Below are 144,179 nucleotides of genomic sequence, written 5' to 3'. Positions count from 1 at the left end.
GGCCAGGTCGTAGTAGTAAATGAGAACTTGTTCTCAACTAGCCTACCTGGTTAAATAAAAGTGAAATAAAAAATAAAAAAATAATGGTCACAATTGTCTCAAGGCATCTTTAACCTGTCTCCTCCCCTTCATCTACAGTGATTGAAGTGGATTTAACAAGTAACATCAATAGCTTTCACCTGGATTCAAGTCAGTCTATGTCATGGAAAGAGCAAGTGTTCTTAATGTTTTGTACACTCAGTGTGGCATTTCGGCAACTTTGAAAAAAACTACTTTATATTGGAGTTGTGCCTGTTGTCATAGAGATAGAGGACTCATTATGGATATAACCAGTTTTAGCATGGACATTGGCATTGAGGGCTTCCACCATTTTAAAGTAGTCAACTGGGTGGGAATTCCTATGAATTGGGAGCAATCAGCCAATGAAGAAGAAGGAAATTGCCTACTTTAAAATGGAGATAGCCTCAATAGCACTGCCCATGCTGTCACAGACGCTATAATGACACAAATACAAAGAGGAGTCTTCCATATATCTCTATGGCCTGTTGTTCACATGCGTATCTGCCCTCTCATTGGCTAGAATGGGCCCACCTGATCTCACCTCCTCCTGCCTGTTTTCCTTCTTTGAGGACATGTATTTCCATTGTTAGAGCAATTTTTGTTATTGACAAAAAAAATGGCCTACCAAAATGTCGGAAATTCTAACAATAAACAATGTATTACGCATTACAGGGCAATTTCTATCGTCCTATTTGCGTGTTAGGGATGGGTGCCGGCCTCAGATTTTCACTTAATCACATATAGTTGGGCGGTTGCAGACGGGTTATTAGCAGTTGCGGGCGTGTGCGGGTGTCAAACAGCTGGCCTGCGCATCACTAGTAGATAGCCCTTTGGGCCTCAATTGGGGGTTCTTATTCCTCAGACACATACAAACACAGAGGCAAGTTCTCTTCACTCACATGCAGCGTGTTCTGGATTTATGGTGCAAACTATCATGCTCTATAATAGTCAAAACAGGGAAAATAAACAATACATTCTGAATGCACTTTAAAAACTTTGTTTTGTTTCTTGCTGAGGCCTACTCCACTTCTGAATGGACTGCTATATGACAGCCTTGAGGGAATGTTATTTGGAGAATACACGTGTTAAAAGGCGTATGATGTCATTCTCAGGAACTGAACCTGCACAGTTTGTTGAGGTCACAACGAGCATGGCTGTGTGATCACCTGCAGCACAGATTCACAAGGCAGATTCTCTTGCCTTGTGCTCACTTTCCCAGAAAACAGTTTCAATGCTATAAACCAGAAGTCACCAAACTTGGTCCTGGAGAGCAATAGGGTGTGCATATTTTTGCTCTAACCCAGCAATAAAACACCTTAGGCTGGTCATATACACTACAGGTCAAAAGTTTTAGAACACCTCCTCATTCAAGGGTTTTTCTTTATTTTGACTATTTTCTACATTGTAGAATAATAGTGAAGACATCAAAACTATTAAATAACACATATGGAATCATGTAGTAGCCAAAAAAGTCTTAAACAAAACAAAATATATTTTATATTTGAGATTCTTTAAATGGCCACCCTTTGCCTTGATGACAGCTTTGCACACTCTTGGCATTCTCTCAACCAGGTTCATGAGGTAGTCACCTGGAATGCATTTCAATTAACAGGTGTGCCTTGTTAAAAGTCAATTTGTGGAATTTCTTTCCTTAATACATTTAAGCCAGTCAGGTTAAGCCCCCCCACACACATACACACAAGGTGTGTGTATGTGTGTGTGTGTGTGTGTGTGTGTGTGTTTGGGGGGGGGGGTGTATAGAGAAGATAGCCCTATTTGAGGATAAGTTCATCAGAGTTACCAGCCTCAGAAATTACAGCCTAAGAAATAAATTCTTGGGCCAAGAAATACGAGCAATAGACACTAGACCAGTGGAGATTTGTCCTTTGATCTTCAGTCCAAATTTGAGATTTTTGGTTCCAACCGCAGTGTCTTTGTGAGACGCAGAGTAGGTGAACAGATGATCTCAGCATGTGTATTTCCCACCGTAAAGCATGGAGGAGGAGGTGTTATGGTGTGGGGGTGTTTTGCTGGTGACACTGTCTGTGATTTATTCAAAATTCAAGGTACACTTAACCAGCAGGGCTACCACAGCAGTCTGCAGCGACACACCATCCCATCTGGTTTGGGCTTAATGGGACTATCATTTGTTTTTCAACAGGACAATGACCCAACACACCTCCAGGCTGTGTAAGGGCTATTTTACCAAGGAGAGTGATGGAGTGCTGCATCAGATGACCTGGCCTCCACAATCCCCTGACCTCAACCAAATTGGGATGGTTTGGGATGAGTCAGACCGCAGAGTGAAGGAAAAGCAGCCACCAAGTGATCAGCATATGTGGGAACTCCTTCAAGACTATTGGAAAAGCATTCCAGGTGAAGCTGGTTGGGAGAATGCCAAGAGTGTGCAAAGCTGTCATCAAGGCAAAGGGTGGCTATTTGAAGAATCTCAAATATAAAATATATTTTGATTTGTTTAAGACTTTTTTGGTTACTACATGATTCCATATGTGTTATTTCATAGCTTTGATGTCTTCAATATTATTCTACAATGTAGAAAATAGTAAAAATAAAGAAAAACCCTTGAATGAGTAGGTGTTCTAAAACTTTTGACCGGTAGTGTAGCTTTGACCATGGGTTGATTAGTTGTTTTGGTCTTTGGCTGCTGCAACACAATGTCTGTACCATGCTGCTCTGGGACCAAGTTCGGTGACAACTCCTCTGCACATGTTGTTGATTATCATTTCTAATACACAGCTAGATGGTTTCCCATCCATCTTCCCATCAGCCAGCTGGGAAGACAACCGGCAAAACAACCTCTGACCAAAACATAGCCTGCTGTACCTGACTGTTAGTAGTTAATAGGCAGACATCATACTGTGACTGACCAAAACCTAGCCAAAACATATCCTCTCTGGGCCTGACTTTTGTTATCTTCACTGTTGATCTGTTTTTCTCCATGCTGGTCCCTCATAATGAGAATGGTGATGAAATACTTGCTAGAACTCCTTTGTGGCTAATTAGCTCTTTTTGAAAGTCATTAAAAATTAACATGAATTATTCATCATTCTGCAGTGCCTTATGATCATTGTTTGTTTTGAAAAGCAACAACAATCCGTTGCTGTACAGGGAGAGCCGGGGCTCAGTATTTGCTCTCTAATATAAGGTTTAATTAGGCGAAAAGTAGAGAGAGATCTGAGTTGTCCTAATGAGCCCCTCAGCCCCCAACCAGCTGGTGGTGATGATGCTCAATGGCCACACGTCTGACGCTCCTTCTCAGACAATAAGTCTCATAATGATATACTGTATATCTCTATAAAAAAATGTATCAACAACTACTAGGCCACTACTGTACATCCTATAATATGACCTCATACCATAGAGGTCAAGTTGCATTGCTCTTTTATGTATCGCCCATGTATTGTAAGCAAAATTACATTGAAAAAACACCTTATCCAGATGAACTTAGGCTCATTTTAGGTTCTGAATTAAAAGGTGAAAAGATGTATTTTCCGAACGTTTAACATACGTATTTTTGGACATTAAAAATACGTATTTTCCCGACGTTGAAAATACATATTCTCCGGACATTGAAATCAGGCTCATTTTCAGTTCCTAATGAAAGTTGAAAAGACGTCATTTACAGACATTGAAAATACAAAATGTTTTGGTCATTGATTTTATGTCCACATTTCAACTGCACATGCATTCTCAATGAAGTAAGCTTCATATCACAATAATATTCTTTTATCCATTTAATATAGGAAAGAGGAGCCAACAGAAGATCGCAACATAGAATATTTATTAGTGTTCCCAATGTCACAGGCACTTATGTTAGCTTTTTCAAATGCTTTAAAGGGGCAATCTGCAGTTTGAACTATAACAATGAGGCACCCGCCATTGATTTTGTAAACAGTTGAGGAATGGGCCTGGAAAAATGTAACCACTCTCAAAATCATGGACAGAAATATGGATACAAGGACTGACCATCCATATAAAATTATAGTTTTAACCATGTTTGAAGCAAGCAGTATTTGTTTCTATTTGCATTGTTTACAAACAACGGAGTAAAACAAGCTTATGTTTTGGGTTCTGAAGGGGAAAGAAAGTTGAAGTAAGCTCCTGTGGCATTTATAAGTTATATTCTTCAAGAATCAATAGGTAATTATAATTAATTTAAAAGTCTTAAAATGGATGAAGAAAGTGAACATTTCCTCCCTTTAAAACTAGCAGTGATGACGCCCAAAGTAGTACAATTTATAGAATAAACCAACAGACCACTTCAACTACAATGTTTTCAGTAATGATTACAAAAATATTTTTTTCTTGCTGTGACTGTGATATGTTGTTGTTTATCTACTCTATGTAAGGACAGACGCTGGAGACGAGAAGCAAGTACAGGGACTGAACATTTAGTGGAAAACGGACATAAAATAAAACGCGGACAGCGTCTGGACAGGGGGAACAAAACGACATTACGACAATAATGCTGACACAGGGAACAAAACTGAGAAACAGACAGATATAATAGGGGGCAGGGGCGAAAATCTGATATCAACTTTGGAGGGGACAATTACATGACATTTTCTCAAGAGCAATTCCTGAGGGGGACACCAAAAGTAGTGCTGTAACACATAGCCTACATTGTAATATGGTAAATATATATTGAGGAACCAAAGAAATAAGGTGTTTGCCGTACTCCTAACTACCGGTACCCAAAACTACACAACTAATCACAACAGCAATACCATTGCCTTTAACAAATCTTAGTTCAGTCACCAGTTTAAGTTGAGAGTGGGGGTATCCATGGCATTTTCCAATTATGTTCCTATTTTACAAGTAAAAAAAATTGAGAACCTTTCATAATGTTGCCAAACAAAGACTCAACAAACTTACCTGAGACTCCCTGTCTGTCCCTGCATATCTGTACCCAACTCTGCTGTCTGTGTGCCATCTGTTGCCTGCTCTGCCTAATGACATCATTGTGAAACATTTCCATTAGAATTTAATTTCTTTCTTATGAACATTTTATCAACTAGTCTTTGAGATATTAGGCTACTAGGGTTCTTACTTTACGTTTTGGTGTACTGAAAAATACTCTGATGTCTGTCTTTTATTTTTATGCCATTTTTCTACCTGGCTGGCTGGCTACACACACACACAGTGTGTAGGTTATTTACAGTAGGAGATGGGCTTCTATCTTATCTTTTATCATTCTATTTGGGCTTCGATCTAAAAGATAGCTAGCAAATGTGAAACGGATTAAAATGACAAGAGTTGACAGCTGTATGAGTTCACCATTTACACAACATATGCTGCAACCTTTTGTAATTTTAATAGTTTGTTTCATATTGGCTGGCTTCCAACAATAGCTGAATTTGCAAAGCTAGCGAGCACCAATTCCGTTTCAGTGGTGTTTACTATAATCTTTGCTACCCGGGTTAAATAAAGGTGAAATAAAATAAATAAATAAAAGTTCCCTTGCGACAATTTAGCTTTTGCAACGAGACCATTAAATATATTTAAGACAACGGTAGAAGAGAGTGTAGTTCTGTTCAGTTTGGACTTCAGTTTATCGCTAACCTTATCACAGGGACTTTGAAGCACTAACTTACATCATCTGCATGCTGATCTTGGAATAAATTGACGATAGCAAAGATTCCATCTTTGACGAGGCCACATAAATGGAATAGGTACTAGCTAGCTTAATAGTTCATATTTGCGCGCTAGCTCTGCTAGTGTGTGTGCGCGATTGACTGGATTAACCTCATGTCAGTTACGTTCATTGAGTGCCTTTCAGGCAGTGGATACGACCCCTCTGTTACCTTGCCAACTAAGGAACTGGCAGTGGATCAAACCATTGTGAGGCATAGGGTTGGGGGGGTCGCAATCTTTTGAAACTTAAAAACACGCTATTAAGTGTCTATAATCAGCACAATTGCTTTCATTGCGTATTATTAATATTATTTAAATTACATAGTTATGTTTCAGTGATATATTGGGGGGGACAAATCATATTTTTCCCAGGATGGGGGGGTCGTGTCCCCCCCGTCCCCCCCGGGATTTCCGCCCCTGATAGGGGGCAATCAACAACGTGAAGGAGTCCAGGTGAGTCCAATGAGCGCAGATGCGCGTAATGATGGTGACAGGTGTGCGTAAAGAAGGGCAGTCTGGTGCCCTCGAGCTCCAGAGAGGGGAAGCAGGCGTGACAGTACCCCTCCCACTAGGGACGTCACCCGGCGTCCCACCTGGGCGAGCCTGATGGGCCCGGCCGATGCATGGGCGCTGGACTACCTGGCTGATGCGTGGGAGCCTGACAATCCGGCTGAGGCGTGAGAGCCTGACGAGCCGGCTGTGGCGTGAGAGCCTGACGAGCCGGCTGTGTCGTGGGAGCCTGACGAGCCGGCTGTGGCGTGGGAGCCTGACGAGCCAGCTGAGGCGTGGGAGCCTAACGAGCCGGCTGAGGCGTGGGAGCCTGACGGACTGGCCGAGGCATGACATGGGATGGGAGCCTGATGAGTCAGCTGAGGCGTAGGAGCCCGACGAGCTGGCTGAGGAATGACATGGGATGGCATACTATTCTACAATGTAGAAAATACCTCATAATGTCAAAGTAATGTCATAATGTCAAAGTGGAATTATGTTTTTAGATTTCTTTTAACAAATTAATAAAAAATGAAAAGCTGAAATGTTTTTGAAAGAAAAGTAGTACGCGCAAAACACCAGTCTCAACGTCAACAGTGAAGAGGCGACTCCGGGATGCTGGACTTCTAGGCAGAGTTGCAAAGAAAAAGCCATATCTCAGACTGGCCAATAAAAATAAAAGATTAAGATGGGCAAAAGAACACAGACACTGGACAGAGGAACTCTGCCTAGAAGGCCAGCATCCCGGAGTCGCCTCTTCACTGTTGACGTTGAGACTGGTGTTTTGCGGGTACTACTTTTCTTTCAAAAACATTTCAGCTTTTCATTTTTTATTAATTTGTTAAAAGAAATCTAAAAACATAATTCCACTTTGACATTATGAGGTATTGTCTGCAGGTCAGTGACACACAATCTCAATTGAATCCATTTAAAATTCAGGGTGTAACACAACTAAATGTGAAAAAAGTAAAGGGGTGTGAATACTTTCTGAATCCACGATATGGTAGAGGCTGAAAAGCCATGACACATACATTTTTTCAACAACAGGTTATGGTAAATAATATCATAGGCTGCACTGAAATCTAACAGAATTTCTTTCAACACATCATAAGTCATTTGTGTCAGTGCAGTACATGTTGAGTGCCCTTGTCTATAAGCATGCTGAAAGTCTGTTGTTAATTTGTTAACAGAGAAATCACATTGTATTTGGTCAAACACCATTTTTTCCAACATTTTGCTAAGAGATGGCAGCAAGCTGATAGGTCTGCTGTAAAGGCTGCTTTACCATTCTTGGGTAGCGGAATGACTTTGGCTTCCCTCCAGGCCTGAGGACAGATCACTTTCTCTAGGCTCAAATTTAAGATATGACAGGGGCCTCCCGAATGGCGCAGCGGTCTAAAGCACTGCATCGCAGTGGCATCACTACAGACCCAGGTTTGATCCCAGGCTGTGTCGTGACTGGGAGTCCCATAGTGAGGCTCATCCGGGTTAGGGGACGGTTTGACCAGGGGGGCTTTACTTGGCTCATAGCACTCTAGGGACTCCTTATGGCGGGTGGGGCGACTGCAGGCTGCCCACAGTTGTCAGTTGAAGAGTGTTTCCTCCCACACATTGGTGCAATTGGCTTCCGGGTTAAGCGGGCTGGTGTTAAGAAGCGCGGTTTGGGTTTCGTGATGACGTGGCAGGTGGCAGCGTGGTAGGCACAGCTTGTCCCATGAATGAATCACAAAAATTGAGGATTAGCTGATAACTACGAAACAAACATTCTGGATAATATAGAGAATCTGGAACAACTTATTGATCAGCATTTTGATATGCTCGAAAAATAAACATATATCGAAGAGAACAAGAGAATACCTTTCCTCAGGTTCTGGAGCGAAACGGGAGGGAAGCCGCCGTCTAAAATATCAAATTTAACATTGAAGGGGGACGTTTTTATAACTTTGTCTCCAGAAGATAGAGCATTGCTTACAAGCATGAGCGAGCAGTTAAAAAAAACTGGATCTATTGCCTGGGCTACTGGGGCAGGTTGAGGCCTTAACAGGAATGGATTACAGTAATAAAATGATGGTAGAAAAATGAGCAGAAAATAATATATTGAAAACTACCGTGGACTCCTTAAAAGACACTACAGAGGCGCTACGGTATGATAATAAAAAAAATAAAAGCCAAATTACTTGATCTAAAGTGCAGAAGAATGAAAAATAATATTGTTATAATGGGAATAAAGGAGGATGAAAATGAAAACTATCAGTCAACGGAGGAAATAGTCAAGGTGTTCATGAAACGTAATCTCACGATGACAGACACACAGGACTGAGGTAAAGACAGTTTCAAGTAGGACGGATATTAGCGCTTTCAAACCTCAATAGCTTTCAAAACACTTGAGCCACAGACTCATGTGTCATGTGTCACAAATAATGTCGTTGTGTTGAAGGGAGGACCAATACGCAGCAGGAATGTGGATACTCATCTTTTTTAATAAAACACGAGCAAAGCATCCAAAGGAAAGGGGAAAAAAAAAACAATAACCAATACTCCGGCCATGAACAGTGTAGCAGGCTAAACAAAAGCAGTGCTCACAAACAACTACCCACAACCACAAAGAAAAACACACACCTGTTTATAGGACTCCCAATCAGAGGCAACTAGAAACACCTGCCTCCAATTGAGAGTCCAGCACCCAACCTACACATAGAAAACCTACCTAGAACCTACACACAACACAAACCCTCTGCCACGTCCTGACCAAAACTAATACAATTACTCCCTCTGCTGGTCAGGACGTGACATCATGATGTTGGAAAAATTGCACACAACATTGCACAGGTCTTATTTTCACCATTTGGACATTAATTCACTTTCCAAAGCTAATAAACATGTGGAAATGTGAGCAGCATTTTGTATTCCTAGTTGAATTAGTTAGGGAGCATAAACAAGTACAAACCTTTTTTATATTCGAATTTCAATAGCTCCTTGGTCATGTGACCTACTTGACTCAAACAAGGTTCAGAATGTCCACTGACTACCCTTCTGTATTGCACACACTTTAGTTTCTCAATTTTCATCTCACACATGTTTACATTCATTTTTCAAACTTTCAAATTTCAATAGATCCTTGGCCATGTGACCTACTGACTTCAAACAAGGTTCAGAATGTACACTCAGTGGGCCTACACATTGCACACCCTTTAGTTTGTCAATTTTCATCTCACACGTTTTGCATTCATTTTTAAAACTTTCAAATTTCAATAGCTCCTTTGTCATGTGACCTACTGACTTCAAACAAGGTTCAGAATGTCTACTGACTTCCCTTCGATATTGCACACACTCTTGTTTGTGTACTGTAAAATCCCGTGGTGTACATTTTTCATAGTTTTACATTTCAATAGCTCCTTGGTCATGTCAATTACACACCTAAGAAGCGTGCCGTGGATATACACCCATATTGCATAACCTCTAGTCATGTATCTTCTATATTGTTGGACATTAATATTAGTTTGACAATTAGGGGGTTCAGTCCAGTGTTGTGTTTATCCTTTTCTTTAATATTTATCTATAATAATTGGTAGTTCTAAGTACTTATTTCCCTGTTTTTTATTTTTCCACAGAACTTAACAGCGGTACACAATAGGGGGAGACAGATATCTCCTTTCATCGTTAATATCAACCATAAAGGAAAATGACAAAGTACTACAGTCATGTTATTAATTTTCATAAAGCAGGGATGCAGAGTGAGCTAGTGAGGTAGGCTGCAGTGGGTTTGCTGGTGAATACATATACTGAACATGTAACCACAGTAATGGTGGCCAGTAAATCAATGAATAAAAATGTAATATTGTCAAATTAAACAGAAATTGTAGACCTTTAATCTTTTCCAACTTGTCAACAGACACTTTATTTCAAATAAGTACGAAACGTTTCACAGTGTTAACTTTCTCTTTATCCCTGGTTGATGTACATTTCAGAACCTCTTCAGTGTGGATGGGGTATAGCATACATTTTCAACAACACAGACTGCACTTCCAGTTCGTGTTCTTTACTCTGTTGAACTATTTTGTCTTCATTCCTAGGCACAGCACATGGAACCACCGTTGGCATGCAAAACATTCAATCTAAAACAAAACAAAGAGTAACACTTTATAAATAATATCAAATATCAATGCAGTATGACGAATCAGCCATCCATTGTGTTATATCATAAATTGTCTTACATGCCGTCACTGTTGTCAAAAGATTATAAACATGTTAAATAAAGTTACTAACCCAGTCAGTCTTTGGGCCACATCCAGGTTCTTTATCAGTGGCACACATGGAGCAGTTGTTGACTTTGTTGAACTCTGAAATCATAGGCATGAACTGAGTAAATGGCTGTCCCACAAAACTACATACAAATAAATAATTTACATTTACTTTGAATTAAATGTCATTACATACCAGCCATTTTTAGTATATCCTCAGCCATTTATTTTCGCAGTTGCTCCATGTGTTTTTGTAAAGGTTCTATATCAATTTGAGAGGGGATTTTGGGGAAGTTCTGTGCAATTTCCTTGGCCATCTACACCAAAAAATAAAATAGAGTTTTTGACCTAATTGTCACATTACAGCTAACCATTCATTATTGAAAATATAACTATCAAACCTGCATTACAAAGACCCCGCAGCTGAAGGTGTCCTGCTGCATGGTGTGAGTTATTTCCCCTCCTTTCCACTTTATATCCACCCAGTCGTCTTTTCCGTGGCATGAGCTTTTCATTTTGAAATATTCTCTTTTTTATGTAAACATAATGGAATTCTAATTAGTTATAGGCAAAATAATACACAGGCCAAAATTGTTTTCCTTATCACTATAATCTAGTAATTTCCTTTATGCCCCATTCTACACACAGCCTAAATTATAGGCACTGAACCATTTACAGGACAATAATAAAAGTAGCATATAGGATCCAACCCTATCACAGAGTGAATACATTTAGAGCGTTTATAGACTTTAAGAAAAAAATATTAAGTGACAGTTTCATCAGTACGTGCTTTTAGAAAGTCATATCACAAAGATCACAGATGACAGTGCCCACCAAATCTATGACAATAGAGAATGTATTGTAAGCACCAAAGTGTGTTAAAGTGTGTTTGTCAAAATAATATCTGAAAATGTCAGTTGTTGAGCATAATACTTGAACATAAAATGTCAGTTGTTGAACAAATTGCAATAGCATTTCATGATATATGCAGTTATGGAATATTCCATGTACCAACACTACATGTAGGACGGACATTCCCACTTACAGTATACACATACATAGAGGCATTTTTCAGATATGATTTTACCACTCAGAATCCAGAATGGATATGACAATGTGGCCAGCACAGGACATAATACACCCTTACAACAATCTACTTTTTGATCTTCTTATCTGGTAAACTGCTACTGTTTGTCAAGAAAAGAGCCCCAATTAGGGGTTAGTGTACTCCAGTAAAAAAGGGCTGGTTTAGATTAAAAACTATTGCCCTGTGTCCTCGTTCATAGGGGCATGAGAGACTAGTCAGTGGTAGAATTGAGTTGGCACTTTATTGGCCCAAACACCAACAAGGTTGAGGTTACTCATGGACAGTAATTAGTAATTATTTTTTGTTGTTGCATTGATGCACTGTCCAAAAATAGGATCCAAAGTGTTAGGAAATATTTGTTCCCATAAATACAAAGGAGGATGTCTCTCCTCATACCTCTGGCACTTTAGTCAGACTGCCAGAATGTGTAAAAAATGTATGATGGGGCCGGCAACAGAGTTCCCATTGACTAAGCACCACAGAGCCAATCAGGAGAGAATACACAGGTCAAGGGTGCCAATTGAAAGTCAAGGGGTGTGCCTGTGCCTTTTGGATTACTCTCTCTTTACAGAGAACCCCTGCGGTTCAAGTCAAGAGCTACCCTTCCCCTTTCAGTCTGCTCTGCGCATGTCTGAAAGTGTCAATGGTGGGTGTAGCTGGTGCCTGGAAGTCAGGCGCAGCAGAGCAGAGATGAGTGGACAAAGCACTTTGCTTTGGCAATCATATGAACAGAACGTAACCGCGTCACAAAACAAATGCCCAAAGAACAAGTAAGGCAGCACAAAGTACAAAACCCAAGTATCGGCTGCCACAAAGCACGGGTATAAAACAAAACCCGGCGCAAACCAGCCGGAAGCGTGCCAACCTTGACAATAAACAATACCCCACACAGACATGGAGGGAACAGAGTCTGTTTTCTGCCTGAGCTGCCTGTTTTCTGTTTTGGAGTTGTTTCCTGAGGTTTCTGAACACACCCTGTCTGGTTGCCGGGCGACGAATCTAGGCGGGTGATGTCTCGATTACCCGCAGCTGCATCTCATCAGCCATCTGCACACCTGGTCCTGATCATCACCTCTTCTCTTCATAAGCTCTGACCTCCATTCCCTGCCGGATCGTTAGCAATGAACAGTATGTTGTGTCAGCGTATCAGCCTCATGTTACCAGAGTTCGTTTTGTTGTTCTGTACTTTTTGCCGGTTACTCACCCCTGTTTACTCTGTCTACAGTCATCCTCCCGGAACATTCACCCCCCTTGCCTGGTCGGCTCTGGTTTCAGTGACATCATTGGATCTGCCTACTCACTCTCATCAACTCACCTCCGCTGCCACTCACTCTCCTGGATTATTCTATTTTCACCTCGAGTCTGTAAATAAATACTCACCTTCATTTTACTCACCTTGTCCTGGTCTGCTTCTGGGTTCAGCTTTAGAGAATCGTGACAGTAATGGTGATGAGATGAAAACCAGGTGTGCAGGAAAACAAGACAAAACAAATGGAAAATGAAAGGTGGAGCGGCGATGGCTAGAAGACCGGTGACGTCGAACGCCGAATGCCGCCGAACAAGGAGAGGGACCGACTTCGGCAGAAGTCGTGAAAGAAAGTGACAGAGCCAGCAGCCAAGAGAGTTTTTCACAGTATGTCATAAAGTTTTTCACAGTACAAAAAAAAGATGCATGAAATGAAATGTATGCATTCACTACTGTAAGTCGCTCTGGATAAGAGCGTCTGCTAAATGACTAAAATGTAAAATGTAAAAAATAAATAATTATTACACTTATGAATGTATGTAAAATGCTAATATGTATTAGATCCAGTACAACGGAATAAATAAGACCTGAATTTGAATGCAGCGTATTCCCGATTCCTGCTTCTCTTTCTGTCCAGCAGGGTCAACCAAAAACACTTGGCCTGATGGTTCATGCAGATACTGGGGAAGCAATATAGAAATGAATTGATCCCTTAAATGATTTTACTATTAAATGACCCATATCACAACCCTCATACCCCTTCACAAAAATGTACCTAAATTAATTTTGGAAAAAGGATTTTACTCACAATGAACTTCCAGTGGTTCTGGTTCACATTGAAGAAACTCATGACAGCATTGTAGTTACTGAAGTTCACCTGAAATAAATAATTTCAAATGCTTGCCACTAAGCCAAAATGGAATTTTCGACCAAGCTTTAACTTCCTGACTGATGTCTTGAGATGTTGCTTCAATATATCCACATAATTTTCCTACCTCATGATGCCATCTATTTTGTGAAGTGCACCAGTACCTCCTGCAGTAAAGCACCCCCACAACATGATGCTGCCCACCCGGGTGCTTCACGGTTGGGATGGTGTTCTTTGGCTTGCAAGCTTCCCCCTTTTTCCTCCAAACATAACGATGGTCATTATGGCCAAACAGTTATATTTTTGTTTCATCAGACCAGAGGACATTTCTCCAAAAAGTACAATCTTTGTCCCCATGTGCAGTTGCAAACCATAGTCTGGCCTTTTTTAATGGAGGTTTTGGAGCGGTGGCTTTTTCCATGCTGAGCGGCCTTTCAGGTTATGTCGATATAGGACTTGTTTTACTGTGGATATAGATACTTTTGTACCTCTTTCCTACAGCATCTTCACAAGGTCCTTTGCTGTTGTTCTGGGATTGATTTGCACTTTTCGCACCAAAGTACATTCATCTCTAGGAGACAGAACGCGTCTCCTTCCTGAGCGGTATGACAGCTGCGTGGTCCCATGGTGTTTATACTTGCGTACTATTGTTTGTACAGATGAAAGTGGTACCTTCAGGCGTTTGGAATTGCTCCCAAGGATGAACCAGACTTGTGGAGGTCTACAATATTTTTTATGAGGTCTTGGCTGATTTCTTCTGATTTTCCCATGATGTCACGCAAAGAGGCACTGAGTTTGAGGTAGGCCTTTAAATACATCCACAGGTACACCTCCAATTGACTCAAATTATGTCAATTAGCCTATCAGAAGCTTCTAAAGCATGACATCTTTTTCTGGAATTTTCCAAGCTGTTTAAAGGCACAGTCAACTTAGTGTATGTAAACTTCTGGATCACTGGAATTGTGATATAGTGAATTATAAGTGAAATAATCTGTCTGTAAACAATTGTTGGAAAATTTCATTGTGTCATGCACAAAGTAGATGTCCTAACCGACTTGCCAAAACTATAGTTTGTTAACAGGAAATTTGTGGAGTGGTTGAAAAATGAGTGTATGTAAACTTCTGACTTCAACTGTGTGTAAACAACCAAATGTTCGAGGTTTCAAAGATTACAACATGGCTGTGAGTGTCACAGTTGTCGTCTGGAAAGGACCAAAACGCAGCGGGTTGTATACTCATCTTCTTTTAATAGGAGAAAGAAGGAAAACGTATACAAAAATCACAAAAATGATGAACGACGAAATACAGTCTTGTCAGGCATAGACAGCTAAACAAGCACAACCTCCCACAAATCACAAACACACCCTAATATATAGGACTCTCAATCAAAGGCAACTAGACAACCCCTGCCTCCAATTGAGAGTCCACACCCCAATTAACTAAACATAGAAACAGACAAACTAGAAAGAACATAGAAATAGAGCAGTGACCAAAAAACCCGTAAATAATAAATCAAACACCCTACTACATAAACCATCACCCCGAAACACATAAACAAAATGCCCTCTGCCACATCCTGACCAAACTACAATAGCAAATAATCGTATTACTGGTCAGGACGTGACAGTACCCCCCCCCCCTAAAGGTGCAGACCCCGGATGCACCTCATAAATAAAAAAATTAAAAAAACAACAACCAAAAATAAAAATTCCCCCTAAACTAAAGGGAGGGAAGGGAGGGTGGCTGCCGTCAACGACGGCACGTGCTACACCCCCCCTCCCCAACCCACCTATACCGGAGGTGGTTCTGGCTCCGGCCTACTGTCCTCCAGAATGCAGACAGACTTTATCAGTTTCGGGCCGTAGGCAGACTCCCCTCGTTCCGGATCATCGGCAGACCTCTTCCGTTCCATACTGAAGGCAGACTCATTCGATATACAGTTAATCATATCTAGTTCCGAATCGTCAGACTTACTCAGTTCCAGGTTGCTGATAGACTCCCTTGGTTCCGGGTCATAGGCAGACTCCCTCGGTTCCGGGTCGCAGGCAGACTCCCTCGGTTCCGGGTAGCAGGCAGACTCCCTCGGTTCCGGGTCGCAGGCAGACTCCCTCGGTTCCGGATCGCAGGCAGACTCCCTTGGTTCCGGACTAGACACTGTTGCCGGATACTCTGGACTGCACACCGGTGCCGGATACTCTGGACCGCACACCGGTGCCGGATACTCTGGACCTCACACCGGTGCCGGATACTCTGGACCGCACACCGTTGCCGGATACTCTGGACCGCACACTGTTGCCGGATACTCTGGACCGCACCTGTTGCCGGATACTCTGGACCGCACACTGTTGCCGGATACTCTGGACTGCACACTATTGCCGAACTCCCGAGGCTGGGCTGACGCACTGGAAGCCTGATGCGTGGTACTGGATGTGCCAGTCTGGGGACACGCACCTCAGGGCTAGTGCGGGGAGCGGGAACAGGACGAGTCGGACTGGGCTGACGCACTGGAAGCCTGATGCATGGTGCTGGTACTGGAGGTATCAGCCTGGGAACACGCACCTCAGGGCTAGTGCGGGAACAGGCCGAGTCGGACTGGGTTGACGCACTAGAAGCCTGATGCGTGGTGCTGGTACTGGAGGTATCAGCCTGGGAACACGCACTTCAGGGCTAGTGCGGGGAGCGGGAACAGGACGAGTCGGGCTGGGCTGACGCACTGGACCGTAGAGGCGTACTGGCGGTCTCGAGCGCAGAACTGGCATCGCTCTAACTGGCTGGATGCCCACTTCCTCCTGGCAAATGCGGGGCGCTGGTATTGCGCGTACCGGCCTAAAAATACTTGGCCTCGCCACAGTACCCATTACCCCGAAGCACGGGACCTGTCCATTCACTGGTTGCCCAGAAAAGGTACGGGGATTTGGCCTGGGGCTCAAACCTCGCCCAGCCAAACTACCCATGTGCCCCCCCCAAAAAAATTATTGGGGCTGCCTCTCGGGCTTAAACGCCAGTCGTGTTCCCCGGTAGCGTTCCCGGGCCTCACCAGACTTCCTCCATGGGCCCTCTCCGGCCAGAATCTGCTCCCACGTCCATTTCTCCCGACAGTCCATATTGAATTCCCCTTGCTCCTTACTCCGCTGCTTGGTCCATTTGTGGTGGGAGGTTCTATCACAGTTGTCATCTGGAAAGGACCAAAACGCAGCGGGTTGTATACTCATCTTCTTTGAATAGGAGAAAGAAGGAAAACCAAACAAACACGTATACAAAAATCACAAAAATGATGAACGACGAAATACAGTCTTGTCAGGCATAGACAGCTAAACAAGCACAACCTCCCACAAATCACAAACACACCCTAATATATAGGACTCTCAATAAAAGGCAACTAGACAACCCCTGCCTCCAATTGAGAGTCCACACCCCAATTAACTAAACATAGAAACAGACTAACTAGAAAGAACATAGAAATAGACTAACATAGCGCAGTGACCAAAAAAAACGGAAATAATAAATCAAACACCCTACTACATAAACCATCACCCCGAAACACATAAACAAAATACCCTCTGCCATGTCCTGACCAAACTACAATAGCAAATAATCTTATTACTAGTCAGGACGTGACAGTGAGTGATAGCTACCTCCTGTTGAAGTAGTCCCCGACACATATTTGCACAGCATCACACTATACAAATATGGATTAATTTATTTTTTCCCCCAAAAAAATTTGCCTGAACAACTTTTTTCATTTTTTTTTTCATGTGGTATGGAACCATGGACTATGTGGACTTAAAATAAGGTTGGACTGATGGTAATGCAGAATGGGTATGATGAACTTATCCTTTTTCTATTTAGGCAATATGGAACTTTGGACTATATGGACGTAATATCAGGTTTTGAATTAGGGGAAGGAAATGATGGGTAAGGCTCACTTTTTTTTCCTTTATGATTTTTTATGTATTTAATTAGAAGATTGTACATTAGAAATACCAAGGTCGTTTTTTTTATGTTTACTATGATAGGGCCTAATTGTAGAGGTTGGGTATATTATGACTTAAAAGCTGTTATATAGTGCGGTCCCTGCTCGCCGATGTGAATCGGAAGGATTAGCTTTTAAGATAAAACTTAATAAATATGAATAGATTTATTATAGGGCTAAGATAAAGAATTATAGAATTAAAAACCTGCCTAGGTTCTCTTTTGGAATAGGCCTATACGATCCTAAAATAAATCTCAATATGAAAAATGTAAAGGATGATTATTCTTCCGATACACACGGGTGAATGGATGGATTAGATATTGTCAACAGGGTTGTTGTCTCTAGTGTGTGTGGGCTGGTTAACACTGGGATAAAGTGATTCAAGTTAACGGTAGAACTAATACAATAATTGGCTTATGGAAGTACTTCTCAAAGCAAGAGAAAGGTATAGTATATATTTCTATATAAGCCATTTATGCTACCTTTTATATTCTTGATCCTAATGATAAGGCCTAGGTGTAAAACAGCCTTGATGATAGAGCAATGACACTGGAATAAAAAACAAAATGTGTGTGGGTGGAGAGAGGGTTGGTTTTACAGGTTTACTTGCTCTGGATTGTCAGTACTGCATGTATTCTTGGCTGTCGTGCCTTGGCTGTGTCGGAATCGATGGGTATGCCTTCCCATAAGTGAGTGCCCGGGGTTGGCTTGCGGTCGGCTCTGGCACAGCCATGGCACAAAACAACAGGATATAATGTGATACCTAAGACAAATTTTTAGTTAGTCATTAGCGGCTGTTAGAATCTTTCTTCCTTTTTATGTCGGAATACAACAGGATACAATGAGGACTACATGAAATATGTCTTGCATGTAATGTACATAACAAAGGACTGGTCTTACGATATATTTAGGTTGTTTTCTCTTCATCATTATAATTTTTTTTAACAATTGAATCCAATGAACTGTGCAGGCTGGACTGACATGCTTATAGACTTGCTAGGCCTTTCTAAATATGAGCATGCATTTATAAGATTGTGCTGTTATTATTTCTATTAATATGATCTATTATTGTTACTATTTATTTTTTCTGACTGTTTTCCATGTTATTTGGTTAGTTCTCTTAAGCATCCTCATGGATATTTATGTTATCATGGGACTGCTCATATTTGTCACATGCTCCGAATACAACAAGTGTAGACCTTACCGTGAAATGCTTACTTACAAGCAAAGGTGCGTCATGAGTCAGGGAGATGATCTGATAGTCTTAGTGACAACAGACCTAGATATGGGGGGAGGTTTTAGTGGGTGGAATATTAGGACAATTGGAGGTTTACAAAGTTGCAGCTATAGTATGCTTTACAGTGTAAATTATTATGGTACAACTACATGGACAATTAATAATCATGGTGCTTTTTAATAGTAAGTTTACAAACATTGGTTGTGGTAAGTATAATTGAAACTTGGGTATTATTATGGAAAGTGGGGAAATAAGTACATAGGTACAGCAGATCCCCTTATTGTATGGGACACTTTCAAATGTACTTTTAGAGGCCATTCAATACAATACTCATAATTAAAACAAAAGCAGTTTATCTCAAAAGAGATTAGACTAATAAAGGAAATAGAGGAAGTAACAGAGCAGGTAGATGGTAATGGAAACTGTACTATAGAGGCACAAAAAAGGATAGAGGAAAAACTAAAATAATTGGAGGTACTTATTCAAGAACGATCAAGTGTAATGTATTACAAAAATAAAGCGAATTTGATGGGATATGGTGAAAAATGCAGCATTTTTCTTGAATCTTCATAGAAATTCTACCAAAAAGAATTTACAGAAACTTGTTACAAATAATCAAGTTATCCATGATTCACCAAATTATATTTTGAAAGAGGAAGCAAAATATTTTAAGCATATGTCTCCTCCATTTCTACTGAATGATGTCAACTGTAAGGATTTCTTTCCTGATAATAATAATGTAAAATTAACAAATTTACAGAAAGACCTGTGTGAAGGCCAACTTACAGAAGAGGAACTTTGAGGCAATCAAATATTTTCAGTCTGGAAAAACACCAGGGCTTGATGGTATACCAGTAGAGGTATATCAGACCTTTTTGATGTACTCAAAGACCATTATTAGCATGTTTTAATTACTCTTATACAAATGGTAGACTTTCAGGTACTCAACAAGAACGTTTGATTTCATTAGTACTAAAACAGGACCCAGGTGGTAGTTATACAGATCCAGTCCATTTAAAAAACTAGAGGCCTCTAACATTTCAATGATGTGATGTGAAAATCCTGGCAAAATGCATAGCACATAGAATAAAAAAGGTTTTTAACAGATATTGTTCATCCTGATCAGACAGGTTTTTTACATGGACGATATATTGGAGATAAGATACAACAATTACTTGAAACAATTGAACATTATGAAACATCAAAGATACGAGGCCTGGTCTTCATAGCAGATTTTGAAAAGGCGATTGATAAAGTACGACTAGAATTTATATATAATATATAATATAATATTACTTTAATTTTGGTGAATCTCTTATACAATGGGTTAAAGTTATGTACAGCAACCCCAGATGTAAAATAGTAAATAATGGATACTTCTCAGAAAGTATTAAGCTTTTAAGAGGAGTAAAACAAGGCTGTCCATTGTCTCCACATCTATTTATTATGGCCATTGAAATACTAGCTATTAAAATTAGATCCAACAAGAACATCAAGGGGTTAGAAATCCAGGGGATAAAAACAAAAGTGTCAATGTATACCGATGACTCTAGTTTTTAAGTCCGCAATCTGGATCCCTGCACAGTCTAATTGAAGATCTTGATAACTTTTCTAGCCTCTCTGGATTAAAACCTAATTATGAAAAGTGTACCATATTACGTATTGGATCGTTACAAAAATAGTGTTTACACTACCTTGTAGTTTACCATTAAAATGGGTGGATGGTTAAGTAGATATACTTGGTATTCACATCTCAAAAAATATAAATGAACTTACCACAATTAATTTCAATAGAAAGTTAGCAAAAATAGATAAGATTCTACAACCATGGAGAGGTAAATACTTGTCTATTTATGGAAAGTCTTTGGTCTTATCACAGTTTACTTACTTACTAATGGAACTGCCTACTCCAGATGACCTGTTTTTTAAATCATATGAGCAAAGAATATTTCATTTTATTTGGAATGATAAACCAGACACAATTAAACCTGCCTATTTATATAATGAATATGAGGGGCCTAAATTATTCAATATTGAAGCTTTAAACCTCTCACTAAAAGCTTCACTCATACATAAATTATTCTTAAACCCAAAATGGTTCTCCAGTAGATTATTATGAAAGGCTCATATGTAAAACGTATATGTAAAAAGTATTTATATGTAGTAAAAAAGCTGTAAAAAAAACCTAAGATATTTGTCCTCCGAAGAAGGGGGGTGGTGGAGGGGTTAAAAAATTAAAAAGAAGCGTGGTTTGGCGGTCATGTTTCGGAGGACCCATTACTCGACCTTCTCCTCTCCCGAGCCTGTTGGGGAGTTGCAGGGATGAGACAAGATCGTAATTGGATCGCAATTGGATATCACTAAATTGGAGAGAAAAATGGGATAAAAAAAATAGATATAAAAAATAGATATGACAGGTAGGAATATGATGGCTCACTGTTCGTTGATGGCATTTCCTGCCTAAGTTTGCCAACTTTGTCAATGAAGAAATCATTAAAATAATTGGCAACATCAAATGGTTTTGTGATGAATAAGCCGTCTGATTTGATGAAAGATGGAGTTGAGTTTGTCTTTCTGCCCATAATTTCCTTTAAAGTACAAAAAAAAAATGTTTTCCATCATTATTTATATCATTGATCTTAGCTTCATAATACAGAAACTCATAATACAGTTTCTTCTTATTATTGTTGAGTTGATTATTATTGTTGAGTCACATCATTTATCAATAGTTTGATCTACGATGTGTGTAGATCAAACTACTGAGAAATTATGACCAGAATATGACCAAAAACACATTCCAATTTAATTTAGCAAATTAGAAAATATCTCAAACACAAACAAGATGACTCTCCTTATAGTATTCCAGCCTATATGTTTAACCATTATCTCTGGCTTTTGAAAACCAGTATAATGTTCATTGTCACTACATACCAAATCAATTTGGCCACACATAATGGTTGAGGTCAGGATCAGCCTGAAGTTGGGAGCACCATTTTGTGGATATGTATAGATCAACCCACCATTAAAAAATCAAATTACCATTTATTTGTGTCTGACATATTGTATAGCTAGATCTACACAACAGATGTAGTGGGGGAACATGGACTCTTCTCAACATTAGATCACTTTTGATGTGAATGTCTAATACATTTTGGGGTGAACTGCCTGTCACTAATATTAATTGGAGGGACACTGATTCATCAGTAAATGAATCAGTAAAGTAACTCGAGGATGATATTGAAATATTTGTTTTGCCAGAAAAAAACTCTGTGTGGACGGATGAGTTCAATTTACGTAACCTTGTGCTTGGGCCCCCTCCTTGAACTTCAGGCAATGTCTAGTTGGCACATTTCAGGAGACAGTAAACAAATCAGTACAACTGTGTGGTGGGAGGCTGCTTGTTCTGTGGCCTTAAAAATACCCCTGGGACTCTACAGGATTCAGTAAGCACAGTTGGGCAAAGGAATACAAGACTACAGCAGAAACACAGCATACAAATTTGAGTCTATTGTAACGACCCTGGGCCAGGGTCGTTACACTATTTTACCACTAGGTGACGACAGAGACTTACTTTTTGTCGTAAAGAATTCTGGTAAAGTTTAAAATTATTTATTGAGACTTTAATACATAACAAAAGTAACCTCATATAATTTATTTTAGTTGATGGGTAATAAACGACATTACAAGTAAAATGCAAGCTATTAGACAATGCACAGTTTGTGCTACTGGGGGGCGGACTTCCTTTTGCTCCTGACCAATATGGCCGCGCTCAGAAGAAGCATTGCATGTCTCAATTTCTTCAGGTAAATATCTTTATAATAACAACTGCATCATTGCACCCTAATGCATTGTATTCGTACGCAAACAGAACAGTTTCGTCTTAGATAAATATCGAATTGCTGTAATCACTATAGCTTGCTAATATCAGTGTTGTTGTTTACTCTCATTACCTTGCAGGAGCACAGCAGAGAGCGTCCTCAACAGTAGGAAACCCTTGCGCCAGAGGCTCGTGCGTTGCAGAGCTGTTACCAGAACGAGCTTGGTCTCTTTGAGTGTTGGCAGTGGACTGAGCGCTGTCCCCTTCATGCAGGTAAAGGACCATTTTCTCTCTCTTGCGCCCACGCGCAGGTCAGTCATCATTTTATATTAGTGTCATGGAATAATGCTGAACAACTTGAATAAGGCTGACATCATATAAAATGCATTCGGAAAGTATTTAGACCCCTTGACTTTCCACGTTTTGTTACTTTATAGCCTTATTCTAAAATGTATTAAATAAATACAAATCCTCATCAATCTACACTCAAAAAGCTATAATGACGAAGCCAAAAGAGATTGTTTGATATTTTTGCAAATGTACAAAAAATAAAAACAGAAATACCTTATTTACACAAGTATTCAAACCCTTTGCTGAGACTCGAAATTGAACTCGGATGCATCCGGTTTCCATTGATCATCCTTGTGATGTTTCTACAACTTGATTGGAGTCCACCTGTGGTACATTTTATTGATTAGACATGATTTGGAAAGGCGCACACCGGTCTATAAAAGGTCCCACAGTTGACAGTGCATGTCAGACCAAAAACCAAGCCATGAGGTTGAAGGAATTGTTTGTAGAGCTCCAAGACAGGATTGTGTCGAGGCACAGATCTAGGGAAGGGTACCAAAACATTTCTGCAGCCTTGATGGTCCCCAAGAACACAGTGGCTTCCTTCATTCTTAAATGGAAGAAGTTTGGAACCACCAAGACTTCCTAGAGCTGGCCTCCCAGCCGAACTGAGCAATCGATGAAAAAGGGCCTTGGTCAGGGAGGTGACCAAGAACCTGATGGTCACTCTGACAGAGCTCCAGAGTTCCTCTGTGGAGATGGGAGAACCTTCCAGAAGGACAACCGTCTCTGCAGCACTCCACCAATCAGGCCTTTATGGTAGAGTGGCCAGACGGAAGCCACTCCTCAGTAAAATGCACATGACAGCCTGCTTGGTTTGCCAAAAGGCACCTAAAGGACTCTGACCATGAGAAACAAGATTCTCTGGTCTGATGAAACCAAGATTGAACTCCTTGGCCTGAATGCCAAGCGTCACGTCTGGAGGAAACCTGGCACCATCCCTACGGTGAAGCATGGTGATGGCAGCATCATGGTGTGGGGATATTGTTCATTGGCAGAGACTTGGAGACTAGTCAGGATCGAGGGAAAGATAAACGGAGCAAAGTACAGAGAGATCCTTGATGAAAACCTGCTCCAAAGCGCCTAGGACCACAGACTGGGGTGAAGGTTCACCTTCCAACAGAACATCGACCCTAAACACACAGCCACGACAACGCAGGAGTGGCTTCGGGACAAGTCTCTGAATGTTCTTGAATGGCCCAGCCAGAGCCCAGATTTGAACTCGATTGAACATCTCTGGAGAGACCTGAAAATATCTGTGCAGCGACACTTCCCATCCAACCTGACAGAGCTTGAGAGGATCTGCAGAGAAGAATGGGAGAAACTCCCCAAAAACAGGTGTGCCAAGCTTGTAGCGTCATAATCAAGAAGACTCAAGGCTGTAATCCCTGCCAAAGGTGCTTCAACGGAGTGCTCAGTAAGGGTCTGAATACTTATGTAAATGTAATATTTCAGTTATTATTATTATAATTTTTTTATAATAATAATCTCAAAACCTGTTTTTCCTTTGTCATTATGGGGTATTGTGTATGGATTGATGAGGGGAAAAAACAGTTTCATCCATTTTAGAATCAGGCTGTAACATAACAAAATGTGGAAAAAGTCAGGGGGTCTGAATACTTTTCGAATGCACTGTACATGAATGACTTAATTGTAAAAAAAAAACCTTTCAGCTCATATATTAAACTTTTTCTGTTTCCTTCCCTATCCAGCAAGTGGAGAACCTCTCTCATGAATCCCTGATCCGAAGCGCATCCTCTATGGTTACAGACAGTGCAAACACTTACCTCTCCCAGACCACTCAGGCTCTCGTAGACTCCATCACACAATATGCCAAAGTAAGTACCTGAAGGGGTCATAGTGGATTTTTGTTATCATGTATGCTAAGATGTACAGTGTGATAATTATATCCATAAATATCAAATGTGAATTTAACCAGTAAGGCAATGGCATCATGCTACCTAAATGACCCTTCATGTTTTTGACCGTTTGTTTTGTTTGCATTGTCCTCAGGCTCTCCATACCCTCATCTCTCTTCAGAGGAGATATCTGGCTTCACTGGAAAAACTCTCCACTGCTGAGGAGGATGCCATTTGGCAAGTGATCATTGCCCAGCGTGTTGAAGTAGGTGTATGAATTGTGTAATCAAAATAAACCAAAAATACACTGTTGTCTTAAGTCATCTTTCAGAAAAAATATCTGTTCCTGTATTTTTGTATCCAGCCATCTGGAAAAGCTATGTCTTTAGGGTGTCTTGTTTGTTTCCAAATAACTTTTAACTTGATTTACAATCTAAAATAGTAAACGCTTTAGTCACTCCTGTTTGCCTTTCAATGTTTGTCATTGATGTTCTTAAAGTAAATATGGTTTGAGTTCTATAAACTTCTCAAGAAAGTAATGAAATGTTCTGATGGGTTTCTCTCTGTTCTGTCAGGTTGGTGACAGACTAGATGAATGCAACCGCTTCGAGTCAAACTGGATTAATGCCGTCAACCTTTGTGAAATGGCAGCTGAGGCAGCGTACAACACAGGTATGTTTATTACCAGTGACATTACTGAAAAGGTTGTGTTAAACACGTGTGTGACTGTCCATCAGTATTTTGTTACTTGTCATGTTTTTGTTTGGACCCGAGGAAGAATAGCTTCTGCTTCGGCAAAAGACAATGGGGTTCGAATAAACCAATACAACCTGTTTATCACTAAATTGAGGAACTTAACGACAACCTGATGCTCCTTGCTCCCCATGACAGTTAGCATTCCTCAGTCATTACTGTTATTCTCACACAGACGTTAAACTGTCAGTGCAGTAATAAACCTACGAGCTCTAATAGAGGCCCCCATAATGTTTGTTTTTCTCCGTCTCACTACTTTCTAGTTTGCTGTTTGTGCCCCCTCTTTTTCAAGAGCTGTCAGTCTCACACTTTGGCCAATGTATGGATCAGTAGCTGTTAGTGAATACAGCTTTGTGATGGTAAAGAAGAATAAAACCTCCAGGTCACCATGTACTCTAATTCCCATGATGCAGCACAATAGAGAAATGATGGACAAGGGCACCTGCTCAGTGTCACCCGTTATCATCATGGATTGAAGGTTTCATCTTTGGCCCCTTTCTCTGTTATGGTCAAACTGTTAAGTTTGACTAAGACCACCGTCTTATGTTTGTTTCCCAGGAGCTGAGCATGCATCCGTCACAGCCAAGACCAATTTGCAGGTGGCCAAGGTTCAGGTGGAGGAGGTCCGGCAGATATCTGTGGATGCTGAGAGGAAGCTGACTGAGACCCAGGCCGAGGAGATCCAGAGGATGGCGGAGTATGCCTTCATAGAGAGTGGCGGTGATGACGTGCATGAGGCTTACCTCAGAGAGGACTAAGACTAATCCTGAGAGTAAAACAAGTTTGAGTAATTTATTGTGGTTTAAATCCTCAACAAGTAGACAGTACACAGTCCATCATTTGAGAAGCTCAAGAGTTTTGAGTCATTGGGGTTGTTGTTTATATAAAATTATTAAGATAAACAAAAAACATGTAGAGAATTTTGTGATGAATTGAATACCACCAATCTTGTTTAATAACACAAAGTTATTATATTTTAGTGAATGTAATGTCATGCTTCCTTGTTTATAAAGCTGAGTTGATTACAATTTCATGCACTTATTTGAACTGTAACACTAAATTATAATATTTATTTGAATACAGCTTTGAATAACAACTTCAAGTCTTTAAACTGAAAATAATTGACAATCAGGGTATCCTAAGTGAATTGTATGGACAATGGTCAACATAGCAGTACAGTATGGTGGCATTTGTTTATTTGTATTTGATGATATGTAAATTAAATAACTTTATAATAAAAAGTATATTTTCCGTATAGCTGTTTGGATTGTATTCTGTTTCTTTTGGTTTATTGGACATTTTCTCAGAGTGAATATACTTGTCAGTATGGATTTCAATACTCAAAGTTCACAATACAATTCAGCTGAAGAATAAAAAATAAAACAATTGTCTAACTTTTACAGAGGAGGAGGGAAGTTAATATTTATCTGCATGTTATAGGGTTGCCTGAGAGTCTGAGTTCTGTAAAAATGTGGTATTTGGCAGTAAGGATTTTTCTTCTTTACTGTTAATTGTGGGTGAGACTAGATGTCATAGTTGGGAACTGTGTCTCTGCCAACCTGGAGAGAAAAATACCACTTGTGGTCCTCTTGGGGACATATTTTGTTTACAAAAGTGGGCTGTTTTTCCCTCTTAACTCTGCATAAAACCAGTGACGTCATTTGAGACATACATTGACCAATCTAAACGAGGTGCCAACTATTTTTAGGGTTTCGGGTACTTTTTATGCCAAGAAGAACTTCATTTTTTGTGTGTTGTCAGAAAACCGTTTTTTATATATACATCTAGTAGTTGATGGCAAAGTGCTGTTTTTTTTCTTCCTCACTAATTTCTCAGGATTTCTGAAACAGGAAATATCAAAATGTTTCTTGGTACTTGGATCTGCCCCTCTACCATGTCTTTGTTAGTTATGTCTGCCCTTTCACTCAACACTTTTTATTCGTTGCTAATAATCCGCACACATTTCCTTCTCACAGCTTTTAGTTTATTTCGCTAACCCCTGCTGTCATCACCCAATCCACCATGTCACCTAATCCAAGGGCTCTGACAACACACAAAATAACATTAAGATACGAGGTCAATGGGTTTGGAAAACAGGTTGATACTTGAATTGGCTTCTCTTTTAGGTCAGTTTATGTTTATTTGACATGTTTATTTTGTTTTTAATATTACCTAGAACATAACGCAAACCAGTGATCGTGTGTGTAATGTCTGGTACTGTTTATGTTTTTGTGAAGAAGAGAAAGGAAATGGTACAAAAACAATTCTCAATCTATGAGAGTGTAATGTGTTGTCCATTAGACACACAGAAGGCTGGGGGGACATGTGAACAGGTGAATGAATGAGCTGAAGACAACTTGTGTCAGCTGTCAAAGTTCATGATGTGGGAAGCAATTTCAAAGCAAAACTCACTAGACTATGAAAGAGCTCTTTGGACTGCGTGAAACATTTGAGCAGCTTTACAGATTGCTCTGTGAATTCTAATTAGGCATTTTTGTATAGACATTTAGTGTTTTACTTTGTCTCATTGTGTGGTAATTGTATGGATTTATTTAATACTTGAAATAACTATCTTTATGAGGTTTTATGGAATCAAATGGAACTGAAACAGAAAATCCCCAAACATAGATAACTGTATAGCATGCTCTGCGTGTTCTTTACTGTTTGATCTTCATGTGTAATATTGTTTTAGTGTAAAAATGTACCTGTAGATGGCGGTCTAAATCTATAATAAAATACAATAAAAGGCTCAATTCAATCAATCCTGGAATTCCAGTATTTTCTGTTTTTCTCAATGGGGTGTGAGCATTTTTTTGGAACAATGACAGAACTCTGTCTTTAAACTCCTAGTAGATCAATACATTTTCTTTGCAGTCACTTCACACCAACAGCAAGGTGAAGAAGGTGGAACAGCACCTCTTCAACCTCAGGAGGCTGAGGAAATTTGTCTTGGCCCCTAAGACCTCACAAACTCTTACAGATGCACCATTGAGAGCTTGTTGTATGGATGTATTGCCGCATGGTATGGCAACCTGCCTGCCCACCAGGACAACTACAGCACCCGGTGTCACAGGAAGGCCAAAAAGATCATCAAGGACATTAGTCATAGCCTGTTCCCCCCACTACCATCTAGATTCTAGAAGGTGGAGAGTCTCAGATAGAACAGGAGCATCCAAGCTGGGACCGAGAGACTTCTATCTCCAGGACATTAGACTGTTAAACAGTCACCACTAGCCAGACTCCGTCAGTAGCCACCGACTGTAGCATGATGTACTACAGGACACATAATGCTCTGTAACGATATCCGGTGTTAACTTACTAAACAGTTTGATAAAGCTAACACTATGGTGTCCCGGCTCTATATTCTTACAGCTACCACCCAGTACTCTACCCTGAACCTTAGAGACTTCTCCGCTATGTACATAGAGTCATTGAACACTGGTCACTTTATTAATAATGTTTACATACCATTTTTCCCACTTTATACTGTACTGTATGTCTACTGCTGTACATATCATTCTTACTGTATATCTTGTGTAAATTAATCTGGTGTATATACGTGTAGATTGTATTTGTATTACTGTTACAGTGCTATTTGGTTTGTTAATTGGATACGTTACGAGATTTCTTGATTTCTTGTTGTTTTTTATCATTCTTTAAAATTATTATTATTTGTGCACTTGTTTGCCATTTTACTGCATTGTTCGGAGCTAGTAGCAGAAGTATTTCGCTGCACCCACTATAACATCTGCTAAACTGTGTACGCGACCAATAAACTTTGATTTTACTAAATCAAGAGGATAAAAAAAATGGAAGTATAACTATTACAGGCAGAATTATGGCTAATTACTCTTAATAAGCACATTGTGTGCAGAATTCCTCAATCGGTTTCATCACAATCCAAATCCATGTATTCAGTACATAGGCTGGTTTGCTCATAGTTTTGTAGACTTTCCATTGGCGCCCAAAAACACAGTCCATAAAAGAAATAAGGAAAGGTGAATACAATGGAGGAACACAACTGATATGAATGTATAGGCTGTAATCCACACCAAAACAAAGCTCTAAAATGGAAGGTCACAATGTTGGAGATGATGACAGTAGGAGTTAGTTAGACAGTAGTATTTATTGTTTGCCAGAAACAGTGAACACAATTTCACACATTCTTCTTCTGATGAAAACAATGTGTTAATATTCGTTAAACAAAACACTTAACAATGAATTTTGTATTCACTGATGACATTTGTATTTAAAGTTTAGTAAAAGGTGGTTTAAGATATAGAAGTCAGGTACAAAGCAAGTAAATTATCAGAAGTTCTGTAAGTCTATTTAAGCATTTGATCGTTGCCGTTCTGCTATAGATACGTTTCAACATAGATCACAAAATTGCTTGTATGAGATTGAGAAAAAGTGTAATTACATAGTAGTTTGACAATACTTTCTCATACCTCAGTAGAAAGCTGCACACTAAGCTCTGGACAGAGAGACATTTATGTGACTGGATAACGTCCTTATGTAGCCAGAGCTAACATAACACTTTTTTAACATGACAATCAATTGTTAGAGATCAGAAATACAGTGCATTCGGAAAGTATAACACCCTGACTTTTTCCACATTTTGTTATGTTACAGCATTATTTTAAAATGAATTAAATAAATAAAAATCTGTATAAATCTACACGCAATACCACATAATGACAAAGCGAAAACAGGTTTTTAGAAATGTTTGCAAATGTATTAAATATAAAAAAACAGAATAGCTTGTATACATGTATTCAGACCCTTTGCTATGAGACTTGAAATTGAACTCAGGTGCATCCTGTTTCCATTGATCATGCATGAGATGTTTCTACAACTTTACCTGTGGTAAATTCAATTGATTGGACATGATTTGGAAAGGGTCACACCTGTCTATATAATGTCCCACAGTTAAAAGTGCATGTCAGAGCAAAAACCAAGCCATGAGGTTGAAGGAATTGTCCATAGAGCTCCGAGACAGGATTGTGTCGAGGCACAGATCTGGGGAAGGGTACCAAAGAATGTCTGCGGCATTGAAGGTCCCCAAGAACACAGTAGCCTCTATCATTCTTTAATGTAAAAAGTTAGGAAGCACCAAGACTCTTTCTAGAACTGTACGCCCGGCCAAACTGAGCAATCGGGAAGAAGGGCCTTGGTCAGGGAGGTGACCAAAAACCTGATGGTCACTCTGACAGAGCACTGACAGAGCTCCAGAGATCCTCTGTCAGGATGGGAGAACCTTCCAGAAGAACAACCATCTCTGCAGTACTCCACCACAGTAAAATGGCGCCGGAAGAAATGGCAGCAGTTTTACGGGCGCCCAACCAATTGTGCTATTATGTGGGGTTTTTTGCGTTATTTGTAACTTATTTTGTACATAATCTTTCTGCAACCGTATCTTACGGCAGAAAAGAGCTTCTGGATCTCAGGACAGCGATCACTCACCTCGGATTAGACAAAGATTTTTTCAACAACAAGCAAGACTCACATGATATTCTCCAAACACCCGGCAGGGCCAACATCCCAGTTATTCGCAAGAGGAAGCGACGCAGGTACAGGGGATGAAGAGCCGGATGCCTCGTCAGGACCCGCAGAAGGCAAGTAGGAAAGCTGCCGTTACCGTCAATATTACTCACCAACGTGCAATCATTGGACAATAAATTAGACGAGGTACGATCACGAATATCCTACCAACGGGACATCAAAAACTGTAATATTGTCAGGGATTTCTTCGTCTTCTGACGATATAACGAAATCATCGTCGGAAAAGGTAGACCAATACGCAGCAGGTATGTGATTGTTCATTTTGAACATTTATTCACTTCAAAATGAATACAAAACAACAAACAAGAAAACGAACGATTCACTAACAGTCTGCAAGGCACAAGGCTAACACAGAACAATCACCCACAAAAGCAAACACAAACACACCCTACTATATGGGACTCTCAATCAAAGGCAGATAGACAACACCTGCCTTCAACTGAGAGTCCCAACCCCAATTAATCAAACATAGACATACACTCACTAGACTCCACATAGAAATACCTAAACATAAACCAAAACCCGGAATTACTAAATCAAACACCCTTTTTACAAAACACACCACCCTGAACCACATAAAACAAATTCCCTCTGCCACGTCCTGACCAAACTACAAAACTAATTAACCTTTATACTGGCCAGGACGTGACAAATATCCTATGTTTCATGGAATCATGGCTGAATGACGACATGGATATTCAGCTAGCGGGATATACGCTGCACCAGCAGGATAGAACAGCACACTCCGGTAAGACGAGGGGGGGCAGTCTGTGAATATTTGTAAACAACAACTAGTGTATGAAATCTAAGGAAGTCTCTAGATTTTGCTCGCCTGAAGTAGAGTATATTGTGATAAATTGAAGGTCACACTACTTGCCTAGAGAGTTCTCAGCTATACTTTTCGTGGCTGTCTACATACCACCACAGACTGAGGCTGGCACTAAGACCGCACTCAGTCAGCTGTATAAGGAAATAAGCAAACAGGAAACCACTCACCCAGAGGGTGGCCGGAGACTTTATGCAGGGAAACTTAAATCAGTTCTACCAAATCTCTATCAACATGTTAAATGTGCAACTGGGGGATAAAAAATTCTAGATCACCTGTACACACAAAGAGATGCGTACAAAGCTCTCCCTCGCCCTGCATATGGTAAATCCGACCACAACTCTATCCTCCTGATTCCTGCTCACAAGCAAAAATTAAAGCAGGAAGCACCAGTGACTCTACAAAAAAGTGGTCAGATGAAGCAGATGCTAAACTACAGGACTGTTTTGCTATCACAGACTGGAACATGTTCCGGGATTCTTCCGATGACATTGAGGAATACACCACATCAGTCACTGGCTTTATCAATAAATGCATCGAGGACGTCATCCCCACAGTGACTGTACATACATACCCCAACCAGAAGCCATGGATTACAGGCAACATTCGCACTGAGCTAAAAGGTAGAGCTGCCACTTTCAAGGTGCGGGACTCTAACCCGGAAGCTTATAAGAAATCCCGCTATGCCCTGCGGCGAACCATCAAACAGGCAAAGCGTCAATACAGGGCTAAGATTGAATCATACTACACCGGCTTCGACACTCGTCAGATGTGGCAGGGCTTGCAAACTATTACAGACTACAAAGGGAAGCACAGCCGTGAGCTGCCCAGTGACACGAGCCTACCAGATGAGCTAAATCACTTCGATGCTCGCTTCGAGGCAAGCAACACTGAGGCATGCATGAGAGCATCAGCTATTCCGGATGACTGTGTGATCACGCTCTCCGTAGCCGACGTGAGTAATACTTTTAAACAGGTCAACATACACAAGGCTGCGGGGCCAGACCGATAACCAGGACGTGTGCTCCGGGCATGTGCTGACCAACTGGCAGGTGTCTTCACTGCCATTTTCAACATGTCCCTGATTGAGTCTGTAATAGCAACATGTTTCAAGCAGACCACCATAGTTCCTGTGCCCAAGAACACAAAGGCAACCTGCCTAAATGACTACAGACCCGTAGCACTCACGTCCGTAGCCATGAAGTGTTTTGAAAGGCTGGTAATGGCTCACATCAACACCATTATCCCAGAAACCCTAGACCCACTCCAATTTGCATACCGCCCAAACAGATCCACAGACGATGGAATCTCTATTGCACTCCACACTGCCCTTTCCCACCTGGACAAAAGGAACACCTATGTGAGAATGCTATTCATTGACTAGAGCTCAGCGTTCAACACCGTAGTACCCTCAAAGCTCATCACTAAGCTAAGGAACCTGGGACTAAACACCTCCCTCTGCAACTGGATCCTGGACTTCCTGACGGGCCGCCCCCAGGTAGTGAGGGTAGGTAGCAACACATCTGCCACGCTGATCCTCAACACTGGAGCTCCCCAGGGGTGCGTGCTCAGTCCCCTCCTGTACTCCCTGTTCACCCATGACTGCATGGCCAGGCACGACTCCAACACCATCACTAAGTTTGCAGATGACATAACAGTGGTAGGCCTGATCACCAACAACGACGAGACAGCCTATAGGGAGGTCAGAGACCTGGCCGGGTGGTGCCAGAATAACAACCTATCCCTCAATCTAAACAAGACTAAGGAGATGATTGTGGACATCAGGAAAAGGAGCTCCGAGCACGCCCCCATTCTCATCGATGGGGCTGTAGTGGAGCAGGTTGAGAGCTTCAAGTTCCTTGGTGTCCACATCAACAACATACTAGAATGGTCCAAACACATCAAGACAGTCGTGAAGAGGGCACGACAAAGCCTATTCCCCCTCAGGAAACTAAAATGATTTGGCCTGGGTCCTGAGATCCTCAAAAGGTTCTACAGCTGCAACATCGAGAGCATCCTGACCGGTTGCATCACTGCGTGGTACGGCAATTGCTCGGCCTCTGACCACAAGGCACTTCAGAGGGTAGTGCGTACGGCCCAGTACATCACTGGGGCAAAGCTGCCTGCCATCCAGGACCTCTACACCAGGCGATGTCAGAGGAATGCCCTAAAAATTGTCAAAGACCCCAGCCACCCCAGTCTTAGACTGTTCTCTCTACTACCGCATGGCAAGCGATACCAGAGTGCCAAGTCTAGGACAAAAAGGCTTCTCAACAGTTTTTACCCCCAAGCCATAAGACTCCTGAGCAGGTAACCAAATGGTTACCCGGACTATTTGCACTGTGTGCCCCCCCCAACCCCTCTTTTACGCTGCTGCTACTCTCTGTTTATCATATATGCATAGTCACTTTAACTATACATTCATGTACATACTACCTCAATTGGCCTGACCAACCAGTGCTCCCGCACATTGGCTAACCGGGCTGTCTGCATTGTGTCCCACCACCCGCCAACCCCTCTTTTTACGCTACTGCTACTCTCTGTTCATCATATATGCATAGTCACTTTAACCATACTGTAACGACTGTCTGAAAGAGTAGACCAAGGCGCAGGCGGGCGGCTCTGGCGGCGCCGGACAGGCGGGACTTGCAGTAGGCCTGCCTCTGGGCGCAGGCACAGGATTCACCAGGCTGGGGAGACTTGCAGGAGGCCTGGCTCTGGGCGCAGAGCGGGCGGCTCCGGACTGGCGGGACTTGCAGTAGGCCTGGCTCTGGGCGCAGGCACAGGATTCACCAGGCTGGTGAGACATGCAGGAGGCCTGGCTCTGGGAGCAGGCACAGGACTCACCAGGCTGGGGAGACTTGCAGGAGGCCTGGCTCTAGGCGCAGGTACAGGACTCACCAGGCTGGGGAGACATGCAGGAGGCCTGGCTCTGGGAGCAGGCACAGGATAGACCGGGTCTTGAAGACGCACTGGAGGTCTGGAGCACACAGCCTGCACAACCCGTCCTGGCTGAATTGTCACTGTAGCCCGACACGGGCGGAGTGCTGGCACAGGGCGAACTGGGCTGTGCTGAGTAATGATGGCTGCCGTGCGTAGAACAGGCACAGGGTAGCCTGGGCCTAGGAGACGCACTGGTGGCCAGATGTGCTGAGCAGGCATACTCCGCCCTGGCTCGATGCCCACTCTAGCATGGCACTTGCGGGGGGCTGGCCTATAGCGCACCGGGCTATGAGCGCGCACTGGAGACACCGTGCGCTTCACAGCATAACACGATGCCTGACCAGTACCACGCTGCTTCCGGTAAGCATGGGGAGTTTGCTCAGGTCTATTGCCTGACTCCGCCAATCTCCCTGTGTGCCCCCCAAAAAATTTTTTTGGGGGGACTGCCTCTCAGCCTCCTCTTGCTGTGCCAGCCGATCCTCCCAGAAACGCCGTTCTTCCTTCGCTGCCTCTATCTCCTCCGGCGGGCGACGATACTCCCCAGGCGTTGTCCAGGGTCCTGCCCCATCCAGGATCTCCTCCCAGGTCCAATCCTCAAGTCCACGCTGCTTGGTCTTCTTGTGGTGGGTGGTTCTGTAATGGCTGTTGAATGGAGTAGACCAAGGCGCAGCGTGGTTAGTGCTCATCTTTGTAATTTAATGGAAAAAAATGAACACTTTACAAATAAACAAAAAACAACAGCCAAACAGTTCTGTCAGGTAAGATAACTAAACAGAAATTAACCACCCACAAAACCCAAAGGAAAACAGGCTACCTAAGTATGGCTCCCAATCAGCGACAACGATGTACAGCTAGCTGTCCCTGATTGAGAGCCATACCAGGCCAAAACAAAGAAATACAAAAACATAGAAAAAAAGGACATAGAATGCCCACCCTAGTCACACCCTGGCCTAACCAAAATAGAGAATAAAACCCTCTCTATGGCCAGGGCGTGACACATACCTACATGTACATACTACCTCAATAAGCCTGACTAACCGGTGTCTGTATATAGCCTTGCTACTGTTATTTTCAAATGTCTTTTTACTGTTGTTTTATTACTTTACTTACCTACACACACACACACACACACACACACACACACACACACACACACACACACACACACACACACACACACACACACACACACACACACACACACACACACACACACACACACACACACACACACACACACACTCACTCACTCACATATACCTTTTTTTTGCACTATTGGTTAGAGCCTGTAAGTAAGCATTTCACTGTAAGGTCTACACCTGTTGTATTCTGCGCACGTGACAAATAAACTTTGATTTGATTTATGATAGAGTAGCCAGACAGAAGCCACTCCTCAGTAAAAGGCACATGACAGCCCGCTTGAAGTTTGCTAAAAGGCACCTAAAGACTCTCAGACCATGAGAAACAAGATTTTCTGGTCTGATAAAAACAAAATGTAACTCTGGAGGAAACATGGCACCATCCCTACGGTGAAGAATGGTGGTGGCAGCATCATGGTGTGGGAATGTTTTTCAGTGGCAGGGACTTGGAGACTAGTCAGGATCGAAGGAAAGATAAACGGAGCAAAGTACAGAGAGATCCTTGATGAAAACCTGCTCCAGAGCGTTAAGGACCTCAGACTGGGTCGAAGGTTCACCTTCCAACAGGACAACAACCCTAAGCACACAGCCAAGACAACATGGATGTCCTTGAGTGGCCCAGCCAGAGCCCAGACTTGAACCCGATCTAACATCTCTGGAGAGACCTGAAAATTGCTGTGCAGCGATCCAACCTGACAGTGTACAACTGTACAACCTGACAGTGCTTGAGAGGATCTGCAGAGAAGAATGGGAGAAACTCTGTAAATACAGGTGTGCTAAGCTTGTAGCGTCATACCCAAGAAGACTCGAGGCTGTAATCGCTGCCAAAGGTGCTTCAAAAAAGTACTGAGTAAAGGGTCTGAATGCTTATGTAAATGTGATATTTCATTAAAAAAATATATTTATATACATTTGCAAACATAAAAAAAAACTGTTTTTGCTTTATCATTATTGGGTATTTTGTGTAAATTGATGAGGGGAATAAACAATGTAATCCAGTTTAGAATAAGGCTGTAACGTAACAAAATGTGGAAAAAGTCAAGGGGTCTAAATACTTTCCGAATGCACTGTAGCTGCTCATAGTAAGCCAGCTGAATAGTCAGTGATGATAATGATTTACAGTAAGAGATCCTTTTAGTGATAATCTGTGAGAATGCATATCTGTAAAGTGACTGAGGTATATTAGTCTAATTGTGTTCCCTCGCGTCCCCTAAGGTCAAGTTAAGTTGCAGAGAAAGTTCATTATAGGGGAGACACCACTCAAGCTGTAAACAACAGTGTGCAGCGTCAGCACTGGGGTGACCTCCATCCTCCCCAGACTGCTCTTAGATGGCCAAGCCTTAGAAGGAGAAGGAACAGCAGGGAGGCGGGTGTGGGACATGGGGGTTTGAGGTGTACTAGGGCTGGCTCTCTGGCAATCTCCCATACGACCGACTGGGGAGGAATGTCAAGTTTAACAAAGGTTGTTTTTACAGGCTGTAAAACCAAGTGCCTCGAACATCAGCCTGTGGATGTGCACCGACTGGTCACAGGAAAGGTGGTGCCAATACAGCTCTGACTGCCAGGGAGGAATTGTAATAACACAATCAAACTAAATGTTTAGTGGGGTCTAGAGGGAGGTCTCTCAGTGAGTCACCACTGTTACCAAGGTCACACACCATAAAGGCTCAATAAACCATTTCATTCTAGCACATGAGTTCCTTATTATGTTGATATTTTCCATAGGAAAAGTACTATGCTGCCAATGGTCCCACATTCTGACCAGATCTATGCTATACCACTACCAAATCCTATAAACTTAGTATAAAATTAAATGGAAATAGATTATTTGATTAATAATCCCATCAAGAAGCTACTATTTTAAGTATTTCCATTGCACTGAGCAACATTAACATAACATAAAATTAACTTATGAAGTGGTCTGGGGAGAGTGATTGATTAGGGTAAATGGGAAGATCTAAGAAAACAAATAATTTTTCAGATACAGCTGTTGTAGGGCCTCGCTATGGAGATGTCATACACGCCCCAGTGCATACAGAGGTAGAATGGACATATTTATAGATGCAGCCTGCAACAAAATTATAGCTCAGCTTCATATTTGTTTTACATTTACATTTACATTTAAGTCATTTAGCAGACGCTCTTATCCAGAGCGACTTACAAATTGGTGCATTCACCTTATAATATCCAGTGGAACAACCACTTTACAATACTTTGGAAGTATGCTTGGGGTCATTGTCCATTTGGAAGACCCATTTGCGACCACGCTTTAACTTCCTGACTGATGTCTTGAGATGTTGCTTCAATATATCCACATAATTTTCCATTCCTCATGATGCCATCTATTTTGTGAACTGCACCAGTCCCTCCTGTAGCAAAGCACCCCCACAACATGATGCTGTCACACCCGTGTTCCAAGGTTGGGATGGTGTTTTTTGGCTTGCAAGCCTCCCCCTTTTTCCTCCAAACATAATGACGGTCATTATGGCCAAACAGTTCTATTTTTGTTTCATCAGACCAGAGGACATTTCTCCAAAAAGTACAATCTTTGTCCCCATGTGCGATTGCAAACCGTAGTCTGGCTTTTTTATGGCGGTTTTAGAGCAGTGACTTCCTTGCTGAGCAGTCTTTCAGGTTATGTTGATATAGGACTCGTTTTACTGTGGAAATAGATACTTTTGTACCCATTTCCTCCAGCATCTTCACAAGGTCCTTTGCTGTTGTTCTGGGATTGATTTGCACTTTTCGCACCAAAGTACGTTCATCTCTAGGAGACAGAACACGTCTCCTTCCTGAGCAGTATGACGGCTGCGTGGTCCCATGGTGTTTATACTTGCGTACTATTGTTTGTACATATAAAATGTGGTACCTTTAGGCGTTTGGAAATAACTCCCATGGATGAACCAGACTTGTGGAGGTCTACAATTTTTTTTCTGAGGTCTTGGTTGATTTCCTTTGATTTTCCCATGATGTCAAGCAAAGCGACACTGAGCTTGAAGGCAGGCCCCGAAACACATCCACAGGCACACCTCCAACCGACTCAAATGATGTCAACCAGCCCACCAGAAGCCTCCAAAGCCACGACACCACTTTCTGGAATTTTCCAAGCTGCTCAAAGGCACAGTCAACTTAGTGTATGTAAACTTCTGACCCACTGGACTTGTGATACAGTGAATTAATTATAAGTGAAATAATGTCTGTCTGTAAACAACTGCTGGGAAAATGACCCGTGCCATGCACAAAGCAGATGTCCCAACCGACTTCCCAAAACTCCAGTCTGCCGACAAGAAACCAGTGGAGTGGCCGAAAAACGGGCTTCAATAACTCCAACCCAAGTGTATGTAAACTTCCGACGACTTCAACTGTATTTGGTGTCCAAGGGTGTTTTGACTGTACTTTGTGGGAGGTATGAGGACAGCAGCTCCGATCTTCATGAACTCACAGATGTTGTTTCAGACTATGTAAACTTCTGTGTTGAGTCAGTTGTGCCTACTAAAACCTGTCAAATCTTCCCTAAAAATAAGCCTTGGGTATCAAAACCTCTAAAATCCCTACTTAATAGGAAGAAGGCAGTTTATGCTGAGGGTGAAAGACAGGCTTTAAGAGATATACAACGTGAGGTCAAAAGACCTACTGGTGGACAAGGAGGCATACAAGCAAAGGGTGGAGAGGAGCCTCTCCTCAGGAAACTCAAGGGTGGCTTGGCAATGGATTAAATCCATGGCTAGTGCCCCCTACATAGGCAGGGGAAAAACCAGTGCTGACCTGAGGGACAGAACATGGCTAATGAACTGAATGTTTTCTTCTCAAGATTTTAATCTGACGACTTTGTGTCAGAGGTAAAACAAATGGAAGCATCATTACAAATGTTTGAGGGTTGGTGTTAAACAGGCCAATGTTTTGAAGTTGTTCAGGGGGTGTAATGCACACAGGCTCAGGAGTGTTAAAGCACTGTGCTGAACAATTGGCTTGGTGTTTTACAGACATTTTCCAATCCTCGCTCGACCAGCAACACGTGCCAGTATTGTGGAAAACCTCAATAATAATACCCATTCCTAAAGCATCTAAATCGCTCGATCCCTCTGTGCTGAATGACTACGGCCCTGTCACCTTGACATCGTTAGTAATGAAATGCCTTGAGAAAATGGATTTTATATATATGGATCCCTAATATGTCTCTGGTGCTACAAACTAACAAGTGACATATTTGCTGTGTGTCACAGAGAAGCTGTGCTCCAGTATGTTTCTGTTACTGGTTAGTGAGTGTGCAGGGTGAAGGCCTTACTGGTGTATCAGTGCCAGCAATTCTTCATCTGTGTGTGGAATGCCTTTGTGACATGTGACTGCTCTTTCTGCCTGTCTTGCTTGGCACTGTGACACTACACCAGTTTACTGCTCTAATTCTTCTGTGACACCGTGGGAGTTTGAACTGCCTCTTGAGGTTAATATTAACTCTGTCACTTACATTCCCCCAATTTAATGTCTGTGTTTTCGAGCCTGCACACAAGTGTTCATTTTCAGTCTGTGACTTTCTGGGTATATGTTGGTCTGAAATACTTATGTCATTGTTTGTAACTGCAGCCCACTGCTATGAAACAATTACTTGCTGATATTGTTCTCTCAATATAAGTATTCAAACTATTTTGCTCATATGACTAGGAATCATTGGGGTTTGTTATTTCTTTATTTGCCAAACAACTGGTGTTCCCTGACAAACATTTAGATTTGCCACTTTCTTGTGTTATCTTGGTATTTTTACAACACAGGAATGCACACAGGAAAACAGACAAGAAAATGCCACAGAAACATTGTTTGGAGAAACACCTTCTGAAATGTGTTGGTAGTAAAGGTGGGAAGTAGCCCAACATTCATTTTCAGGGCGAGTGGGGTATACAGTACCTTCAGAAAGTATTCATACCCCTTGACATATTCCGCATTTTGTTTTGTTAAAGTCTGAATAAATAATTGCTTAAATAAATTTTTGCTCACCCATCTATACATAGTACCCCATAATGACAAAGTGAAAATATGTTTTTTAGAAATGTTTGCAAATTTATTGAAAATGAAATACAGAAATGTCAAATTTATGTAAGTATTCCCTCCCCTGTGTCAATACTTTGTAGAACCACCTTTGGCAGCAATTACAGCTGTGTCTTTCTGGGTAAGTCTCCAAGAGCTTTCCAAAACTGGATTGCACAACATTTAACCATTATTCATTTCAAATATCTTCAAGCTCTGTCCAGTTTGTTGCTGATCCTTTCTAGACAAACATGTTCAGGTCTTGCCATAAATTGTCAAGTAGATTTAAGTCAAATCTGTAACTCGGCCACTCAGGAACATTCACCGTCTTCTTTGTAATAACTCCAGTGTAGATTTGGCCTTGTGTTTTAGGTTACTGTCCTGCAGAAAGGTGAATTAATCTCCCAGTGTCTTGTGAAAAGCAGACTGAATTAGGTTTTCTGCTAGGATTTTGCCTGTGCTTAGCTCCATCACGTTTATTTTTTATCCTGAATAACTTGACGCATGTTATGGAATATTATTATTCTGTACAGGCTTCCTTCGTTCCACTCTGTCAATTAGGTTAGTATTGTGGAATAACTACAATGTTGTTGATCAATCTTTAGATATTTTTCCTATCGCAGACAATAAACTCTGTAACTGTTTTAAAGTCCATTGGCCTTCCTTCCTCTATGGCAAATGAGTTAGGAAGGATGCCTGTGTCTTTGTAGTGACTGGGTCTATTGATACACCATCCAAAGTGTAATTTAAAATTTCATCATGCTCAAAGGGATATTCAATCTCTGCTTTTTATTTTTACCCATCTACCAATACGTGCCCTTCTTTGCAAGGCATTGTAATACCAAATGGAGACTTTAGTGTTAATTTAGTGGTAACCTGGCAATGGTGCTATGCTATTTGGTTGGACGGAATGTTAACTCCAGACATGCTATGTTTTCTTTAAAGGGGCTGTAAACAATCCCAACAGTTGTTTTTAGACTTAATTAACACTGGTTAAGGAATACCTAGGATAGGATAAAGTAATCCTTCTACCCCCCCCCCAAAAAAAAGATTTAGATGCACTATTGTAAAGTGGTTGTTCCACTGGATATCATAAGGTGAATGCACCAATTTGTAAGTCGCTCTGGATAAGAGCGTCTGCTAAATGACTTAAATGTAATGTAAATGTTGACTGAGGTCTTGCCCTCTCCTAAATGTTTATTTGATTCATGTCTGTCAGACAAGCGATCATTCTCAAAGTGATCACAAACACAGGATCGACTCCATTACACAACTGACAGAAATGAAATACCCTATGAAAGTACAGTATCACAACAAAAATATGCCTAATTGTGAAATTATATTAGGGCTATTCTTGAATGGATGACTGATATAAGATCATTTACAGTGCACCATTTCAATTTCCCTTAGTCATTGGTCAATAATAAGGGGTTTAAGTCTAATAAAGGTCTATAAAGTCTTGACACATTAACTACTTAGCTATACACTGTAGAATGTATTCATGTATTTACAAAGTGCATAAAAAAAGGAATTTGTTGACTGATTAAGGCGTGTGCCCCTGTCAATCCCAGAAGTGGTACAGCTCACGCGCCCGGGCGGTCGCTATGGAGAGGAGTTGCTAGAGAAGCAAGCAAGCAATCAGCAGTAGAACAGACGTAGAGGCTGAGAGAGGTAAGGAACGAAAGTGCACTGGGAAATCATGGCGAAAAGATTGCTACTCGATTACCACAAGACTCTGCCGCTCAATGGACTGCAAGCCGCCACAGTTTTGCTTCTCATTTATGGGGTTACCTGTAAGTTATTAGTTTTCTTTAACTTCTGTATTTACGAATGTATTTTAAAGTTCAGGATATTGAAGTTGGCATTTGAAGTTGTTGTTGGTAGCTACGTGGTAAAGTACAGTCTGTAGCTAGCTAGCTTTGCTAACGGGAATGCTAATTATATGGCCGGAATGGGAACGACGTGTGTGTGCGTGTGCGTGTGCGCGCGCGCAAAGTCGCGAGTTACGGTTTTAGTCCCTCAGTTAAAGTATGAACACAATGCTAGTTAACGTTCTAGTATTTACTCCATTGGCTACTGTACGTTATTACTAACAAATGCAATGAAGTTCACTTTTTCCCCGGCATCTTTCGAATCGAAATTTGCCATCGCAACTACAGAAATGTTGTTTGATCTATTGTGTGGCTCTATTTACAGTAACTTACTACAACAAAATGAAGCTTTCTGATATCGTGTGCTGAAAACTAACTAGCGTTAGCTAATCTCAGGTGTCCGGCTATTTCGTTTGTTGTGCGCTTTAATTAAGTTTGCTGTTTCTATTCTTTCTTGAGTGGAATGACAGACCGTTCACTCGACTTGCGCAAGCTACTATATTTTTTTATTTTTTTTATTTATTTAACCTTTATTCAAGCAACTTTAGTGATAGAACAATGACTGAGACAGATATTTCACTGGACGTATAAATGTGAAGCATCCACTTGGCGTTTCCACTCACTGCCAGATATGGTAGTGAGAGGAAGCCCATTGCATTGGCCGGTGTTGCGCGGAAAAGCTCCCCCTGCCAGAAATTCTCCCCCTATCCTCGCGTGAATGCGCACTCACTCGATTCTTAATTGTTGCGACTTGCTTGCTAGTTTGGATTTCTGATGACTTTAGTCTGCGTTTAATTACATTTTTGTATGTCGGTTTGATCGCTGGGGAGGAACTAGTAATGTCTGCAGTTTTCGGTTTGGCTATTTGTTTCAATTGTATTAGTCTATAAATAAATCTCGAGCAATAAATTCGTCATCTTTCCCATGCCTTATTCGAGGCTATTTTCTTGCCTGCCGAAATACCCCCCCCCCCCCCTTATCTTGGGACTGCAAGGCCTGGCACACTTCTGAATGTTGGTAGCTCATATTGACCAGTAGTGTGTGCCACAGAAAGTATTTGACTAGCCACAAAATTTGGGAAAATAGGTGTGTGGGGGGGGGGGGGGATTTCGATCTTTGCATAATAAGATATAAAATGACAATAAATCAAACATAAAAAGACAATAAATAACATAAACAAATATTGGAAAGTTGCAACAGCTCGACTGAACATTTAGTCCACTTTTTATGGAATGTTTTCCAGGTGAAACCATCGCCTGGAACTCAAGCCTAACCTAGTCCTGACAGGCAGCACAGACATAATCCTCCAATGATGGGATGGTTTTCATACAGGACTGGTGGAACCATCGCGGGCAGTCACAACCAATCTGAAATTTATATGATTTTTAAAAATATATTTAAAACATTAAGTACATTTTCTTGAATTACAATTATTTCATTATCAGACAACTGCTTATACAAATTCGTACTCCTAAAAATGTGCCTTTAGAAGTGAACAAGCAATTACTCAGTTAGTGTCTTCCTCATTATTGTCCAACTCCCCACAGAAGTGGCACAGTTGGCGCAGGTCATCTAGCAAAACATAATGTCAAGTAGTTTATACATCTTGTCAGAAGTTGGATCAAAGATAACCTTGAAAGATCCATATAAATGTATTTTTTATTTTTTATCTACAATGATTTTAAATTAGAAATTGAACATACTAGTGTTTTGGAGGAGAGTGACTGCTATTTCTTCTCTCATGATGTTAACATCTTTGTCCCTATTTGAAAAGACAATTGACTCCTCCTTCAGGACACATTCAGCAAACGGGAAGAAATGTGTTTTCCCCAACAAAATTATGTTATACTTAAGATTCTAATTCGCAAGTATACAACGACACAGCTATAATATCATTTGACCGTTCTGTCTTGCCTTTTAGTCAGTATACTTTCAGTAGGTTAATTGTACATTACTTATACTCTCATACTTACTTTCAAGGCAAAGACCCCTCAAGAAGTAACATCTTGTTGGCATGGGTGAGGAAGGGTACCACATGCCCATCTGGAGATATTACACCGCTACTATCTCAGGAATGATCTGAACATATATGTTAATAAAAGTACAGCATTTTGAAACACTTTATTGATTACAATATAGAGATTAATAACAAAAGGGAATCTGAGAATGCAGGGATTCCAGCAGGGTGTGAGTTGAAGTAGTCAAATCTGGAGTTGACAATGGCTGGAATGTAAATGACATGTGATCATCTCGGATTATCTAACATCTGAGAATGGGCAGGCATTCCCTCGGATGAAGAGCATCTCCGTCTTGCTGATTATGTGCTGTCATCCAGGTGGAAATGTCACCTGCATATCTGATGTAGGAAAAGAGATAAGAGATAAGTTGAGTGTCCTGTCACTATGTACTGTACATATATATATTTTGGATTTTAATTGTTATTATTATTATCATCATTATTGTGTTTTGTGGTTGACGGGTGGGGGGAGGTTGATGGAGATGGTGGAGGTGCTGGGGGTGTCCTATTGGGGAGGAGATTCTTCACGGAGGCAGATTCAGTCATAGTTTTGTTAATTATATAATTATACATGTATTTTATTTTTCTATTATTATAACAGTTTACTGTGATTATGGATATGCACTCATGTTGACTTATATATTTGAATATATTTCTTTTTCAACCGAGTACACATTTTTCATTTATTATTGTTATTATTATTTTATTATTACTACTGTACCTACATTCATAAACAGAAAAAGTGTAAAAAAAATGTAGGAAACGCCATTAGAGGGAATAGCAAGATGGGATGGAGGATTGAGGGATGGGTAGAGAGAACAGTAGAGGGCTCTGAAAACTATTATTGCTGAAATAACCACTTCCTTTTGTGACTAGAGTCTAATACTTCTTGTGGCACACATCAGAGGGCATGGTAGGTCACCAAAAATGATTCTAAAGTGTGCCAGGCCTTGCAGTCCCAAAATAGAAGGGGGGGAGAATTTCGGCAGGCAAGAAAATAGCCCTGCAGAACCCCCCCCTCCCTCCCCCCTTCTAATTTCCTTAATTTTGTGGCTAGTATCAAATCAAATACTTTCTGTGGCACACACTACTGGTCAACATGAGCTAACAAAATGATTCTGAAGTGTGCCAGGCCTTGCAGTCCCAAGATAGAAGGGGGGGGGGGGAGAATTTCGGCAGGCAAGAAAATAGCCCTACAGATTTCCTTAATTTTGTGGCTAGAGTCAAATCAAATAAGCAATAAACATTTCAGAACTACTAGTCAAATAAGACATGGGAGAGATGACACATTTTGGCAAAGAGATTTATTTATAGACTAATACTTGAAACAAATAGCCAAACCGAAAACGGCAGACATTAATAGTGCCTCCCCCGCGATCAAACTGACAAAAAATAAAATGAAACACAGCCTAACGTGATCAGAAATCTCAACTAGCAAGCAAGTCGCGGTGCGCGTTCAAGCAAGTCGCAGCAATGAAGAATTGAGTGCGTGGGTGTTCACACGAAGGCAAGGGGAGAATTCTGTCAGGGGGGACTTTGGAACGAGATCGATTTTGGTCCATCATTCTGCAAATGTTCTCATTAATAAAACATTTGATCTCAATGCAGTTTTCTGTTACCAAAACTAGAATCTGTGCCGAAAAGAGTGGACAACGTTTTGTAGACTTTACCCTTTGCCAAAGTAAAAGAAAAATTGCAGTTGTTTAGAAGGAGTTCAAAGGCGAATTGAGTTGTGAAGTGCACACACCCACTTCAGAGTAGGTGTTCCCTAACAGAAATCGGCAAATGTTTGCTAGGTGTAGGCTTATCCTGGCATGACGTTTTGATAACCATGTAAATCTCTCTCAGACATGGTGACTTTTATCAATATATTCTGATTATTTACTCTCAGATTCAAAAACGCAAATTAGCATAAAAGTAGACATCATGCAAGATGGGCTCCCGAGTGGCACAGCGGTCTAAGGCAATGCACCTCAGTGCAAGAGACGTTTCTATAATCCCTGGTCCGATTCCAGGCTGTATCACATCCGGCCGTGATTGGGAGTCCCATAGTGTCACGCCCTGACCATAGAGAGCCCTTGGGGTTCTCTATGGTGTTTTAGGTCAGGGCGTAACTAGGGTTTTTTCTAGGTATTACATTTCTATGTTGGTGTGTGTGTGTATGGTTCCCAATTAGAGGCAGCTGAATATCGTTACCTCTAATTGGGGATCATACTTAGTGTGTCCTTTTTCCCACGTGCTATGTGCGATATTATTTTGTATGAGTGCCTAAGTGCGCTATGTATTTCAGGATCGTTATATCTTTGTTGTTTTGGAAGTTTCACTATCATTAAAATGTGGAACTCTACTCACACTTCGCCTTGGTCCAATTATTCATACGACGGTCGTGACAGAATATCCCACCCAGTCAGGACCAAGCAGCGTGCCCAGGAGGTGAAGGAGAGTTGGTCATGGGAAGAGATACTAGGTGGATGCGAGACCCTTCCTTGGCGGGAGTCGCCGAGGAGTAAAGGAGGACAGCGACGACGCCGGGGTCCGCGGCCACAAACAACCCAAGGGCAACCACAAGTTTTTTTTGGGGGGGGGGCACAAGGGGCGGTCGGCCGAGGAGAGAGCCAGAGACCGTCTGGGAGTTGATAGAGCAGTTTGAGGAGGGATATCGGAGAGAGATGTTGGCTAGGAGTATGCTGCAGCGCAGGCGTTTTGAGGAGCGTGTCATCAGTCCGGTGCAACCTGTGCTGGCTCCACGCACCAGGGCTCCAGTGCGCCTCCCCAGCCCGGTACGTCCTGTGCCGGCTCCACGCACCAGGCCTCCAGTGCGCCTCCCCAGCCCGGTACGTCCTGTGCCGGCTCCACGCACCAGGCCTCCAGTGCGCCTTCCCAGCCCGGTACGTCCTGTGCCGGCTCCCCGCACTCGCCCTGAAGAGTGTGTCACCAGCCCGGTGCAACCTGTGCCGGTTCCACGCACCAGGCCTCCAGTGCGCCTCCCCAGTCCCGTACGTCCTGTGCAGGCTCCCCACACTCGTCCACCAGTGCGTGTGGACAGTCCGGAGTCTCCAGCGACGGTTCACGGCCCGGAGCTTCCAGCGACGGTCCACGGCCCGGAGCTTCCAGCGACGGTCCACGGCCCGGAGCTTCCAGCGACGGTCCATGGCCCGGAGCCTTCCTCTGCGACGGTGCCCAGTCCAGGCACGGCGTCCAGTCACGCTCCATGGCCGGAGCCTTCCTCTGCGCCGGTGCCCAGTCCAGACACGCCGTCCAGTCCCGCTCCATGGCCGGAGCCTTCCTCTGCGCCGGTGCCCAGTCCGGGCACGGCATTCAGCCCGACTCCATGGCCGGATCCACGGTCTGAGCGGGTGCCGTCACTGACGCTAGTTGCCCACCCTAACCCTCCCCATCTAGTTTCAGGTTTTGCGGTCGGAGTCTGCACCTTTGGGGGGGGGTACTGTCACGCCCTGACCATAGAGAGCCCTCGGGGTTCTCTATGGTGTTTTAGGTCAGGGCGTGACTAGGGTTTTTTCTAGGTATTACATTTCTATGTTGGTGTGTGTGTATGGTTCCTAGTTAGAGGCAGCTGAATATCGTTACCTTTAATTGGGGATCATACATAGTGTGTCCTTTTTCCCACCTGCTATGTGGGATATTGTTTTCTATGAGTGCCTATGTGCGCTACATATTTCACGATCGTTGAATCTTTGTTGTTTTGGAAGTTTCACTATCATTAAAATGTGGAACTCTATTCACGCTGCGCCTTGGTCCAATTATTCATGCGACGGTCGTGACACATAGGGCGGCACACAATTGGCCCAGCATCGCCAGGGTAGGCCGTCATTATAAATAAGAATTTGTTCTTAACTGACTTGCCTATTTAAATAAAGGTTAAATAATATATTTATTGAAAGTCACATAGTCCTAATATATTTATAAAAGTCACTTAGTCCTAGAGAGATTTACACGGTTATCAAAACGTCACCCCAGGGTAAGACTACACAAAATTCAGCCCTTATTTTAAGTGTTTCTAAAATCCTCTATGGAACAATGTATGGTGGAAAAACGAATAAAATCAAAATCAAATTTTATTTGTCACATGCTCCGAATACAACAGGTGTAGACCTTACTGTGAAATGCTTACTTACGAGCCCTTAACCAACAATGCAGTTCCAGAAATAGTTAAGAAAATATTTACTAAATAAAGTAATATAAAAAGTAACAATATAATTAAAATAACGGGGCTATATACAGAGAGTACCAGTACCGAGTCAATGTGCGGGAGTACAGGTTAGTCGAGGTAATTTGTGCATGTAGGTAGGGGTAAAGTGACTATGCACAGATAATAAACAGTGAGTACCAGCAGTGTGCTCCTGAGTGGAGCATTGGTCTAAGGCACTGCATCAAAGTGCAAGAGGAGTAAATAGTCCAGGTGGCAATTTGCTTAATTGTTCAGCAGTCTTATGGCTTGGGGGTCTTATTGAAACCATTTCCTTGTTAGGTTTTATGGGTATCATGACTCCATACTATAATACTCTATATTAACAAAGTAAAAAAATGTAAAATCCCCCCTCAGATTCCCCACATAAAAATTTTGCCACTGTATCATGTTTCCTTGATATCAAGGGTGACAGTGATTTAGCGAACTACTGGAATCATGATATCCTAAATGACTTGCATTGATTTAACCTCACATGAATCTCCTAATAATACAGACTTTCATTTCCTCAATCTCATTCCACATGTCCGTGCCTATGCTGCTGCTTGAGGAAAAAGAGGGAGTTGAGACAGAATGATGTGAGGATTAAGGAGGCTGGTATACAATGGGAAATTGAGAAATAAAAACAGGAGAAAGGAATGGAACATGTCAGGAGCAGGGGAGAGAAACGGAGCCTCTTAAGGCTGGGTGTGTGTAGCGGCAGGGGAAATGAAGACATTTCAGTGACTGAGAGAGGAAAAGCACTGCAGCCGCAGAGTCTGGAAGTATTGACCTGCAGTTGGGCTCCATTCCAGAGCACCTTCCAGTTTCGCTGTCACAAACAGAGCAGCTGGGGAGGGAGGCATACTATACCCCACTCTGTGGTTGTGTCCCAAATGGCACCATATTCTCTTTATAGTGCTCTTCTTTTGACCAGGGCCAGGGCTCTGGTCAAAGATAATGCACAATATAGGGAATAGGGTGTCATTTAGGACGTAACCTACCATACCATACTATACCCCATACTCATAGCAGGACACAACACATACTGTACTACCATTTATTCAAGTAAAAAATTAACCAGGACAAACCTTAACCAAAGCAAATAACAGTAAATCACTGATCTGTATTATTGTTGTTTTAGTCTGAAGTAATCTGATATGACCCCATTATAGCCTAGGTTGGTAATAACTCCCCTTCCACACAACCACGCCTGCATGTATGCTGTCTTTCTCACTCTCTTTACGACCACATTATTTATGGGTTCATAAATCTTGACCGTCAGACAGTAGATAAACAATGCTTAGGAGCTATATTTTTGCAGTAAAATGTGATGTAGTGTGTAGACTAGTGTTGGACAGTGTGCTAGGGATTCCTCTGACTGTATGGACTGTGGGGGATTTTAAGAAGAGCAGATTTGATAGAGTTGGAGGGTAGACAAAATTTCCTGAATGTGTCATTTTCAGCGCTCCCAGAGTATAGAAAGACTGAGGTCGACTGAGAAGGGGAGGGGATAGTCACAGGTGTGGTTCCACCAAACTGTGAGGTCTGTAATTGAAGACCGTAGTTTGGTGGTTTCTTCTCTCAGGGCTGTGTGGTTCTTTCGCAGTATAAATAAATAATTTAGTAATGGAGCAACCTAAATTACAGGCTTAAGATGAAAATAGATTTGAAAAAAGATATGCAAAGGACAGGTCTAATGCGCGGTACTACAGCATCAGTTTGGCCTTTCGTTTGTAGTAACTTTGAGGTATAAGGACATCACACTATCGAGCGCGCCAGCTTGTAGTCCTAAAAAACTGAAATGCGTGTAAGGGCTGTCTGAAGAGAGAGTGGACCAAAACGCAGCGGAGTTAGTGTTCATCATATTTAATTATAAAATGGAACACTATACAAATACAAAATGAGAAACTGACAGTCAACAGTCCTGTCAGGTGAAACACTGAACAGAAACAATTACCCACAAAACCCCAACGGAAAAACATGCACTTATGTGTGACTCCCAATCAACCACAACGAACTTCAGCTGTGCCTGATTGGGAGCCACACACGGCCCAAAACAAAGAAATACAAAAACATAGAAAAAGAGCATAGAACGCCCATCCAATGTAACACCCTGGCCTAACCAAAATAAAGAACAAAAACCCCTCTCTATGGCCAGGGCGTTACAGTACCCCCCCCAAGGTGCGGACTCCGGCCGTAAAACCTGACACTGAAGGGGAGGGTCCGGGTGGGCCTTCTTACGGCGGCGGCTCAGGTGCGGGACGTGGCCTCTGCCCCACCCTTGGCGTCGCCCTCTTAGGTGGCGCACCTGGCCGCGCCGAAGGTCTGGTGGGCGACCCTGACTTCGCCCGGCTGGCGGGCGACCCTTGTTGCGCCCGGCTGGCGGACGACCCTGGCTGCGCCTGGCTGGCGGGCGGCGATGGCTGCGCCCGGCTGGCGGGTGTCCCTTGCTGCGCCCGGCTGGCGGGCGGCGATGGCTACGCCCTGCTAGCGGGTGACTCTTGCTGCGCCCGACTGGAGGATGACCCTGGCTGCGCCCTGCTGGCGGGCGGCGATGGTTGCGCCCGGCTGGCGGGCGGCGATGGCTGCGCCTGGCTGGCGGACGACCCTGGCTGCGCCCGGCTGGCGGGTGGCGATGGCTGCGCCTGGCTGGCGGACGGTGATGGCTGCGCCTTGCTGGCCGGCGGCAATGGCAGATCCGGACAGGCGGGCCACTCTGGCAGCTCCTGACAAGCGGGCCACTCTGGCAGCTCCTGACAAGCGGGCAGCTCCGGGCAGACGAGACCCACTGGAGGCCTAGTCCTGGGAGGTGGCACAGGACGGACCAGGATGGGGAGACCCACTGGAGGCCTGGACCGAGGAGGAGGCACAGGATAAACCGGGCTGTGGGGGAGCACTGGAGTTCTGGTATGTACGCTCGACATGCTTACTCCAGGCTGAATGCCCACTTTGGCCCGGCACGGGCGGAGAGCAGGCATTGGGCGAACTGGACCCTCCCAGCGCCCTGGAGACACAGTGCGCAGAGCCGGTGCAGGATACCCTGGCCCGAAAAGGAGCACTGGAGACCAGACGCGCTGAGCTGGCACAACCCGTCCTGGCTCGATGCCTGCACTCACATGGCACTTGCAGGGGGCTGGCCTATAGCGCACCGGGCTATGAACGCGTACTGGGGACACCGTGCGCTTTACCGCATAACACGGTGCCTGACCAGTACTGCGCTGCCTGCCGTAAGCACAGGGAGTTGGCCCAGAATTCCTTCCTGGTTCCGCCACACTCCCCGTGTTCCCCCCCAAAAAAATGTTTTGGGGCTGCCTCTCGTGCCTGTTGCGCTCCCTCTCTTCACACCAGCGCCTCTCAGCTATTGCCGCCTCGATCTCCCACTGCTTGCGGCGATACTCCCCAGCCTACGCCCATGGTCCACCTTCGTCCAGTAATTCCTCCAGGAATCCTGAACGATCCTCTCCATTTTCTCAAAAGTCCATGAGTCCTTCTCCTGGTGCCTCTCCTTTCTCCGCTGCTTGGTCCGTTTTTGGTGGGTAATTTTGTAAGGGCTGTCTGAAGAGAGAGTGGACCAAAACGCAGCGGAGTTAGTGTTCATCATATTTAATTATAAAATGGAACACTATACAAAATGAGAAACTGACAGCCAACAGGCCTGTCAGGTGAAACACTGAACAGAAACAATTACCCACACAACCCCAACGGAAAAACATGCACTTATGTGTGACTCCCAATCAACCACAACGAACTTCAGCTGTGCCTGATTGGGAGCCACACACGGCCCAAAACAAAGAAATACAAAAACAAAGAAAAAGAACATACAATGCCCACCCAATGTAACACCCTGACCTAACCAAAATAAAGAACAAAAACCCCTCTCTATGGCCAGGGCGTTACAATGAGATAGCATTTTTTTACCTCGGGTTCATTGGCCATTCCTATGGGGAAAGAATGGAGTTTTGGGATAAACGCCAAAAATAAGGTTAACACAGGCTTAGGAGATCTTATACGTTTTGTTCTATGAGATATCAGTCAGGTAACATTTATGAATTATTAAGACTTTATGTGCTTGTTTTGATTACATACAGTGCATTCGGGAAGTATTCAGACCCTTTGACTTAAATATAAAATATTCCTCATAGAATATACATAAAATACCCCATAATGACAAATCAAAACCAGGTTTTTAGACATTTTTGCAAATTTGCTCAAAATAAAAACAGAAATACCTTATTTACATAAGTATTCAGACCCTTTGCTATGAGACTCGAAATGAGCTCAGGTGCATCCTGTTTCCATTGATCATCCTTGAGGTGTTTCTGCAACTTTATTGGAGTCCACCTGTGTTAAATTCAATTGATTGGACATGATTTGGAAAGGAACACATCTGTCTATATAAGGTCCCACAGTTGACAGTACATGTCAGAGCAAAAACCAAGCCATGAGGTCAAAGGTATTCTACGTGGAGCTCCAAGACAGAATTGTGTCTAGGCACAGATCTGGGGAAGGGTACCAAAAAATGTATGCAGCCTTGAAGGTCCCCAAGAACACAGTGGCTTCCATCATTCTTAATTGTAAGAAGTTTGGAACCATCAAGAGTGTCACGACTTCTGCCGAAGTCGGTTCCTCTCCTTGTTCGGGCAGTGTTCGGCGGTCGACGTCACCGGTCTTCTAGCCATCGCCGATCCATTTTTCATGTTCCATTTGTTTTGTCTGGTTGTCACACTCACCTGGTTTCAATACCCTAATTACATGTTGTATATGTTCCCTCTGTTTCCCCCATGTACTTGTCAGGAATTGTTTATTGTAAGTTCGTGTGCTTTATGTGACTGTTGCGATACGGGTTTTGTTGCCCATGTATTTTGTTATTTTTGTATGCCGGTACTTATGTACATTAAACGGCTCCGACTGTTTACCAAGTTCTGCTCTCCTGCGTTTGACTTCCATACCACCAGTTACGCACCCCTGACAGAATTCCCGACCAGACTATGGAGTCAGCAGGAGCAGATGCCCCTGGTATAGGGGTCAACGAGCGCATCCAGGAGCAAGCGAACATAATCCACCAGCTCGGCGCCATCATGGATCAAGTTATCCAGACCCTGGACCGTTGGGAGAGACAGGGAGATCCACCAGCGCGTTCAACAACGCAACCCGAACCTCCACTACTCACTCCTTCTGCAACTGGTCCAAGTGGGATGCGTCTCGCCCTTCCCGGGGAGTATGATGGGACGGCGGCACGGTGCCAGGGTTTCCTGTTACAGCTGGACCTATACCTAGGCACCGTTTACCCAGCTCCCTCGGGAAGGGAGAGGGTGTCCGCCCTCATCTCGTGCCTCACAGGGAGAGCTCTGGAGTGGGCCAACGCCGTATGGGGAGAAGGAGAAGCGGCGTTGGAGGACTTCACCGAGTTCACCCGCCCAAGGGTAGAGCGGCGGGTGAGCGCCTCTTCCAGCTGAGGCAGGAGACGAGGAGCTCCCAATAGTTTGCCCTAGAGTTTAGGACCCTGGCTGCCGGCGCGGGATGGAACGACAGGACCCTGATCGACCACTACCGTTGCAGTCTGCGCGTGGACGTCCGTCGGGAGTTGGCCTGCAGAGACACCACCCTCACGTTGGATCAGCTGGTGGACCTGTCCATCCGTCTGGACAAACGGCTGGCTACCCGCGGAGTTCAGATCGGGGTCTGGTGGTTCCGTCCCCTCGCACCCCCTCTCCTGAACCTATAGAGCTGGGAGGGGCGGTGCGTAGGAAGATCAGAGGGGGTTCCAGTTCGTGCACCATCTGTGGCTGCAGAGGACACACTGCCGGTCGGTGCCGGGACTTGGAGACTAGTCAGGATCGAGGGAAAGATGAACGGAGCAAAGTACAGAGAGATTCTTGATGAAAACCTGTTCCAGAGTGCTCCAAACCTCAGACTGGGGTGAAAGTTCACCTTCCAACAGGACAACAACCCTAAGCACACGGCCAAGACAACGCAGGAGTGGCTTCGGGATAAGTCTCTGAATGTCCTTGAGGGGCCCAGCTAGAGCCTGGACTTGAACCCGATCGAAAACCTGTTTTTGTTTTGTTGTTATGGGGTATTGTGTGTAGATGGATGAGAAAAAAAAACAATGAATACAATTTTAGAATAAGGCTGTAACGTAACAAAATGTGGAAAAAGTCTAGTGGTCTGAATACTTTGCCGAATGCATTGTAAATGTGTCAAAATTCACAAGGGGATGTTGGCTAATAAAAATGATCTCATTGAACAACAAGTAAAGATCTCCTAAGCCTGTGTTTACCGAATACCTTATTTTTGTTGTTTATCCAAAAACCCCACAAAAAAACATGAATTTCCCCATAGGCTTTGTCCAACGAGCCATGCCAGAGTTAGCCTCCGTTAGTGCCTAAAAAAAGGCGCCATTGCTGATGCACTTTATTAGTCTCTCTCCAACATATATCTGTTAATAATAAATTACCATTCTTTTTCTTCCTCTTATTGGTTAAAGTTCAGAGCCACCCAAACTATTTTGAAGCAATTTCAATAAGTCTACACAGTACACACACAACAAACCAAATCTGGCCTTGCTATGTTTTGGAAAAGCAAGACGTAATTGCTATTGGTAAGCTTAGCTATACAAGGCTTCGAAAGAAGCTGTGTTTTGGGTGCACATCTATGATGTGCAGCTGTTGTATCCCATCTGATCCTCTCTTAATCTCACTTGTGAGGCAGCAGCAGACTCGGTCTGAAATCTCCCAATCACATTAAAAGGCTCTTTTGAAGGAAGACCCATCAGAAGATGAGTGTTGTGCTTTGTTGTGGGAAGTAGCGGCTGGCGGCTTGCTGTGTGGGGAGCGGGATGGCTGTGTGGGGAGTGGGCTGGCTGTGTGGGGAGCAGGGTGGCTGTGTGGGGAGCATGCTGCAGAGCCCACACCCTCCTCCTCTGACAGATATGACTGTCAGAACAGAGGTAGCCATGCTTCCCAAATGGCACCCTATTCCCTATAGTGCACTAATTTAGACTATCCCTATGGGCACCTTTTGGGATGCAACTGCAGCCATGCAGGCTGTACAGCAGCACCCCGGCCGGTACTACAGTAAAAGTCCATTAGTGAATGTAACAGATTGACCTCCAGCCCTGGCATCATGGGACATCCGCTCTTGAACATGGCTCTAACTGGGATTAAACAGTAAGCAATGCTGCTGCCTATGAAGCTGTGACACAGCACTTTTTCCAGAGCTCTGTTTTCCTTTTAGGAAGGAATCACTATCAGGTTCAGTGACATGATGTTCAATTCATGTCTTTCATAACATGCTGTTGTTTAGGAAGTAGGCTATACTGTTGTGATGTGCTGTTTTATTTCTTCTATATTCAAAGCACTCTGTTGTTCTGGAATGAACAAAGTCAACTTGAATGTTTCAGTCGCTCTATAAAGTTGTACAGAATCCATTAAACTAGTTGTCTTACGTCTTCATTTTGTGGTGTGCATTAGGCTATTTACAAATAACTACACAGTAACAAAGCTAAGTTTGTAACTTACAATTCAACCATTAGGCTTTTTCATGTAGGTCTTATTTACCTAAACTGTAGTTTCATGCAAAGTAACTAGGCTACATGATGGCACACGGGCAACCTAAGTGTTGCCATTGCTTCTTAGGTTATATTCTGGCTTCTTGGAGTCTTCCATATTTATAACTGGGTGGCATAAATGGCTTCCAGATATTCGTCATGGTTAATGACCATACTGTGAATGAATAGAGGCAACCTTTAAACTATTTTGCCCACTGCTGCCTCGCTGTCAGGAATTTCGTTTTTTACACTGGGAGAGCAGATCATAGCAAACACCTGATGCAATTGGGGCATTGTGGTTTAACAGTGAGGTATTAAAGAGTGGCACAGGGCAGTGTAGGCAGGATGTGCACAGTCAGCAGAGTAGTCCCTCTAGGATAGGAGCTCATGGGTTATGGGAAACTAGTGCGACTCCTTTTTCACCACTCAATCAACTGTCAGTTGTAATGAACTCGCAAACATACAGTGCTAACTCTGTCACGTAGACCTCGGTAACACCTGCAGACATGCTCTGTTGATGTATGTGATTTGAGGAGACAGTGCTTGTTAAAACATCAGACCTTTTGTTTGCAGCGATTTGATTTCCACATGCTAAAAGCCAAAAGTAAAAATACTTTTATTCTGGGATACAAAGGTGACACTTTCCAAACATCATAATCACGTCTTTACTCTGTCAGTTGGGACACCTTCAAAGTTCAATCAATTAAAAGTTGGCTAGCTTCTTCCATATTTTCGTATGTAATCAGCTCCTTTGAGTGACAGTTTATGTAGGACCTAGCAAATGTGAGGTATGTATCCCAAGCGAATGAATGACAATTGTACTCTTCTCTCCACTTCAGTTCTAGCTCACAAGTACTGGAGGGCCATGTGAATCAAACAAACTCGTCATGACTCGGGAGGGAGCTACTGTGTCCTCGTCCCTGTCACCAAGGACATTATACAAAGAGCTTGTTTGTTTGCAGTGCTCCTCTCTGTCTTTGTAGTTACGCTGGAAGTTTTTAACGAGTGGCTGCCGTGTGGAGGGAGCTATCTGGGGAGCAGAGCTGTAGGGGTAGCAGGGTACAGAGTACAATCTCAGTCTTGTTCTGGGGTCCCCTTTGACGTGGTTTCTCCCCCCAAATGGCATCCTATTCCCTACAGTGCACTACTTTTGACCAGAGCCCTATGGGCCCTGGTCAATGGTAGTGCACTATAATGGGAATAGGTTGCCATTTGGGATGCATCCATGGTCCTCATGACCTAAAAGTAGAGGCATGTGGGGTGAGTGCAGACCAGGATTTCCAATAGCCGGTAATAGCCAGCTTTTGGCCCCGGCCAATTGTCCGACAGAAGAAAAATCCCATTGCGAAATTATGCTTTTTAGCCTATTCATTGATGGGAATACCAGTTGATGGAAATACATTTGACTGGTCATGCTTGTCGGTCTATGGGTTAATTGTCATAATTTTGTGGAATTAAATTGCCGCTTGTGTGTATCTTATTTATCACACGCGCACAACGTACAGAGCCTTTGAGCGGAAAATTTGTCAGACAGTGCTTTTATAAACCCAATCACTGCACAACAATTCTAAATGCAATCCTGTGTTAAAAATTTGTGATGCACCGATATTACATTTTTCCCCCCAAAAAACGATACCGATATTTCAAATTTGAGCGGCCTTTTAAGCATTCTAGTACAGTTAAATAGTTAACACACACCCACATGGACGCAGTGGTCTAAGGCACTGTATCTCAGTGCAAGAGGTGTCACTACAGTCCCTGGTTCGAATCCAGGCTATATCGGATGGCTCACAGTTGACCCAGAATCGTCCGGGTTTGGTCGGAGTAGGCTGTCATTGTAAATAAGAACTTGTTCTTAACTGACTTGCCTAGTTAAATAAAGGTTAAACAAAAAAAGTATATAAAATCAACAAAAGACAATTTGTTAATTTGACAGAAATCTGTTGAAATCACACTGGATGTATTATACTTTGGAATTGCATTGGGGGCATACTTATTTCACTGTACAGCCTTACCCCATGTCATTGATCCACAATTCATAGGTATCAGTCTACTTAGTGACCGAGAACATTAGCGTCATAGCTCTGATACAACTATGAATTGAGCCACATATATTGTCAACCTATGTGTATTGAACACTATTCCAGAGGAAAACAATACTGCGTGGATGTTTTGGAGTCTGATAACTCTGAGGAGGACATTGGGAAAAAATATATTGGCTATTGAGTAGACTGATACCCCATTTCATTGATCCCCAATCCTTAGCTAAAGCTGTACAGTGCAATATGAATGTCAATACACACAATAGGCTGACTGGAGAGGTGATTTCACACAGTCACAATCCCACAATAAACAATCCCACTCTACATGCGTAAACTCTTCACAGTTGTGTTCTGTGGGTGTCACGGGTAGACTGATACCCCATTTCATTGCTTCACATTCCAACCTTGATTAACATTATCTAGTCTAAATATGGCATGATTCCACCAATTGTAACCTTCTGCATCACTTTCAAAGAGGTACTTTTATTTTGAAGGCTAACTGCAAATTCCACTATTGTGCCTAATCCTTATTGTGGCCAGCGTCACAACACATAACCCGTTCCGGTCAAGCCTCACTAGCCAGATGAAGCTAGCTGGCTGCTTATAACGTTAGCTTTGGGCAACAGGGTTAAGTAGCTGGCTAGCTATTTATTTTCATGAACTGAAGTTCAATTTCAATAGGTGAACAACAAGTGGCAACCTAGCTAATACTTACTCACAAGGATTCCTAAATCATTGCTAAGAATAATGAAAATGACTGCATTTTGTACTGGTCATTGTTTTCAGGCTGGTTGTATTGGTGCTAGCTAGGTACCAAGCTAAAGCTAGCTAGCTACCCCAGAAGTTGCGGTCGAACAAATAATGCTTTATTACCAACGTGGTATTGAAAACACATCGTTCATGGCCGGTGTTTGCTTGTTTGCAGACTTTTTTGTACAGCTTTGACCATGCTACTGATAATAGTGGTGGCGCTTGGCTTGCACGTGGAAATTCAGATCACACAACATTCTATAATAGAACTGTGTTATTTGACGTGTCAAATTTTTAAAACGTACTGTATTTAACGCTTCAAATAGTGTTATTGTCAAATAGTGTTTGACATGTATCTTTTTTGACACGCAAAGACCCAAACGGCGTTCCATAGTATGTCGTGAAGCTAATAGCAGTGACACAATTACTGTGTAACTCCGGTAGGGCAATATCTAAAAAAGAGCTCACTTGGTAGTCTGTACCAGTGCTCGACCAGTAGCGAAAGCCAACATCACCCACGACAGAGAACAGTTGATTGTCAAGGGCAATGAATTCCATTATCTTGGCGTTAATGGATTTCGACTTTGAGTTGTCTCGCTGAAATATTCTTACTCTTTCAAATGACTGCTCGACTTGTTGACTGCTCGATCCACACAGCAGACATTGTGGGCTAGGTTAGGAATGCAGTGTTGCACGTGTAGCGCAGCATTTTACGTGGCGTCATTTAGAGGTCGACCGATTATGATTTTTCAGCACCTATACCGATTATTGGAGGACCGAAAAAGCCGATTACCGATTAATCGGCCGATTTATTCATTTAAAAAAAGGGGTTTATTTGTAATAATGACAATTACAACAATACTGAATGAACACTTATTTTAACTTAATATAATACATCAATAAAATCTATTTAGCCTCAAATAAATAATGAAACATGTTCAATTTGGTTTAAATAATGCAAAACAAAGTGTTGGAGAAGAAAGTAAAAGTGCAATATGTGCCATGTAAGAAAGCTAACGTTTAAGTGCCTTGCTCAGAACATGGGAACATATGAAATCTGGTGGTTCCTTTTAACATGAGTCTTCAATATTCCCAGGTAAGAAGTTTTAGGTTGTAGTTATTATAGGAATTATAGGACTATTTCTCTCTATACGATTTGTATTTCATATACCTTTGACTATTGGATGTTCTTATAGGCACTTTAGTATAGCCAGTGTAATAGTATAGCTTCCGTCCCTCTCATCGCTCCTACCTGTGCTCGAACCAGGAAGACATCGACAACAGCCACCCTCGAAGCAGCGTTACCCATGTAGAGGAAGGGGAACAACTACTCCAAGTCTCAGAGCGAGTGACGTTTGAAACGCTATTAGCGCGCACCCACTGACTAGCTAGCCATTTCACATCGGTTACACCAGCCTCATCTTGGAAGTTGATTGGCTTGAAGGGGTGGGTATAATTTGGGGAACGTTCCAACAGGAATCTGTTCCAAAAACGTAAAGTAAAAGGTTGCCAACCAACAACACATACAAAGTAGCAACGCATACAAACCTAGCTAACTAGCTGCCGAATAGGCATCAACTCACCACGTAGCTTATTCTTAATGTTTGTCCATAGGCAACCAGAGTGAGGACAGACATTTTTCGGAATAAACGTGATGAGTGAAAAATCTTATTCTGCCGCTATACAACTTTGTATGCGTTGTTTTTTGGCAACCTTGTTATTTACGAAGTTTTTGGAATAGATTCCTGTTGGAACATTCCACAAATTATACCCACCCGGCTTGAAGTCATAAACAGCGCAATGCTTGAAGCACAGCGAAGGGCTGCTGGCAAAACGCACGAAAGTGCTGTTTTGAATGAATGCTTACGAGCCTGCTGTTGCCTACCACCGCTCAGTCAGACTGCTCTATCAAATCATAGACTTAATTATAATATAATAAACACACAGAAATATGAGCCTTAGGTCATTAATATGGTCGAATCTGGAAACTATCATCTCGAAAAGAAAAAAAAAATTATTTCAGTGAAATACGGAACCGTTCCGTATTTTATCTAACGGGTGGCATCCCTAAGTCTAAGTATTCCTGTTACATTGCACAACCTTCAATGTTATGTCATAATTACGTAAAATTCTGGCAAATTAGTTCACAACGAGCCAGGCGGCCCAAACTGTTGCATATACCCTGACTCTGCGTGCAATGAACGCTAGAGATGTGACACAATTTCATGTTAGCAGGCAATATTAACTAAATATGCAGGTTTAAAAATATATACTTGTGTATTGATTTTAAGGAAAGGCATTGATGTTTATGGTTAGGTACATTGGTGCAACGACAGTGCTTTTTTCACAAATGCATTTGTTAAATCAACACCCGTTTGTCGAAGTAGGCTGTGATTCAATGAGAAATTAACAGGCACCGCATCGATTATATGCACACGTTAGATAAACTAGTAATATCATCAACCATGTGTAGTTAACTAGTGATTATGTTAAGACTGATCGTTTTTTATAAGGTAAGTTTAATGCTAGCTCGCAACTTACCTTGGCTTCTTGCTGCCCTCGCGTAACAGGAGCCATGCAGGCTCCTCGTGGAGTGCAATGTAAGGCAGGTGGTTAGAGCGTTGGACTAGTAACCGAAGGTTGCAAAAACGAATCCCCCCTGAACAAGGCAGTTAACCCCCGTTCCTAGGCCGTCATTGAAAATAAGAATGTGTTCTTAATCTGACTTGCCTAGTTAAATAAAGGTGTAAAAAAAATAATAATCTGCAAATCGGTGGCCAAAAATACTGATTACCAATTGTTATGAAAACTTGAAATCGGCCCTAATTAATCGGCCATTCCGATTAATCGGTCGACCTCTAGCGTCATTACATCATGTACCTACGTTATATAGGTATGCATGTCAGCTTTGACATCGGTTTTGCACATCGCCGTTAAACTAGACATCGGGCCGATACCGATGTTGGCATTTTTAGCTAATATCGTCCGATTCCGATATATCATGCATCCATATTAAAAATAGTTTTTTTGGCCACGATTAAAAATAGTTACTATTTTTATTTCTCAACTGGTCATTGAAACATGCTTCCCATTCGCCATTCAAATGCCTAGGCAACGGAAGACAGGCTTCATCAGCGTGTCACACACCACTTTGCAATGAGGTGGAGGCAGTATGCATTTTGAAAACATATAGCTTCTTAATTGTTTGAATCCTGAATGTTTTAATACATATTATGAGGCACATTTTACCTTGCTTGAAAGTAGCTTAGTCAAAATCCAACCATATCTGTAGTGGCAATTATTTTATAAGGACTTCCATATGCCATTGAAACCAGTATTGGTTTTCAACTTTCTTTCATTGTCCGGTAGCCAAATGCACATTAGCACGTAGTCTACTGCCTTGTGTGCATTGTTGCGCTAGTAATGTTAAGAAATAATAGTTTATCAACATTTTAAGCTAAATGTTCTGATCTGTTGCATCATTCATTGCGTTTTAAGTGTTGTTTAAAAAAAAAAAAAAAGTATGTCGCTTAGGCCTAATGGTTGTGTGAATTTGGGATCTATCGTCCCACAGCTGTCCCAGAGCTATTTGTTTCTTACCCAGCTGACCAATAGAATAGGTCAACGTTTCTACTATGGGGATAGTAGATTGACGTATGCTCATAGGCGGCGCATCCATAAGGCTAGGGGAAGCTCTCCCTAAGTAAATTTAATTGCCAAAATGATATAGCTTAATTAGCATACTCCTGTCTATACATGAATAAATGAATCATTCAACATAGGCCAATAAAGCATGATTTGGCCACAGAGGATAATTCGTTTCCCCTAGCCTTAAAAAAATTAATTGCAAGCACACGCAATTTGGGGAACGCACGCTGCAAGTACCAAATAGATGATTGTTGAGTTGTGACTGTCAGTAAAAAGGAGAGGCCAAGCTAGGCATATCACAATATTTCTAAATTAAATTGGGGGAAAACATAGTTTGGAAAGCAAATGGCTATTGCTGGAAAGAGAAGACAATGAAAAGACTCTAATCTCTTTTAGTTATTAAAATTATTTATTTAATTGAGCTAACAGTCGGCCTATAGCCTGTCTTATTGGCACCAGAGGAGATCATTGGCTATATCTCCGGTGAGTGCGCACTGCACATAGTCACTCTTAATCATTGTTGGGTCAGTGCCTCTTAAGTTTGTTTTTGGACAATAATTTCCTCCTCCAGTTTAGATGAATGTCATTATTCTATTTGTCTCCCCTTCTCATAGGCCTATTACAGTGCCTTTAGAAAGTATTCACACCTCTTGACTTTTTACAGCCTTAATTTAAAATCAATTAAATTGAGATATGTTTGTCACTGGCCTACACACAATACCTCAAAGTGGGATTATGTTTTTCAAATTTTTTGCCAATTAATTAAAAATGAAAAGCTGAAATGTCTTGAGTCAAAAACTATTCAACCCCTTTGTTATGGGAAGCCTAAATAAGTTCAGGAGTAAACATTTGCTTAACAAGTCACATAATAATTTACATGTACTCTGTGTGCAATAATAGTGTTTAACATGATTTTTGAATGACTGCCTCATCTCTGTACCCCACACATACAATTATCTGTAAGGTCCCTCAGCCGAGCAGTGAATTTCAAACACAGATTCAACCACAAAGACCAGGGAGGTTTTCTAATGCCTCGCAAAGAAGGGCTCCTATTGGAAAGATGGGTAAAACATTTAAAAGCAGAGATTTCAGCAGGACAATAACCTAAAACACAAGGACAAATCTACACTAAAGTTGCTTACCAAGAAGACAGTGAATGTTCTTGACTGGCCTAGTTACAATTTTGACTTAAATCTACTTGAAAATGTATGGCAAGACCTGAAAATGGTTGTGTCGCAATGATCTACAACCAATTGAAAGAGCTTGAAGATTTTTGAAAAGAATAATGGGCAAATGTCACACAATCCAGATGTGGAAGCTCTTAGAGACTTACCCAGAAAGACTCACAACTTTAAGGTAATTCTACAAAGTATTGACTCTGGGGTGTGAATACTTATGTAAATGAGATATTTCTGTATTTCACTTTCAACAAGTTTGCAAAAATGTCTACAAAAGTTTTTACTTTGTCATTATGGAGTATTGTGTGTAGATTGGTGAGAAAAATATATATATTGCCAGTCAAAAGTTTGGACACGCCTACTCATTCAAGGGTTTTTCTTTATTTTCACTATTTTCTACATTGCAGAATAATAGTGAAGACATCAACACTATGAAATAACACATACGGAATCATGTAGTATCCAAAACAGTGCTAAACAAAACAAAATATATTTTATATTTGAGATTCTTCAAAGTAGCCACCCTTTGCCTTGATGACATCTTTGCACACGCTTGGCATTCTCTCAACCAGCTTCACCTGGAATGCTTTTCCAACAGTCTTGAAGGAGTTCCCACATATGCTGAGCACTTGTTGTAATCCTTTAATTATCAAGGTGGATTTTTATAGTGAAAATGATCTTCCCCAAACTTGAAACTCACACGGTGTGAATGTATGTCAGTTAGGCTCTACACCTGTTTGTAAACCAGATTAATTATTGTGCTTAATTTTAAGAAGTTATTTGGCCTCTTTAGTGTGATACAAACCTTGTCAAAACATATAGGCTAGGCTACATGAGGTGTGTGACTATGATTTTGAAAAGTAAAAAAAAGGCATGCGTTGTTTCTTCCCTTACTACACACACGCTGGGCATCATTCACAAGTGATAGGCTAATATTGTCACTTATCAGACTATTCTTGATTGAATATAATCTGACAGACTTTGATGGTGACATGGGGTGCAGACTGAGGCTTCTGTGACTGTCATTGTGTTGATGAATTAGGGCCATCTGTCAACAACCCCACTAGGCTACTCTTTACAAACAGGGGAGATGGATGATAGATGATTGCTCTGCTGTTTTACGACAAACATGATTGTCAGTTAGCTTTAGTTTTTATTGTGACTTTACTCTCTGGATTGTGAAAGCAAGGGATCAAAACAACTGACCAGTTCAATTTGAAGTTTAAAAAGGAATGCTGGTATATTTCTAATTAGGCTTATCCACAAATCACCCTAAGCAATGTCAAGGAGACAAGGAGGACTAAAGGGAAGATACGGCAGTAGTACCATCTGTGAATGGGAGGAGTAGTAAGCGTTTGGCTAGGCAGGATTAGGATAATAAATAGTCACTTGTCTTCCTGTGAAGTCATTCTGGAAATGTTTTAGTCCAGACAGTTTTGATTATTTAATATGTGTCCCAAGAGATAGTTACACATCCCTCCCTCTTACATCTAGACGTTCTGCTAGCGGAACACCTGCTCCAATATCCAATGATGGGCGTGGTGCGAAATACGAAGTCCTCGAAAATCCGAAAACTTCCATTTTTCAAACATATGACTATTTTACACCATTTTAAAGACAAGACTCTCCTTTATCTAACCACACTGTCCGATTTCAAAAAGGCTTTACAGCGAAAGCAAAACATTAGATTATGTCAGCAGAGTACCCAGCCAGAAATAATCAGACACCCATTTTTCAAGCTAGCATATAATGTCACAAAAAACAAAACCACAGCTAAATGCAGCACTAACCTTTGATGATCTTCATCAGATGACACTCCTAGGACATTATGTTATACAATACATGCATGTTTTGTTCAATCAAGTTCATATTTATATCAAAAACCAGCTTTTTACATTAGCATGTGATGTTCAGAACTAGCATTCCCACCGAACACTTCCGGTGAATTTACTAAATTACTCACGATAAACGTTCACAAAAAACATAACAATTATTTTAAGAATTATAGATACAGAACTCCTTTATGCAATCGCGGTGTCAGATTTTAAAATAGCTTTTCGGTGAAAGCACATTTTGCAATATTCTGAGTAGATAGCTCGCCATCACGGGCTAGCTATTTTGACACCCACCAAGTTTGGCCCTCACCAAACTCAGATTTACTATAAGAAAAATTGGATTACCTTTGCTGTTCTTCGTCAGAATGCACTCCCAGGACTTCTACTTCAATAACAAATGTTGGTTTGGTTCCAAATAATCCATAGTTATATCCAAATAGCGACGTTTTGTTCTTGCGTTCAAGACACTATCCGAAGGGTAAAGAAGGGTGACGCGCCCGGCGCGTTTCGTGACAAAAAATGTCAAAATATTCCATTACCGTACTTCGAAGCATGTCAAACGCTGTTTAAAATCAATTTTTATGCGATTTTTCTCGTAAAAACGATAATATTCCGACCGGGAGTCATTGTTTTCGTTCAAAGACTGAAAATGTAAACATGGACTCTTCTTGTGCACATGCGCGCCAGTCTCATTGTTCTCAGATCGACCACTTACCAAATGCGCTACTGTTTTTCAGCCATGGCCTGCAAAGTCATCATTCAACGTTCTGGCGCCTTCTGAGAGCCTATGGGAGCGTTAGAAAATGTCACGTTACAGCAGAGATCCCCTGTTTTGGATAGAGATGATCAAGAAGGCCAAGAAATGGTCAGAGAGGGCGCTTCCTGTTTGGAATCTTCTCAGGTTTTGGCCTGCCAAATGAGTTCTGTTATACTCACAGACACCATTCAAACAGTTTTAGAAACTTTGGAGTGTTTTCTATCCAAAGCTAATAATTATATGCATGTTCTAGTTTCTGGGCAGGAGTAATAATCAGATTAAATCGGGTACGTTTTTTATCCGGCCGTGAAAATACTGCCCCCTATCCATAAAAAGTTAAAAGAAAAATGGCAGAATAAACAAATCATAGCCGTCCTAACTGTTCAAACTAAGTGGGTGGTTCAGTGTATCAAGACAGATTACTCTACTAATCTGGAGGAGGAAAAGGGTGAGACCGAGAGAGCATGAGGGAGAGAGTTGTAGTGGCTAGAAAGTACACGACCTCTGGTAGGATGCCACGCTGACCAAACTAGTGCTTTTATGGAGCACTGGAGTACACACAGTTTACTGGCTTTGTTTTTGTTGTGTTGTGTTTGGTTTGGTTTCCCTTCCTCCTCGATTGTTTGTGCTGATTGCTGACATGGGCAGTGATGTAGACTGTTTGAGATTGCCCAGAGCACCAGGAAGAAACTCCTCTGCTTTGCTGTCAAGTGACTGACACAGAACAAAAAGTAAATCTACACACTGGTGTAATGCTCCCAACTTGTTTAATAGGACAATGTTTCAACCCCAAACTGGGTCTTGGTCAAATTATTGACACTGTGTACTGCAAGTAGAGCTGGGACGATAAGCCGAAAGTTATTGACACCGACCATATCAATCACTTATCGCAGGCATTTTGTTATTGTTTATTATGATAAGGAGCCTGTACTAGATAAATGTGAAGTTTGAAATGAAATAGGTTTGCTAATATGGGTGATTGTTAATGGGACAATTGATGGCTAGAACCATCACACTAGTAGTAGTAGTTTAAAGGATAATAAAAAAAAAGACTGGTGCACATTAATGTTAAACTTATCGTTATTGCATCAATTCAGGCAATTTATCGCAAAATGGAATCGCCCGGCCATTTCCTGGTTGGTAAATTTTTATAGTTAGCCTAATTTCAGTTTGTGTCAAAACAAGCTATGTAAGTGTAGAGCCCTCAAACTCAACTCTGGAACTCGAATCCAGATACATTTTTTCATTGTTCCCCTCTAATCAGGGACTGATTTAGACCTGGGACTCCAGGTGGGTGCAATTCATTATCAGGTACAACAGTAGAGCTCCAGAGTTCCTCTGTGGAGGAACTCTGAAGGACAACCATCTCTGCAGCACTTCATCAATCAGGCCTTTATGGTAGAGTGGCCAGACGGAAGCTTCTCCTCAGTAAAAGACACGTGACAGCCCGCTTGGAGTTTGCCAAAAGGCACCTAAAGGAGTCTCAAACCATGAGAAACAAGATTCTCTGGTCTGATGGAACCAAGATTGAATGAACTATTTGGCCTGAATGCCAAGAGTCACGTCTGGAGGAAACCTGGCACCATCGCTATGGTGAAGCATGGTGGTGGCAGCATCATGCTGTGGGGATGTTTTTCAGCAGTAGGAACTGGGAGACTAGTCAGGTTTTAGGTAATGATGAACAGAGCAAAGTACAGAGAGATCCTTGGCGAAAACCTGCTCCAGAGCGCTCAGGACCTCAAACTGGGGCGAAGGTTCACCTTCCAGCAGGACAAGGACCCTAAGCACACAGCCAAGACAATGTAGGAGTATTATTATTACTATCTGACCCTGCCAGTCATTTATGAACGTTTGAACATCTTGGCCATGTTCTGTTATAATCTCCACCTGGCACAGCCAGAAGAGGACTGGCCACCCCTCAGAGCCTGGTTCCTCTCTAGGTTTCTTCCTAGGTTCTGACCTTTCTAGGGAGTTTTTCCTAGCCACTGTGCTTCTGCATCTGCATTGCTTGCTGTTTGGGGTTTTAGGCTGGGTTTCTGTACAGCATTTTGTGATATCGGCTGATGTAAAATGGGCTTTATAAATAAATTTGATTGATTGATAGTAGAGGTCGGCCGATTAATCGGCATGACCGATTTAATTAGGGCCGATTTTCACGTTTTCATAACAATCGGTAATCAGCCTTTTTGGATGCCGATTATGGCTGATTACATTGCAATCCACGAGGAAACTGCGTGGCAGGCTGACCATCTGTTACACGCGAGTGCAGCATCAAAATGACTTTGTGGCTGCAAGGAGCCAATGTAAGTTGCTAGCTAGCATTAAACTTATCTTATAAAAAACAATCAATCTTCACATAACATAATGATATTACTAGGTTAACTAGCTTGTTCTGCATTGCATATAATCAATGGGGTGCCTGTTCATTTATCATTGAATCACAGCCTACTTCAACTTGTTGATTTAACAAAAGCACATTTGCGAAAAAAGCACAATCGTTGCCTTTCTTAAAATCAATACACAAGTATATTTTTTTAAACCTGCATATGTAGTTAAAAGAAATTCATGTTAGCAGGCAATATTAACTAAGGAAATTGTGTCACTTCTCTTGCGTTCAGTGCAAGCAGAGTCAGGGTACATGCAGCAGTTAGGGCAGCCTGGCTCGTTGCGACCTGTTGAAAGGCCATTTATTCCTAACAAAGACCGTGATTAATTTGCCAGAATTTTACATAATTATGACATGACATTGAAGGTTATGCAATTTAACCTCTATGGGCTAGGTGGGACGCTAGCGTGCCACCCGTGGTGCACTCCATCAACAGCAGGTGCATTTCAAGAGCGGCAAATTTGAATCCAAATAAATGTCAAAATTCAAATTTTTCAAAAATACAACTATTTTACACCATTTGAAAGATAAACATCTCCTTAATCTAACCACGTTTTACGATTTCAAAAAGGTTTTACGGCGAAAGCATAAATTTAGAGTATGTTAGGACAGTACATTTACAAGAGTTGTGTGTAATGTTTTGTCAAGTCAAAGACAGGGTCACCAAAACCATAAAACCAGCTAAAATGATGCACTAACCTTTTACAATCTCCATCAGATGACACTCCTAGGACATTATGTTAGACAATGCATGCATTTTTAGTTCTATCAAGTTCATATTTATATCCAAAAACAGCGTTTTACTATGGCATTGATGTTGAGGAAATCGTTTCCCTCCAATAACCGGCAGTCAAGTCAGCGTCACAAATTAAATAATTAAAATTAGAAAACATTGGTAAAATATTATATTGTCATTTAAAGAATTATAGATTTACATCTCTTGAACGCAATCAACTTGCCAGATTTAAAAATAACCTTACTGGGAAATCACACTTTGCAATAATCTGAGCACTGCGCCCAGAAAAATACGCGTTGCGATACAGACTAGACGTCATGTTGGGGAGATCTAAAATCGAAAATACTATGTAAATAATCCATTACCTTTGATTCTCTTCATCAGATGTCACTTCCAGGTATCACAGGTCCATAACGAATGTAGTTTTGTTCAAAAAAGCTCATCATTTATGTCCAAAAATCTCTGTCGAGTTAGCACATGATCTAAGCCAGCCGGACTTCTCGTCATGAACGAGGGGAAAAAATATATTTCCGTTCGTTCAAACATGTCAAACGTTGTATAGCATAAATCATTAGGGCCTTTTTTAACCAGAACATGAATAATATTCAAGGTGGACGAATGCATACTCTTTTATAACGTATTGGAACGAGGGTACCCAACATGAACTCGCGCCAGGTGTCTAATGGGACATCATCGTTCCATGGCTCTTGTTCGGTCAGATCTCCCTCCAGAAGACTCAAAACACTTTGTAAAGGCTGGTGACATCTAGTGGAAGCAATAGGAAGTGCCAAAATATTCCTAAGCCCCTGTGTTTTTCAATGGGATAGGTTTAAAGTCAATACAACACATCAGGTATCCACTTCCTGTCAGAAAATGTCTCAGGGTTTTGCCTGCCAAATGAGTTCTGTTATACTCACAGACACCATTCAAACAGTTTTAGAAACTTTAGAGTGTTTTCTATCCATATATAATAAGTATATGCATATTCTAGTTACTGGGTAGGATTAGTAACCAGATTAAATCGGGTACATTTTTTTTATCCAGACGTGCAAATGCTGCCCCCTAGCCCTAACAGGTTTTAACAGTAATATTTAGATTTAGGGTTGCCACCCGTTCGAATAAGAAGAGTAAACGTTTTGTTTTCGAAATGATAGTTTCCGGATTTGACCATATTAAATTATCAAAGGCTCGCATTTCTGTGTGTTTATATTATAAATAAGTATATGATTTGCTATTTGATAGAGCAGTCTGACTGAGCGGTGGTAGGCAGCAGCAGGCTCGTATGCATTCATTCAAACAGCAGCTCTTAGCAATGCTGGAATGCACAGCGCTGTTTATGACTTCAAGCCTATCAACTCCTGAGATTAGGCTGGCAATACTAAAGTGCCTATAAGAACATCCAATAGTCAAAGGTATATGAAATACAAATGGTATAGAGAGAAGTAGTTATAGGAATTATAGGACTATAACCTAAAACCTCTTAACTGGGAATATTGAAGACTCGTGTTAAAAGGAACCACCAGCTTTCATATGTTCTCATGTTCTGAGCAAAGAACTTAAACATTTGCTTTTTTACATGGCACATATTGCACTTTTACTTTCTTCTCCAACACTGTGTTTTTGCATTATTTAAACCAAATTGAACATGTTTCATTATTTATTTAAGACTAAATTGGTTTTATTTATGTATTATATTAAGTTAAAATAATAGTGTTCATTGTTCATTCAGTATTGTTGTAATTGTCATTTATTACAAATATATATAATATACAAAAATCGGCCGATTTAATCGGTATCGGCTTTTTTTGGTCCTCCAATAATTTGTATCGGCGTTGAAAAATCATAATCGGTCGACCTCTAATTGATAGTTTCGGGTCAAGTCTCTGAATGTCCTTGAGTGGCCCAGCCAGAGCACGGACTTGAACCCGATCGAACATCTCTGGAGACCTGAAAATAGCTGTTCAGCGACGCTCCCCATCCAACCTGACAGAGCTTGAGAGGATCTGCAGAGAAGAATGGGAGAAACTCCCCAAATTAAGGTGTGCCAAGCTTGTAGCGTCATATCCAAGAAGACACAAGGGTGTAATCGCTGCCAACGGTGCTTCATCAAAGTACTGAGTAAAGGGTCTGAATACTTATGTCAATGTGATTTTACATTTTACATTGTAATTTTTAATACATTTGTAAAAAGTTTTTGCTTTGTCATTATGGGGTGTTGTGTGTAGATTGATGAGGGGGGGAAAAAATAATCAATTTTAGAATAAGGCTGTAACATATATAGTCCCACTGTAGCTCAGTTGGTAGAGCATGGCGCTTGCAACGCCAGGGTTGTGGGTTCGATTCCCACGGGGGACCAGTATTTAAAAAAAAAATGTAATAAAATGTATGCACTCTACTGTAAGTTGCTCTGGATAAGTGCGTCTGCTAAATGACTAAAATGTAAATGTATATAATTTAAGTGGCTGAATATGGTCCCGCTATTGGACAAATTAGATGGTAAAACATATTATCATCGTTACTGGTGATTCCATGGAGGTTTGCAAGGAAGAATAGACAGCTTTGCTCAGCAGTTTGGTCCAGTTCACTTGGCTAGCTAGGAATTGATGCTTAAGTGAAGTGATGATCTATATCAACCATTTACTTTCTAAGTTTAAACAAGTTCATAGCTTCACTAGAATCCTCTTATTTAGAAATGTTTCTCTAAAGCAATGGCCTGCATGGATCCCATCAAGCATGGTATTATATCCTATATTTCTAGCCTAAACGATCAAGGCATTCTCAAGGAAACTTAAATGTACTGATCAACTGTTTTCTTGTACTTTTAGGAAACAATACATTCTGTGTCTCAGTCAGAGGATGCTTGTCAACTACAATGAGAGAAAAGACCGCTCCCTTTCTCCCTCGACACCACAGAGGAATGCTATTGTTGTCCCTTACGATAGAGTTGTCAACATAATGGATTTAGGACATGAAGCGAAATAAAGTAGCCTATTTCCTGATATTGTCTGCACAAGCGTGGACATGAATTTAATGACATCCTTTTTGAAATTGAACTAGTAAATTAATTTTGGTTATAGACACAAATCGGATGACTGACTTGTTTTCCTGCTCCTCCTCAAGCTGACTGGCCAAAATAAGACTTGAGGCATGGGAACGATTGTAATGTTTTGCTCGCTCACTAATCCCTCCCCATTGCCAAGATTCTTAAACACCATTTTCTAATTATAGCCAGGCACAGTTAGGGCAGACATCATTAATAGGCCTGTGAATTTAAGCGATTATTTAAAGTAAAAATTGTAGCCTATAGCTTGTCACAAAATCAGATCCTATCTCCCAGGACCCATTCCTCTGCTGAAATGACCATGCTGGATGGCTTCAATTAGGAAAGAGCGAAAGCAAATCATCCTAGCTCCAAACCCTGTATTCTGTCTTTGAATAATTTGGTAATTTCTTGTATAACAAAGTAACATGTCTGATACATCCTGTATCTAGCCTATGTACCATCGATTTAAAGTAATTGGTGAAACGCTTGTGTAGCCTTTATTGACATTTGTATTACTTTGAGACGGATAAAAGGACTAGAATCTGGCCTTTAAAAAAACATTTATAGACGTTACACAAAGACAGATGACACAGCTCTCAGAGTTGAGTTTAGCATAATGTTGCTGGGAGAAGAAATGCTCATAATGTACAAAAGATGGTGTAAGTCCCAAATGACACCCTGTTCCCTACAGTGCACTACCTTTGACCGGAACCCTATGGAGGGAGTATAGGGAATGGACCATAAGTTGCCATTTGGAACACACCCTTGTAAATGGAAACCCCCTTGCTCATAAATAAAATCACAGGAAATGTCTCTCTCAAATACAACGGCCATGCTCATTGTCCAAAGTGTTTGCATCCCCTTAAGATTGAATCATCATGTTTTCCTCCTATTTGATATCTCCCGTCTCCCCATCGCATGTCTTCAGTCTCTACGACTCTCACGTCTTTCTGTTCTGTTTTTGTGACTGCCTCCATCGTCATGTAGCAGTTTAGACTGAAGGAATGTCAGGACAGCTAGATTACTGATTGTTGAAAGAGTTTGTTAGCTACTGCTAACTAAAAATACAGGCAAAAACTGTTTAAGAAGTCTGAAAAGGGTAAGAAAAACCCCTGGGAATCATTTTAAAGCCAGAAGCCAAAAAATTCAATTTCCTCCAGGGTCTCTGTGGCATGTGGGAAACTGTGAGAAATTAATGAACCTACAGTAACATTATTTAGTTGAGGATGTGGATGAGTTTTTGTTTTTTCACATTAACTAATTACCAACTGCTGGGATTTGTATAGGCCACTGTCTCCCAGACAGTGAGTCCCCACCTATCCCCCTAAGACTCTGGCTTGATGTATTTCAGTCTATTTCTGTCTGCGTAATTGTGCATCAAGTTGAGGTTGAGGTAGTGATTTTTAAACTTAGATTGTGAACCAGAGAAAGTACCTAGTCCTTCAAAGGAGACTTTGTGTGAATTTTGGAAGGAAATCAAGTGCCCAACCCTTGTTAGCTCAGATAGTATACTGTCCCCTGGAGTGTCATTCGTCTGTCTGTGTTTCTAGACATGGTTCACTGCTAGATTTACACTTGAGCATTGTCAGAGAGACTGCATCCCAAATGGTACCCTAACCCTATAGTGCACTACTTTTGACGAGGGCCCATGTGGCTCTGGTCCAAAATAGTGCACTATATAGGAAAAAATGTTGCCATTTGGGATGCATTCAGAGACACAGTGCGTAGTGGGTGGGAGATGCTTGGTTGGTATAGTGTTGTTCAGTTTGTGGTATGGAAGCCTGCATGATCGGCTGGATTGTAATGAGTTTGCCAACAGCTGTGTATTACAGCCCAAAGAGCTCAGCTTACCATACCTTTTGTCTTGTCACGACTCTGTAATGTGATGTTTGGGAATGATTCAGTTATGGATTCAGGTAAATTGATCAAAAACAAACCATAAAGCACTTGTCTACAAAGACTGAGTGAATAGACGCAATTCAATTTACTGGTTCTCTCATATGTCGTTACAAAGAATTTCATGGCTGTCTGACTGACTCTGGGGTGGTGAGAGATTTTTTTTTTTAGGGCTTAGTAACGTCAGCTCCTGAGTTTCTGATTCTGAAAATAACAATAGCGAGGCTTTATACAGGGGGTACCGGTACAGAGTAAAACCGGTGTGGGGGCACCGGTTAGTCGAGGTAATTGAGGAAATATGTACATGTACACCACCATTCAAAACTTTGGAGTCACTTAGAAATGTCCGTGTTTTCCATGAAAACATACATGAAATGCATTGTAAAATGAATAGGAAATATAGTCAAGACGTTGACAAGGTTATAAATAATGATTTTGAATTGAAATAATAATTGTGTCCTTCAAACTTTGCTTTCGTCAAAGAATCCTCCATTTGCAGCAATTATACATTTACATTTACATTTAAGTCATTTAGCAGACGCTCTTATCCAGAGCGACTTACAAATTGGTGCATTCACCTTATAATATCCAGTGGAACAACCACTTTACAATAGTGCATCTAAATCTTTTAAGGGGGGGTAGAAGGATTACTTTATCCTATCCCAGGTATTCCTTAAAGAGGTGGGGTTTCAGGCCTTGCAGACCTTTGGCATTCTAGTTGTCAATTTGTTGAGGTAATCTGAAGAGATTTCGCCCCATGCTTCCTGAAGCACCTCCCACAAGTTGGATTGGCTTGATGGGCACTTCTTACGTACCATACGGTCAAGCTGCTCCCACAACAGCTCAATAGGGTTGAGATCCGGTGACTGTGCTGGCCACTCCATTATAGACAGAATACCAGCTGACTGCTTCTTCCCTAAATAGTTTTTGCATAGTTTGGAGCTGTGCTTTGGGTCATTGTCCTGTTGTAGGAGGAAATTGGCTCCAATTAAGCGCCGTCCACAGGGTATGGCATGGCATTGCAAAATGGAGTGATAGCCTTCCTTCTTCAAGATCCCTTTTACCCTGTACAAATCTCCCACTTTACCACCACCAAAGAACCCCCAGACCATCACATTGCCTCCACCATGCTTGACAGATGGCGTCAAGCACTCCTCCAGCATCTTTTATCTATCGATTAAAAGCAGCAATAGAAACACAGGGCTGACATTAACCCCTTTCCGCTTGTGTGGTAAAAAAGAATAGAGATTTAAGTTGTCCAAATGGAGAAGTAAAAACAAATGACACAAAAATCACTATCAAACAATTCGGCTGGACAGTTTTCTTTGAGGAATTGAATTAGGCTAATACTCATATCCCTGTTACTGCATATTTTCACCAACGTGTCCCACATTCTCCCTGTAACCAATCATAACACACGACCCAGACTTCTGAGCACTGGAGGGATGTATTGGATTGCTTAAGGACACTGGCAGACATCGTCCTTCACAAATCCTAGAGAGTATATAGTCCACTGTGTCGAGAGGTTGCAACCCACCCTGACACTGTACGCTAACACTATTGATTTCTATTTTCTGTTTAAGCGCTGATCTTTAATTAAATGTGGCAGGATGAGAGGGGCTGCAGTCAGGCGGGGTGCTCTGAAGGAGCAAGGAGAAAAGGACAGTGTCTTAAATGGCACCCTATTCTCTATAGTGCACTACTTTTGACCAGCGCCCTACGGCCCTGGTCAATAGTAGTGAACTGTAAAGGGAATAGGGTGCCATTTGAGACGCATCCAAGGATCCTGGAGAGGACTGACTGGGAATGTTGTTCTGAAAGAGTCAGCATACCCCTCTGAAAGCCCTGCCTTCCACAATGTGATTGTTTCTGCCGTGAATTAACTGGCTGAAACACCCTAACACCTTCTCCAAGTTACAATTCATGGAAGAAAGGAGGCAGATTACAGTTAGTGTTGGGCCAAATGGCTTTTTCACACTGCACAAATATGACCCGAGATAAAGACATAGTCATAAAAGCAGCAATAGAAACACAGGGCTGACATTAACCCTTTTCCGCTTGAGTGGAAAAAAATTATATAGATTTAAGTTGTCCAAATGGACAAGTAAAAACAAATTACACAAAAATCACTATCAAACAATTCGGCTACTCCGATCATAATTGGATCAGTGTCCTCTGGATGCAATGTGTTGAACATTGTTTTCCCAATCTCTGCAGAGCGCATCGGAGTATAATTATTGTAGGCCTGCATTGACAGGCATGAGCGGTCTTTCAATCATGCAGTCACAAGATGGATTATTTAGATCAAAGTGAGCTGCGTGTGCACATTTGTTGATATTCATTCCTAGTTAATGAGTTACTTTCCTAGTTAAAGCTCATCCTGGGGAATAAAAGTAATTGCGTGTGCATCACCTGCGTGTGCCATAGGGCCGTTGCCAGAGGAGAGAGCGAGTAAGAGAGACATAACTATACTGAACAAAAATATAAACGCAACAATTTCAACGAGTTTTACTGAGTTACAGTTCATATAAGGAAATCAGTCAATTTAAATAAATTCATTAGGCCCTAATCTATAGCTTTCACGACTGGGCAGCCATGGGTGGGCCTGGGAGGGCCTAGCCCACCAACTTGGGATCCAAGACCAGCCAATCAGAAGGAGTTTTTCCGCACCACACGAGTCCATTAGTGTGGTTAATCTTTTATGGTCCATTATTCGGCAGATATCTGTTTGAGACAGGAGTGGCCAAGTGTGGTGCAGTAGTATTGCAGGGCTTGACAGTAACTTTTTTAGCCACTTGTCCTTTGGACATGTAGAACAGATGTTTTACTTGTCTGAATACTCAAGTCACTTGTCCCCCCAAAAAAGTAACGGTCTGTAACACCATGGGCCAAAAAGGTGACTGAAAATTGTGTTGTATGACTCAAGGAACCACTTCACAAAATAACATTCCTTATTATCACTGGTATTGACAATGGAAGGCTGCTGGTGTCTAATCCCATGTATTATACAGTGTCTCCTGCCGTTGAGGCCTTGAGCAAGGAATGCACTTAACCCCACTCATTCAAATACTGAACTGATAGGCTACTGTATAAAACACATGTGGTCCATCAACCCTCCATCCCGAGAGCTACTGGGTGTGCAGGCTTTTGATCAAACCATGCTTAAACACACCAGAGTCAGCTTATCAAGGTCCTGTTGAGCAGCTGATTTTTTTACATTGTGGTGTGTTCGAGCAGGGCTGGAGCAAAAGCCTGCACACCCAGTAGCTCTCCTGGAATATCATGGAGGATGGTTGGCCACCCTGCAACATTACAATTACAACCAAATACTTTTCATGTCTTTATGAAATAATTCCCTCATTCAATGAACCAGGGATCAAATGGCAAGGCAGCTAACTAAGATGTTTATCTATTTGTAAGGTTAAAATATTCAGTGTTCAGGGGAGATCTTGACAGCATAGGAGTTACTTGTCAATTAGGCTTTTCTAAGAATATAAACTTTGTCAGCATTACATGGTCAGTATTGAATAGAGGAGAATCCTAGCCAATTTTGATTGCTTGAGAGAGTGTTTCACAACCGGAGTATGCAGCATTGGTTTCATCAACTGTGCACCCGTATCAACCGTGTGTCGGCCATTTGTTGTTATATATGAGTGCCGGTGGAAAGTTATTTTAGGACATTGGAAATGACAATACATGCAAATAGCTATACTGAACAAAAATATAAACGCAACATGTAAAGTGTTGGTCCCATGTTTCATGAGATCCCAGAAGTGAAAGATAAAAGATCCCAGAAATGTTCTGAATGCAGAAAAAGCTTATCTCTCTCCAATTTTGTGCACACATTTGTTTACATCCCTGTTCGTGAGCATTTCTTCTTTGCCAAGATAATCCATCCACCTGACAGGTGTGGCATATCAAGAAGCTGATTAAACAGCATGATCATTTCACAGGTGCACCTTGTGCTAGGGACAATAAAAGGCCACTCTAAAATGTGCAGTTTTGTCACACAACACAATGCCACAGATGTTGAGGGAGCATTTTGAGGGAGCATGCAATTCTGATTCTGACTGCTGGAATGTCCACCAGAGCTGTTGCCAGAGAATTGAATGATAATTTCTCTACCATAAGCCGCCTCCAATGTCGTTTTAGAGAATTTGACAGTACGTCCAACTGGCCTCACAACCGCAGACCAAGTGTAACCACGCCAGCCCAGGACCTCCACATCCGGCTTCTTCATCTGCGGTATCGTCTGAAATCAGCCACCCGGACAGCTGATGAAACTGAGGAGTATTTCTGTCTGTAATAAAGCCAGGGTTGGTTGTCTGTTCAGGTCCCATTTTTTTCCCTGTGCTTCCTACTAGTGTTTTTTTTCTATTCCATTCTTCTCCCCTCTGCTCCATGTACACAGGCTGCTCTTCCTTCAGAAAAGAACGCAACACAACTTTGTTCATTTGCACAATTTCTCTCATTCACCTTTGCTTGTAAATGTTCACACTCGCCAAAAAGGACATTTGGTAGCTACTAGATATGCTTGTATAACTTTATGAGCTGGATTTGCCTGTCTTTGCAAATAGTTTGTTAGTGTTCGTTCGTTAGCATTTATTTAACAGTGTCTATGTGATTACGCTATAATTTTGTTCACATTCTGGTCCTATGGGCTTTTCTTGTATTTTTATTGGCCCCTTGTGTGCTAATACCATAAATCTGGTAATACCGTAAATCCCGGGATAAGAGAAGGACGGTATGACAGTATGAAAATCTGGATACCAGCCCACCATTGAGAGCCATTTGTCTGGTACTTTTCGTTTTTCAAACTAGAGTCCACTAAAATTCAGTCAGAGGGAAAAAAAACTGACAAGGCCTAGCTAGCTACAGATGTTTGTTTTTTAATCTTTTATGGTCCATTATTCAGCAGATATAATTTTGAGACAGGAGTGGCCAAGTGTGGTGTGGTAGTGTTACAGGGCTTGACAGGTGTACAGACAACCAATCCAGAGCTCTTTGACTTCTGGCAGAAAGCCATTATAAGTTATACAATGGGTGGGTCTAATCCTGGACACTGATTGGTTAAAACCACATTCCAGCTGGTGTCTATTCCACCAGTTACCACCAGTTAAAGCTATAACATTGAAATGCCTATTTACTCTGTTCCATTTTACTGTGCAATCCACTGTCTCATCAGCCCAGCCAGACAATTTTATAATCTTGATCTCCACTGTAAAAAGCATCTAGACATCATCTCCCATTTCTTTTAGACTAGCAATTGGTTTTCAATAGCTGAGATTTGTCTAAAACTTGCAGTCTGTCTCTCTGACATTTGCAACATTGTTTCAATATTGAAATTCGATCTTCAGCTGTCTCATAGTAATGAGTAGGGGTCGAGTAGGGGTCGGGACGAGACAGACAAGACAGGCAGGCCGCTTTTCTCAGCCAGTCAACATCATTAATCAGCATAATTTTTATGGACATATACAAACAAAATTCAATAGAAAACAGATAAAACGAAACAAAAGCTTCTGAACAGCAGTGTCCTGACGAGAGCGCATATTTTCTATGCCAGGTGAAATTGCGCATCATTAGCTCATTCTTATCAATGTATCCAAATAAATGTCACTAGAAAACAGCTTAAACAAATGCAGCTACTTTGCTGTTATTCGGGCTGCACTGTTTGACATGACTGTAAGTTAGCCGTAGTTGGCTAGCTATCAAGCGAGGGATAAGAACGTTGCCAGCCAGTATGGCAATAGAACATTTAGAACGAATGACTGGGTCGCGTCCATAGATACAGAACAAAAATACTTAACGACTGGGTCGTGTCTCTGGCATCCGAACCGATAGAACGAGCGACCAGCCGGCTTGTGTAGCAACCATAGATTTGTGTCAGGACTATATCTCGTGGAAGGATGAATTACTATGAATAAATGAATCAAAATAAAGTTTTTAATGAAAATATAATTATTTGAATATGTTGTTAACCCGTTGTATCTCATGGCAATCACTTAAATATCTCATGGCAAACATTTAGTAGTGAATTGCATACACGTGTAACTTCATCACCTCATGAGGCACTCCGATAGATATAGAATGCTATAGACTCACCAGCTCCCGCCGTTTCCCGTTGTGCTATTTACCAACAAACACGTGACTGGCTCAACTGTTCTGGAGAACTACGGTAAGCTTCATAATGTGAAATTCAGAATGCAATCTGCTTTATCTCCTCTAACGTATTGCACAAGTTAACTGAAAAAGGAGCTACAAATAATCACATTTATTGAAAAACCTCAAATGACAGTAAACCACCCTTAGAGATAAGTGATTATCTCCCACGTTTCTGCCTCTCATTCCATGGGGAGATTTTAGGGAGGTGGAAACAGGAAACATCAGTTAAAGGTTTTCCCAAGAGCATGTCAGCCATTTAGGCAGATTCTAAGTGTAGATGATCAATGGGAACAGTTTGCTTCACATTCATGCCCTTGACAACAGTGCACTAATGTCACCATCTTAGAATGTGCATCCTTCTACCTTTCCAACAGTAGGTTAATTGTTTGTTTAAACAGATGTTGTTCTGTATTGTTCCATTTCCTTCCTTTCCCAAGTTTGTGGAAACAAATTATTTACCTTCACATCAATAAATAATCGTGACTGTTTGTGACCACCTGGTGTTTCAGCACTAGGCCTAGTGTAGGGCGTATGTTTGGGGGACATGAAAAATGATAGGAAAATTATAGAATGACGGAAACTAGATAAAGGGGGAATTGGATGGTATTTGAAAAAGCTGGCACAGTGGTAACTGTTACACAATGGTCTGCCAATTATGTACTCTAAGAATTGAGTGAGTATACAGGAAATGGATGTAAGCTTCTCAGAGCTAGTGATTAATCGTGAGAGCTCTGTGCCTTGGTTAATAACTCACTGCCAGACAGATGGTGTCTGGTTGTAGAAGTTATTTATTTGCCAGTAGAGCATTCTCAGTTCTCACATTCTTTGTCTGAATTCATTAATGAATTGGTCTCTGTCATTTGAGCTAACCTATTGGAAAAAACTACTTTTTTCTTGTTTTTACTAGTGGGCCTTCTGTAAACTGTCTTGCGTTTCATCATACCCTCACAGGTTAATGTGAGTGAAGGGAGCACCCAACTTGAGTACTCCCCTACCCTGCTGTCCCTCTGATTCTCTCCACTCAACTCTCAGGGAGTGTGAAGTGTGTGTGTGTGTGTGCATACAGATTTTTGAGGACGAATTCAATCAGGACCGTAGAGCAGCTCAGCTCAATGGCTGATAATTGTTGTTCTTAAATCGATGACCTTCTCCATGTGTCAGTCTCTAGTGGGTCATTCATCAGTAATGTGAGGACATGTCTCCCAAAGCAAACAATGTGGGGGTAGACAGAATTCGGAATTAAAAAACTTGAATGGACATGAACCTCCTTATGATGGGATAAAGGTTAGCCATTTTGGTCAGGGAGTTTGTCAACCATGACTTGCCAGTGCTGTGATAAGATATTGTGTAAAATATGTATCTGCCCTATACTGTATGTTTGTTAGCCAGTTTTAGAGGAATGATTCCACAATTTTTTTCGAACTGCCAATATCCCAACATTCCATTCAAACAATGCAGTCAACCCACAGCCATACACTGGCTGAAATAAGTTGATGATAGGACTTAGACAAGTTGTAAATGCCAATTTCTCCATGATCAATATGGCTGCCATTTTTCCCCCATTCTGGAACTTTGAGGGTTTATTACAAACTCCTCTAGTAATTTAATAGGATATCTATGGGGGTAGGCCTACTCTATATGAAGGAAGAGGCTTATTTTACTTTAATACACATTACATGAATTATCTTTATCTTACTGTTCCCCATTTTAGTTGTGTTCTCCAAAGAATTGGAATGAGTGGAATGTTCGAGTGATTCTATTTCTATGGTGTTTACACTTTGTCTTCATGATTTTGGAACAGGCAAAACTGGCCTACATTTGTCCGGATTGCATGATGGCAACCAGGTTAGACTTGGAAGGTAGTGCTCTGCCACTGATTCTCCTTTTAAGGGCTCAACTTATGTTCACCCCTCCACACTCTTGTAGAGCTTGTACTACCAGCTAGAAGCTGTCTAACCTGTTAACGCATCATAAAATGTATGCAGGCATGTTCTAACGTCAAACTGGTAAACATCAACATTTTCTTCCTGTACTGCTATACTCATCATCACAAGGGTTCTAAATACAAACCGTATTGTATGATTTAACAACACAAGTTGTAATTCTGATGTTGCCATTTAGCCTAGCCAGTGTGTGTTCGCGTGCGGGTGTCTATCTGTGTCTGAGCGGTTTTATTTGGCATGACTGTATTTGACCCCACCTCTAATGCTGACTCACTGATGTGTTGGGCCAAGCTCTCACTATTATTGTCTTCCCTGCCTGTGACTCCATGCACAGCCATGACCTTGTTCTCCTCTCCTCTACTCTGACTCACTGCCTGACTGCCTGGCCAAAGCCACGTCTCTGTTGCCTCCTCTTCTCAAATCTTAACCCAACTCTTCCATTATTTCCTTTGTATAGCCTTTCCGTTGTATTGTCTAATCACCAATTCTGTCCTTCATCTCGCTCTCACTCTTCCTCTTTCACTCTTGCTTTCTTTCTTTCTCCTCACATTACACATTAGTTCCGTATAGTTTTTGTTTTAAACTCACTCCCGCCTGCACAGATTTAATTTGTCTGCATACCTCAACTGTGAGGTCTTTAGATCTAGTTCTGTCCTGCGTGAGTGTTACTTGACATGCTAATCGATTCATGGAGTTTACCCACATCTACATGGTGTGTTTATCCCATTGCTCATGTTTGTACTGCAGCTTTGGGTCTCTGTCTCTGTCTCTGTGCCGAGTCTCTCTTGCTTCCTCCAGACCAGACTGTGGAGAGGAGAGGACAACAACCCAGGGAACATGTAGGTTCTTTGGGGAAGATCAGGGCCGAGGCCGGGTCAGCTCTGTGTGGGCGGGGGATTTTGGCTCGTCAAGTGGCCAGTGTGGAATGTTTTAAGCTGGTTGCCAAGCAAACTGGTTTTGATTTACCATTACAGCGTTCAGAGCAGCTTGTCACAATTAGTGGTGTCAGGAGGGAGAGAAACAAACAGAAAGTGTACTTCAAAGGGCCAGCATAGCATATTCTTTTCATGAGTTCATTCCTACCCTGCCTGATGGGTTCTCAGGTTTTCCATCCATATAGGGACCTAATATCAATTTTAGTTCTGTTTCTTCTCTTTGTAATAGCCTGTCTTTAGTAGGCTTAGGCTATTCTCTGAGAGAGTCCTCATATGTTAGTAGTCATAACATTCATCAATTGATTGTTTGGCCTCTTTCCCTTAGTCATCTTGTTCATTTGATGCCAGGACTACTACCATGCATGAAGGCTTCAGTGTTTCCCCTAGTCTTTTTCCTTGGTCGTGCTTATTCAGGGCTGTAAACTCCAAAACATTCCATTGAAACCAATAGACACAACATACTAGGTGATTATTAGGGATGCACGATATATCAGTGAACATATCGGAATCGGCCTATATTAGCTAAAAAATGCCAACATAGGTATCGGCTGATGTCTAGTTTAACGTCGATGTGCAAAACCGATGTCAAAGCTAGTAGTTACATGATGTAATGACGCCACGTAAAATTTTGCGCTACACGTGTAACACAGCATTCCTAACTTAGCCCACAATATCTGCTGTGTGGATCGAGCAGTCAACAAGTCGAGCAGTCATTTGAAAGAGTAAGAACATTTCAGCGAGACAAAGGCGAAATCCATTAAAGCCAAGATAATGGAATTCATTGCCCTTGACAATCAACCATTCTCTGTCGTGGGTGATGTTGGCTTTCGTCGACTGGTTGAGCACCGGTACACACTACCAAGTGCGCTATTTTTCAGATGTTACCCTACCGGAGTTACACAGTATTAGCGCCACTGCTATTAGCTTCACAACATACATATCATGGAACGCCGTTTGGGTCTTTGCGTGTTAAAAAAGATACAGAAGCACTGTCAAAGCTGTACTAAAAAGTCTGCAAACTAGTAAACACCGGCCACAAACGATGTGTTTTCAATACCACGTTGGTAATAAAGCATAATTTGTTCGACCACAACTTCTGGGGTAGCTAGCTTTAGCTTGGTACCTAGCTAGCACTAATACAACCAGCCTGAAAACAATGACCAGTAGAAACTGCAGTCATTTTCATTATTCTTAGCAATGATTTAGGAATCCTCGTGAGTAAGTATTAGCTAGGTTGTCACTTGTTGTTCGCCTATTGAAAATGAACTTCAGTTTATGAAAATAAATAGCGAGCCAGCTACTTAACCCTGTTGCCCAAAGCTAACGTTATAAGCAGCCAGCTAGCTTCATCTGGCTAGTGATGCTTGACCAGACCGGGTTATGTGTTGTGACGCTAGCCACAAGAAGGATTTGGCAAAATAGTGGAATTTGCGGTTTGCCTTGAAAATAAAAGTATGTCTTTGGCAGTGATGCAAATCAATGACCCACCATTAATCAAATAAGAACTGTCTTATAAATTAGGGTTATTTTAGATGATGACACCTAGCTACTGAAACAGATTATCGTTTTGCTATGTTTTCGGGAAGAACATTGTTTGCATCCATGAGCTAGCTAGCTAGCTTTTTTAAAGACCAGCACTGTAGGTGCGCGAAACAACTTTACCAGCATCATAGCATACGTATCGATGAGTCGTTGTGACATATGAAATACGAGCGATAGTGTAATCAATGTGTAATAACTACGTAAAAATGAATGAATGCGTTAAATTATTATGTGACGTGCAGTCATCTTCAGGTCCTGATTAGTCAACAAACTTAATTGACATGTCAATTAAGTTTGTTCCACTGCAGTGCCTTAGACCGCTGTTCCACTGCAGTGCCTTAGACCGCTGCGTGTGTGTGTGTGTTAACTATTTAACTGTACTAGAATGCTTAAAAGGCCGCTAAAATGTTAAATATTGGTATCATTCTTTTTGGCAAGGAAAATATCAGATATCGATATCGGCCAAAAATATCATATTGGTGCATCACTAGTGATTATTCTCTTCCTACATTAAGGAACAGAGGATAATCAAAATGAGTGAAGTGCAGAATGCAGTAAAATATCAGCTGTAAGTAAGGCATAAAAACTAGGACTAGTAATAAAGACAATGGCTTTGTTTTAGTGAGATCTGAAATGAAAGTAGCCTACTTCTCCTAGAATAGAATAGTAAACAGATTATGTGTTTATAGAGAGGCAGTGGATTGGACAGAGACAATGGATGCGTTCCCCAATGGCACCCTATTCCCTATATAGTGCCCCTAGGGCCCTTGTCAAAAGTAGCGCACTACATAGGGCATAGGGTGCCATTTTGGACACAGTCCATCTTGCAGCCTACAGTGCCTCCACTCCTGTCTGGTCCACAGGGTGTCTGTGTTTTAAAGGTTCTCTCCCTCCCTGGTGGAACAGCATACCTTGTTTTGTTTAACGCCCAGTTCCCATTTACTTACCTCCAGTTTTTTTTTCAGATTCTATTTCATTGTTGGATTATTTGTTTTGATTGCGGGCCTAGAGCTGTTCTATAATACTTTTTACCAGGGCCCATAGGGCTCTTGTCAAAAACTAAATTAGTGCACTATAAACAGGGTAGGGTGCCATTTGGGAGACGGCCTAGCCGGCCAAACTCTCCTGGCTGTAGTATTGGTGTCCCAGGCAGAAGCCATCTGTCTCCTCTCCTGTGGTGGCGGGGGTGGGAGGAGGGGGGTGGGTGCAGCACTAAACTCTCCCCTCCCTCCTAAATGCTGTTCTGTAAAACAAACATAGATGGAGTCTAGTTTCCCTGTGTGCTTTGACAGGCCTGGACCCAGAGGCTGAAACCGAAAGACACACTCCCTTGATGCTTGCTTGGACTGCGGGGGCGTCCCAAATGTAACCTTTTTTTCTATAATAGTGCACTACTTTTCACCAAGGCCCATAGGGCTCTGGTCAAAAGTAGTGCACTATATAGGGAATTGAATTGGCAGTCCTAGATGCAGACAGACACACTGACTGTCTTGCTGGTTGCTTGTTGTAGTAGCCTAGCTATGTATGTAGGAATGGTGGCACTGTGTGGCAGGTACAGTATGTGGGGCATGCTGCTAGCCTAGCGGAGCATAGTGGCCCAGTCCCAGTCAGTCTGAGACGTGTGTCGTGTGTCATGCCTGTCACACATGCCAAGCATGTCAGGGTACTCACTCTCCTGCTACTGCTGCACAGAAAAAGCTGTATGTTTGTATGAGTTTCTTCTTATTCCAAGATGGTGTAGCAGTTCAGACGTCCTTTACCCTCCTCTTGTCGTGTCCCGTGTATATATATATATATTTACATATTTTTCTTTGCATTATCTTTTTAAATTTTTTCTTCTAAAACTCAACCTCAAAGCACTCTCCTGCAACCCGCCTCACCAATTAAAAAAATTAAGTATTATTTACCTCAAATCCGAAATCCACAACAGAAGCTAGCCAGAGGTTAGCCTTTTTCACTGGCTGACGTTGGAGTTCAGCTAGCCACGGTTAGCTGTCCTCAGCTGTCCATTAGCTTGAAAAGCTATCGCCAGTTTTTGTACAGCGCGACTCGGACCAGAGCACACCGGACCTATTCTCTCTCCTTTCCCCGATTTCTGCCGCAGGCTCTGGACATTTGCACCTGGATCTTGCAGCTAGCTAGCTGCTACCAGAGTGATTATTGGCAACGTCGGTCCCGGAATTAACACACATTATTCCGGAGCTAGCCAGCTGAGGAGTTCCGTCAGCCACTCGTGGGCTTTTCCTGAGCTAGCCAGCTGAAGTGTCTCCTGGGCTACAATCACCTATCCTGACCCGTTTTACTGCCGATGCGGAGCCCCATCGGGACTTCACGACTTTACCACCGACATTATCTGCCCGAGGGAGTTATCCAACTAGCCCCTCCGTCGCGACGTAACCTGATTGCCCATCTGCGGCCCACTAATCGTTAATCGTTAGCTGTCTTATCGGCTGCGATCTGAATAGGTCTATCGGACACTTTTCTTGGGCCACTATAACTAACTATTTTGCCAACTTGGACTGGTCCCCCCTTCCACACGGAACCCCACTAACCCACAGACGGAAACGCACGAGGTGGCTAAAAACAGACCTCCCTCCATCTTCCACCAGCTTGCTACCTATGGCCCGGCTAGCTGTCTGAATCTCACTGGACCCTTTGATCACTTGGCTAAGCATGCCTCTCCTCAATGTCAATATGCAATGTCCATTGCTGTTCTGGTTAGTGTTTATTGGCTTATTTCACTGTAGAGCCTCTAGCCCTGCTCATTATATCTTATCCAACCTCTCAGTTCCTCCACCCACACATGCTATGACATCTTCTGGTTTCAATGATGTTTCTAGAGACAATATCTCTCTCATCATCACTAAATGCCTAGGTTTACCTCCTCTGTATTCACATCCCACCATACCTTTGTCTGTACATTATACCTTGAAGCTATTTTACCGCCCCCAGAAACCTCCTCCTTTTTCTCTCTATTCTGGACGTCACAGACGACCAGTTCTTATAGCTTTTAGCCGTACCCTCATACTCATTCTTCTCTGCTCCTCTGGGGATGTAGAGGTGAATCCAGGCCCTGCAGTGCCTGGCTTCACTCCTACTCCCCAGGCGCTCTCTTTTGATGACTTCTATAACCGTAATAGCCTTGGTTTCATGCATGTTAACATTAGAAGCCTCCTTCCTAAGTTTGTTTTATTCACTGCTTTAGCACACTCTGCCAACCCGGATGTCCTAGCTGTGTCTGAATCTTGGCTTAGGAAGTCCACCAAAAACTCTGAAATCTTCATCCCTAATTACAACGTTTTCAGACAAGATAGAACGACCAAAGGGGGCGGTGTTGCAATCTACTGCAGAGATAGCCTGCAGAGCTCTGTCCTGCTATCCAGGTCTGTACCCAAACAATTTGAACTTCTACTTTTAAAAATCCACCTCTCCAAAAACAAGTCTCTCGGCGCCTGCTATAGACCCCCCTCGGCCCCTAGCTGTGCTCTGGACACCATATGTGAACTGATTGCCCCCCATCTATCTTCAGAGCTCGTGCTACTAGGTGACCTAAACTGGGACATGCTTAACAACCCAGCCATCCTACAATCCAAGCTTGATGCCCTCAATCTCACACAAATTATTAATGAACCCACCAGGTACAACCCCAAAGCCGCAAACACTGGCACCCTCATAGATATCATCCTAACCAACGTGCCCTCTAAATACACCTCTGCTATTTTCAACCAAGATCTCAGCGATCACTGCCTCATTGCCTGCACCTGTAATGGTTCAGCGGTCAAACGACCTCCACTCATCACTGTCAAACGCTCCCTGAAACGTTTCAACGAGCAAGCCTTTCTAATCGACCTGGCCCTGGTATCCTGGAAGGATATTGACCTCATCCCGTCAGTAGAGGATGCCTGGTTATTTAAAAAAAAATGCCTTCCTCACCATCTTAAATAAGCATGCCCCTTTCAAGAAATTTAGAACCAGGAACAGATATAGCCCTTGGTTCTCCCCAGACCTGACTGCCCTTAACCAACACAAAAATTCCCTGTGGCGTTCTGCATTAGCATCGAACTGCCCCCGCGATATGCAACTTTTCAGAGAAGTTAGAAACCAATACACACAGGCAGTTAGAAATGCCAAGGCTAGCTTTTTCAAACAGAAATGTGCTTCCTGCAACTCAAACTCTAAAAAGTTCTGGGATACTGTAAAGTCCATGGAGAATAAGAACACCTCCTCCCAACTTCCCACTGCACTGAGGATAGGAAACTCTGTCACCACCGATAAGCCCACTATAATTGAGAATTTCAATAAGCATTTTTCTACGGCTGGCCATGCTTTCCACCTAACTACCCCTACTGCATTCAACAGCACTGCACCCCCCACAGCTACTCGCCCAAGCCTCCCCCATTTCTCCTTCTCCCAAATCCATTCAGCTGATGTTCTGAAAGAGCTGCAAAATCTGGACCCCTACAAATCAGCTGGGCTTGACAATCTGGACCCTTTCTTTCTAAAATTATCTGCCAAAATTATTGCAACCCCTATTACTAGCCTGTTCAACCTCTCTTTCGTGTCGTCTGAGATTCCCATAGATTGGAAAGCAGCTGCTGTCATCCCCCTCTTCAAAGGAGGTTACACTCTTGACCCAAATTGCTACAGACCTATATCCATCCTACCCTGCCTTTCTAAGGTCTTCGAAAGCCAAGTCAACAAACAGATTACCGACCATTTCGAATCCCACCGCACCCTCTCCGCTATGCAATCTGGTTTCAGAGCTGGTCATGGGTGCACCTCAGCCACGCTCAAGGTCCTAAACGACATCGTAACCGCCATCGATAAGAAACAATACTGTGCTGCCGTATTCATTGACCTGGCCAAAGCTTTTGACTCTGTTAATCACCACATCCTCATCGGCAGACTCAGTAGCCTTGGTTTCTCAAACGATTGCGTCGCCTGGTTCACCAACTACTTCTCTGATAGAGTTCAGTGTGTCAAATCGAAGGGCCTGCTGTCCGGACCTCTGGCAGTCTCTATGGGGGTACTACAGGGTTCAATTCTTGGGCCAACTCTTTTCTCTGTATACATCAATGATGTCACTCTTGCTGCTGGTGAATCTCTGATCCACCTCTACGCAGACGACACCATTCTGTATACTTCTGGCTATTCTTTGGACACTGTGTTAACAACCCTCCAGATGAGCTTCAATGCCATACAACTCTCCTTCCGTGGTCTCCAACTGCTCCTAAATACAAGTAAAACTAAATGCATGCTCTTCAACCGATCGCTGCCTGCACCTGCCCGCCTGTCCAGCATCACTTCTCTGGACGGTTCTGACTTAGAATTTGTGGACAAGATACAAATACCTAGGTGTCTGGTTAGACTGTAAACTCTCCTTCCAGACTCACATCAATCATCTCCAATCCAAAGTTAAATCTAGAATTGGCTTCCTATTTCGCAACAAAGCATCCTTCACTCATGCTGCCAAACTTACCCTCGTAAAACTGACCATCCTACCAATCCTCGACTTCGGCGATGTCATTTACAAAATAGCCTCCAATACCCTACTCAATAAACTGGATGCAGTCTATCACAGTGCCATCCGTTTTGTCACCAAAGCCCCATATACTACCCACCACTGCGACCTGTACGCTCTCGTTGGCTGGCCTTCGCTTCATAATCGTCACCAAACACATTGGCTCCAGGTCATCTACAAGACCCTGCTAGGTAAAGTCCCCCCTTATCTCCGCTCACTATCTCCGCTCACTGGTCACCATAGCAGCACCCACCTGTAGCACGCGCTCCAGCAGGTATATCTCTCTGGTCACCCCTAAAGCCAACTCCTCCTTTGGTCGTCTCTCCTTCCAGTTCTCTGCTGCCAATGACTGGAACGAACTACAAAAATCTCTGAAACTGGAAACACTTATCTCCCTCACTAGCTTTAAGCACCAGCTATCAGAGCAGCTCCCAGATCACTGCACCTGTACATAGCCCATCTATAATTTAGCCCAAACTACTACCTCTTCCCCTACTGTATTTATTTATTTTATTTATTATTTTGCTCCTTTGCACCATATTATTTATATTTTAACTTTGAACTTTCTTCAAATTATAAATCTACCATTCCAGTGTTTTACATGCTATACTTTATTTACTTTGCCACCATGGCCTTTTTTGCCTTTACCTCCCTTATCTCACATCATTTGCTCACATTGTGTATATAGTCTTATTTATTTATTTTTATTTTATTTTTTGGTCTACTGTATCATTGATTGTATGTTGTTTTACTCCATGTGTAACTCTGTGTTTTTGTATGTTGTCGAACTGCTTTGCTTTATCTTGGCCAGGTCGCAATTGTAAATGAGAACTTGTTCTCAACTTGCCTACCTGGTTAAATAAAGGTGAAATAAAAAATAAAATAAATTATTACCTTCATGTCCTCCTGTCTGTTTTGACTGATGTATTCCCATGTTACAGTAGCTTGTGTTTTCATGGTTATGTAATGCTCCTGCTAGTGTGTGTTTGTTTGTGTGCTCACGCTCCTTTTGTATGTGTGACATTGTTATGGTAAGTAGGCCAGTAGAAGCACATGGTGGTCCGGGTGTGTTGGTCCCAGGGATAGTCAGAGTGCAGGAGCAGCTGTTGTCCCGGCTCAGTGTTCTGAGTGGCGTGGAGACTGGCTGCATAGCATACACTGACCCTGGCACTCAACCACACCAATACACACAGAGGATACTGTGACAGCATGGCAAACTGACGCTAAACAAACACAGCACACCACAACTCAATGTGGTGCAACACACACACACACAACTATTTGGCCATGGAAAGCTCTTACAACCCCCCACCACCCCCACCACCAGCTAGGCTTGCTATATGATTCACATATTCACATTTGCTCCCGGGTGGCGCAGCGGGCAAAGGCACTGCATCTGAGTGCAAGAGGCATCACTGCAGTCCCTAATTCGAATCCAGGCTGCATCACATCCGGCTGTGATTAGGAGTACCATTGGCCCAGCGTCATCATGGTTTGGCCGGGGTAGGCTGTCATTGTAAATAAGAATTTGTTCTTAACTGACTTGCCTAGTTAAATAAAGTAAAGGTAAGAAAATATCCTCTAAACAAAATGCCTGAATCAAATAAAATTGTATTTGTCACATGCGCCAAATACAACAGTAGACCTTACAGGGAAATGCTTACTTACAAGCCCTTAACCAACAATGCAGTTTTAAGAACATACCTCCCAAAAAGTAAGAGATAAGAATAACAAATAATCATACACACATGCTCAGATTGCTCACACATTCACCCTCAGTTTTTATAGTGGAAAGATGGCGTGTGTGTGTGCGTCTGCATGTACATGATCCCTGATATTGCGGGAGAGGGAGAGGGATAGCCTATATTCCCTCTTAGCCAGGATAGCATAGCTGTGGTTTACCACTCATATTCATGCCAAGGATCCCAACGTACCAGCCACTTTTATTAGGTTACTCCACACACATTTGTAGGTGGAAATTTAGATCTCCCAAATATAACTTTTTAAATTGCGTTAACAAAACTTAGACCTTACACTGAATGTTTTGAATGGCTTTCAGTTCATGTAAAAACATCAAGGCTAATGCAAGATTTACAACGAGGGGTGCTCCAAACAATTCAATCTAGACGACTGGGTTGTAAAAGTTCATATAAACTTAATGTTTAAATATAACTCATTGGTGTTATTATGTTTAGAGAAATTTGACTCGGGTCTTTTCCTTGTTGGAATAGATTTTGCCCATGATTCTAGATATAGGACTAACCTGTAATTTAACATTTATTTCAAATTCATATTCCCTCATTAAGTTGTAGGCCAGTGATTCATTCAGAGTTTGCTGCTTGTGGTGTTTCTAAATGTTACAGTAGGCATGTGTTGCTCAATTTCTTAAATGGTTAGACTAGCTTGTTATTGCAAACATTCAACATGAGACGTTAGTCCTATCTAGTAAGAAGTAGGCCTGCTGTAGGGCAGCAGGCGCCTACCGGTATCTCCTGTTTCTGTAACTTGATGTACAAGTACACCCCCTAGACAGACTAGTGTCTTATCTACTATAAATCAAATAAGCCTAGTAGGCTTGTATCATGAAACTTCTACTTTCCAAGCAAAGGAAAACAAAAGAGGGACACAATACTGTTGAATCATGTTGGGCGTCATTGCCTCATTTCCGTCAATTGAAGCGGCTGATTCCCACTGTTGACAGCATTGTGCCATAATCATGTGCTCATCCTCTCTCCATTGGCTTTCTGCACCTTTACTCAATCACAGCATCCAAACCAGCCAGCCCCCATGGAAATCTCACGTTTACATGTTACAGCAAGCTGAAAATAACTTCCTAATAAACATGTGGTGTGCATAGACACAGATTAAAGGGACTTTCAAAAACAGGGGTAAAAATGTCAAATTGCTTGTTATGTTCAATCTCCTTCCATAAAAATTTTTTTTCTTGTTAATGCTTTGACTTTATATGGCAAGGTGCTCTAACAATTAGCAGCAGGGACAGTGAACAGGGAGGCTGAATGTGTGTTGTTCGTTAGGAGTGAACACACACTGAGGGGTTCCAGACCCAGACACCTTTCCCTGATGAACCCCCTCAAAAAGCTTAAATCCCAGCCCTTGATACACTGTTGAAATACCATCTTAATATCACAAACATACAGCACGATTAGTTGTTCCAGAAAGAAGTCAGGTCAGCCCATTCCCATAGGAAGAGTAACATGAGAGGGAATTGACGTGATATAGTATTTTTCATAATGTAGGATGATCTCATCAAGGCGGTTTGGTTTCTATGGTTTGGAAGGGGTGGTTGTTTCTGAATAAAAGCATGAAAGAGGAATAAAAAAAATGATAATAAAAGTTGAAAATAAGTAAGACTATGCTGTTCTCCTTTTTGACTGATTAGTCTTTCTTTTTATGACTGTTCTCAACATGGATCTCTCCTGTAACTGTTTGTGTTTATATCTAGCTGAGTGTGTCCCTCCCCTTCCCCCTGTCTATAGGTGTGAGCAGTAATGAGGTGCTGGTCCCAGAGAGGGTGAGTGCTGTGCTGGGTAAGAACATTACTCTGGGCTGCAGGGTGGAGGTGGGCACCAACCTCAGCCTCACCCAGAGCTCCTGGGAGCGTCGCCTGCCCTCAGGCACCATCACCCTGGCCGTCTTCAACCCCCAGTTTGGCATCTCCATCTCCCCAGACTACGCCAGGCGCCTGTCCTTCATGAACCCCTCTGTGCACGATGCCACCATCATCCTGGAAGGCGTGGGTTTTCAGGACATTGGGTCTTACACGTGTAAAGTGGCGACTTTCCCATTGGGAAACACGCAGGCATCCATCACCGTCAATATACTAGGTACGTGGAACTCTTTAGACTGCGTCGGCCCTGGTCAAAAGTAGTGCACTATAGAGGAAATAGGGGGACATTTTGGATGCAGCCCCAATGGGCCCTGGTCAAAATGAGTGCTCTAAATGGGGAATAGGGTGCCATTTGGGATTTGGGACACAGACACTCTGCATCCACCATGAAGAATACAGCACCAGCTCCATTTTACCTGAATGTCCTTTCTCAGAAAATCTTCTCACTGTCCCATGAATAATCGGAGGTCAATTCAGACTTGTCCTTGATAAATATTCATACAGCTATTACTGTAGGAGCCAAATGCCTCATAGATTTACAGACTTAATATAAACAAATCCACACGTAAAGGTTCCAACTCGTCTGGAAACATTAACTGAAAAGTGGAAAGTGAACTCAAAGATTGTTATGCGGTCAGCATGTTTCCATCTCTATATAATGGTTGATTGGACTGTGCACAGTGATGAAAGCAGCAGCCAGGCTTCATGTGTATCTTCATGTGTATTAATGAGTCCCAAATAGCACCCTATTCCCTATTTAGTTCACTGCTTTTGACTGGTGAAAGTAGTGCACAATATAGGGAGTAGGGTGCCATTTTGAGACTCAGATGACTAATGAGGGCTACATTAAGTACTGCTGTGACTGGACGCTGCCTGACTCGACTCAGTGTCTGGGCCTCCACAGCCTTCCATTAGCCCACATCTACCTTTACTCTGTCTGAGTCCCAAATGGCACCCTATTCTCTAGTGCAATCCTTTTGACCAGGGCCCATGGGCAATAGTGTAATTTGGGACTGAGCCCAGGCTCCCACGGCCATCCTTTACTGTGTTGTTGTTTATTGGGGGTGTTTTATTTCTTAACACTGTGAGTGGGTACGCTCCGCTTCTGAGAATAATCACTGTTATAAAAACTAAAAGCTCATAGCAGTAAAAGAAAAATGCTTCCCTTTCTTACAACGTTTTTTAGGACTCTGACGGTTGTAAGAATAAGTAGTCTGGGACAGATATGAATCTAATAAGAGGAGTGCAGTCTACTATCAGGTAATACACCCCCCCCCCCCCCCCCCTCTTTCTCTCCCACCCCCTTCCTCCTAACCACACAAAAGGCACAGGGTTACATTTTAATGGTAGGAGGAGCTTTGCTACTTCAGCCCCAAGCCCCCACCTGTAAATAATGGAAAAGGAATAATACACCACCACCGAAACTCTGAAAATTAGAATTACCTTTTGTTTGGGATTTTTATTGCTGGCGAGGAAGTGAGAAACCTTCCGCAGTTTTCTAAGAAACTGATTTTCTGCTAAGATTTCTAAGCGTTAACAAGACAACACTTAAAAAGCTGCATTAATGAAGATGCCAACTGATCCTACTAGGCCTGACATTGCGGCAAACTCCTCAGTCTGGCCCAGCTCCACTTTCACTTTATGAGTTATTATTATATCATCAAACCATAAGCGTTCTTCTACTCCGGCCCAGATCTCTCTGCATAGCTCACTGTTCATGACATCAATCAATCAAATGTATTTATAAAGCCCATTTTACATCAGCCGATGTCACAAAGTGCTATACAGAAACCCAGCCTAAAACCCCAAACAGCAAGCAATGCAGATGTAGAAGCACACTGGCTAGGAAAAACTCCCTAGAAAGGCAGGAACCTAGGAAGAAACCTAGAGAGGAACCAGGCTCTGAGGTGTGGCCAGTCCTCTTCTGGCTGTGCCGGGTGGAGATTATAACATTACACGGCCAAGATGTTCAAACGTTCACAGATGACCAGCAACGTCAAATAATAATAATCACAGTGGTTATAGAGGGTGCAACAGGTCAGCACCTCAGGAGTACATTTCATAGCTGATCATTCAGAGTTAGACAGCATGTGCGGTAGAAAGAGAGAGTCGAAAACAGCAAGGTAGCACGTCCGGTGAACAGGTCAGGGTTCCATAGCCGCAGGCAGAACATTTGAAACTGGAGCAGCAGCACGACCAGGTGGACTGGGGACAGCAAGGAGTCATCAGGCCAGGTAGTCCTGAGGCATGGTCCTAGAGCTCAGGTCCACCGAGATGCATTTGATGTGGAGCAATAACATCTTCTCTTTTCAGCTGAGTCATAAAAGCTAAAGAGAACATAACCTTGCAGAAGTGCAGTGCCATTGCAAGACTTGTTCAGGGTCAAATTGTATTGTTTTATTGTTAGAAGTTGTTGCATTAGATAGTCAAAATATCCATTCCCTAGGATTTACTTGATCATCCAATGAGCCCCATAAATGCAGTGATTATTTTAAAGTGTACTGATTGATTGATCTGTCAAAACTGTGGCGATAATGCATGGTTTGACCACTGGCCATAAGGTTCAACTGTAGTCCTGGTTGGCTCGCTTTGTCAGTTGCGCTCATAGGGCTGGGCGATATGGCCAAACTATTATATCACGTATTTAGAAGAGAAAAAAAATGATGGTAGGCCGGGAATTTGGTATTTGGTATTTTTATGTTTTTTCAATAATATAAGTTATACATCTGCTTTGAGTAGTGCGTGACCGTAGGGTAGCAACTAGGGCTGTGGCGGTCATGAAATTTTGTCAGCCTGTGATTGTCAAGCAAATAACTGTTGGTCTCATGGTAATTGACCCGTTAATTAACATAAACACATTTAGGATCTCCTGTCTTCCACTCATAGCCTACAAGCCACCGATGTAGACCTTTGGAACATTTACATTTTAAAAAGTATAATAAATCCATGTAATATAGACTACACCATCACAATAAATACATTATTTATTTTAGACAAGTCTAAAGAAACATGATATGAAGAAAATGTAGTCAATTTCAGAAGAACAGAATAGCATATACCTGATATGGCTATGCCATATGGCTGTGGGCTACACTAGTTCATTTAGCAGACAAGATTTGCTTAGAATTCCATAGCATTATTTTAAATGATTTTATAGTATGAAGAATACAATTGAACATAGCTTAATAAAATAGAAAGGATATTTTCTCCAAATTATTTGAAGGAGTGCTCACATGCAGCTATTCTGTGTTGAGCGGTTAACAAAGAAACAGGTACTCCTATATGCTTAATTTAGAATTATTTATGTGACTTTAGTTGTGATACAAATGTTGGGATATATATTTTGATTTTTAATACATTCTAAGTAGGGTTGCACATTTTGGGGAATATTCAGAGGTGGAAACTTTCCATGGGAATTAATGGGAATTAGCGGGAATATATGGGAATTAACGGAAATATATGCAAATTAATTATTTATACCATTTAAATGTAGACGTTTTTTGCATTGGATATATTTACCATACAGTATCATATGGAGACAGAAACATTTTACCTGCTCATAGGTAGACATAATTGCAAATGATTAAAAAACTATTTAGTTACCAACTGAACTTTAATTAAATGGGTTGATTCTTCACATGGGATGATTTCACTGAACAACAAAAGGGAATATTGAATGATCCCCATCGCATCTCCCAAAAACGTTTTCAACATACATCTGTAAAATGATAGTCTAGAAACTAAAGCTTGGATTGTCTTCCTCTCAGACTTCCATGTCTTCTTCCTGGACCTCCTCAATGTCCACCTCTTGAACATCAGACTCTGAGGCCTCATGGCTTGTTGTCAGGCTAAAAAAAACTCAAATTTGCCCGGATGGCCACAAATTTTTCAACCCTTGTATTGGTCAGCCTGTTGCGTGCTTTGGTGTGTGTATTCCCAAACAAGGACCAGTTGCGCTCTGAGGCGGCTGATGTTGGTGGGATTTGGAGGATGATGGAGGCAACAGGGGAAAGAGCCTCAGGTCCACAAAGTCCCTTCCACCTGGTGGCTGATGAGATATGTTGGCACAACTGCCATATTGCATCTCCATCCCAAAGCCCTTGCTTGGAAGTGTACTTCGCCAGAACTGCTAAGAATCTTGCCCTCATCCAGGCCAAGGTGGCGAGACACGGTAGTGATGACACCATAGGCCTTGTTGATCTCTGCATCAGACAGGATGCTCTTGCCAGCATACTTGGGGTCCAACATGTATGCTGTGGTGTGTATGGGCTTCAGGCAGAAGTCTTCATGCTTTTTGATGTATTTCAGAACTGCAGTTTCCTCTGCTTGGAGCAACAGTGAAGTGGGCAGGGCAGTATGGATTTCTTCTCTCACATCTGCAAGCAGAGTCTGAACATCAGACAGGATGGCATTGTCTCCCTCAATCCGTGCAATGACTACTGCTATAGGTTTCAGGATTTTCAGGCTGCTTACCACTCTCTACCAAAATACATCATCCAGGAGGATCCCCTTGATGGGGCTGTCCATATCGGCAGACTGTGATATGGCCATTTCTTGGAGAGACTCCTTCCCCTCCAGGAGACTGTCAAACATGATGACAACACCAACCCAATGGGTGTTGCTGGGCAGCTTCAATGTGGTGCTCTTATTCTTCTCACTTTGCTTGGTGAGGTAGATTGCTGCTATAACTTGATGACCCTTCACATAACAATTTCCTTGGCTCTTGTAGAGTGCATCTATTGTTTTCAGTGCCATGATGTCCTTGAGCAGATTTAATGCATGAGCAGCACAGCCAATGGGTATGATTTGATATGATATGATATGATTTGGCACAGTATTTGTAAATGTACACAGCTTTTCCTTCTACATTAGCTGCAGTGAAATGTCTCCACACATCAGATAGTGCCCGTGGCATTTTCCTGTAAAGATGAGAAAAAAATGAGTAAAAAACAAATACAATTCCTATGTACAGTTAAATGGTTAAGCAGTTAGATTAAACAACTCCTTTGTAATGTTTTAACCTCTATGGGCTAGGTGGGACGCTTGCTAAATGATTACTAAATGACTAAATGATCACATGGAATTTGACTGCCATCATGACTCGTGACCACCGGTGTGGCGGTAGTACGGTCACCGTAACAGCCCTAGTGGCAACACATACATTGTAAGTGATTGCAATGGGTCTTTTTCCATTCTGATTGTTTTATACTGTTCAATTCAACCCCAAATTGTATTTTTGCATTTTCATACATTTTCTGCATTTCCTGCACTCATTTGAGATCATTTCCATACTGCGACGTAGGGCTGCACGATATGGGCAAACACTCTAGGCCTTATTTTTAACCAAATGTTGCAATTGCTATTTGACTTGTGATTTAGAGCAAAACCCTTGGGTGAACTGTTGTAATTATTGAATTACAACGATTATTCTAATTATATAGTTAGAATATAATAGTGGGCACTTTGAATACAGTGTTGTTTGACATGACAATGTATAAAAATGCCAGGGAGGAGTTATTGTGACAGGGTAGGATCCAAAGTGTTTATAAGCGTTTCCTAGGGGACCCTATAATCTTTGGCTACATTGCATGTTTTCTCTTAGCTACTTCATGCAGCCCAAAGCAGGTGGTAAACTCCATCTAATGCAAAAATAATTGGTAACAGCTATTTGATGTAGCTAACATATTCATACTTTGCGTATTCCTCTTTGATTTAGATAATGTTACACAAACAACATGCTGATTTAGGTCTACACCATCACTAGTATTATCAGGCTGTATGTATGTATAGCTAATTACATTTGTTCTGACTCAGTACATTTATTAGCTAGCTAGCTAACTAGCGATTAGCATTAGAGGCTAACAAGATTTAGGCTCAACTTGCTAAAAAAAAGACAAACTCGCTATTTGTAGATGTAAGAAACACAATCTAAAAGTGTAATTATAGAACGCTAGTGGATTTATATAAAGAAGCATAGTGAAAACAGCATTGTTTTCATCAACATTGTTGCATATGCTGTATTGAATATGTAGACTGAACGCAAGTGTCTGTCTCGCATTTGAGGAACAATAAATGCACTCCTTGAGGGATGGGGCGAAGCTTGGTTTGTGTGGAAAGCGGCATGGAGAGAGATGATTCAAGTAGCGAAGTAAACTATGAAAATGGATGTTACACACGGCGTATCACATTTAACAAACCAAACATTCAAATACCTTTTACAGAAGGTAAAGTAAAAATCCAAACCAGTCCTTGCATCAATACTGGTATATCTTAAAATATGGTATACCGCCCAGCCCAGAGCCTATAGGAGCCGGGCAATGGGACGGGGCCGACACGGCTCCCACTGCCTACTCTGCCTGTCTGACGGAAAGTCATTATCTGCAAGGGGATAGGGGTGTGGGCTATGGGGTGTCAGGATGCCCCCCTAACAGAACAGAGCTTCTGTGCACGCTCAGTCGTATATTTTTAGAAGAGGGAGTCTCTGGGGTGTGGTTACACTGTGAGGAGGGGTATGGCAGATGTCTGAGGGTGATGGCCTTGTCTGGAGGATCTGTGTGTGTGTGCCATGCTGTCACTGTAACAGGAAGTCCAGCAGCTGTTAGTGCCCTGCCCTCTGCAGAGCGAGGGGAAGGAGAAATGGACATGGCAAAGAGAGAGCAGGGTGGGGGAGGTTCAGTAGCCTGACAACGCACTCTAAATTATTCTGCTGCTCTGTCGTTCGCTGCATACTTTAGTCTGAGACTGCCGTCATTGAAGTTATTTGTGGTGATGAGTGGCACGAGGGGCTTTGTACAAAACAAAGTCGCCTCTAACCAATCTGAGTATCAAAGCCAATGTCAATTTTTAAAACCACCGCTTTACCCACGTGTGTTTTGGCTCTGGCCCAACCCATTGGTTTCTGGACCAATCAAACTCCCCCAAATGTGTTCACATTCAGTGAAGGGTTGGGCAGGTCTCAGATCCAGACTCATTGCAGAGAAGAAACTAACGTCAAAGGGTGTGGCATAGCGTTTGGCTGAAGCAAGGTGTCTGGGTAGCCAGGCAATAGATTCAGATGAGTAATGATGGAAAAGAAAGGCAGCCTGGCTGCTCCCTGAATCATAGATTTAACCACTAGAGCCAATTTGTGAAGTAGAGTAGTGCTTTCCAGCCTCTCTCCCTCACCTTCCTTCTCCTGAACCTGTGGAATTGCACTATTGCAGTTCCACAAATACACAACATGCGTAGCATCAATTTAGCAAAACATTTAATTGCACATTATCCAAACAGATTGTTGCATGGAAGCCTTTTGTCCTAGCGTATTTACTTCACACAAAGTCGCCATAAATTCAAAGTGCACACATAATTGACACTGCCGGACTGCACACGGAACAAAAATACAGGAAACGCCTACAGTATAGACTATCCAAGAACATGTCTCTTTGAGCAGGCATTGTGACTCTTCAGACAGTCACAAATTTGATAGGCCTATACACAATTCACTACATGGGTATCTCTGTCACAGACATGAAGTCTGTTAACAATTCAGAGAGGCATGAGAAAAATTCAGTCTTCTCCTGTCCTAGAGCATAGGCTATTGAGGAACATGATAACGCTCAGAATTTATGAACGGCCTGTTTTGCAATTCACAACGTCATTGGCGATCAAAGATAGTTGCTCTATCATAACTAAATATCATCCGTTTAATTTGCTCTTATTTGGAGAGAACTTTGTCATAGTGACCATATCTTGGTTTGAAACACTTTAAATGGGCACTTCCGATTTTTGCGGTATTTCCCGGGACTCTCGGGATAAATATGAATTTTTCCCGGTATTGGAACTTAGTAGGAAATATTAACTCCTAGTGAAAACCCTACTGGCTGTCAGCGTTGAGAGGTGTCTAATATTTAGTATGTCTGTCGGTGCACTAGAAAAGTTCAAGTAGTGCTTTGTGGAACAGGTCGAGTGCTATGTCACAGAGGTCACTTTCCTTTCACGTGGATCTAAAGCACTGAATAGCAGCATGCATTAACAGCAACCCACCTCCCCTGCTCAGGACAGGACACCACACAATGAAACAGAGACACACAACAGCACTGAGTATTATGTCTGACATTGGTCTGTGTTAAACTGCTTTCCAGGTCATTATGAACCATATTAGCAAGCCATGAGTAGTAGGAGCAGTTTGAAAGTACAGCATTTACAACACAAAATCCATTGTTTTGGTTTAGGAGGAAGGGAATGGAGTTCAAACAGCTTGATGGAGATGCTCCAAAAGTCACTCTAATAGAGATGTCTTGGTCGATGCTGCACAATAATATTGCTTTCACAAACATCTCTCGCAAACATCTCCAGCACAATAACAATAAAAAGAGTTGAGTTCCCTCCAAAGTGCTGCTATAGTATCAGATTGCTTGGCTCATCAATTTTTAATAGATATCTGTGAAATGCAGGAAATCAATCTGAGTCTGGCAGCAGCGTGTGTCTATCGTGGCCACTTCCTCCTGTCTGTCCACATCTCCGTCCCTGTTTTATGTTGCACATTATTTATTAATCTTTATATACAAAATATCAATACTCATTTTGTAATCTATTCTCCATTCTGTTTTGTCATCTCTCTGCATGCCCTTTTCTCTCTCTCGCTTGTTTTCTTTCTCTCCTTCTGTCTCTCCCTCTCGCTCAATTTTTTGTTGTTGTCTGTATGTATATTGTCAATGCTGCGAAAGGAATTGCAACATTGGGAACATTCTACTGTTCTCATCTCTCTCTTTCCCTTAGTGGAGCCCAAGGTCTACGTCTCTGCCGGCTCAACGGCCCTGGTGGATGGTGGTAATGAGTCGGTGGCGGCCACCTGCATAGCGGAGCGCAGCCGGCCTGCAGCCGAGGTGTCCTGGGAGACTGAGCTGTTTGGCCGCTCTGAGGTCCAGATACAGGACGAGCCCAACGGCACCTATACCACCCAGGTACAAACAGAACAGAGCTCCTGCTTTGACAATACACCACAGTACTGTCATATTGTGTTCCAAATGTCAGCCTATTTCCTATATAGTGCACTACTTTTGACAAAGACCAGTTTTGGTCAGTTTTGCCCTTGGGCTCTAGGCAAAAGCCAAATATATAGGGAATAGGGTTCCATTTAGGACACAGCCATGGTCTCACACACAATCACCCTCCTCATGGGATGGATATACAGTGCCTTGCGAAAGTATTCAGCCCCCTTGAACTTTTTGACCTTTTGCCAGATTTCAGGCTTCAAACATAAAGATATAAAACTGTAATTTTTTGTGAAGAATCAACAACAAGTGGGACACAATCATGAAGTGGAACGAAATTTATTGGATATTTCAAACTTTTTTAACAAATAAAAAACTGAAAAATTGGGCGTGCAAAATTATTCAGCCCCTTTACTTTCAGTGCAGCAAACTCTCTCCAGAAGTTCAGTGAGGATCTCTGAATGATCCAATGTTGACCTAAATGACTAATGATGATAAATAGAATCCACCTGTGTGTAATCAAGTCTCCGTATAAATGCACCTGCTCTGTGATAGTCTCAGAGGTCCGTTTAAAGCGCAGAGAGCATCATGAAGAACAAGGAACACACCAGGCAGGTCCGAGATACTGTTGTGGAGAAGTTTAAAGCCGGATTTGGATACAAAAAGATTTCCCAAGCCTTAAACATCCCAAGGAGCACTGTGCAAGCGATAATATTGAAATGGAAGGAGTATCAGACCACTGCAAATCTACGAAGACCCGGCCGTCCCTCTAAACTTTCAGCTCATACAAGGAGAAGACTGATCAAAGATGCAGCCAAGAGGCCCATGATCACTCTGGATGAACTGCAGAGATCTACAGCTGAGGTGGGAGACTCTGTCCATAGGACAACAATCAGTCGTATACTGCACAAATCTGGCCTTTATGGAAGAGTGGCAAGAAGAAAGCCATTTCTTAAAGACATCCATAAAAAGTGTCGTTTAAAGTTTTCCACTAGCCACCTGGGAGACACACCAAACATGTGGAAGAAGGTGCTCTGGTCAGATGAAACCAAAATCGAACTTTTTGGCAACAATGCAAAACGTTATGTTTGGCGTAAAAGCAACACAGCTCATCACCCTGAACACACCATCCCCACCATCCCCACTGTGGCAGCATCATGGTTTGGGCCTGCTTTTCTTCAGCAGGGGCAGGGAAGATGGTTAAAATTGATGGGAAGATGGATGGAGCCAAATACAGGACCATTCTGGAAGAAATCCTGATGGAGTCTGCAAAAGACCTGAGACTGGGACGGAGATTTGTTTTCCAACAAGACAATGATCCAAAACATAAAGCAAAATCTACAATGGAATGGTTCACAAATAAACATATCCAGGTGTTAGAATGGCCAAGTCAAAGTCCAGACCTGAATCCAATCGAGAATCTGTGGAAAGAACTGAAAACTGCTGTTCACAAACGCTCTCCATCCAACCTCACTGAGCTCGAGCTGTTTTGCAAGGAGGAATGGGCAAAAATGTCAGTCTCTCGATGTGCAAAACTGATAGAGACATACCCTAAGCGACTTACAGCTGTAATCGCAGCAAAAGGTGGCGCTACAAAGTATTAACTTAAGGGGGCTGAATAATTTTGCACGGCCAATTTTTCAGTTTTTTATTTGTTAAAAAAGTTTGAAATATCCAATACATTTCGTTCCACTTCATAATTGTGTCCCACTTGTTGTTGATTCTTCACAAAAAATGGCAGTTTTATATCTTTATGTTTGAAGCCTGAAATGTGGCAAAAGGTCGAAAAGTTCAAGGGGGCCGAATACTTTCGCAAGGCACTGTATATATATATAGAGAGAGAGTGAGATCATGAAGCAGGCATGCAGAGCACACACTGAAACACTTTTAAAAATGCTTAAATATTTACACGTCTAACAAAATGTTGCTTCCACCACCCAGGTGCGCTATGTGTTGGAGCCACGGAGACACTCCCAGGGCCACACCCTCACCTGCGTGGTGCGCCACCCGGCCCTGCAGACTGAGATCAGGATACCCTATGTGCTCAATGTGCAGTGTGAGTGTTGGGGGGGACCAGGTAGTACAGGACAGCAGAGCAGTAGGGTCATTGAAATAGAACAACTAGATCAGCTTTTTCATGGTTTGTATATAGAGATGGGTGCCACCATTACAAGGAGAGGGGTAGCTAGCTATCTTTGTGTTCTGTTTGAGAGGGGTTGCTGTGCTGATAGGTGGGCTTTATGGCTAATGATTTGTCTTGTCTGTTGTCTGTCAGCGACAGCTGCTGCTCATGTTGTTTCAGCATGTTCTCTCTGACTACATAAACATTTAGACAACTGCCACATGTATCAGTGAAGGGATGCTGTCTGTATCTGATCTATGACCTATCATATTGATAGCCTGATTTACAGTACAGTTTGCACAGAGAACGGACCGACTCCCTGTCTTCCCTCTTTTGCTCATATAAGGGCCATTAAGGAGTAATCTTCATTTTATAATCATTGATGCATGCTTCCTTGGCAAGCTGAACTGGTGAATAGTGGGTAGTATCTATTTTGGACTATGTGAGTGCAGGCTAATGAAGGGATTGTATGAAATATTGATCAAGCCTCAGCAGCAGCAGGTGGAAGAGAGGTGGGGGCAGAAGGGTGGAGATGCAGAAAGCCGAGGTTAGGAAGAGAAAGGCTTTGTAGCTCAATAAATCGTGTCAAATGCAGAGGCAGGGGATTTTAAGTGCCAAAGAAGCACAATTTCACCACGAACAGAGTGCAAAGGTCAACATGACACACTGATAACGTCTTGTTCCCTGCCCGGTCGTGTACTGTAATACGTTTTGCCTGCTCACTCTCCAGAGAAATCAAAAGGGGGAAATTGGATACCAGAGTCATTGTTTACAGTTATTACAGTACAGTCAGTGGTATCAGTAATACCTCTGGTAGTGTCTGGTTGTGAGCTGCTGGAGAGAGTGGATTATTACCCCTATATCTCCACGCTCTGACCTGTCTGAGGTAGGCTGTGTCTGTCTCTCTCTGTCTGTCTGTCTCTGTCTCTCTCTCTCTCTCTCTCTCTCTCTCTCTCATGCGTTGTTTGTTTTCTAGGTTTCACACAGCCAACTGTGCAGTAGAATTCTTCAATTCTGCTTTTTCATTTTGATTATCACTTGTTTTGTTCGTATATTGCTTGCTTTTTTCTCCTGGGGGGAAAGCTCATTTGTCATCACTGTACTGCTAGAGGTCACATTGGCCATTGTGTAGAATGTACAATGCACTCTAGGGTATTTTCTTTTTGAAATGAATCTCCTGTTTGTATAGAAGAATATTGTGTTATTAAAGGATCCTGATCAAAGTCTATCTTGTACAATAGGCCTATATGGTATGTACCCTAGTCTACTTTATTACAAAGTAGCTACAGTAAGTAACAAATAATACAAAATTATAGGATTGTAGAATAAAGAATCATAGCATTATTTTCATAGATATTGTGCTTCTTTTCCAGTTGCTCCTGAGGTGACGGTGGTGGGATATGATCAAAACTGGTTTGTTGGTCAGGAGAATGTGAAGCTGGACTGTGGAGCCAAAGCAAACCCACCTGCCCACCACTTCTCCTGGACCAGGTCAGGGTCCTCTAGCTAGCAGCTTACCCACCCACTACACCCCACAACATGCTATACACAAACCGCATCACAAATAGCACCCCATTGTTCAAAAGTAGTGCTCTATAATGGGAATAGGGTGCCATTTTGGACGCACGCCTACTGTGATCATTGCTGGCTACTAATATCCAGATAATGTTTGTATCCCTGTGTTTGTATATGATCTCATTTCTTAACAGGTTGGATGGGCCGATGCCTGACGGTGTGGATATAGTGAACAACACTTTTAGTTTCACTCGTCCTCTGGAGAGAAATGACTCTGGACTGTACAGGTGTGAGGTGTACAACGACATCGGTCCACGCAGTCATGACGTTCACATCTGGATACAAGGTGAGAGACTATGGCCTTTGTTAAACCCTTCAAATAGAGTTCTCCCACCATGACACCAGAGGAGAAAACAGCAGCATAAACACACACTATCAGCACCAAAGGTTCAAACTGTTGTGTTATGACAACATTAGATATCTGTGATAAGAGAGTGAGTGTGTCACGCTGTTTGTTTTTGGGAACACAGTATGCACTAATATGCAACAATATGCCTGCTTGTCAATGGGACCACGGGGTGCAGACATTTAGCCCTTTTTTGTTTATCTTGTTTGTTGTCCAAGGTTATTTGTCAGGGTTGGACACAATGAATTACACACAGATACAGTAACAGACGCTAGTATATTCCCTCCTCATGAAATAGTGCTCCATGCTCTGCTGTAAGAGCTGCATGGAGTTTCCGTTCACTCATCAAGAGATTACTAATTATATTTACTTTAATTTAATACACATTAATTAATGTCTGACTCGCTAAACAGACAGAGGATTTCCCCCCCAAAGCTCTCGAAACATAGTTTTTCTAAATTTGGCCTCACTTGGCCACAGTACTGGGCTGTTCTGATGCAAGTGAACACTGCTTGGAGAACACACAGCCAGCAGCTTTCCCATCCCCCCTCCTCTCCCTCCTCTCGTCTCCCTCTCCTCCTCTTTTTACTTTTGGCTCCTCTATTATTCTTTAGGTATGGAGCATGAGAACTGTGCTCCCCATTTGCCTCTTTCTTCTAATCTATATCCAAACATAATGACTGCTACTCTTAGACACATTCTTCCAAGGTACACGATCTCTCCGGTTTCTCACTGAGAGGACAGCGGGAGAGCAGGTTGGAGGAGCCTCAAACTAAAGCAGGCAGTCAAATCAAATTGTAATTGTCACATACAGATGTTAATGTGAGTGTAGCAAAATGCTTGTGCTTCTAGTGCCGTGCAGTAATATCTAACAATTCGACAACAACTACCTAATACACACAAATATAAAGGGGTGGAATAAGAATATGTACATATAAATATATGGATGACCGAGCGGCATAGGCAAGATGCAATAAGATACAGTATATACATATGAGTAATGTAAGAGATGTAAACATTAATAAAGTGGCATTATTTGAAGTGACTAGTGATCAATTATTAAAGTGGCCAATGATTTGAGTCTGTATGTAGGCAGCAGCCTCTCTGTGTTAGTGATGGCTGTAACAGTCTGATGGCCTTGAGATAGAAGCTGTTTTCAGTCTCTCGGTCCCAGCTTTGATGCACCTATATTGACCTCGCCTTCTGGATGGTAGCAGGGTGAACAGGCAGTGGCTCGGGTGGTTGTTGTTCTTGATGATCTTTTTGGCCTTCCTGTGACATCGGGTGCTGTAGGTGTCCTGGAGGGCAGGTAGTTTGCCCCCGGTGATGGCGTTGTGCAGACCGCACCACCCTCTGGAGAGCCTTGCGGTTGAGGGTGGTGCAGTTGCCGTACCAGGCGGTGATACAGCCCGACAGTACAGTTGTGGCCAAAAGTTTTGAGAATGACAGAAATATTAATATCCACAAAGTTTGCTGCTTCAGTGTCTTTAGATATTTTTATCAGATTCTACTATGGAATACTGAAGTATAATTACAAGCATTTCGTAAGTGTCAAAGGCTTTTATTGATAATTATATGAAGTTGATGCAAAGAGTCAATATTTGCAGTGTTGACCCTTCTTTTTCAAGACCTCTGCAATCCGCCCTGGCATGCTGTCAATTAACTTCTGGGCCACATCCTGACTGATGGCAGCCCATTCTTGCATAATCAATGTTTGTAGTTTGTCAGAATTGCTTGGTTTTTGTTTGTCCATCCGCCTCTTGAGGATTGACCACAAGTTCTCAAGCTTTTTTCCGGATGCCCAAACAATCGGAAAGGGGATTCATCAGAGAAAATTACTTTACCCCAGTCCTCAGCAGTCCAATCCCTGTACCTTTTGCAGAATATCAGTCTGTCCCTGATGTTTTTCCTGTAGAGAAGTGGCTTCTTTGCTGCCCTTCTTGATTCCAGGCCATCCTCCAAAAGTCTTTGTCTCACTGTGCGTGCAGATGCACTCACACCTGCCTGCTCTGTACTGGTGATGCCCCGATCCCGCAGCTGAATCAACTTTAGGAGACGGTCCTGGCGCTTGCTGGACTTTCTTGGGCGCCCTGAAGCCTTCTTCACAACAATTGAACCGATCTCCTTGAAGTTCTTGATGATCCAATAAATGGTTGATTTCGGTGCAATCTTACTGGCAGCAATACCCTTGCCTGTGAAGCCCTTTTTATGCAAAGCAATGATGATGGCACGTGTTTCCTTGCAGGTAACCATGGTTGACAGAGGAAGAACAATGATTCCAAGCACCACCCTCCTTTTGAAGCTTCCAGTCTGTTATTCAAACTCAATCAGCATGGCATAGTGATCTCCAGCCTTGTCCTCGTCAACACTCACACCTGTGTTAATGAGAGAATCACTGACATGATGTCAGGTGGTCCTTTTGTGTCAGGGCTGAAATGCAGTGGAAATGTTTTTTGGGGATTCAGTTCATTTGCATGGCAAAGAGGGACTTTGCAATGAATTGCAATTCATCTGATCACTCTTCATAACATTCTGGAGTATATGCAAATTGCCATCATACAAACTGAGGCAGCAGACTTTGTGAAAATTAATATTTGTCTCATTTTCAACTTTTGGCCACGACTGTATGCTCTCAATTGTGCATCTGTAAAAGTTTGAGAGTTTTAGGTGACAAGACACATTTCTTCAGCCTCCCGAGGTTGAAGAGGCGCTGTTCCGCCTTCACCAAACTGTCTGTGTGGGTGGACCATTTCAGTTTGTCCGTGATGTGTACGCCGAGGAACTTAAAACTTTCCACCTTCTCCACTACTGTCCCGTTGATGTAGATAGGGGGTTGCTTTCTCTGCTGTTTCCTGAAGTCCACGATCAACTCCTTTTTGTTTTGTTGACGTTGAGTGAGAGGTTGTTTTCTGACACCACACTCCGAGTGGCTGTCTCCCTGTAGGCTGTCTCGTCGCTGTTGGTAATTAAGCCCACTACTGTGGTGTCGTCTGCAAACTTGATGATTGAGTTGGAGGCGTGCATGGCCACGCAGTCATAGGTGAACAGAGAGTACAGGAGGGGGCTGAGCACGCACCCTTGTGGGGCCCCAGTGTTGAGGATCAGCGAAGTGGAGATATTGTTTCCTATCTTCACCACCTGGGGGCGGCCCGTTAGAAAGTCCAGGACCCAATTGCACAGGGCGGGGTTGAGACCCAGGGCCTCGAGCTTGGAGGGTACTATGGGGTTGAATGCTGAGCTGTAGTCAATGAACAGCATTCTTACATAGGTATTCCTCTTGTCCTGATGGGATAGGGCAGTGTGCAGTGTGATGGCGATTGAATTGTCTGTGGACCTGTTGGGGCGTTATGCAAACTGAAATGGGTCTAGGGTGGCAGGTAAGGTAGAGGTGATATGATCCTTGACTAGTCTCTTAAAGCACTTCATGATGACAGAAGTGAGTGCTACAGGGCGATAGTCATTTAGTTCAGTTATCTTTTCCGCCTTGGGTACAGGAACAATGGTGGCCATCTTGAAGAAAACTGGGGAAAGGAGCGATTGAATATGTCCGTAAATACACCTGCCAGCTGGTCTGCGCCTGCTCTGAGGGCGCGGCTAGGGATGCTGTCTGGGCCAGCAGCCTTACGAGGGTCTACACGTTTAAATGTCTCACGTCGGCCACGGTCCTTGGGCCGTGTCGGTGGCACTGTATTATCCTCAAAGCGGGCAAAAAATGTGTTTAGTTTGTCTGGAAGCAAGAAGTTGGTGTCCGTGACGTGGCTGGTTTTCTTTTTGTAGTTCGTAATTGCCTGTAGACCCTGCCACATATGTCTCTTGTCTGAGCCGTTGAATTGTGACTCCACTTTGTCCCTTTACCGACCTTTCGCTTGTTTGATTGCCTTGCGGAGGGAATAACTACACTGTTTATATTCTGCCATATTCCCAGTCCTCTTTCCATGGTTAAATGCGGTGGTTTGCGCTTTCAGTTTTGCGTGAATGCCGCTATCTATCCACGGTTTCTGGTTAGGGTAGGTTTTAATAGTCACAGTGGGTACAACATCTCCAATGCACTTCCTCATAAACTTACTCGCTGAGTCAGTGTATAAATCATTGTTATTCTCTGAGGCTGCCCGGAATATTTCCCAGTCTGCATGATCAAAACAATCTTTAAGTGTGGATTCCGATTGGTCAAACCAGCTTTGAATGGTTCTAGTCACAGGTATATCCTGTTTGAGTTTCTGCCTATAAGACGGTAGGAGCAAAATGGAGTTGTGGTCAGATTTGCCGAAGGGAGTGCGGGGGAGGGCCTTGTATGCATCGTGGAAGTTAGAGTAGCCAGTGTATTGGTCCAGTGTATTGCCCGCGCGAGTGCTACAGTCAAATATGCTGATAGAATTTAGGTAGCCTTGTTCTCAAATTTGCTTTGTTAAAATCCCCAGCTACAATAAATGCAGCCTCAGGATATATGGTTTCCAGTTTACATAGAGTCCAGTGAAGTTCCTTGAGGGCCGTCGTGGTATCTGCTTGAGGGGGGATATACTCGGCTGTGACAATAACCATCGAGAATTCTCTAGGGAGATAATATGGGCGGCATTTGATTGTAAGGAATTCTAGGTCAGGTGAACAAAAGGACTTGAGTTCCTGTATGTTGTTATGATTACACCACGTTCCATCTGTGAGTAGGTCTGATTCAGACTAGAGTCCTGCTCACTCTAAAACTAAGAGTGCTCCCCAAATTATACCATATTCGCTATTTAGTGCACTACTTTTGACCAGAGCCCTATGGACCTTGGTCAAAAGTAGTGCACTATAAAGGTAATAGGGTGCCATTTGGGACGTGGTCTAAAGCTTGCTTGACACCCTGTCCAGGAAGGACTTGCACTGAGCAATTATCTAGCCTCTCCAAGCCAACAACATGGAGGAGTCCGGCATATGCCACTTCTCTCACTCTAAGCCCCAATGGACATGGATGCATCTAGGCCTAAGCCGCAGTAGCAGGCAGAGCATGTTGTATCATTCCCCTCCCTTCTCCTTCGTGGCTGTCTCAGATACACTGTGATGTTTTCACATTGCCCTGCATGGCGCTGCAAGTGTTTCTCCCCACAAGCAGCATCTCATTGACTGTGTCCCAAATGGCACCCTATTCCCTATACAGTGCACTACTTTTGACCATGGAAGGTGTACAGTGCATTCGGAAAGTATTCAGACCATTTGACTTTTTCCACATTTTGTTATGTTACAGCCTTATTCTAAAATTGATTAAATTGTTTTTTTCCTTATCAATATACACACAATAACCCATAATGACAAAGGAAAAACTATTTTTTAAACATTTTTACAAATGTATTAAAATAAACTTAAATAACAAATTTACCTAAGTAGACCCTTTACTCAGTACTTTGTTGAAGCATCTTTGGCAGAGAATACAGCCTCGATTCTTCGTGGGTATGACGCTACAAGCTTGGCACAACTGTATTTGGGGAGTTTCTCCCCTTCTTCTCTGCAGATCCACTCAATCTCTGTGAGGTTGGATGGGGAGCGTCGATACACAGCTATTTTCAGGTCTCTCCAGAGATGTTCGATTGGGTTCAAGTCCGGGCTCTGGCTGGGCCACTCAAGGACATTCAGAGACTTGTCCCGAAGCCACTCCTGCGTTGTCTTGGCTGTGTGCTTAGGGTCGTTGTCCTGTTGGAAAGTGAACCTTCGGTCCAGTCTGAGGTCCTGAGCGCTCTGGAACAGGTTTTCATCAATGATTTCTCTGTACATTGCTCCGTTCATCTTTCCCTAGATCCTGACTAGTCTCCCAGTCCCTGCCGCTGAAAAACATCCCCACAGCATGATGCTGCCACCACCATGCTTCACCGTAGGGATGGTGCCAGGTTTCCTCCAGATGTGATGCTTGGCATTCAAGCCAAAGAGTTCAATCTTGGTTTAATCAGACCAGAGAATCTTGTTTCTCATGGTCTGAGAGTCTTTAAGGTGCCTTTTGGCAAACTCCAAGCGGGCTGTCATGTGCCTTTTACTGAGGAGTGGCTTCCGTCTGGAAGTGCTGCAGAGATGGTTGTCCTTCTGGAAGGTTACCTTATCTCCACAGAGAAACTCTGAAGCTCTGTCATAGTGACTATCGGGTTCTTGGTCACCTCCCTGACCAAGGCACTTCTCCCACTTTTGCTCAGTTTGGCTGGGCGGCCAGCTCTAGGAAGAGTCTTGGTGGTTCCAAACTTCCTCCATATAAGAATGGAGGCTACTGTATTCTTGGGGACCTTCTATGCTGCAGACATTTTTCTGTACCCTTCCCCAGATCTGTGTCCCGACGCTCTACGGACAATTCCTTCGACCTCATGGCTTGGTTTTTGCTCTGACATGCACTGTCAACTGTGGGACCTTGTAAAGACAGGTGTGTGCCATTCCAAATCTTGTCCAATCAATTGAATTTACCTCAGGTGGACTCCAATCAAGTTTAAGAAACATCTCAAGGATGATCAATGGAAATAGGTTGCACCTGAGCTCAATTTCGAGTCTCATAGTAAGGTGTCTGAATACTTAAGTAAATAAGGTATTTCAGTTTTTATTTGTAATAATTTAGCAAAAATGTCTAAACCTGGTCCTTATGAGGTATTGTGTATAGATTTATGAGGATTTTTTTGATTTAATACATTTTAGAAGGCTTTAACGTAACAAAATGTGGAAAAGTCAAGGAGTCTGAATACTTTCCGAATGTACTATATATTGTGCCTATTGGAGCCTATAAAGTCCTCTGGTGCTCAGTGATCCCCATCATACACCATGTCCCTCTCTAGCTACCAGGATGAGATGGCATGGCAGTGGATAGCTGCTGTCTTACGGGCTCCTCACCAATTCTGCTATTTTGTGTTTTTCTTTTTTACGTAAACTTTTTTTGTACATAATATTTTCGCCATCATTTCCTATGACCCCTACATATCGACTCAGTAATGGTACCCTGTGTATATAGCCAAGTTATCCTTACTCATTGTGTATTTATTCCTTGTATTATTATTTTTTTTATTATCTATTTTTCCTCTCTGAATTGTTGGGAAGGACCCGTAAGTAAGCATTTCACTGTTGTTTACAAAGCATGTGAAAAATTTAATTTGATTTGATATGAGGAGGTCCAGCCGTGGAGGTTGGGGGGGGTTGTCTTAAGGCTAAGGAGGAGGCGTTATATATCAGCTCACTGACCTTGAGCTGCATCTCCCCTCCCCCTTATCCCCCCTTTACATTATCACTGGTCCCTTAGTCACTGCTTTATAATTGCAGGTTAGTTTGATTCTCACTCAGTCAGGTAAATTGCAGCCATGATGTAATTAGCTGAAGGCTATGCTTGCTGTCATCCTGGTTGCATTTGATCAGTCGTAGCTAAGACTCCAGTGTTAAGGGGAGATACAAAGCTGTCCTAGTGCAGCTTAGACTCCAGTGTTAAGGGGAGATACAAAGCTGTCCTAGTGCAGCTTAGATTCCAGTGTTAATTGGAGATACAAAGCAGTCCTAGTGCAGCTTAGACTCCAGTGTTAAGGGGAGATACAAAGCAGTCCTAGTGCAGCTTAGACTCCAGTGTTAATTGGAGATATAATGCAGTCCGAGTGCAGCTTTCAGTGTGTCTTTGTAGTCAGGCTCTTCATGTGTCTCTAGAGATACAGGCTGCTTTTTGTCCTGAAGGGAGGTCAATATTCAGACACAGTAATCCTCTCTCTGGCTCTCTCTCTGTGTCTCTCTTGTCTGTCTTCTCTGGCTCTGGGTGTCATCACAGTAACTAGCCACTGAAATCAGAGGCAGGAACCTCGCATCGATCACACACTGCTTCATACACTGCTTCATCTTCTCACATTACTTCCCAGAGAGAGGGGAAGAACAAATCACACGCATGGACGCGTGCGCACTCACACACACACACACACACACACACACACAGTCGTCTTCCCCTCTTAAATCCCCATTTTCTCTTTACTTTCCACCAGTCACTCACTCCTTTACAGAGCCCAGAGTCACTCACTCCTTTACAGAGCCTAAAGCAACTCACTCCTTTACAGAGCCCAAAGCCACTCACTCCTTTACAGAGCCCAGAGCCACTCACTCCTTTACAGAGCCCAAAGCCACTCAACTCCTTTACAGAGCCCAAAGCCACTCAACTCCTTTACAGAGCCCAAAGCCACTCAACTCCTTTACAGAGCCCAAAGCCACTCACTCCTTTACAGAGCCCAGAGCCACTCACTCCTTTACAGAGCCCAGAGCCACTCACTCCTTTACAGAGCCCAGAGCCACTCACTCCTTTACAGAGCCCAGAGCCTTTGGTGTTTGTCCAGACACGTTACTTATTTAATTAATATGCTCTTTCAAAACGTGTAAGAATTTCAATTAAGCTTTTTTGTAAACTGTCATTTTCTAACAGGTTATAAACATTTGTGAATTCTATTTGTTCTGTATTCGATGATTATACTGTGTCACCAATCAGATTCATACTAAAGACATTGATTCCTACAGATTATTAACTGACATTCCAAAATAATTCTGTCATGTCATTCCCTCCCTCCATTAAACCTCATCATTAAACCCCTCTCTCTCTCTTTCACACCCATCCTTTATCCATCCATCAGATCCTCCCCCCACCACGACACCAGTCCCCACCACCTCTACTCCCCTCTTCCTGGACACCAGCATGGCCCCCAACAAGCGGCGAGGAGCAAGCGGCCACTTCACCTCCCCCACCCTGGCCTCCCTGTCAGACAGCAGCATGGGTACCATAGTGGGCGGGGCTGTGGGCGGGGTCCTGCTCCTGGGGTTGCTGCTGATCCTGGGTGGAGCTTGCTTCATGCGCCAGCGGAGGACCTTCAGGGGTGACTACTACACCAAACAGTACCTGGGCCCCTCCGACATGCAGAAGGAGTCCCAGCTGGACGTGCTCCAGCCCCACGAGCTGCAGGAGGTCGACGGGGACGCGCACAACTCTACCTGCAAGGACAGCCAGGAGCTGAAACCCAAGCCGGGACTGGGAGGGGACATCATTTACCCCAATGACATCAAGGACAGGGAGGACTGGGGCGACGGCCACAGGGGCCTCCGGGAGGGCAGCTACTACCCTGTTGAAAACCACAACATCCACCACCCCAAAGGGCCGCTCGTTCACACTCCCACTGTGACCAATGGCTCCCCCTACCTGCCGGAGGACTGCTATGACAATGGCACAGACAGCGAGTATGTGTCCCACATGGATGGGTCTGTGATCTCACGCAGAGAGTGGTATGTCTGAGAGCTACAGGGGAGCGGGAAGATACCTTTTGGCTCAAAATGACTCGGTGAGACAATAATTTAACAGGTGTTGAAATAGATATATTATAGAGAATTTGTCAATTCAATAAACAGACTCTTCTAGACAAGAATGAACATTCCCGGCTCATTTGTGTGCTCTGACCCCAAGGACTTCCATATGACTTCCATATGGAGTGTGTTATAATGTCGTAGCATCTCAACAGATGATCTTAGGCTGGGAATGGCAGTAATCTGCTGTCATTATCCGCTTAACTTTAGAACTAGGGTTCATTTGGCAAGGGTTTCTCTGTACTACGTTGTTTCAACAGATGTGAGCGGTTCACGTTGTGTCGTTCTGCTTTTATGTATGTAAACACCTGTCTTACGTCATGAGCCTGGCATTTCAGCCCTCATTAGTGAAATATTTCTATCCCTTTTGAAAATTCTAAACTATGTGCCCATATGTTGCATCAATTCAAACCCCTCATATTCAATGACATTTCCCAAAACAATTGCCTGTAATCATATGACTTTATGACTTTTTCATAAAGGTTACATTCTGATTGCTTGTTGCTGTTGAGAGCACCTAAATCAGATTATATTTTAGTTTTCAAACTGTTATACAGATGTGAAAGGGAAAAGGATTCAACAATGTGACAAAAAGGGAGCAATTTGCCAAGTTTATGGTTCTAGATGACGATAGAATATATCCACATGTTGTGAGCAGGATGTACAGTGATACTGTCAGGACTATGGGACGTGATAAGACTCTTTTAAGCACATCGGAGGAATACATCTCAAGGTTTGTATCTATTTAGGACAGTGTATTGCACATGTTCTTTAGCATTGGTGGCACATTCTAGATTGTGTCCCAAATGGCACCGTATTCCATATACAGTTTATTAGGTACACCCATATAGTCCTGACTGCCATCAGCATGACGCAATAGGAACCGGGATTTGTCGGACCAGGCAATGTTTTTCCACTCCTCAATTGTCCAATGTTGGTGAACACTTCTTCTTGTTTTTAGCTGACAGGAGTGAAACTCAGTGTGTGTCAGTGTGATCTGTGATGGATTCTTTCCAGTACACAACCAGGCACCATGACATGGTCTTTGTCCCAAGTGGCAGCCTATTCCGTACATAGTGCACTACTTTTGAACAGAGCCGCATGGACCGTGGTCAAAAGTAGTGTACTATATAGGGAATTAGGATTCCATTTGGGAATGAGTCCATGACATGAGGTTGTAGCTACTAAAGGGTTGACATCACTAGTGATCCCATCTCCATTAGCTGGTATTGACCTTCCATTTCCTGTTCCTGCTCAGCCGGTAGCTTCGTTCTACCTGAGAAACTAAAGGATTAAAGTGACCTCTCCAAAGCCTCGCCGTTAAAGGAAAGATCTCTTCAGTCAATTGGTCGGGTGGAGGAACACTTGCGTATCACACACACACTCCACATGCTACCTGCTGCCTAGGCCACTCCAACCCTGCCATGTTCAAAGCCCAGCCCTCACCTCAAAGTTTTAGCATTTTAATTAACTTCTCTTCCCTGGATGGACTTGGTGAATGTTTGACATCGGTGATGTATAGAGCATCTGTGTATGCAAGCACACTCATGTGTTTTTATCTGTTTGATTCAAGGCTTCCAGTGTGTGCCTGACTAAAATGGACAAAGCCCCTCGGTGAAAACTTTTCTTAGCTTAGCTACTGCTCAGACATCCACCCAGGGGTTGTGGGCACGTAGGCTAGATACAATGCAGGGATAGATTCTCATGTCTTTGACTGTTTGTCTGTACACACAATGTGAGGTTAGCTTGGTCTTACTCCCTGTTTTGAACATTTGTCCAAATACAGGCTGGCCTTTGACATGTAATTTCATTGGGAGTGGAAGAAAGTGATTGAATGTTTACTTTGGCAAAGATTTTGTTTTCAACTTGACCTTCTTTGGAATGGAAAGAGATTAAGTTATTGTTGTGCCTATACTGCCTTCATTTCATTTGAATTCTTTATGGTTTATTCTTCTGCTTATGTATATATGTTCATGGTTTTTATGTGTGATGATTCATGTGTTGATTTAAGTCCTCAAGGCCTCTGGAGAGAAAGGTTGGTGACTTATGCCTTTTTATGTCATTCTTTTTAATATTTATGATTTTGTTGCTTGTTTTTAAACCAGCACAGTTGACTTAAGGTGAATTGTTTAGCCTTATACACACAGACTCTTGTAGCAGCTTAAGTTACAATGTACCTGAAAATTGTATTTCACTGGAAAATTACATGGGTAGTACTAAGCAGGCCAGAATCATAGTCAATGTTATTGTTTTGTAAATATGGTGGCTTTTTTTATTCTTTATTAAAAAAACAAATGTTTTGAATTTTGTTGGTCTGAAATTGTCACAGTGCATTAGATTATTTTATTTTTTTCACCTTCATTTAACCAGGTAGGCCAGTTTACAACTGCGACCTGACCAAGATAAAGCAAAGCAGTGTGACACAAACAACACAGAGTTACACATGGGATAAACAAACGTACAGTCGATAACACAATAGAAAAAATCTATATACAGTGTGTGCAAATGTAGTAAGATTAGGGAGGTAAGGCAATAAATAGGCCATAGTGGCGAAATAATTACAATATAGCAATTAAACACTGGAGTGGTAGATGTGCAGAAGATGAATGTGCAAGTAGAGATACTGGGGTGCAAAGGAGAAAAAAAAGAAATAACAATATGGGGATGAGGTAGTTGGGTGGGCTATTTGCAGATGAGCTGTGTACAGGTGCAAAGATCAGTCAGCTGCTCTGACAGCTGATGCTTAAAGTTAGTGAGGGAAATATAAGACTCGAGCTTCAGTGATTTTTGTAATTCGTTCCAGTCATTGGCAGCAGAGAACTGAAAGGAAAGGCGGCCAAAGGAGGAGTTGGCTTTGGGGATGACCAGTGAAATATACCTGCTGGAGCGTGTGCTACGGGTGGGTGCTGCTATGGTGACCAGTGAGCTGAGATAAGGTGGGGCTTTACCTAGCAAAGACTTATAGATGACCTGGAGCCAGTGGGTTTGGCGACGAATATGAAACGAGGGCCAGCCAACGAAAGCATACAGGTCGCAGTGGTGGGTAGTATATGGGGCTTTGGTGACAAAACGGATGGCACTGTGATAGACTACATCCAATTTGCTGAGTAGAGTGTTGGAGGCTATTTGGTAAATGACATCGCCGAAATCAAGGATCGGTAGGATAGTCAGTTTTACGAGGGTATGTTTGGCAGCATGAGTGAAGGATGCTTTGTTGTTGATTTTAATTTTGGATTGGAGATGCTTAATGTGAGTCTGGAAGGAGAGTTTACAGTCTAACCAAACACCTAGGTATTTGTAGTTGTCCACATATTCTAAGTCAGAACCGTCCAGAGTAGTGATGCTAGACGGGCGGGCGGTTGCGGGCAGCGATTGGTTGAAGAGCATGCATTTAGTTTTACTTTCATTTAAGAGCAGTTGGAGGCCACGGAAGGAGTGTTGTATGGCATTGAAGCTTGTCTGGAGGTTTGTTAACACAGTGTCCGAAGAAGGGCCAGAAGTATACAGAATGGTGTCGTCTGAGTAGATGTGGATCAGAGATTCACCAGCAGCAAGAGTGACATTGATCTATAAAGAGAATTGAGTCGGCCCGAGAATTGAACCCTGTGGCACCCCCAAAGAGACTGCCAGAGGTCCGGACAGCAGGCCCTCCGATTTGACACACTGAACTCTATCTGAGAAGTAGTTGGTGAACCAGGCGAGGCAGTCATTTGAGAAACCAAGGCTGTTGAGTCTGCCGATAAGAATGCGGTGATTGACAGAGTCGAAAGCCTTGGCCAGGTCAATGAAGATGGCTGCACAGTATTGTCTTTTATCGATGGCAGTTATGATATCGTTGAGGACTTTGAGCGTGGCTGAGGTGCAGAGTGTCTCCCCCTTTGAAGAGGGGGATGACTGCGGCAGCTTTCCAATCTTTAGGGATTTCAGATGATACGAAAGAGAGGTTGAACAGGCCAGTAATAGGGGTTGCAACAATTGCGGCGGATAATTTTAGAAAGAGGGTCCAGATTGTCTAGCCCAGCTGATTTGTAGGGGTACAGATTTTGCAGCTCTTTCAGAACATCAGCTATCTGGATTTGGGTTAAGGGGAAATGGGGGCGGCTTGGGCAAGTTGCTGTGGGGGGTGCAGGGCTGTTGACCCCGGTAGGGGTAGCCAGGTGGAAAGCATGTCCAGCCGTAGAAAAATGCTTATTGAAATTCTCGATTATCGTAGATTTGGTGGTGACAGTGTTTCTTAGCCTGAGTGCAGTGGGCAGCTGGGAGGAGGTGCTCTTATTCTCCATGGACTTTACAGTGTCCCAGAACTTTTTTGAGTTTGTGCTACAGGATGCAAATTTCTGATTGCAAAATCTAGCCTTTGCTTTCCTAACTGCCTGTGTATTGGTTCCTAACTTAGCTGAAAAGTTGCATATCGCGGGGGCTATTCGATGCTAATGCAGTACGCCACAGGATGTTTTTGTGCTGGTCAAGGATAGTCAAGTCTGGAGAGAACCAAGGGCTATATCTGTTCTTAGTTCTACATTTTTTGAATGGGGCATGCTTATTTAAGATGGTGAGGAAAGCACTTTTAAAGAATAACCAGGCATCCTCTACTGACGGAATGAGGTCGATATCCTTCCAGGATACCCGGGCCAGGTCGATTAGAAAGGCCTGCTCGCTGAAGTGTTTTAGGGAGCGTTTGACAGTGATGAGGGGTGGTCGTTTTACTGCGGACTCATTACGGACGCAGGCAATGAGGTAGTGATTGCTGAGATCTTGGTTGAAGACAGAAGAGGTGTATTTAGAGGGCAGGTTGGTCAGGATGATATCTATGAGGGTGCCCATGTTTACGGATTTAGGGTTGTTCCTGGTAGGTTCCTTGATAATTTGTGTGAGATTGAGGGCATCTAGCTTAGATTGTAGGACGGCCAGGGTCTTAAGCATATCCTAGTTTAGGTCACCTAACAGTACAAACTCTGAAGATAAATGTGGGGCAATTAATTCACATATGGTGTCCAGGGCACAACTGGGTGCTGTGGGGGGTCGATAACAGGCGTCAACAGTGAGAGACTTATTTCTGAAAAGGTGCATTTTTAAAAGTAGAAGCTCGAATTGTTTGGGCACAGACCTGGATAGCATGACAGAACTCTGCAGGCTATCTCTGCAGTAGATTTAAACTCCACCGCCTTTGGAAAATGTTGTAGTTGGGGATGGAAATTTCAGAATTTTTGGTGGCCTAAGTCAGGATTCAGACACGGCTAGAACATCAGGGTTGGCGGAGTGTGCTAAAGCAGTGAATAAAATAAACTTAAGGAGGAGGCTTCTGATGTTAACATGCATGAATCCAAGGCTTTTACGGTTACAGAAGTCAACAAAAGATAGTGCCTGGGGAATAGGAGTGGAACTGGGGGCTTCAGGGCCTGGGTTAACCTCTACATCACCAGAGGAACAGAGGAGGAGTAGGATAAGGGTACGGCTAAAGGTTATAAGAACTGGTCGTCTAGTGCGTTGGGGAAAGAATAAAATGAGCAGATTTCTGTTCATGGTAGAATAGATTCAGGGCATAATGTACAGACAATGGTATGGTAGGATGTGAGTACAGTGGAGGTAAACCTAGGCGTTGAGTGACGATGAGAAAGTTTTAGTCTCTGGAGGCACCAGTTAAGCCAGGTGAGGTCTCCGCATGTGTGTGGGGTGGGACAAAAGAGCTGTCTAAGGCATTTTGAGCGAGACTGAGGGCTCTACAGTGAAATAAAATAATAAGAACTAGCCAAGAAAGCAGTAGACAAGGCATATTGACATTAGAGAAAGGCATAAAGCAATCACAGGTGTTGATCAGGAGAGCTAAGACAACGGGTAAATGGCGATGAATGGGCAGAGCGGGTTAGTTGGGTACATACAGGACCTGAGTTCGAGGCTGGGGCCGACCGGTAACCAAAATGAGGTACCGTGTTATTGGAACAGTCCAGGGGGCATCAGCTGTGTAGCCGAGTGATCATAGGGTCAAAAGAGCAGCAATAGGTGAGTCAGGGTGCCGTTCGGTACAGGGGAAACAGCGTTCAGAAAAGCTAGCGGGCTGGGGCTAGTAGATTTATACAGATATTTGTGCTCGAAGGTTTGTGACTAATTATTTGGTTGCCAAATAATTAGTTATCTGTTTGTAATAAGAACATCTTATCTGAATCATACTGAACTGTGTTGACCCATAGGTTTATATTCATATCTCTGTTGCAGTGATAGTCAGCAATATCTTTAACCTCAAATCACATATCAGGAACAAACAAGAGCTTTATGGGTATAATAAGAACAGGTTGTTTGTTTTGCTACTAATAGTTTTTTTTCTTGGCCCATAAAGTGTAATCTGATTGCATTGGAAGAGGTTGAACTGTGTGTCTCAAATGGCACCCTATTCCCTATGTAGTGCACTACTTTTAACCATTGCCCTATGGGACAGAAGCAAAGGGTGGAGGGTCAAAAGTAGTGCACTATATAGCCTTCCCTGTGGCTCAGTTGGTAGAGCATGGTGTTTGCAATGCCAGCAAGGTGTGTGCAACGCCAGGGTTGTGGGTTTGATTCCCACGGGGGGCCAGTACACAAACAAAAAAAATGTATGAAATGTATGCATTCACTACTGTAAGTCGCTCTGGATAAGAGCGTCTGCTAAATGACTAAAATGTAATGTAATATAGGGAATAGGGTTCCATTTGCATCCACTTTGAAGGGACAAAGGTGTTCCCCTCTCTCAGACCCTAACCCATCTGTCTCTGTCATCCTCAGCAGCCTCCACTGCCCACTCAGTTGCTGACCCATCACCCCTCTCCCATTCAGCACCCTCTCAATCACTGGCCTACAGAATTGGCCCACCCTCTGATGGATAAATGGATCACACCTGTACTGGGATAGGTGGTTGGGTTTGTTTGCTGGCCACCCACAATCCTAGCAGGTTTTCCTCCTCATTTATTGACTTGAACCTGTCCCCAAGCCCATTAGTCACTAATGAGGTCTTGAGTGATTGCTGTGAGATGAGTCCCATTCTTTTATTGACCTTGATTTGGTGAAAAAATAAAGCCTTATTCCATGAAGTTTCAGAGTGGGCGTTTCCTTTGCACTTTGGATTGAATTCAATAGTGTCACGTCCTGACCAGTAAAAGGGGTTATTTGTCATTGTAGTTTGGTCAGGGCGTGGCAGGGAGTGTTTGTTTTGTGTGTTTCGGTGTTTTTGGTTTACGTCTAGTTTTCTATTTCTATGTTGGGTTTTTGGCAATGACCTCCAATTAGAGGCAACTGGTTGTCATTGTCTTTAATTGGAGGCCATATTTAGTTGTATTTGTTTCACTTGTGTTTTGTGGGTGGTTGTTTTCCTGTATAGCCTGTGTTGCCTTACGGAACTGTTTCGTTGTTTGTTTATTTAGTTTAAGTGTTTTCTTTAAATAAATTAAGAAGATGAGCATTTTACCCGCTGCGCCTTGGTCCAATCCTTACGACGGCCATGACAAATAGAATATGGTGTAATGTGTTCATATCCCACTTTTATTTACCATGTTAAATGCTAAAGTATCGTATCAAACTGCATGATGTTCACAAAGGGGCCCCTTTGTTACATAATCGTTCTGTCATATGCCAGCTCAGATCTTCAGTTTGGCTTCTTCTTACTCTAAGTGTTGGTATCTAATCCTCTGTGTTAACCTGCTTCTGGAGGTGGCATGAAGAGTATCATTGTCTGTTATTCAACTTAGCCAGAGTGACACTCACTCCCCTCCAGCCCAGATAAAGAGAGAAACCAGATCTAGTATGTCAGACTGAAATCTCCCCTCTTTCAGTCTTGGAGTCCATCCCAAATAGCACCCTATTCCCTATATAGTACACTATTTTTTGACCAGGGCCCACTACATATGGAATAAGGAGCCATTTGCGATACAGCCTAACTCTGCGTTCATCACTTGACTGGCCACAGTGGCCCCGGCCGTTCCAAACACACCCGCTCTATTACCGTCACGTTACCTGACTGGGATAGCCCTGGCCTAATTCATCATTGTTACTATCTGCATGTTTGTACAGGCTGCAGGAGTAAATAGCTCTGTTGGTGGGCTTCAGTTGTTCTTTCTCGCTCAGTCTCTGTCTTGCAGCTGTCTGGTTTGTGTTTTTTTCACGCTTAATGAATCTGTCAGCGAATGTGTTTTGCTTTTGTTAACTTGTTATACAGCAGCCAAAATGTTCAACATTCTTGGTAGACCCCACCCAATGCTTGAGTCTTGCCATAAACAACCCAACAACTATTAGCTAATTAACACAACCAGAGCACCAGGGAGAGAACATCAAAGGCCACAGCTGACATAGCTGAACAGAGATTGTTTGAGCTCATGGGCTCAGAAATAACTAAATGCTGCAGAGGGTGGGAGAGTGCAGCGCAGTTACAACAAAAATGTTGTCAAGGGCCGCCGCCGGCCGGGCCAGCTCTTCTTGGTGTGATGTAACTAGGACTGCAGAACACCTACAGCAGAGATGTCATGGCAGAATGAGAAGCAACTCTCTGCTGTCTGTCAGATGGGTGTCGTGATCTGGTCATACTGCCCAGTTTGGAAAGACTGCCTCTCAGTCCCAGATGGGTCAGTGCTGCACCTCTGACCGTGAGAGAGTGACGGGGCGCCAGACGAGGGGGAGAGCGGGGCGAAAAGGTTCTCCATACATCAGCAGTGGAGTGCTGTCTCCACGGCGACTTGGTTCAGTGCACTCCATAAAGCAGGCCAGGCCATGGAGAGGGTTAAGGGTTTACTTCTGAAGCCTTTGTTTTTCACCATTTTCCTCTCTTCTCTATAAAACTGCCATTTCTCTTTCTTTACGTGTTTGGCAGACATCATGTAAGCCTGGAAACATGCAGTATCTAATGTTTCTATACTCCCCTAGTCACTTGACCTTTTCAAATCATACATGTGGCTGAATGTGGAGTACATTAAGTAATTTGCATGCGTGAAACTTCTTTGACAAATACCTGTGAAATGAACAGGGCAATTTAGGAAAGAAAGAAGCAGACGTTTTTGTTTGAATGAATCAGTGGATATTCATTGTTTTCGGCTAAAGGGTTGTATTTGGTAAAAGACTAGGTACAACAAAAGCCCTTTTGTACTGAGCACCTCCTCTGAGACTGGGAGCAAAGACAATGAAGGTTTTCAGACTGAGGGCCTTTCACAGATTATACTCTACCGTAGCTGTGCTGTTCCAGCCTGCTCTCTCTCTCTCTCTCTCTGCTGGATGAGAAGATAGCTGTGTTTGTCACAAAGTTTTAAAGAGAGGGTGGAGAGTGATGGGAGCTCTCAGTCGTGGCCAAAAGTTTTGAGAATGACACAAATATTAATTTCCACAAAGTTTGCTGCTTCAGTGTCTTTAGATATTTTTGTCAGATGTTACTATGTAATACTGAAGTGTAATTACAAGCATTTCATAAGTGTCAAAGGCTTTTATTGACAATTACATGAAGTTGATGCAAAGAGTCAATATTTGCAGTGTTTTTCAAGACCTCTGCAATCCACCCTGGCATGCTGTCAATTAACTTCTGGGTCACATTCTGACTGATGGCAGCCCATTCTTGCATAATCAGTACTTAGAGTTTGTCAGAATTTGTGGGTTTTTGTTTGTCCACCCGCCTCTTGAGGATTGACCACAAGTTCTCAATGGGATTAAGGTCTGGGGAGTTTCCTGGCCATGGACCCAAAATATCGATGTTTTGTTCCCCGAGTCACTTAGTTATCACGTTTGCCTTATGGCAAGGTGCTCCATCATGATGGAAAAGGCATTGTTCGTCACCAAACTGTTCCTGGATGGTTGGGAGAAGTTGCTGTCAGAGGATGTGTTGGTACCATTCTTCATTCATGGCTGTGTTCTTAGGCAAAATTGTGAGTGAGCCCACTCCCTTGGCTGAGAAGCAACCCAACACATGAATGGTCTCAGGATGCTTTACTTTTGGCATGACACAGGACTAATGGTAGCGCTCACCTTGTCTTCTCCAGACAAGCTTTTTTCCAGATGCCCCAAACAATCGGAAAGGGGATTCATCAGAGAAAATGACTTTACCCTAGTCCTCAGCAGTCCAATCCCTGTACCTTTTGCAGAATATCAGTCTGTCCCTGATGTTTTTCCTGGAGAGAAGTGGCTTCTTTGCTGCCCTTCTTGACACCAGGCCATCCTCCAAAAGTCTTCGCCTCACTGTGCGTGCAGATGCACTCACACCTGCCTGCTGCCATTCCTGAGAAAGCTCTGTACTGGTGGTGCCCCGATCCCGCAACTGAATCAACTTTAGGAGATGGTCCTGGCGCTTGCTGGACATTCTTGGGCGCCCTGAAGGCTTCTTCACAACAATTGAACCGCTCTCCTTGAAGTTCTTGATGATCCGATGAATGGTTGACTTAGGTGCAATCTTACTGGCAGCAATACCCTTGCCTGTGAAGCCCTTTTTGTGCAAAGCAATGATGACGGCACGTGTTTCCTTGCAGGTAACCATGGTTGACAGAGGAAGAACAATGATTCCAAGCACCACCCTCATTTTGAAGCTTCCAGTCTGTTATTCAAACTCAATCAGCATGACAGAGTGATCTCCAGCCTTGTCCTCGTCAACACTCACACCTGTGTTAACGAGAGAATCACTGACATGATGTCAGGTGGTCCTTTTGTGTCAGGGCTGAAATGCAGTGGAAATGTTTTTGGGGGATTCAGTTCATTTGCATGGCAAAGAGGGACTTTGCAATTAATTTCAATTCATCTGATCACTCTTCATAACATTCTGGAGTATATGCAAATTGCCATCATACAAACTGAGGCAGCAGACTTTGTGAAAATTAATATTTGTCTCATTCTCAACTTTTGGCCACGACTGTACAGTATCCCTCAGTGGACAGTACTACCATAATCTACTTCAGGCATATTGTGTCTATTCTCAGAGTCCAGATGTGCAGTATGGTCGGTACTGTCTTTGGATACCATAGGTCTGTATATCAGGGTTTTATGACAGCCATGGGCCAAATGCTCCTTTTAATACAACCCAACACTATGCATATCTACATCCCAGGCCTGCAGTAGCTAGCTTGAGTGCCAGTCTGTTTGTGCTATCATGCTAAATCCTTGTCACTTGGAAAGAGCACAACAAAATCTGGGACCAGGCTAAGCTACTTCTACACAAAAACATTGACATGCTGCAATGACGGCAGGCAGGGGCAGAGAACTGCATGCTTTCACATAGGTCGGATTAAGCCCCTTATGGATCAACCTCTAATTGCCCTCATGGTATGCAAGGGGCTGTGATTAGAATGGGTGGGCAGTCATCGCACTGGGACATTACAAGACCCCCACATCCCGACATTGTTCTCCAGTGCTGGAGCACATATAATCCTCAATGGATTTAAATCCTTCAGGCCCAAACACTGCAATGGTCCCTGGGAAATAGCCTACAAAAAAATAACAGAACAAGGGAGAGCAGGTGGAAGTGGAGGCTCAGATACTACTATAGTAGTAGGACTGGCCTGGTGTCAAATATACTGTCCATACCGTACATAACTGGGTAATGTGGGGGTCTCCTCCCCCCCCCTCCTCCCTCTCTGCGGATGACTTCGTCAACCATTTTGAAAAGAAGGTTGACGACATCCGATCCTCGTTTGCTAAGTCAAACGACACTGCTGGTCCTGCTCACACTGCCCTACCCTGTGCTTTGACCTCTTTCTCCCCTCTCTCTCCAGATGAAATCTCGCGTCTTGTGACGGCCGGCCGCCCAACAACCTGCCCACTTGACCCTATCCCCTCCTCTCTTCTCCAGACCATTTCCGGAGACCTTCTCCCCTACCTCACCTCGCTCATCAACTCATCCTTGACCGCTGGCTACGTCCCTTCCGTCTTCAAGAGAGCGAGAGTTGCACCCCTTCTGAAAAAAACCTACACTCGATCCCTCCGATGTCAACAACTACAGACCAGTATCCCTTCTTTCCTTTCTCTCCAAAACTCTTGAACGTGCCGTCCTTGGCCAGCTCTCTTGCTATCTCTCTCAGAATGACCTTCTTGATCCTAATCAGTCAGGTTTCAAGACTGGGCATTCAACTGAGACTGCTCTTCTCTGTGTCACGGAGGCTCTCCGCACTGCTAAAGCTAACTCTCTCTCCTCTGCTCTCATCCTTCTAGACCTATCTGCTGCCTTTGATACCGTGAACCATCAGATCCTCCTCTCCACCCTCTCCGAGCTGGGCATCTCCGGCGCCGCCCACGCTTGGATTGCGTCCTACCTGACAGGTCGCTCCTACCAGGTGGCGTGGCGAGAATCTGTCTCCGCACCACGTGCTCTCACCACTGGTGTCCCCCAGGGCTCTGTTCTTGGCCCACTCCTATTCTCGCTATACACCAAGTCACTTGGCTCTGTCATATCCTCACATGGTCTCTCATATCATTGCTATGCAGATGACACACAATTCATCTTCTCCTTTCCCCCTTCTGACAACCAGGTGGCGAATCGCATCTCTGCATGTCTGGCAGACATATCAGTGTGGATGACGGATCACCACCTCAAGCTGAACCTCGGCAAGACGGAGCTGCTCTTCCTCCCGGGGAAGGACTGCCCGTTCCATGATCTCGCCATCACGGTTGACAACTCCCTTGTGTCCTCCTCCCAGAGTGCTAAGAGCCTTGGCGTGACCCTGGATAACACCCTGTCGTTCTCCACCAACATCAAGGCGGTGACCCGATCCTGTAGGTTCATGCTCTACAACATTCGCAGAGTACGACCCTGCCTCACACAGGAAGCGGCGCAGGTCCTAATCCAGGCACTTGTCATCTCCCGTCTGGATTATTGCAACTCGCTGCTGGCTGGGCTCCCTGCCTGTGCCATTAAACCCCTACAACTCATCCAGAACGCCGCAGCCCGTCTGGTGTTCAACCTTCCCAAGTTCTCTCACGTCACCCCGCTCCTCCGCTCTCTCCACTGGCTTCCAGTCGAAGCTCGCATCCGCTACAAGACCATGGTGCTTGCCTACGGAGCTGTGAGGGGAACGGCACCTCCGTACCTTCAGGCTCTGATCAGGCCCTACACCCAAACAAGGGCACTCCGTTCATCCACCTCTGGCCTGCTCGCCTCCCTACCTCTGAGGAAGCACAGTTCCCACTCAGCCCAGTCAAAACTGTTCGCTGCTCTGGCACCCCAATGGTGGAACAAGCTCCCTCACGACGCCAGGACAGCGGAGTCAATCACCACCTTCCGGAGACACCTGAAACCCCACCTCTTCAAGGAATACCTGGGATAGGATAAAGTAATCCTTCTAACCCCCCCCTTAAAAGATTTAGATGCACTATTGTAAAGTGGTTGTTCCACCGGATATTATAAGGTGAATGCACCAATTTGTAAGTCGCTCTGGATAAGAGCGTCTGCTAAATGACTTAAATGTAAATGTAAATGTAATGTATTTGACCAAAAGGAACATAATACATTCCGATATCCTTACACATAATTGTCCTGACTGACGCAACAAACTAGCCAAGATAGTCAGAATTAGTGTGCATCCCAAATGACACCCTACTTTTGACCAGGACTCATCTTTGTTCAAAAGTAGTGCACTACACTGTAATAGGGTGCCAGAGAACACCATCTGTCCAGTGATTTCCCCTGACTGCCTGAGAGGTTGTCTGTCGGCCATGTTTACATTTACATTTTAGTCATTTAGCAGACGCTCTTATCCAGAGCGACTTACAGTAGTGAATACATACATTACATACATTTTTTTTTTGTACTGGCCCCCCGTGGGAATCGAACCCACAACCCTGGCGTTGCACACACCATGATGGCGTTGCAAGCACCATGCTCTACCAACTGAGCCACAGTTCAGCTGCTGTTATCCTTAGCATTAAAGCTGTGTTTATCCCACCTGTCCTCTGGCTGCCTGCCACTCAAAACAGACAGGCACTCCTCCTGACAGACAGCTGAGGAGCACCAGGAGTAGACACCACACAACACACTCCATGTCTCATCCCTCCTCTCAAACATAGTGCTCTGCTGTCTGTTTGCTGGCAGACTGACAGTATTGTCTCCATATAGAACACTTGTTATAGTGTCTATGATTGTCTCCTTGCTCTTCTCTACTGCCAGCTGTGCCTTTGTACACTTGACACCACACATCATATGACTTCTGCTTTGATGAAGAGGCTCACAGCCAAGAGAGTTGTTGGTTTTGTTTGAGCACCACTTGAGATTGTTGTCTCAGATATCAGTTCAAAACCCTAATGCACTGACAGTGCTATATGCCTCCTTTCACTACTCAATGACTGCTTGGGACTTGCTCTCTTGAACTACTTTTGTTGGCCTTGTATTTTAGGAAAGTTTGGCCTTAAACATACGTACTAGTTTTAAGGTTTGTCCGTTGTAAGACAGAGACACTTTTGACTTAATTTAACACAATCAGTACTGTATCCAGCATGGTAGATGATAAAATACGAAAATCAAACTAAGGGAGCAAAGTACCGTAATTTCCGGACTATTAAGCGCACCTGAATATAGGCCGCACCCACTGAAGTAAATATATATATATTTTTTTAACATAAATAAGCCGCACATGTCTATAAGCCGCACATGTCTATAAGCCGCAGGTGCCTACCGGTACATTGAAACAAATTAACTTTACACAGGCTTTAACGAAACACGGCTTGTAACAAAAATAAATAGGCTTTAACGAAACACGGCTTGTAACAAAAATAAATAGGCTTTAACGAAACACGGCTTGTAACAAAAAATAAAAAATTTGCAGTAAGCTTTAGTTGTCTTTTTGCACTGAGTCAATTCCTCACGCTGCTGTTTCCAACGTCATCGACTCATTAACCTGTTTGGGATAGGGAGCAGTATTTTCACGGCCGGATAAAAAACGTACCCGATTTAATCTGGTTACTACTCCTGCCCAGAAACTAGAATATGCATATAATTAGTAGATTTGGATAGAAAACACTCTAAAGTTTCTAAAACTGTTTGAATGGTGTCTGTGAGTATAACAGAACTCATATGGCAGGCCAAAACCTGAGAAGATTCTATACAGGAAGTGCCCTGTCTGACAATTTGTTCTCCTTCTAGGGCATCTCTATCAAAAATACAGCATCTCTGCTGTAACATGACATTTTCTAAGGCTTCCATTGGCTCTAGGAAGGCGCCAGAAAGTGGAATGAGAGCTCTCCAGTCTCTGGGCGAAAAACAGCAGGGGTTTTTGTGAGTGGTCCTTCTGAGAACAATGACACTGAGGCGCGCCTGCACGACAGGACTCCATTTTTTCTTTCAGTGTTTGAATGAACACAACGTCGCCCGGTTGGAATATTATCGCTATTTTACGAGAAATATTGCATAAAAATGTATTTTAAACAGCGTTTGACATGCTTCGAAGTACGGTAATGGAATATTTTGAATGTCACGAAATGCTTGTCATCCTTCGGATAGTGACTTGAACACACGAACAAAACGGAGTTATGGATTATTTCGAACCAAAACAACATTTGTTGTTGAAGTAGAAGTCCTGGGAGTGCATTCTGACGAAGAACAGCAAAGGTAATCCCATTTTTCTTATAGTAAATCTGAATTTGGTGAGGGCCAAACTTGGTGGGTGTCAAATTAGCTAGCCGTGATGGCCGGGCTATGTACTCAGAATATTGCAAAATGTGCTTTCACCGAAAAGCTATTTTAAAATCTGACACCGCGATTGCATAAAGGAGTTCTGTATCTATAATTCTCAAAATCATTTTTGGTTTTTGTGAACGTTTATCGTGAGTAATTTAATAAATTCACCGGAAGTTTGCGGTGGGTATGCTAGTTCTGAACATCACATGCTAATGTAAAAAGCTGGTTTTTGATATAAATATGAACTTGATTGAACAAAACATGCATGTATTGTATAACATAATGTCCTAGGAGTGTCATCTGATGAAGATCATCAAAGGTTAGTGCTGCATTTAGCTGTGGTTTTGGTTTTTGTGACATATATGCTTGCTTTGAAAATGGCTGTGATTATTTTTGGGAGGGTACTCTCCTGACATAATCTAATGTTTTACTTTCGTTGTAAAGCCTTTTTGAAATCGGACAATGTGGTTAGTTGGGGATCGAGGGTAACCTAATCCCACTGACGGGATTGCTAGCAAGGCAGGAAATTTAAAACATCAAAAATCTAATAATTTCAATTTCTCTAACAATCAACTATTTTACACCATTTAAAAGATAAACATCTCCTTAATCGAACCACATTGTCCGATTTTCAAAGAGGCTTTTCGACGAAAGCATAAAGTTAGATTATGTTAGGACAGTACATAGCCAAAAAAGTACACACATCCATTTTCAATTCAAGGACAGACGTCACCAAAAGCAGAAAACCAGCTAAAATTATGCACTAACCTTTGACAATCTTCATCAGATGACACTCCTAGGACATTGTGTTAGACAATACATGCATTTTTGTTCTATCAAGTTCCTATTTATATACAAAAACAGCATTTTACATCGGCGCGTGTCGTTGAGAAAATGTGTCTCCCCCAAAACTGCCAGTGAATTTACAAAAAATACTCATTATAAAACGTGGTTAAAGTATTAAACTGTTATTCAAAGAATAACGGTTGCATTCTGAATGCAACCGCATTGACAGATTTCAAAATAACTTTACTGGGAAAGCATACTTGCCAATAATCTGAGTACTCTGGTCAGAAAAATACACTAGGCTATACAGATAGCCGCCATGTTGGAATCATCTAAAACCATAAATAACATTAGCAATATTCCCTTACCTTTAATAATCTTCATCAGAAGGCACTTCCAGGAATCTCAGGTCCACAACAAATGTTGTTTTTTTTCGATGAAGTTTATAATTTATGTCCAAATAACTCCATGCTGTTCCGTGTTGTTAGCGCGTTCGGTAGGCTACTCAAAATGGGAGGGAAAAGTCACGACGAAAAGTCAAAAAAAAAATCTATTTACGTTCGTTCAAACATGTCAAACGGTGTTTAGCATCAATCTTTTGGTCCATTTTTAACGTGAAACATCAGTAATATTTCAACCCGTCCTCTCCTGTGTCTTGAAACAAGTTTTGAAAAATGTCGCGCCTCACATGAACGCGCATGTGCGCGCAATAATGAAGTGACGACCTCCCAGGGACGTCAACTTCCCTTCCTTCTCATTCGGTCTCTGTTCATCATAGACGCTTCAAACAACTTTATAAAGATCGTTGACATCTAGTGGAAGCCATAGGAAGTGCAAAATGAATCCTTTGTCACTGTGTGTTTTATTGCCAATGACTTGAAAATAGTACAGCCACAAAATGTTCATTTCCTGCTTGTATTTTTTCTCATGTTTTTGCCTGCCATATGAGTTCTGTTATACTTAGAGACACCATTCAAACAGTTTTAGAAACTTCAGAGTGTTTTCTATCCAAATCCACTAATAATATGCATATTCTATTTTCTGGGCCGGAGTAGTAACCTGTTTAAATTGGGTATGTTTTTCATCCGGCCGTGAAAATACTGCCCCCTAGCCCCTAGAGGATAAAGGAGAGTCTTGTCTTTAAGATGGTGTAAAATAGTCATATGTTTGAGAAATTGAAGTTTTTGCATTTTTGAGGTATTTGTAATTCGCGCCACTCTATACCCTTGGATATTGGTGAGTCGTTCCGCTAGCGGAACGTCTGTCCCTAACATTAAGACCAAGCTCCCGTGCAGCAGCTCTATTTCCTTTTCCAACAGCCAGATAAATCGCCTTCAACTTGAAAGCTGCATCATATGCATTTCTCCGTGTCTTTGCCATGATGAGGGTGACAAAATGACTACCGTAATCAGAATGATGGGAAGTTTGAGAGCGCTCGATTTAATCTAAACAGTAAACAAAAAAGTTATTTGACCTTAACCCGTTCGGCAATTTCATTGGTCTAATGAAAGCTTCATGCCACCAAAAAACTGAGCACGTCACAGATAGTGTTTTTTTGGAGAAAAAAAAATTGAAAGTGGGAAAAATCCATATATTAGCCACGTCATTGTTTAAGCCGCAAGGTTCAAAGCCTGGGAAAAAAGTTGCGGCTTATAGTCCGGAATTTACGGTAATACCATTGTTCCACAACAAAACACAGACGTGTGTGACAGCGGAGGGGAAGATGAGGTGAAAACACAACTGATGTCAAACTAATAAATGACATGACATATAAAGGGAGGGGATGTGAGAGGCCCCATCTAGAGGCCTTTAAAGGTGAGCAGCGTGAAGTCCTAATTACAGGGACTTAACACTGGCCTACGCTGTGCTGGTCTGGAGTTTAGACCTGCTGCTCCCGCTGCTAGGAGGAAGGAGAGGAGACTGACTGACCCTTCTTCTGCAGGCAGTGGATTTGTCCCTAATGGAACCCTATTCCCTATGTAGTGTACTACATTTGACCAGAGCCCTATGGGCCGAGGTCAAAAGTAGTGCACTACAAAGGAAATAGGGTGCCTCTCAGGTCTGAGACTTGGGGCATAACGGGACGTTATAGAGGCAGATATAATCCATTGTCTGGAACGTTAGGTATAATCAGGTTAGGCAATATTCTGACCTTGACTGGTCCAGTCTGAGGGAGAGAGGAGGGGAGGACTAGAGAGGAATATTCCATCATCAAATCAGCTACTTTCACAACATTACTCCTGTCAGGTTGAACCTTCATGCTCACTGAGTTTACCTGCAATAATGATCCCAATTTACTCCCCGCTGACCAATCACATGGCACTGCCTGCTGTTCACACTGAGAGAAGAAAATTAACTTGGAAAAGGACCAGAGATTGAGAGAGAGATGAGCTGGTCAAGGCTTACTGTGACTGTGTCCCAAATGGCAGGCACCCTATTTCCTATGTAGTGCACTATTTTTGACAAGAGCCCATAGTGCAGTATATAGGAAATAGGGAGCCATTTGCGCTACATAATACAGTACCTTATAGAGGGCATCATGAGGGTTAGATGTTTACCATGTGAATCAGATTGGACATTGTTAACCTTGGCCCTTGTCTCCTCCCTCGCTGTGCTGTCAGGGTTGGAACCCTCTTTTAGACCAGTTAGTGCTTGTTTTTATCACACAACTTCAAAAGGAAGTTGTGGAGTATATTCACATGATCCAAGAAGATGAAACGAGACAGATTCGTATGGTGTAATAATGCCTATTGAGAGATGACTTAGGTGACTGTTACCGTTAGTTACTGTGCATAGAGTAAAATAACAAATCCTTTTAGATTATGCCTCAACTAAAAATGGCTTGCAGACACAGACGGTTTTATATGCCCTCAAGGGTGACTAACATCATAAAGTTATTGAGCTCTTTCAATTAGCTACATCTCCAAGTGGCTCCCGTGGTGACAGCAGAACAAATGCTATGTGGCAGCTCTCTTTTGGCCACGCTGCCGTTTGGACCCTTGGCTTTGTTTTTCAATTCACCCCTGGCTGTGCTACATGGAGAGGAGGGATCATGAATGTGTGTCACTCTAGCAATGAGGATCAGAGGACTGGTAGCTAGCTGGTAACCGTGACGATGCACTTTAATTTTTCAGCCTGGCTTCTATAATCCCAGAAGGCAATAAAACCATCTGGCCACCATGTCTGGCTCCAGACCTTTTTTATTGACTGAAAATGTTGAGCCCCTAAGATTATTAGGTGGAATATGTGGCAAAAATGTGACTTTTTAGTGCCTATTTCTTTCTCTTTTTACTTGATGTTGGACGTCATTAAGCAGACACTGGACAGGAGTGAGTCACTAATTATAGAGGAGAGAAAGTCCTAAGACTGTGTCCCAAAAGGCACCCTATTCCCAACATAGTGCACTACTTTTGAACAGATCCCTATGGGCTCTGGTCAGAAGTGCACTGCATAGAGGAATAGGGAGCCATTTCAGATGCAGCCCATGTGTTTTAATGAGGTTCTGCATGTCTAGTGTACCAAACCATGACTCCAGTAACTATGTTGCTAGGAACACAGGTCATCCCAGTCAGACTCAATGGCCAATAGAGCAGGGTTTCCCAAACTTGGCACTACACCGCTGATTCAAATAACCAACTCATCAAGCTTTGATAATTTTAATCAGCTGTGTAGTGCTGGGGAAAAAACAAAACTTGCACCTAAGGGGGACCCAGGACCGAGTTTGGGAAACCCTGCAATAGAGAACAGGCTTTATGCAGATGTGTGTCTCTGAGTCTGAATGTGGAGTCATTATTGATATATTGTGAGAGGGAGAGAGAGAGGCGTGGAAGTGTGGACACAGCGGTCAAGTAAAGCCAGAGTAGCCAGAGGAGGTTGGGGTGCCAGGCCAGGCAGGGCCACCCAACTGTGACAAGGTCTGCTGTTTTTTCAGAGCTGGGGGATGGGTGTTGATTCCTCCTCAACATGATTCTCCTGGGTGACTAGTCATTTCACATCCATATGAACAAAGATTTGATAGGACTTTAGTCTTTAGTTATGACCTAATTAAAGTTAGAATTCTTAAATTAAACAATAACAAAGCGGACTCCACACCTCTGTTTTGGTAAAAATCTGAAAGACGTGCCTGGGTAAATGTAACCGTTCTCAAATTCATAGACAGAGATATGGAGGCAAGGACTACTGTAATCATCCAAGATATAGACATTTGAGTTTTAACCATGTTTTGAGGCCATACAGTGTTTGTGTACATGTACTTTGTTTACAAACAAGCTTATGTTTTGGTTTCTGAAGGGGTACAACAGTTGAACTAAGCTCATGAGGCATTTATAAGTGATATTCTTCAAGATGGATATATATTAATTTATAAGTTCAAAAATGGATGTAGCAACTAAGGATTCTAGCTTTAAAACTCTGCAGCACTTTTTGTCTCCATTTTATAGCTATGAACATAGCTGTTTTTTGTTTCCAGTGACATATTCATTTAGACCAGTCTTTTACAGTAATTAGTGGTTCTAAATTGTTATGGGGATAATTCAAAGCCTTTAGTTAATAGTCAGCACTAGAACAACAACGTCTTCGGTTGATGTTTCCTTTCGTGAGTTTTTCTCAAGTACAATAAAACAAAGCCATTTTTTTATTGGTTGCCACTTTTTGAAATAGTTGCTAAGTGGAAAATACATTTTTGTTACATTTTCGTTTTACATTTCATTGTTTGTATTAGTAAGACACATCCAATTCTTTGATAAAGTGCAATTTCCTGTTTCACATTTAAGTGGTTTTCAAGTTGTTTGAGAGAATTTAGATGCAATCCAATGCCACTGGAATGAATCTCATAAACTGTGTCATGACGTTGGCCTGTGGGTAAGGTTTATGACCCCCCATAAATACCTTTCTCCCTTCCCCTCTCTCTCTGACCCTACTGAAGGACTGTTGAATAGCCTTTGTTAAATATAGAGAGTCTGGGAACATCAAACAAATGGGGAAAAGGAACCATATTTCGGTAATAAAACCAGTTGGAAATATGCGTTGGAACTTAATGAGTATGGATGTCAGTTCGGTTGTCATCTGAGACATTATGACTGATGACAGGATGACATAAACTCTACCTGGGAAAGTCTACATATTCTAGTTATCAAATTCACATGGAATTGTTGTGCAAGTTAAATGTTTGATATTGAGATTTTTGTTAGGAGATTAAATGTAATTTTAGCTTCCAAATGAGAGAATTGGGTTTTCATAAGAAAAGTGCCCTGCTTAATCAGTGGCCCACCCCTGTGAAGAGACAGGGGTTATAAACGATGAAACACACCCTCCTCCCCTCGCCACTATATAAGACAATGACACAATGTAACCAGAGTTCCACTACGTGAGGTCTGCAGCCTCTACGTTAAAAGGACACACATGTCAAGTACAGAACTAAGCCAACCTCGGCGTGAGCTTTGGTTGTGAATGGTATGAACTTTGAACGCTTATTCACTACAGAAGTGATACTTCCTAGCCGTTGAGTTAGCAGCGGCCGCTGTAGACGTGGGCTAGGAAAGGACGGACGACGGATCCAGTCTAACACACGACGAAGATACCACCACATATCCAATTTACCACCAGAGACATTCTTCCGAGGATAGGAAGATCTGTTGGCCAACCCGGCCAGCATCTACGACCAACCTACCGAAACGCAGCTCAGAGTAAATATTTATCGCATTTTCCTTTTCCAAATGGGCGGTAATTTAGAATGCATACGATAATGTATTTACGATAGCATAGCTGCTGTTTCTTTTGTTCCTCAGTCTTCCCGCTCTTTCATTCAAGCCCAACCCCCTTTCTTTGTGTAACAAGCCGCCATGTTGGCTCCGTCCACAAGGAACTTTTCTGTATGACATAATTTGTATTCTGTGTGATTAGTTAGGTATTTAGTAAATAAATAATTAAACCCAATTTTGTATTGCTGATTCAACTTGTTAGCCAGGGTTTGTGAAGATAACCAAGAATTTACAACTTTCATTATGAGACTGAAAATAAGGTGACGATTAATATTGACTGCTATCGATGTAAAATAATACTACGTTTTTAAGAGTTTATTCGGAAGATAACGGCTCTATAAACACTCTTCCGTGGTGTCCCGACTTTCTTGTTAATTACATTTACATGATTAGCTAATCAGGTGATATTAATTACAGAGAAAGGATTTTATAGGATAGCATGTCATATCACTTAATCCGGCATAGCCAAAGACACGACAACTGTATCATAAAGATCATCTCTCAGGTTTTAAAAAGGGCGGCAGGCATATTACTATCCAATCTACTGTATGCTAAAGAAACCCAAACTGTAAAATTCACTGAAGGTTATTATTTCAGTTTAAACATCTTCAATTTCTACTGCCAGGCACTTAGTCACTGAAACATGACTCTCAATCATTAACCTCATTTCCTACACTGACTTAGCGTGTCTCAAGGACAACATGAACCCCAATCTTTTGTAACCTCTCTAGGGCTGTTAAGGCTGTTTTGAAGGTGTTGTTTGTACTTATCTTTAATGGTGTGGTGGGCCTGGGGAATAATGGAGTTTATTTATGGATCGCAGGCCTGCCTCTGATATGGCGCCAAAGCTCACAGTCAGTGACATTTAGCCTGACATTCAGGTGAGAGACCATCCACTGGGTCTGACTGACTGCTGCTCTTTTCATTGCATGGCTATAAAAGGATTTCCCTTGTCCTGTCTCACGTGGAATATTACAAATTATATCATACACTGGCACTGTATAACATCTACTATATAAACAAAACATACAGTATTACCATATCACTGTCTGACGACATCTTTCATATTTAACATACCATAGTTATTATTTATTATGTTAGATTTGATGTTAATATGTGTGTGCACATATTGTATGAAGTAGCAGAATAGATATCAACGGGATCAGAGCCTCGGGCATAGATAAGAGTTGACTATAGGTTATTCCTCACAATATAGGTGCAGGACATGACTAATTGCTTTTAATTAACCTTGGCCCATTAAGGGGATCAATGGCTCCATCAACAATGATCCAGGGTGGATGAGGCTTGTAGCCTGGAGAGAGGAGGATGGGGAGCGGAGAGGTAGGGCTGGGGTTTGAACTATTGCCTCTCAAACCTATACTGGGCTGTCATCAGCAATCAGCACCATAGATCACACTCGTAGATAGACACCAGGACTGTGTGAACATTGGTGTGAACGCTAACTCAGCACAGGTTCAACACAGGTCAAGATCCATAAGGCGAAGAGAATAGGGATAAAGGTCATTCAGAGTCAGCGAGAAATATTTCTCTGTTTGGATGCTTATGTGAAAAGCATTGGGTGAATGGTTATATATTGATCAGGCCAGGTCGTGATCAGGTCTATTGTGATCAGGTCTATTGCTGCTGAGGTTAATTGGACAGAGAGAGGATGCCTCTACAGATCCAGTTGTGATTATGGTGATTCCTGTATCAACACAGCTAGGCCTCCAACCTACATTAGAGTGAGTAACAGGAATGCATTGGTCCATGAAGGATTTCAGGGAGCTCTGCTCTCATCATCCATGCATGTGTATTCTTGGCCCAGACCTTTGGATCATCCCTGGTCACTCTGTCGGGCCAACACTCTGCACTTCCATCCCTGGAGTCAGCCTTTGAGTGCTAAATGACACCCTATTCCAAATAATATATGCCATTTAGCAGACACTTTTATCCAAAGTGACTTATAGTCATCCGTGTATACATTTTACATGTTGGTGGTCCCGCGAATCAAACCCACTACCCTTGTGTTAGAAGCTCTACCAACTCAGCTACAAATGGAACTGTCACGTTGGCATGAAGGATCGGGAGACAGGAATGCATAATAGTTTTTTTTATTGCACCCAAATTACAGCATGCCATGTAAAGGCACAGGGACCAAACATAAACGTATACAACACACAGGGTTGAAACCCAAACAAAAGAGCGAGGAGTACATCGAATAAATAACACACACGCACAATGATTATCACACGGGACGAGACAGCGTAACCATTTGCGCAATCCACAATGGCACGAAAGCCAAAACACACAGCACAGGTACTCACACGACCAACGGACATAGTAACAATAATCGACCCCCCAATGGAAACCAAAGTGCACATATACAGTTGAAGTCGGAAGTTTACATACACCTTAGCCATATACATTTAAACTCAGTTTTTCACAATTCCTGACATTTAATCCTAGTAAAAATTCCCTGTCTTAGGTCAGTTAGGATCACCACTTTATTTTAAGAATGTGAAACGTTAGAATAATAGTAGAGAGAATTACTTATTTCAGCTTTTATTTCTTTCATCACATTCCCAGTGGGTCAGAAGTTTACATACACTCAATTAGTATTTGGTAGCATTGTCTTTAAATTGTTTAACTTGGGTCAAATGCTTCGTGTAGCCTTCCACAAGCTTCCCACAATAAGTTGGGTGAATTTTGGCCCATTCCTCCTGACAGAGCTGGTGTAACTGAGTCAGGTTTGTAGGCCTCCTTGTTCGCACACGCTTTTTCAGTTCTGCCCACAAATTTTCTATAGGATTGAGGTCAGTGCTTTGTGATGACCAATCCAATACCTTGACTTTGTTGTCCTTAAGCCATTTTGCCACACCTTTGGAAGTATACTTGGGGTCATTGTCCATTTGGAAGACCCATTTGCGACCAAGCTTTAACTTCCTGACTGATGTCTTGAGATGTTGCTTCAATATATCCACATAATTTTCCTACCTCATGATGCCGTCTATTTTGTGAAGTGCACCAGTCCCTCCTGCAGCAAAGCACCCCCACAACATGATGCTGCCACCCCGTTCTTCACGGTTGGGATGGTCTTCTTCGGCTTGCAAGCCTTCCCCTTTTCCTCCAAACATAACGATGGTCATTATGGCCAAACAGTTCTATTTTTGTTTCATCAGACCAGAGGACATTTCTCCAAAAAGTATGATCTTTGTCCCCATGTGCAGTTGCAAACCGCAGTCTAGCTGTTTAATGGCGGTTTTGGAGCAGTGGCTTCTTCCTTGCTGAGCGGCCTTTCAGGTTATGTCGATATAGGACTTGTTTTACTGTGGATACTTTTGTACCTGTTTCCTCCAGCATCTTCACAAGTTCCTTTGCTGTTATTCTGAGATTGATTTGCACTTTTCGCACCAAAGTACGTTCATCACTAGGAGACAGAATGCGTCTCCTTCCTGAGCGGTATGACGGCTGCGTGGTCCCATGGTGTTTATACTTGCGTACTATTGTTTGTACAAATGAACGTGGTAGCTTCAGGCGTTTGGAAATTGCTCCCAAGGATGAACCAAACTTGTGGAGGTCTTGTCTGATTTCTTCTGATTTTCCCATGATGTCAAGCTAAGGGGCACTGAGTTTGAAGGTAGGCCTTGAAATACATCCACAGGTACACCTCCAATTGACTCAAATGATGTCAATTAGCCTATCAGAAGCTTCTGAAGCCATGACATCATTTTCTGGAATTTTGCAAGCTGTTGAAAGGCACAGTCAATTTAGTGTATGTAAACTTCTGACCCACTGGAATTGTGATACAGTGAATTATAAGTGAAATAATCTGTCTGTAAACAATTACCTGTGTCATGCACAAAGTAGATATCCTAACCGACTTGCCAAAACTATAGTTTGTTAACAAGAAATTTGTGGAGTGGTTGAAAAACGAGTTTTAATGACTCCAACCTAAGTGTGTGTAAACTTCCAACTTCAACTGTAAACAAATACTAATCAGTGGGAAAAGGGGACAGGTGTGCATGATGAAAGTTACGGAGGGATCCGTGACATGAACCCTTAGGGCTCTGGTCAGAAGTAGTGCACTATATGGGGAATAGGGTGCCATGGGACGCATGCAGAGTCAGTTGATGCCATTATCATAAGCAAGAGCTTTGAAATATTTATCCTCCATTGCATTCTGGGCTGATTTAAAGGGGCAGTCAGCAATTGCTACATACATTTTTGGACCTATCAATAAATTATATGTATCCATATATATCCATCTTCAAGAATATAACTTAGAAATGCCTCATGAGCTTAGTTCAACTGTCGTATCAGAACCCAAAATATAAGCTTATTTTCTCCAATGTTTATAAACAAAGTAAATGTAACAAGCCTCAAAACATGATGTGGTCTCATGGATGAGGTCCTTGCATCCTAGCTCTGTCTATGAATTTGAAAGTGGTTACATTTCTCCAACCCCATTCATTCTTGGTCATTTAGCAGACACTCTTATCCTAAGCAACTTGGGTTAATTACTTCGCTCAAGGGCACAGAGAGAGATTTTCAACCTAGTCAGTTTTGGGGATTCAAACCAGCAACCTTCCAGTTCCTGGTCTAACACTCTTAACCGCTAGGCTACCCTCAGCTTTTTACAGAAACAGGGGAGGGGAACTTTTGTTATTGTTTCTACTGCTAATTGCCACTTTAAGGCTAATTGTAGTTTAATTATGATCTGAGGGATCTAGAGCGAGGAGGAGGTGGAAGTAAGGATGACACAGCACTTAGACCCACGGTCACATCCCTGGCCTAGTGGATGGATGCAGTCTCATATAAAAGAGAGAGATTTTGTCTAGGAAAGAGCAAATGTCTTCTTTTATTTTACAGAGCTATGATGTCATGGATTTTTTTTTTTTGTCACATTTGCAAGCGTAGCATTTAGACTATGAGCTTGTGAGTGTACTGTAGCTTTTCCTG

At 42.6% G+C, this 144,179-nt stretch overlaps 2 protein-coding genes and 1 long non-coding RNA gene across 3 annotated transcripts; 2 read left to right on the top strand and 1 right to left on the bottom strand.

The window, feature by feature from the left end:
* Positions 1–9,962: 9,962 nt before the first annotated feature.
* LOC106612805 (uncharacterized) lies at positions 9,963–13,719 on the bottom strand. The gene is made up of 4 exons (XR_001330372.2): positions 13,587–13,719; positions 10,642–13,458; positions 10,471–10,544; positions 9,963–10,319 (listed from the first exon to the last, which is right to left on the bottom strand). It is a non-coding gene; the product is annotated as an uncharacterized lncRNA (long non-coding RNA).
* Positions 13,720–22,510: 8,791 nt separating this feature from the next.
* LOC106612804 (diablo homolog, mitochondrial) lies at positions 22,511–26,891 on the top strand. Its single transcript, XM_014214319.2, has 6 exons — positions 22,511–22,659; positions 22,814–22,946; positions 24,737–24,862; positions 25,038–25,148; positions 25,459–25,555; positions 26,195–26,891. Exons 1-6 carry the CDS (start codon positions 22,565–22,567, stop codon positions 26,392–26,394), a joined length of 762 nt encoding a protein of 253 aa, XP_014069794.2. The 5' UTR covers positions 22,511–22,564; the 3' UTR covers positions 26,395–26,891.
* A 15,808-nt stretch (positions 26,892–42,699) lies between these two features.
* On the top strand, positions 42,700–119,384 carry LOC106612808 (nectin-3-like protein). The gene is made up of 7 exons (XM_014214320.2): positions 42,700–42,918; positions 94,623–94,970; positions 103,511–103,695; positions 105,667–105,781; positions 107,221–107,338; positions 107,557–107,708; positions 116,360–119,384. Exons 1-7 carry the CDS (start codon positions 42,825–42,827, stop codon positions 117,010–117,012), a joined length of 1,665 nt encoding a protein of 554 aa, XP_014069795.1. The 5' UTR covers positions 42,700–42,824; the 3' UTR covers positions 117,013–119,384.
* Positions 119,385–144,179: the final 24,795 nt, after the last annotated feature.

This window comes from Salmo salar, chromosome ssa09 (genome assembly GCF_905237065.1).
Source record: "Salmo salar chromosome ssa09, Ssal_v3.1, whole genome shotgun sequence".
Classification (NCBI taxonomy): Eukaryota; Metazoa; Chordata; class Actinopteri; order Salmoniformes; family Salmonidae; genus Salmo; species Salmo salar.
Note: the sequence above shows the minus strand (reverse complement) of the source record. Positions and strands in the feature narration are given on the sequence as shown.

Coding starts and splice junctions, on each gene's coding strand:
- LOC106612808 (XM_014214320.2), top strand. CDS start 42,825: ATGGCGAAAAGATTGCTACTCGATTACCACAAGACTCTGCCGCTCAAT. Junction 105,782..107,220: donor CTATGTGCTCAATGTGCAGT/GTGAGTGTTGGG, acceptor CTTCTTTTCCAG/TTGCTCCTGAGGTGACGGTG. Junction 107,339..107,556: donor CACCACTTCTCCTGGACCAG/GTCAGGGTCCTC, acceptor ATTTCTTAACAG/GTTGGATGGGCCGATGCCTG.
- LOC106612804 (XM_014214319.2), top strand. CDS start 22,565: ATGCACAGTTTGTGCTACTGGGGGGCGGACTTCCTTTTGCTCCTGACC. Junction 24,863..25,037: donor CCATCACACAATATGCCAAA/GTAAGTACCTGA, acceptor CATTGTCCTCAG/GCTCTCCATACCCTCATCTC. Junction 25,556..26,194: donor TGAGGCAGCGTACAACACAG/GTATGTTTATTA, acceptor TTTGTTTCCCAG/GAGCTGAGCATGCATCCGTC.